Source organism: Hoplias malabaricus, chromosome 1 (genome assembly GCF_029633855.1).
Source record: "Hoplias malabaricus isolate fHopMal1 chromosome 1, fHopMal1.hap1, whole genome shotgun sequence".
NCBI lineage: Eukaryota > Metazoa > Chordata > Actinopteri > Characiformes > Erythrinidae > Hoplias > Hoplias malabaricus.
In genome coordinates, this window is record NC_089800.1 from 48396913 (window position 1) to 48509632 (window position 112720).

General features: G+C 39.1%; 5 protein-coding genes across 8 annotated transcripts; all 5 read left to right on the forward strand.

Annotated features, from left to right (window-relative positions):
• The first annotated feature begins 7277 nt into the window (after nucleotides 1–7277).
• eif4h (eukaryotic translation initiation factor 4h) lies at nucleotides 7278–20627 on the forward strand. Of its 3 annotated transcripts, XM_066665414.1 has the most exons (8): nucleotides 7278–7496; nucleotides 12300–12487; nucleotides 12666–12730; nucleotides 12828–12918; nucleotides 14770–14841; nucleotides 15286–15423; nucleotides 16463–16578; nucleotides 17743–20625. In XM_066665414.1, exons 1-8 carry the CDS (start codon nucleotides 7432–7434, stop codon nucleotides 17746–17748), a joined length of 741 nt encoding a protein of 246 aa, XP_066521511.1. In that variant the 5' UTR covers nucleotides 7278–7431; the 3' UTR covers nucleotides 17749–20625. The 3 variants fall into 3 exon arrangements, with proteins under 3 accessions (XP_066521511.1, XP_066521519.1, XP_066521501.1); XM_066665422.1 differs by lacking the exon at nucleotides 14770–14841 and having other exon boundaries at nucleotides 17743–20627; XM_066665404.1 differs by lacking the exon at nucleotides 17743–20625 and having other exon boundaries at nucleotides 16463–16602.
• Nucleotides 20628–21292: 665 nt separating this feature from the next.
• rffl (ring finger and FYVE-like domain containing E3 ubiquitin protein ligase) lies at nucleotides 21293–38511 on the forward strand. Of its 2 annotated transcripts, XM_066665435.1 has the most exons (7): nucleotides 21293–21550; nucleotides 27539–27736; nucleotides 28498–28893; nucleotides 31597–31662; nucleotides 35452–35662; nucleotides 35932–35955; nucleotides 36183–38511. In XM_066665435.1, exons 2-7 carry the CDS (start codon nucleotides 27551–27553, stop codon nucleotides 36362–36364), a joined length of 1065 nt encoding a protein of 354 aa, XP_066521532.1. In that variant the 5' UTR covers nucleotides 21293–21550; nucleotides 27539–27550; the 3' UTR covers nucleotides 36365–38511. The 2 variants fall into 2 exon arrangements, with proteins under 2 accessions (XP_066521532.1, XP_066521541.1); XM_066665444.1 differs by lacking the exon at nucleotides 31597–31662.
• Nucleotides 38512–44245: 5734 nt separating this feature from the next.
• Nucleotides 44246–77922, forward strand: tfdp2 (transcription factor Dp-2). The gene is made up of 14 exons (XM_066665455.1): nucleotides 44246–44414; nucleotides 53051–53140; nucleotides 54467–54530; nucleotides 61177–61265; nucleotides 64378–64508; nucleotides 64939–64986; nucleotides 65697–65729; nucleotides 70082–70241; nucleotides 71221–71367; nucleotides 72249–72317; nucleotides 74175–74326; nucleotides 74536–74702; nucleotides 75343–75385; nucleotides 75882–77922. Exons 2-14 carry the CDS (start codon nucleotides 53126–53128, stop codon nucleotides 76015–76017), a joined length of 1254 nt encoding a protein of 417 aa, XP_066521552.1. The 5' UTR covers nucleotides 44246–44414; nucleotides 53051–53125; the 3' UTR covers nucleotides 76018–77922.
• A 1095-nt stretch (nucleotides 77923–79017) lies between these two features.
• On the forward strand, nucleotides 79018–100815 carry atp1b3b (ATPase Na+/K+ transporting subunit beta 3b). Its single transcript, XM_066665469.1, has 7 exons — nucleotides 79018–79382; nucleotides 89740–89868; nucleotides 92930–93028; nucleotides 94796–94983; nucleotides 95113–95163; nucleotides 99486–99572; nucleotides 99806–100815. Exons 1-7 carry the CDS (start codon nucleotides 79277–79279, stop codon nucleotides 99971–99973), a joined length of 828 nt encoding a protein of 275 aa, XP_066521566.1. The 5' UTR covers nucleotides 79018–79276; the 3' UTR covers nucleotides 99974–100815.
• A 124-nt stretch (nucleotides 100816–100939) lies between these two features.
• Nucleotides 100940–109979, forward strand: LOC136710680 (E3 ubiquitin-protein ligase TRIM50-like). Its single transcript, XM_066686428.1, has 8 exons — nucleotides 100940–101024; nucleotides 102212–102314; nucleotides 102936–103392; nucleotides 104217–104312; nucleotides 105438–105668; nucleotides 106571–106593; nucleotides 107850–107980; nucleotides 108388–109979. The coding sequence occupies exons 3-8, from the start codon at nucleotides 102985–102987 to the stop codon at nucleotides 108945–108947; spliced, it is 1449 nt and encodes a 482-aa protein (XP_066542525.1). The 5' UTR covers nucleotides 100940–101024; nucleotides 102212–102314; nucleotides 102936–102984; the 3' UTR covers nucleotides 108948–109979.
• Nucleotides 109980–112720: the final 2741 nt, after the last annotated feature.

Consider the following 112720-nt stretch of genomic DNA (forward strand, 5'->3'; position numbering starts at 1 on the left):
CAAGAGAGAAAATGTCTGAGCTGTTCCAGCCCTCTTTGTACTTCTCTGAACTGGGCTCACCTTTCTTCTCAAAAGAACACATCTGCACTGCTAGTGCCACCTAATGGCAACACATGTCAACAACAACAGCAGCACAGATTCATCATAAAAACAAAATGCATTTAGTATTGTGTATCAGCTCCTGAGACATCATTAAAATGTCATTGTATGATGCTGGAATGTCAACAGATAACACATGTTTTATAATAGAGGGGATTAAATATATGCAAAAAGACTATCACTAACAGGTGAAAAGATGCCCAGGCTCAGGCTGTTTCACACTGTACTGGACTGTGCTGCCCCTCGGCCTCCCTGGAGGGCATCACACCCCGATCACCACTTACTACACACACTATATATATAAGGAAGAGGAAGGAAACTAAATTCAGGAGTTACTGTAGCGGACAACTGGCATTGGCAGTAACAAAACTTGTTTTGTGGGGGGGTGGGGGGCAGATGTCATTTGTTTATAAAAATCCAGGCACAATCTCATCAAATGAAGTGTGCAGCTTTTGTATTATCTTCTTGAAATGTATGTGCTTTGTTGTGGTTTTCTTTTTGAAGTAAGCAGACAGGACACACACTAAAAACATTTCTAAACATTAGTTTATGATGATTATAATAAAGTATAGTATAGATTTTACGAGATGACATGTTGTTTTCTGCATCTCAAAAGCAAAACACAGCGACATTTGTAGATCCCTGAGTTTAATTGCAGCTCTTAAGGCTACGATGGCTGCTCCAGCACACAGGGCCAGGGGGTGGGTAGCATTTGGAGGATTGAACCCATCCACCAAAGTCCCGAATCTTCAGGCAGTTGTCTGCTGACACCAACCAGATCACATCATCCATATCAACACTGGGTGACGACAAAGTGAAAAGGAGACAGCTGTCAAATATGAAGTTAACACAAAGCTCTGAGCTCCAATTACTTTGATGAAGGGAAGTGTTGAAGACTCATTGTAACTTAACCTAATTTTATCCACATGCTCAACTCATTGTCTTCCGCTGTATAATGGTATAATGTATAGGTTTCAATGACAGGGCTATGATGTGATGTGATGTGATGGTCAGGTGTGTTAGACTAGGGAATACAATACACTGAACATTCACTGGATTAGGAACACCTACCTTGTATCTACACTCATTTTCCATTTGATCAACTCCACCCACCACGCAGGAGCAGTTTGTAGCTCTACAGTTACAGACTGTAGTCCACCTGTTTCTCTGCATACTTTCTTATCCCTATTTCACCATTCTCTTCAATGGGAATGAGAATAGCCCACTAACCAAAAATATCCAGTTGACAGTATCCTGTGTCCACTGATGAAGGACTAGAGCACAACCAACACAAACTGTGCAGCGACAGATGTCTGTCTCTGACTTTACTTCTACAAGATGGACCATCGGGGTTAGTGTGCCTAACAGACTGGGCACGGGTTAAAACTCCAGCAGCACTGCTGTGTCTGATCCACTTGTACTGGCACATTAACACATTACAAACACATAAGTGTCACCACAGCGCTGTGCCAAATCATACATGCTCTGTGGTGGTTTGTGGGGGTACTGATCATTGAAGAACAGAGTGAAAGGGGGGAAATGAAAAGATACAGAGCAATAAATGGACTATAATCTGTAATTATAAAACTATAGTGCTCCTGTATCCTCAGTGGAACTCAGTGAGTGCAGAAACAAGGTGGTGGTCTTAATGTTATGGTTGATCTGTGTTTATTGAGTTGGGCCTAGGGCTGGACGATATAGCCAAAATTTATATCACAATATATTTCTTAATTTCGGACGATATGGTATATTTCCGATAATGATACGAACAAAATCCATTAAAAAACTGTCAAAACAAACAAGAAACTTGACATCACCGTCAAACATAAACCACTTGGCTTTGTCAGTATTAATATTTTTAAACTAACTTTATGATGTGAGTGCATTGAACTGACGGCAGTGCTCTGTAACGAAAAAAATGCTGTAAATCATATTATTGTTATTGAAACATTTTATATTGCAATATATATTGATATTGAATTATTGTCCAGCCCTAGTTGGGCCATTACACCTGTGTTTGTAAACAGTGTTCACTTCTTTTCCAGAGATGGATACTGCATTCACTCTTGACAAATGAAAACGACCATCATCCGTTTAACTTCTACGATATCTCCTTTTTCGATGTAACTTCAGTCCCTCCCAGCCAATCACATACAACACTCAAGGTTATTGATGAAAAGAGCTCACTGTTCTTTGGCTCTGTTCTGAAACAATAGCAGAGCTCCCTTTCAAAGACTCCTTTCATTGCTTTGTGCCATTAAAAAGTCCTCTCATCAATCATGGAAATTCAAATGATGTGAAAGCCTCTCAGCGCTGTCCTGTGCCTGCTCCAGCAGAAATCAATCAGATGGCCCCTGTGCATGCTAATGAGCCACCTTGGGCTTCACTCATTCAGCCTGTTCTGGAATCCATTGTCACTGAGGCTGCATGTGCCCAAAGCATGACGTGCCATATTCTCACCTAATAATCACACAGATCTAAGGTTCAACTTTTGGCATATTTTCCAGCAAAATTAAATAAGACAGGGGCAGCAGCTTAGACAGCTTTGAAAACTACTCTTCTAAAATCTGATATCCAATATATAATTACGAATGGAAAAGCGTGGCCCAATAGAATGAATAGAATGGAAAGCTCTAGATTAGTCACACTTAAGACTGAGGGTTGAATTTGAACATTGTTTGTGATTCAGAACTAATTATTAAATATCAAAAAACTGACCTCACTAGTGTTTATGTTACAGAAAACCATCAAACATTACAGCAATGTTCCAATATCTAATGTATATACATCCTAGGAAAGTGGAGACTGGTACTGCAATACCACTATGATAAAGCACCAAGTAAGACATTCATAACCTTTTTATATGATATTTCTGTAGTATAAACTTACCTGAGGTCTGGTGCCACTGCAGTGAACAACATTCTATGTGTTTTTCTAAAATTGAGTATTTTGTGCCAATCTTCACGGAAAAGTATGTGGGAATTTTGAAAATCAGTGGATTTTCCCTTTCAAGCCTATCCTGAATATCCGTCAATTCAAGACGTACTCTGCTTGTGAACTTAAGCAAAATTCATTACTACTTTGCAACAATTATGAATTGGTTAATGTGCCAAAGAACATGACTGATGGTCTGAAACATACTTCCTTCCTCTTGTAGGCAGCTGATTCATGGCTGTGAACTGTTACATGGAAATGTAGCTAGGTAACAGACACCTCTCACAATACTGCACCCACTAACAACAGAGACACCACGCTGTGTGACTCAGATTTCCACACTAACATGACAAAATGCAGTCCATATTTTCCTTCATTATTTGTAATGACTTGTTATCATTGATGGAGATTTGGAATATTAATGCTAACTGCTAACATTATGTATTTGTAATATGTAGATATTCAACCTGATAATTATTACCTGTCATTAGTTCCATCTGTACGTGGTGATTACAATGCCTGGAAATAAATGCCCTGCTAGAGCTAAGTAATCTACTTTCTTTGTGGGTAATGAACAGTAAAATGGCTGCCGTTTTTTTCAGAATAGGAAGGTGGTCAGCAATGCTGCAGTTCTCAGTGCTGTATAAACCTAATGCAGGAGAACAGCCTCCGTTTATTCAGTCTGTTTTTCTGTCTTCACATGAAAACAGTACAATTTCAAAGTAGCAATCTGTAAATCCTATATATCCCATATGAATATATATTGAATCAATTCTATGTTGATTTATTGTATGAAACAGCCATTCTAGTGACACCTACTGGTCTGTTTGTATTAAAGATTTTGTACAAAAATATATTTTAATAAATATGGATGCCCTCACTCTGAGAAGAATAAAGTAAATTCAGGTACAACAACACAATTTGATTCTTAGACGAGTGACACTTTGTAGAATGCAGCGCAGTATAAAATAGTAATAATATATTGCTTCACTGTATACTATTTTTTTTGTCTGCTCCATTAGGTCTAAAGTCTTATACCTACCCATTACAGGCAGCATGAAATAAATACAGCTACAGTGCGGTTTCATGGTCAGAAAGTTTCTAAAATGCTTTAACGAAGAACAGGCTTCAAAGGAGCTATTTATTAATAAGATTCCATCGCCTCCTAGTGGACATTGCATTGTATTCCACTGTGTTATTGTACTGTATGCTTAACAGCCATTAATGCTACAAAATATAAAACTCAGGCAAATGGCAGAGAGGTCAGTTCCCTTAAGTCAGGTGATGCATGCCATCAGGCTTTAAACATGTATCTGACATTCAGTATAAACAGCCGCTCCTCTTATACACTTAATTCTAGCTACAGATGTAAAAATCCCTGAGCACTGGAACTGCTTTCTCTGAAGTGATGGAAGCACAACCAATATAATGTAGCATGAGCTGGGGTGTATTTCTCAGCACTTGACACTTGATATCACTAATGTTTCCATGGCTGAATGCAATTAAGTCCTCAGAGAAATGTTCCTACACCTATTCTAAAGCATTCCCCAACAATTATACCTGCTGAAGAAGAGTGAACAATAACATTTCCTCTATTTATAACACTCTAGTCTTGGACAGGATGGAGTGAGGGCTCAGTAATGATCTGGTTTGTTCTACCACCTGCTGCACAGCCCTGAGGTCAGAGACAGAGGTGCTGCCAGAACAGATGCAGCTGCTCAGGTTGTTCTCAGAGCTGATTTTCAGGAGTGAAAGATTGACATTCCTCTGCCCACTCTGGAAAAGAAGTGATTCCCTGAATATATCCACATATGAGTTTAAACTATCCATGTTCAATGCCAAGCTGGAGGAACTACTGAGCAGTGGACCTTCAATCTCTGGTGTTATGGAACTCTGTGGAATACCCCTGGGATACCCTGGAGTGGTGTTTGTGATCCAGAATTAACTCATCATTCAATGATTGTGGTTGAAAATCTAGTCTAAAGATTTCCCAGAAGGCTACGCAGGTACTGCAGTGAAAGGTGGGCAAACTACATATAAATAACATACATTTCAGAAGAAATACACTGTACAGGGTCTTCCCCTCCTCTGTGAAAGCTGCCCTCTCATCAGCAGTCAGAACAAGGGCTGATGGCAGAAGAGTGAATGGAGTTGGAGCAATGTTTTGCAGCAGTGTGTTGAGAGCAGGGTGAAGAGTGGTAGGCTGAGGACACAGCCCTGCAGGGTTCCAGTCTTCAGAGCCAGTGCAGAAGAAGTGGACTCATCTACTCTGACAGTTTGGGGTCTGCCAGTCAAGTCCAAGTCCAGGATGCAGTTGCCAAGTGTGTTGTTTCAGCAGAGAGCACTTTGGAGATGGTTCTGATTCTCAAACCAGCAATCTTCATGTCTGTCAGGGCAAAATACATTTGCATACTTCTCCAGGGTGGGGGGGGTGTCCATCTCGACTCCAGTCATTAGTGGAGTATTGTCTTTACAGGCAAGGAGCTCCTTCACTTGTATGTTCTCTGACATTATGTTTTACAGAAGCACTGCAGAAACTGCACTATGTAACTTTTGGAGGAGGGTAAGAACATTTTATGTAAGTTGTTATTTTGATTTAGATAACTAAATAAACTGATAAATAAGATTGAGAACATTACCTTGGCAATGGAATGTTACCTGGGCGGCATGGTGGTGCAGCAGGTAGTGCCGAAGTCACACAGCTCCAGGAACCTGGAGGTTGTGGGTTCGAGTCCCGCTCCGGGTGACTGTCTGTGAGGAGTGTGGTGTGTTCTCCCTGTGTCCACGTAGGTTTCCTCCAGGTGCTCCAGTTTCCTCCCACAGTTCAAAAACACATTTTGGTAGGTGGATTGGCGACTCAAAAGTGTCTGTGAGTGTGTGTGACCCTTTGAAGGACAGTTTCCACCTTGTGCACAATGATTCCAGGTAGGCTCCGGACACACCGTGACCCTAAACTGGAAAAGCAGTTACAGATAATGAAATAATTAGTAATGATTACACATTAGTGGATCCAGTAACATAATTTAAGTACATTTTTCTTTTGACAAGGGTTGTTAGCATGTTCATGTGGTGTCCTTAATTTGCTAGAACACCTATCATTTGCTAAATAAGCAGTCAACACCATGGCTGAGCATTTCAGTTTTGAAACTCTTTTGTTTTCAAACTGATGTCAAACGGGAATTCCGACTGTGTGGAGATCTATCATTCACTCATAGATCAGTGATTGAAGGTATAGAGGTGCAGAATTACATTTAAGCCACTTTTAAAACATTGGGGGAATTATTTAGATTTCATGGGAAAAAATTCTTAATATGTGATTTTAAACGGGTTTTTTAGGGGGCTTGCTGATGTGCAGGAAAATAATTAGGAATGGTTTTGGTACATAACACTGCAAACACTACAGCAAATACAGTGAGTGGTGAAGCCTTACTTCAGCACATATTATTATTATTATTATTATTATTATTATTAATTTGATTGTCTAAAAATAATTAGGACACTGAACATATTTTTCTATAGATTTATGTGCTAGACGTTACACTTTGCTAACTGCCGGGGTTATGCCTAAAAAAAACTCATCGGAAGAGATCATTTAGCACCTCGATTAATGGGAAGCTGTGTGTGTGTGTGTGGTTTTTTTTTTTTTTTCGTGCTGTTCGTGGTCAGTTGGTCTGTTTGTGTTGTACAGGCATCGCTGAGACAGCTTAAAGCAGCAGAGAGTTTACAGTGAGGAGAATCACCACTCAATAAAGTTTCTGGGTTTGTCTGACGCTAGGGGACGCTCCTGAGATAGACTGGAAGGGACGGGTTCCTCTGGAGCACATATATACGCAACTGTAATTTTGAACTGGTTTATCGCTTTTAAAACAGAAACATATAGTGGTTGCCTTAACAAAATAACGCATAAAATGTTTTAACACTGTTCTTATATTTCTGGGCAATTTTATTAATTAGATGCTTGTCTTTAAAACTGTGCCTTATTTAAGTTCATGACGTAATTGAGCGAGGACAGCTATACGTAGCCAATTAGATGATAATTCTTCCCACCAATCAGCGCTCAGTAGCAGCAACGCTAGCATACTACGGTTTCGATACTACTTACTATAGAACATTTTAAACATATTAGTTTATTTTTATTAATGTATGTATAGTTAAGCAGCATTTTTATTTCCAGTATGAAATGATATACCTACGTGAATCCCCAAATGCCGTTTATTTTCTTTGTTTTTACTCGTTTAGCTCCATTCACCCGCATTCATTGAGGTCTCTCTCGCGGGCGCCCTCTAGCGCTCCTCTGTCGTATTGCTCTAAACAGGAGAGATAGGAAGTGGCGAAGCTCTCTTTAATACTGAAGGTCCCTCGTTCAGACTCCGCTTTCTGTGAACGGAGAACGCGGCCATGGCGGACTACGATGCTTATGACGACCGGGACCGGGCTTATGGGAGCTTCGGCGGTGGCAGAGGGTAAGAAAAAGCTGCGGGGCGAGCCTCGCACGGCCTGTTATCCGCTGCAGGAGAAAGTGTGTGGTCGAGGCGCGTTGTTTTTGCGCGGAGCGGAGGCCCCGCCGCCGCGAGGCCGCTCTCCAGACGCGCGGCCCGCGAGGATGAATGGACAGAGGGCCGCGGAGCCGCCGTGACGCTGGGGATCCGCGCTGCGTCGGTAAACCGGCACGGACTCCGGGTATCCGACACTTTTATTCCGGATAAGCCAACGAAGGCGGCAGAGTTGTTGGATTTGGGTCCGTTTTTAAAGTGAGCCTGAAATTAGCCAGTAGTTCGACAGATACATAATTTTTCTTTCTACTTTGAAGTGGTGCGCCACCTTAAGTGATTTGGCCAGTGAGGCTGAAATCATATTTCTGGTTGCAGTTTCGTGTTTCACCTTAAATTATTCCCCAGCTAAGCCCTTATCCCAGTGAGGCTGAAACTGGCTGCTCATTCTCCTCCTTGTTTTCAAACATGGTTTTGAAAACGAGGCTGAAACTGGCTCCGTGTTCCCGAGCTCCTGATTCAATTTTGGTTGCGTCCCACTTTAACTGGCACCGCGGTTCTGTTCGGGGGCCCTGGATGTACCTGCTGCAGCCCCTTTTTTAAGGTGGAATTGGGAGCTCGAGCTGCAGCTCCGTGCTGTGCCAGCGGGGCAGTTGGCGCCAGGTGAAAGACGCTGCTCGCATGTGCTGCACGGAGACGCTGTTTTGAGGAAAGCCTGCGCACACACTCTAGTCTCTTAGTGTTTCTCCGTGCAGTAGTGTGTAGCAGTGCGCAGCTGCGTGCGTTTGTGCTGCTGTTGGGCGCTGTTAGCGAGCTGCGTGTGGGCTAATTGTAGCCCGCTAGCTCCGAGTGCTCTTTGGGCCTGGTCCGCATTAAACACGGCCTTCACACTCACACACACCCAGCCGCAGCGCCGAATGCGTTAGCTGTCTATTTACACGATGGGCAAGAATTCAGAAGCTCTTTGTGTAAATGCATTGCTGTAGAAGACAAGGCTTTTCGACACGTGATGGGGCACTGGAGCAGATGTGCAGCCCGAGTCCAGTCCTTCATCAGATTGGAGCGAGTTGAGATACTGCCGTGTGCAAAGGCTTTGGCGCCTCTGCCCAGTTTCAGTGTCTTGTTGATTTTCTTCATGAAAAATATTTTAATTCTCCTCTTTATTAATCACCCACTGCTTAAAAAGCCACACAATCTTTATCACTGTGTACGTAATGCAGGGTTTGGTTCAGTAAAGTGAGCATCATGAAATGCTGTTCATTTGCAGTGCTGCTGGATACCTGTTGTGTGCGCAGGTTCCTTTAAAGGATCACCAGGTAGTGTTTTTACCATTAAAATTACAGCTTCAAAATCATTCAGATGCTCCAATGATGTGTAATGGGGTTAAAAACGAGCTTCTTGTTGCTACTCTGTGCCCAGCATTGCACAAACGCCTCTATGTAACTTCTGGAAGAAGGTAGGAAAACAACCCAACTCAGCACACTGCTGTAAAATCAATAACACCCTGCACGTGTAGTGGCGGGCCAAAGAAGAAATGTACATAATCTTATCTAGTGTTGCTTTAATGACTGCTGAGTTCTCAGACCTGTTGTGTATATTTGCAAAAAAATAAATGCTCCGTCACTTTTACAAGTCTCCCAGTATATTGTAGTGGGTCCAGTCATTTACAGGATCTTCACATTTGTATATCTAGAAGTTTTGTTGAACAAATTGTACAGCAGCACACATCGTGTGAACATTTTGTGATGAATGTCTCTGTAGAAATGCTCCCAAATTATTTGGAATAAAAACTTCTGTGAAATCTTCCATTGAAAGTTAAGCACTTTTTTTCTTTCCCTAAAAAGTTAGTATTTCAGAGATACATGCATTTCTTTGGAAAACAACAAAATGTAAATCTCTTCAGGACACACTTGTGGAACTTAACATATTGTGGGGGGAAAACATTGTGACATCTGACCACTGAACAAAAGCTCTAGCAGTTTGTTTTTGTGCACTTCGTTAATCAGTTTTCAGCTTTAATATTTAGACACTTTAGTCAGGGCATAAACTAACCTCCGTTTAAAATAATAAACAAAGCAGTTCATTTGACAGGTGTCCAAACTTTTGCATGCAACTGTCTGTTCAGTATACACACTAAAGATGGTATTTACCAATTGAAACAGTGCAAAAGGTGTTCTGTGTTTGCCAAATTGCCAAAACAGATTTTGTGTACATCTGCGTAGCTTATGAATCGTGAGAATGTAATTTAATGGTTTGAAATAACAGGCATCCTCTTCTTTTTCTTTTTTTTCTGGCCTGGCTTCTGACTGTTTTCAGCTCTTTCAAAATCATCAGTTTGAATACAAATGACATAAACAGGGGGTGCATGATGATAACAAAATGTATCAATATTATACTGATACCTTTAGAAAGTATTGTAATCAGGCAGGTGTTTAGATTAAACAGATCAAGCAAACAATAGATGCTTTTTTTTTTTATGTTGTATCATTGGCTGAGGGGGTGGAGTTAGGGTGGCTTTATGGTGGGCCAAAACAAACATCCTCTTTGGCCTCCTGACCATGCTTGGACAGTGCTCCCTTTACCAGAAGAGCTGAACATGCTAAAATGTCTGCAGTTTGTTTATTTTACTGCATTTGTACATTTGTTACATTTCTCCATATTTTATATCTTATTCATCTAATGCCAATGTTTTAGAAGCTTTTCTGCATTACTCATATATATATATATATTACACATTACCTAATACCATTGGTTATTATACATAGGATATTTTGTAGCCAAAACACCTCCCCACACCACATTTTCCAGCAATTTCTCCACCTCAGAGCCACTCCCACTCTGCCTAATGACTCATGTAAAGAATGTATGTCATATTATGGGTACATTATCACAATATAAATAATTATTTATTTATTTATTTATTTTATCGTTTTAAAAATGTTGACGATAGGGCACAGCCCTAACATACCCACATCAGCAGTTATGAAATAGCGGTGTCTGTCTTCAGCAAGTATTATGCAGTGAGTGATATAAAATTCCACCAAAAGCAAGTCATGTGTTTTGTGCAGAAGAGACCCCAGGTGTCAGTCTATCTGTTAATGTCAGGTACTTGGATATCCCCGGAGATTCGTTTACTCTGACACCAGTGGAATGTCTCTGGCATGTTGGTCGCAGTGTCTTCAACATTTGCCAACATATCACTGCCTGCACGAGCACAGAGGCAGTCCTCAAATCTGACTGTAGATAACTGAACATGCTCTGCTTCCTTTTTAATATGTGATACAGCACATTCACAAATTTAATTCTGAAATCACTGCATTGTACTATAAAACTGCAGAGATAAATTTGTAGTTTTTGAGTATGTAATTTCTAAGTACAAAGTGATCACTGGTTCTTGTTGCAGGGTGCGTGAAGGAAACCAGAAATGCAGATTTACCTTTGGGTCAAAACCATAAAATGGGGAAAATCTTAAATTAGTGGTAGGTTCTATTTATTGGCTAACAGTGAAAGATTTTTTCCTCATCAAAACAGGTTCACAAAGGTTGTGTGTACACCCTGTTTAAAAATATATATATACAAATGTAAAGTACATAAGATAATAAATTAAATAGCTGATAATTTGTAAGTTGTTTGTTTGCAGAGAGATTTATTCCATCTCAGATAAACACACACATTTCTCCACTTGGTCCAGAACAGTTTAGTCCCGTACATTCACAGTAAAGAAATGCTTGAGTTCAGTCTTTTTTAAAATTCATGTATCCAATCAAAATTGATGTCATTTGCATCAAGTAGACGTCTTGAGCCATAACAAATTCAGACTGCTTCATTCTATGGCTTAAATAATTATTGTAAAAAGGTCATGAAAAAACTGTGTATATACACACACACCTTAACACCACAGAATTTCTCTGAAATGTTGATCAACATGGGCTTTTATAGTTGTTCTTGGGAATTGTGTAACATACACTAATTTGGCAGGTTAAAATGTTTTTTGCCTTATGCATCAGTATTAAATAAACACTCCTTATCTTAAGTTGATGTAATTCTTTATGATATCGACAGTGCTGATACATACTTTGAGGATGAGAATTTTTGTAATATCTGCTGCTATTATTAATTTGTCCACAGGAGGGTGTGTTACACTGCCACAGCATTTGGTCCTGCTTTAAATAACATTGCAAAACAGAGTTTTAGAATGATCAATTTTTGTCTTCAATCTGACGAGAAGGTAATATTTACAGAAACTTAGTTTATTAGGGAAGTTCTCAGCCAAAAAAATGTCTGAATACATAATGCTGTATTAATGATTTATTCAACTCGGCAGTTGTTTAAACATTTGACCATTTCTAGCCATTGTGAGGTTGCTGAATAGTGAGAGGTCGATGGAGGCTACATTTGCAGATGTGTTTTAAATCATGGAAGTATATTGTAAGGCAGTATTTAAAAAATACTTTGTACAAAGATGGTGATTCACAATTATAATCTTTACATTTATCAACTTCTAAATAGAGGAGACCATGCGCTTTCAGGGGAAAAAATCTATTTAAAATTTCCATACAAATGGGAGCCTTGATGTTAATGAAATGAAGTAGTGATAATGAAAATGTAAACCTTTTTTAAAATGAGAATGTTTTTTTTTTTAATGAATTGTGCTATTCAGCTTCAACATTTGACTTCAAATGCACAGCTATAAGTCTGCTGTTTTCAAATGTGAACTGTTGTTAAATGCCTGTAGAACAATGTTGAGAGTCTTCCTTAATGTTTGTCTTTCTTTAGACCCAGAGGTGGAGGTGGCCCAGGTGGACCCCGTAAGCAGAAGGAATTGCCCACAGAGCCCCCCTACACAGCATATGTGGGAAACCTTCCCTTTAACACAGTACAAGGAGACATAGATGCCATTTTCAAAGATCTCAGTGTTAGAAGTGTGCGACTAGTAAGAGACAAAGAGACAGACAAATTCAAAGGTAGAAGTTCACTTTGGTAGAAGTTCAAATTGATTGTTTGAAAAGATTATTATTATTATTTTTGTTTTGTTTTTGGTTTTTTTTTTTTTTTTTTTTTTTTTTTTTTCTTTTTTTCTTTTTTTTGTGTATGAAGGAGTTTCATTTCATGTTTGCTCTCCCCCTCCCACCCCCAATTCAGGTTTTTGCTATGTGGAGTTTGATGACTTGGAATCTCTGAAAGAGGCTTTGACGTATGATGGTGCTGTGAGTAGCCTACATAACTGGTGTCTTTGTAGTTAAATAAAAATACTGCACAGACATATGTGGAGAATGTGTAAAATGATGTATATCTTTTCTACAGCTCCTTGGCGATCGATCATTGAGGGTGGACATTGCAGAGGGCCGAAGGCAAGAGCGAGGTGGAGGGTTTGGCTTCCGAAAAGATGACAGAGGTATACCACCTTAAAACTGGTAGCCTGTGTGGGCATAAATATAAATAAACCAGTTATATTTTTATTAATTCTAGTGCAGGGATTTTCAACCTATGACATGTGAAAGTACCAGGGAAATATAATGCTCCTGTATTAGCACAGATTTAAAGTAGGCACACTGAAGGGGTTGCATGTCCAAAAAAGGTTGAAAACCCCTGCTGTATTGTGCTTGGTATTGATCCATTGGCGGCCTATTCAAATCCAAGTCCTAGTATTAATAACACACACAGATAGTGAGTAAAGGGGCCATTCCTGTCAGAACTAATTAAGTGTACAGTGACAGTAAGTTTTGAAGTTTAGAGACCTGTGTAATTACACTAAGACTTTTATTGCTTTGTAAAAAGAGTCGTGTTGCAGTCATATTTTAGAGGTATTAAGGCCTTTTCACACCACAAGGAAAAAAAGACACGTCAAGGTTTGAAAACAGACATATATTGACGGTGTCCTTCATACTGAGCCAGAAACTGAAGGACTGCGACGCTGTCAGATTTTGAATTAGAACCTGTTCTTTTTTCTGCACTTGGCCGTTAAAAATCAGGCCGACCAATCAGAGTGCCATTGTCTTGGTTACGCACCAAACAGATGAGCAGGATGATGGCAACTTAACAGCTCGGCCTGTTCATAGCAGAACGCAAAGCTTAAAACATTACCAACACACTGAAAACTAAAATGCAGAGGTTAAAGAAAATATAATCCCTTTTAATGAGAGGAGCAACACACAAGAAGTAGAGCCTCAAACTCCTCCAGTGAGCTTCGGAAACACTGCTGAACTCCCCTGGTTGTTCTGGAGAGTGGGGCAGGTTCAGTGTGTGTTCAGCACTGAGACAAAAAAAAAAAAAAAAACGTTCCACTACATTAAAAATTGCATTTGTTTTTTTTTTTTCATTGGTGTGAAAAGGCCTTTATTCTGATGAGTAGTCAAAATGGAGTATTTGGAGAGATCAATCAAAACTTTCATCATATCTTTTTAAAGTCTTTTGTACTAATGTACTTTTTAAAGTCACTAAAATGCAGATACACATTGTCACTGTCTACAGAAAAACATGTATATCCCTGATGGTAATTCTTAATTAAGATAAAGTCCTTTTTAATGTATGTGAATATAAATTGCCATGTGAAGATGTATTCTATGATCATTGATTTATGTTGAAATACAGTTACAGTGCAGAAACAATTGCATCCAAAAAATTAAACTAAACATGGCAATAAAAGGAAGTCTCAAGGCTTTCTTTGAGGTGCAGTATTTATGAAAATAAACAGCTAACATCAGCAAAGATGGTTGCATTCAGGAACCCTGCTGTTTTAATTAAGATAGATAGATAGGCAGGCCAATTTTACTCAGGATTTGTGTTCGTATTTGTAGTCCTTATTTCATACATATTGTCTAGAATAACATCTGTTTTATATAAGGAGATGTTTATTGTATTTTTCTGTACATGTTATTAATGTACATTTCAGAACTGTAACAAGTGACTTGGATTTGAGTAGGTGGCTCTATTCACTTCCTGCTCATTCTTCATTTGCACCTCTTTTCTTGCCTTTAAATGATTTTCTCTTAGCATTAAAATAATAACCACTAAAGCATGAGCTTTCTTGTTCTCTGCTCTTAGTTCCTACTAACAAATACTATTCTTCAATGGCTGCCTTTTCTCTTCAACTTGATTCCACCTTTTATAAGCAGTGCAACTAACCAGGACACAGCAGGAGGTCTGGTCACTTTACCAGAACTAGTGAGTGGGTGGCTTTCTGTTCACCCCCACTCCCTGCTTTAGATTGCAGATTGTTTTAAACATAGCGCCCTGTTCGTTTCAGGCCGCGGTGCCTCGCGGGGGGCCAGAGGAGGGGGACGTGACTCTAGAGAAGACTTCGACCACTCTGGAGGAGGTGCGATGAACGGGATCAAAGTCAGAAAAGCATTTGTGTAAAAATACCAACCCTTGGGTGATCTGTAGGTTTAGGTAGTTTAGCCAGTAGTTATAGAATGCACTCTTGTCGCATATCAAACATAAAATTTAGGGTTACAAGATTTATTTAAACACTATAATTTTCTCTTGTCCATTCAGTAAATTTGTTTAATTTTTCCACCTTCATGACCTTCATTGTCATCAGTCATTTATGTTACAGGAGTTTCACTACTGGTGTGGACATAACTCTCTTAGGAATTGTCTGTAAATACTGATCTAAGATATGTGCCAATCACTGTAAATAAATATGCTGCACTTATCATAGGTCAGTATTTTTTTAACTTGCTGTACTAGTTGTTAATGTTTGTTTGTTGTTGTGTGTGTTTTTTGTTTGTTTTTGTTGTTTTAATTATGAAACACTTAGGCTTTAGAGATGACGACTTCATGGGCGGGAGGAGTCGAGGAGGCAGTCGTCCTGGTGACAGACGGATGGGTAGTGGAATGGGACGCTACAGGGATGGGCCTCCACGCGGCCAGTCGGATTTCAGAGAACCCTCTGATGGTGTCTGAGATTTATTAAATTTCATTAGTGAATTAGGATTAAATTGGACACACACCTCTGATGTGGCTGTAGGTTTCCATTGCAACAAAGCAGGAGTGGGCATGACATGATTTATTGAATACTGACTTTATTCATCATAAAAGTAATAAGTGTGCTTTCAGTTCCCCAGTCAGGAATTAAGCCTAGTCCTGGACCACACAGCATTTTGTAAAAAAATAAAATAAAATAATTAGGCATAATCCCTGTCTGGGAAACCACCCCTATGTTTATAGTACCCTCAATAGGCCATAATATTATATATTTCTTGTTTTTTCAGTCATTGCCAATATTATTATCTCTACTTACCATGTGTGTTTTCTTTGTGGTGACTCTAGTCTGTACACATTGCTCTGCATACTTTATTAGCACCCCCTTTTACCAAGTTCTGTAATGGTCATGCCAACTGGGTAGAAGGTATTATTTGGATGGTGAATTGTTTTCAGCACTACATTGAATCTAATGTCTTGGTGGTTTTAGTGCTGAGCTCATATGAATGGATCAGACAGCACTGTTGCTGTAGTTTTTAAACATCAGTGTCACTTCTAGAAAGAGAAAAGTCTACTGACCAAAAATATGTAGCCAGAGGCATCCTGTAATCACTGATGGACTGGAGGATTTCCACATACATGAGTTACTTTACGAGTGGATCAGGTACCGCAGTGCTGCCGGAGATTTTAAAAACCTGGTACACTCTGTTAAACACACCCACCTGGTGGATATGAAATGAGAGACTAACTAATTTGTTGCTGCAGACTTGCTCGTCCTCCTTTAGTGGTCACTGGATGCTGCCCACTAGACATTGTAGGCTGGATATTTATTTCTTATTCATTCCAGCAGTGACTTGGGCGTGTTTATTAAATTAATATTTTTAGACTAATTGGGTATTCCTTTGTTAGACTTGTTAGAATGTATTGGGATTGGGCATTTAAGGAAACTGGAGTTGACCGATTTTAGACATCACATTCTACACTAACTGTGTTCCTCTTTTTATTTTTCACAGAGGAAAGAGCGCAGAGACCAAGGCTACAGTTGAAGCCTCGCACAGTCTCCGAGCCCCTAAACCAAGTGGCCAATCCAAACTCGGCCATCTTTGGGGGTGCCAAACCCAGGGAGGAGGTAATATCCAAAGAAAAACACTAAGAGACTGCAGCCTCCCTCAGTGCGCTGAGACGGACAGAGGGAGGGAAGGGAAGGGAGGGGAGGGGAAAGGAGTGCGTGGGACTGGGAAGACACACAAAAAAAAAAGCGTGTATCATGCCAATGGGAATAAGACACGACTCTTGTCATCGTTCTTACTAGTTAGAGATGATCGGAGTCCCTCCTTCTTCTGAATCCAATTTGAGTGAATATATTTATTCAAGATGGAATAATTAAAAACACCACCACACTTGCACATACACACGCATACACAAAACGAGCAGCTCGTGAATGCATGTCAAACTGATAAATTGTTTTTACGTCCACCTCTGCTTCCCTGTAAGTAGTGCCTGCTCTGTGCTGTAGTTTTTTTGTCAGGGGAAGGCTCATTCACATTCTTTGTGACACAAAAAGTGTTTGATAGAGCTGCTTTCTTAAATGGACTCCAAAATGTAGTTTTAAACATTTGTTTGTTTGTTTTTTAAAGTGAATATATAATTTCTACTCGAATTATACCCCATTACTGTGCGAGCGAAATAAAGCAGGTTTGGATGTGGATTTAATTTGGAGCAGCCTCTTTGCCTGTTTGCCCACAAGGGGTTAGGTACATATTACTCTGAACTTGTGATTTAAATCCATATTCATTTTTGTAATTGTGACACAGGTTCTAGTGTCAGTGGATTTCTCCCACTGTGTCCTACTCGCCCCATTTTTTTTTTTTTTTTCTCCCCCCCAAAATCCCTGTGAACAAAGCATAGTGCAGTATGAATTCCTGTGTGGTCAGTGCACCAGCCCTAAAACTGTTTTAGGACAAGGTACAAACCTTTTGAATGCACACTGGGTTACACACATGGTGCTGTCCTAGCCCTGACTGTGTGTAAAAGTGAATTGGCGCAGTAAAGAGGTGATAGTTGCAATGTACAGATATCATTCAGATTTGGGGCAGTGTGAATGTAAAAAAAAAAAATTGATTTATAATTAGTAGAAATGACACAGATCACTTCTACTGCAATCTCCTGTTTACTTGGGATTGATTTATATTGTTTGGTCACTTTGTTCATGTGCAGAATAAGTGTTACATTTCAGCCAAACGGGCCCTTATCTAATCATTATGTTCTTGTTTTTGTTTTCCCGTTCTCTAAGAATTGATATAGCCGTGTGGCTGCATTATTCTGGAAGGCTAGACTGGATCTACGGGCTTTGTCCACGAAAAATCTTTCAAAGACATCTCTCTCAAAGACATGTGGGCACAGGGTGAGAGGTGTCAAGCTCTTCCCCTTTGCACACAAACCCAAAACAAGGCCTCATGTGATTGGTTAAAAAGAAGCTGGACGCGGGGTCTGTGGGGGGAAAAGGCGCGGCATAGGCTTATACCTACCCGTGTCTGTCATCTCTGTGAACCTCGCACACCTAACCAAGACTCAATGGACAGTGGCTTCAGTTTATTCTGTTGCCTTGGGGTAAGGATTTGACAATGTGTATTGTTTTTCTCTCCCTTTCCCAAGGCATCTTTATGTTTTGAAATTAAAAATCTAGGCACACAGGGGTAATTGCAAACCTGTTGTGTCTTTTTATATTTTGCTTCCTAAATTGCCTCTCCATTTTTGAAGTAACATTTTTGGGCTTTCAGCATCCACTGTCTTAAACATTAAATGGTTTAATGGCACAAGAATCTGAATGTTTATTTCTGTTGTGTGTATAATTCTGGCATAATTATTTTAATTTTTTGAAAGATTTTTTTTTTTTGAACAAGTCTGTTTTATCCAGCTAAACGATGCTTTCTGCAATAATGCAAGACAGTCAGTTTATTTAGAAGAGTGAGATGAGTGTGCTAGATTTTGAACATGGATATCAGCTACAGTCTCAGTCAGGCAGTTGTCAACTTCCACAGCTTGATAGTGATGTGTTTCATCAAAAAATGTTAACAGTGAATCACTCTAACACGGTCAGTAAAACTGCCTTGGCATAGGAAGCTTATTGAACAAAAATAAGTCACCCGCACATTTTCAATCAAGGTGATACCAGGCACTAGTCTTGTCTGTTAGATCAAGTATAGAATACTCTTTGGATATCCATGTGTTGCAACCATTTTATTTTACATTTTACTGGAGATGAAATGGAAAACGTAGAGCATTTTCTTACTGTACTATAGAATGATTGGCTGTTTTTATTCTTTTGTTTTTCTTTTCATTTTCCTACACTGTTTATGGCAATAAAATATATCATCTTAAAATGTTTCAAATGAATGTGTTCAAATAGACGTGGAGTGAACAGCAAATAGGGGAGCATTGGAATTATAAGGTATTTGTTTATATCATGAAAATTGGCTTAGATGAGGTGGTTTACTATGTGTTTAGAAGCAGTTTGAGATTAAGCTAGCAAAGTGCTCAACCTAAGTACAACCTTCTACAACTCTTTATACTATTGAATTCAATTTGGTGGTTAAACTAGTTTAAAGTGACTAGATTTGTTTTGTTTTGTTTTTCTCCCTCTTGTTTCTGTAGAGAGTTATGGGCCTGCTCAGTACAGCTTAAGGACTGTTTAAAGAAACACTATATGGACATTGTATTGTGACACTTCGTAATCATAAAATTTGATGTTTTGTTCAGTCCTGTTGTTACAGGTGTATAAGGTCAAGCTCATGGCCATGCCTTCTGCCTTTACAAACATTTGTGAAAGTATGGGTTTGTTCTCTCCTAGATGTTCTTTGATTACCTTTGAGTGGTAATATTGAATCATAGTAACTCAACAAAGTGGCAGACCGTGTTTAAATTGCAGAGCTGGGTTACAGAATGCCGTGACGCACAGTGTGAAGAGTCACCAACACTAAGCTGACTGAGTAACTGCAGAGTTCCAAAACTCTTCTGGCATTAACATCAGCAAAGAAACACTGCCCAAAATGTCATGGCCAGGCAGCTTCATGCAACACTTATATCAGCAAGCACAATACCTTGTGTTGGATGGAGTAGTGTAAAGCACACTGCCACTGGACTCTGGAGTGATGGAAAGGGGTCTGTGGAGGGACAAACCACATTTCTCTGACTGGTCTATCAGTCTACAACTTTGAATTTAGTAAAGGCCGGGAAAACATTAGAGAGAGTGCAGTCAGGCAGATAAAGTTTAGTGGTGGAGGGATATTGCCATGGAATGGTTTGCAGTGGCTCTGCTAGGCCACTTAGTTCCAGTGAAAGGAAAAAAATAATGCGTCAGCATAAGACATTTTGGACAATTGCATGCTTCCAGCTTTGTGGTAATAGTTTGGGAAAGACCCTTTTCAGTTCCAGTATGACTGCACCCAGGTGCGCAACGCAATGCATGTAAAGGCATGGCTGTGTGAGTTTGGTCTGGAAGAAATTGACAAGACTCTACTGAGCCTTGACCTCAACGCTATCAAACACCTCTCATCCAACACCAGTGTCACACCTTACAAATGATGATCTGCATGAATAGAAACAAATTCCCACACACAGTCCATGGTCTATGCCACTGGTTTAAATACATGTTAAAGCTTATGGATTTAGAATGGAATGCCATTAAAAACAAAAAGAAAAACTAAATAAAATACTGTAGGTGTAACTGGCAAGTGTTCCCATACTTTTGTCCATATAGTGTATATTTGGTGCCCTCACACCCTGAAGAAACTTCTCAGTCAGATCTAAATTTTTATATGTAATTTTAAATTTTTAATAAATCATTGCTCTTATCCACAGTATCCCCTTTTTCTAGAAAAGTAACATTTTAGATTTCCTTAATTTGGTTGTATGCATGATGGACCATCTTGTTCATACGTGTAAAAAAGAGTTTATTGTATGCTGGGATTGCTCCTTTAAATTGTCATACAGTGTGTCCTGTTGCTCTCTTTGTAAAGCGTGTACATTTGTAGACAACTTGGGTTTAATTTTTTTCTTTTTTTTTTTTTTTCTTTTTTTTTTTCTTTTTTTTATGACACATTTTGCATCAAGACTTGAACGTTCATCTTAAAAAATCAATAAAGAAAAAAAAAGGATGTTTATGAAGTGTAACTGGGTACCTGTCCTACATTGGGACAATGCAGCGTCTACACTGAGAAGCTGGACATGAAAACAAAAACTATGGAAATTAAATTCAAATAAAATCTTTACAAGATTGTGGTGACTCCCAGTCACTTTAGAATGAAAGTTGTTGTCTTCCAGGTGTGCTGTTCAACAGAAGAGACACTGCTCAACATTGTCATATATCTGCCAGGAAACTGATCAGAAGTCTATGAAGTCACAAGGGAGCCAAGAAACACTCATGACAACTAAATTTTGTGTGAGTTAAATTGGAATAGTAAGAATATGTGTTTGGGATCATTTCAGATAAGAAGTTCGGTCTCAAGCAAATGCCCCACTTTACCACAGAGTGTTAGACTTGTTGATTTGGATGTTTTATTCCTGTCATACGGTGGTTTCAGAAGATGCTGAGTACAAAGATATTCATATTTTGAGGTCAAGGGGTCTGGGATTAGGACCCCCTGATTAAATGATAACATGATATATTGCTATAACTAAAGGAAATAAAAAATACATTTCCATTTAACGACTTAAATAAAATTTGAACCATAATTAAATAATAAACTTAAAATTGTAAGTATTCTTGTGGGCGCCAGTGGGCGACATTTTACTACTCTCTTTTCTATCTGTACTACGTGCGCGCTCTTGATTTGTGACGTTTACAAAGGGTTACGCGCACGTACCAACGGCTGGACCGTTGGTCTGCGAAGTGGTGAGACTGGAACGAGAAGTTACATATTATTTACTAACAACAGCTAAAACATTTCTAGTGGTATATCTGGACCTTTTAGCCTTCGCTGCCTCTATACACTGGATTACGAGCTTCTTATTTCTCATTCGTCATAGTTCTGCAAAGTTTTAAACCTGAGTTTGGAACGGCTGTGATAAACTAACTTTGTAACTCGGGTGAATGCGGAGAGGTGAGTGAAGCCACAACGACACAACCACGTCACTTCAATTCACTTAGAAACTGAAGTCACAGGAGATTTTTGCGGGTTATGGCCTTGTTTTCAGCGTGGTTTTTGTTTTTCAGCTCTCTATATCCGTGACAGTGCAGAGTTCCTTTTAGTTAACGAGGCTTACGTTGGCTTTTATTTAAAATTTCTGTTCCACATTAATATACAGCACCATTCCAAAAAGATAGTAGTCAATAAGAAGCCAGCTCGAGGTTCATGTGTAGTTTTAAAAAGAAAGTGATATTCAAACCTAGTTAAAGTAATCCGATTGTCGACGTTAAAGGCTTTTATATTTGCTTCAGTGTCTTAAGGTCACTCTCCAGTGTTAACCAAAGGTTTTCCTTGTTTGAATATCCGTGTATTGTTTTTAAACCCTTGTAGACGCATCACGAGCGATGTTAGCTGTTGGAGCCATGGCTGAACTTTTTTGCTTTGAAATTGCAGGGGTCCAAACGGACAACTTCAGACAGACAGTGTTTCGTATGTCATCAAACTAATGAACCAGTTCCACCAACTTGGAGATGGAGCTTTTGAGCAGCAGATGAGTGTCAGTGGAATAAACAGGAAGAGAGGAGGGATTGTCTTAAATGAAGTCGAAGACTTGGGTTCAAGCCACGTATAAGACATTAGGGGTTGGGTTATTTGTTTGTTTGTTGTTTTTTCTTAGACATAACCGTTAAATATAAAGATTTGTAGGGGTTATTTATTGTCTGGGTGGGCACTTCCACTTCTCATGGCAGTGTTTTACCCTACCGTGCTGCTGATATTCTGGGCACTACTCTGAATATTGTACACTGCAAATACACAGCTGGATATTAGGGTAGTAACTTGCAGTCTAAAAACCTATACACAAAATACATTCTATGTTAAATACTTTTAATGGTGCCTATTATGAATCTACTATTCTGGAGTATTGGGTGTTGGAGAAAGAGTTCTGTTGGGTCAGGTTGACATAAATATTTCCTATTTACCTAACAACTCTTTGTTGTTTAAGAACTGAAATTGGGTACAGTCATTCTTAGGGATGTGTGTTATCCACATTTTTCATACCGTGACAAAATATTAACATGGTATACAGTATTAACATGGAGTTGGGGGGTGCATTGTCAGGCTGCATGAGCCTCAAATCTGTGAGCACGTTGTCAAGTGAAGGGTTTTCAGTGAAGTTCAGTTCAGCACAGCCCAACAGTGCACACTAACACGTGTTGAAGATTAAACGTTTCTGAGAGAGATTTCAGCAACTGGAGTTGGAGGAACTGAAAAGTTAAAAAAATAAGCAAAATAAGACAAGCTTTACACAGTCTACAAGCATAAAAAGACAGTGTTTAAAACAGGCACTTGTGTTTTAGCACACCACAGCAGATAGATTTTCAACAAATTCAAGCTCAAATCACAGATATTTAGAGGATAAAGTCTCATACCTGAGAGAACAAAGTAGAGTGAAGGGGCTTCTGCTTATTTTGTCTGCTTACAGCTTCTTTCCTTTCTCATTTGACAAAAATTCAGTGTTAAACTCACTGGGCTCCCAGGCTTGTGTTGTTGTTGTTGTTTGTTTGTTTGTTTGTTTGTTTTTTCACCACGCCCAATTTCAGATTGTGACATCACCGTTCACTGGGCTCCAACAGATCTCCCTCCCTGTGGCTCTCTTAAATGCACATGAATGCACTCTCTGGCCATGCACCTTACTTAGTCAGTTAAGTAACTTGTTTTTAGATTCCGTCCACATTTTTAATGCAGCAGTATATCGTACTACAGTTATACCACCAAGCCCTAATCATTCTCTAACGCGTTATAAGACAAAACTGCTAAACTACATTGTGACAACAAGTAGAACCTATACAGTAAATACAAGGTGTCTGCTACAGATTATGAGTAGGGCACACAACTCAGGAATGGTACTTGTAAACATAATCATTATCAGAAATGAAAATGATTTAAGAAACATCAAAATATTGTACTTTGGTTTAGTGATTTCTAAGTGCATTCTTACTTGTGATAATTATATTTGTCAGATATGCTAGAGGGCACTAACTTGTGTGATTGTGAAACATGGGTTGGTCATGATAGCATGTAATTATATAGCTACAGTATAGTTAGTACATTCAGTATATTTACCTTAAGGTTAATCCCAAAGCATATGTCGGTATTTCATTTGAAGCATTAAAATGATTAAGTTTGTACATTTTATAAAAGCTATAGTCTGTTGAGATTTGGGATAAACAACGTATTTAAATTTGTGGTATATTTGTCTGTACAACTGTAAATTATTTGTGGATTTTTTCAATCTAATAGTGGTATGTTGCTCTGTGAGTTTTGCCAAAACAGTGCCATTGTTAGTTTGGGCCTCTGCTTTTGGACTGTACAGAAACATGGACAATGGTGTATAATTTGGAAAGTCTGCACTGTGAGGGTGCCTTTGTTGCCCTGTTGAATTTTGTACATCCTGCTGCATTTGTGGCTGCTGACTAATGTGGGTGAGAGAAACAATCTGTGGAAATCATCAAACCTATTTTCTAGAATTAGCTTGTTTGTTTGTTTGCTGTTATTTCATTAGCTTTGGCCATTTGTAGCAAAGGGCATGGAAGTGGACAACAAGATAAAGGGTTTTTAAAGAGCATTGTAGAGTAATCCCTGTTTGATAGGTTGGTCTTTATTAGATGATTGCTATTCCATATCAATTCTGCACATAATGTACATAATGAATAAGCCTGCAAATAATATGCATACCATTTAAACAGTTTAGAACCAGTGCTTAGAGTCTTTAATTTTTATTTATGAATTAGAGTGTAGCCATTTGCTTTCTAATTTACAAGCTAGTAAAATAACTCAGCTTTGTCTGTACTCGGGTATAACACTTGTGGCAATCTGTACACAGCTAATACAGATGTGTGTTTTTTTTTTATTGAATTATTAATATTATTTTTATCTAGTAAACTTCAGTTAAGCTGTTTGTGATGCCAAAGTACAATAGCAGTAAGGCCAGATTGACAAGGGCGTGTTAAATATTGCTGTTTGGATTTGACTGTATTCAGCCAGAAGAGCATTAGTGAAGTGTGGTATTAGTGCTGTGTGATTAGTTCTGGATCACAAATGCTACTCCAACATATCACATCAAGTTAGATGGTGCTTCTTTACTCTAGAGAACACAGTTCTACCACTTCCCAGCCCAATGCTGGAGAGACTTGCTACCTTTTAACCAATGCAGCGTGAACATGGTGACCATAGGCTTGTGTGGATATTTCACACCATTCAAGCTGTCTTTGTGGTGCACCTTTTTAAGCAGTTGAATTCACTAATTAGAAATAGTAGCCACATTCATTTGGACATAGTATGCTTTTAGAATGAATAATTCAAAGATGTTAGAGCAGGACATTGAGAAAATTCCGTGGCAACCTTACAGAATAATCTTTGGTATAACTTTGTCTATACATTTGTCACTTTTGTTTCGTTCTTGGTAAGCTCTCGCCCAGTTCCAGGTGAATGTGTCTCTGTCTCCATGGAAGCAGCTGGTTGTCTTTGTAACTGACTACCATTGCAGGCTATTTATAGAGCACCATGGAGGGACAGGCTCACCCTGCTCATACTTTGCTTCCTTGTTATTTGACACCTTAGTTTGTTCTTGCATTGTCTTTTGTGGTTTGGCTCAACACGTGATCTGTGACCAATCTGCAGACACATGGGCTTCCCACTGAAGATTTCACAAATAAAATGTCTCATGTCACATTGATCTCCTTGCTGTTTATGAACATGTGAAATCTGTTTACGTGGTCCACTTTTTAACATTTTACATTTGCTTTATTATAATTATTCACATAATTTTTGACATGTATTTCTGAGCACTTTTGAAGTGTTTTTAATTGTTATTTATTTATATTTTTTAACTAGTTGAGGCATTGTTTACTGGCCTAGTTTACTGAGTTTCATACATAGAATTTATTTTATGCTGTTATATTCAGCAAACTATTTAAACATAATTAAAAATTAAAATCTGTAAATACTGTTTTTTAGTAAGTAAAAAAAAAAAAAAAATTTTACATATTAAATTAACAAAACACCATCATAATAGCAGTTAGTTTTTCTAACAGGCTCTGCTTTTTAATTAAACAAAATAGAAACCATTATGATTATGCCAAATGAAAAATTGCTACACATCTCATTTATGAAGTCTTCATATAGCTGCTTGATGTGCTAAAGCAGTGATTCTCAATTTTGGACCTGTGTGGGTTGGTTAAAGGGTTTTCAGCGCTGTGAGCCTGACGGTGCACACTGACACACAGTAATAAAACCTGTTTCTGCAAGAGCTAATATCAGCGACTGCTGCTGGAAGAACAGAAACGTTTGAAAATTAGCAAAATAAAACTGTTTAGAAGCATAGTTGGCAGTCACACAGATGTTTTTCCAGCGAACTGAGTCTCAAAACACACGTTTAGAAGATAAAGTCAGTCAGTATAAAGTCAAGTGATGTGTCTGAGTATTTTGTCTGTTTTCATCCTCTTTCCTCTCTTCTTTAACTTAAACTCAGCGTTTGATAATTTACTATTTTTTTATTGAAACAATATTTTCAAAAAAAAAAAAAAACAGATTTGAATAACAGACACAGTCTTCAGATGCTACTATTACTTTCAGATGTTTTTAAATTTTGCATGCCGTGTTGCAGACAAAGATGTACTCAGCCAATAGGAGAGTAGCCAGTTTGTGTTTTGTAGGATCTTTCAACGTGGATGGAAGGCCAGTGTTGTCAGTTTCAGCCCACCCTCACATTATGTGGGGAGTCCTCCCACTTTTACATACGAACAAAAAGCATGACAAGGGTTCAGAAAAACAGTGTAAAAACACCATTCTGTATGAAAGCAGATTGACAGAGCAACATAAGATTATAGTAAGGGTACAGGCTTTAAGAGTGATTTTTTTAAAATATATTTTCTGATTCAACATATCATTGTTGCAATAATATATATAATTCTTGTTGCCCTGATTATGCTAACAGCGATTCCATTTATTTTGAGCTCATCTATGTGAGAATATAGCTTTTGATAACATTTTTATACAAGTTACATTTCACTGTGGGTTTAGGATGTAGGAATTGATAGGAATTTTTTTTTTTTTTTTTCCAAAGTGACATGTCATCCCAGTCGGAGCAGTGTTGCATGGCTCCTGTATCTCAGCCTGCACACAGTCTCTGAATTAATGATGGGAGTCCTACTTCAGCTGCCATGCACCAAGTAACACACTGGTCTGCAGATAGCTTAAAGGCTTTCTGACATGGTGTTACTGATAAGTAGAGGACAGTCTAATTTCTAAAACTGCTAGTTCCCACCTGGGTTTCTCCAGCTCAGTTGGTGAATTATGATGCATGGAATTATAGCTGTGGAAAATTTTGAATTCGGTTTCTCTAATGAGGAATTTGATGCACTAATAAAGACAATAAAGATCTTAAAGACCTTACACCAGAATATGTAGTGCAAAAACATATTGCACATAATTCAGTCTTTCATGGCCTTCTTTTGGGGCATGGCTGATGTCCAGTAAAGAAACATACCCAGAGGGTGAAAAACTGTCCCAAGTTGGCATGGACAAGAAAAATCAACTCTGTTAGGGAGACTGGCTTGTTTGTTGTTGTTTTGGGTGGTTTTGTTTTGCTTACTTCATGGCTTATATTTTGTATGTGCTTTAAAATTCCCATGTTAATTTCATGTAAATAATAGAATGAGTGGCTCGGTGGCCTTGTTGCTTGTAGTTAATGGAAAAACATATTGATCACTATAACAGCAAACTGACCCTTATGTGACTACATTTTTTATGACATCTGTTTGAAATGTTGGTTGCAGGAGGATAGATTGATTTAGCTTAGTGTTGATTCAGTTTTTCAAAATTGTAAACAGTGGTGTATGTTCTGTTTTGTTGTCTTCATTCTTTGTGGATTTTTATGTTTCTTTTCTTTTTTTTTCCCAGTAAGTGTAGAGTATGTGGGCCAGTTGTTGTAACTGGTTCTGCCTGGACTCGTCCACCGTGGAGGAAAGCAGTACAATTAGGACTAACTCACGCCAACAAGCGTACACCAACTCTGGCTACAGTAGCTACCCCTCTACCCCACCTCCAGACCACACCTGCAATGCCTGTGGAGGACGCTTTGACACCGTGGCCAGAAAGGTAATGGACCTCTGCTTCCTCTTTCAGACGGTTAAAAATCTTGCTCTTTAATAGATCCTTCTGCTATATGTCAGTATTGATACCGTGATATAGTTATTTAAATATCGCTATATGATATTACCAGTATAGAGCCAATAATTTCTGTAATAATTGTAATGAACTCATGCATTGACACTGACATATTTTGTTTTAATCTTTAGTGTTTTTCTGTGCTTTACACATTACTGAAAATGATGAAATCAATGAAATTTTCAGTTAAAATAATAACCAATTGTATGTTTTGTGTTTTTGTTGTTAAGAAAATATTAGTTTTGTTAAATGTCATTATTAGAGTACATAATAGATTCTCCAGGAATTTCACACACCTATGTGTAATCCTATTCCTGATTCACTGTGATATTTCTCAATGAGTTAAGCTGTGAACTCTTAAATCTGCTGAGAGAACAAATGGGCTTTTCTTGTTACATCTGTACACAGAACTGTATCATTTGAAACAGAATTTGTTTGTTTAATTTGCATACTAGTACCATTCTAGTTAGTAAACTCTTATTTTTATTGTATTTATGATTAGTTAAATGATTTGTAGCATAATAGTTTGTTAAAAGCATTTACTAAATTAATATCACAAGTTTTTTGGCTTGAATTTTAGATCAGTCTAAAATTGAGATTTCTATAGAATTTTTGATGTTGTGTAGTACTTAATATAGGTAGCTTACAAGGCTCGACTCTATTGACTTGGTTTACTCTTTTGCATGCCACAGCACATATGTGTGGACTGCAAGAAGAGCTTTTGTGGCCACTGCTCTGCTCAGTCAGCTCCCCATCCTCGTCTGTGCCACACCTGCCATCGTTTCCATGGCACTATGTTTGAACGAGCAGAGCTAATGAAGCTAAAAGTGAAGGACTTGCGGGACTACCTACACTTGCACGAAGTTCCTACACAAATGTGCAGAGAGAAAGAGGAACTTGTTGACCTGGTCCTTGGCCAACATACACCTACCTCTGACACCTCCACACCAACTGAAACACATGACCAGACACACTCAACTGTGCAGGAAGCCCCCTCTATACCAACACCAGCTACAGTGCTGCACAACACAGGGACCAGCATTACAATGGAAGTGGGTTCACATACTGAGACAGCAGAGGACGAAGAGGTAGGATAAAAGAGAGAAAATGTATTTCCTCAATTTTGACAATGTTTAAAATGCACCCTTCTTGTTACCTTTGCACTAGGAGTACGAAAATGTATTGTGCTTAATAATGGTTGACTATGTTTATTTACAAAGAAAGCAGAATTCTTGTGTTATTTGATATTATGCAGAGCAGTGCATGCAACACTGAATTTAAATCAATGTAATTTTTTTTTTTTTTTTTTTAAATGTGTTCTTTTTGTCTGTTTTCAAAACACTGACTGGTGGCTAGGATTGGGTATTGTTCGCATTGAACCGATGCCTGTACCAGTACCAGGAATTCGACACCAGTACCCAGTAATGTTTTCTTTTATGCTCTCTGTAATAACAAATGTCATTTCAGTTGTAAGCTGTGATGACTTAATGAGACTTAGGCCTACTCTAAGACATGAAACAAAAGTCCCAGCTCAAAGTTAACAGTTGTTTGTGTAAAGTTTTATTTTCACAAAGAAAAAAAAAGTTTGAGTAAAGAAAATTCCTCTATATAATAGAGGAATATGCATTTTGAAGAACACTGGATTTCTTTGAGATACTTAGCTGATGATGGAGAAGCTGGAAATTCCTCACATAAATTTATATAAAGGGACTTGGCTTTCAGGCTGTCATTCAGTACACTCATCAGGTTTAGGTGTATATATACACTGCTCAAAAAAATAAACAGAACACTTAAAAAACACAATGTAACTCCAAGTCAGTCACACTTCTGTGAAATCAACCTGTCCAGTTAGGAAGCAACACTGTGTTGAACCACTGAATCAATTTCACTGAATCAATTTCACCTGCTGCTGTGAAAATGGAACAGACAACAGAAATTAGAGGCAATTAGCAAGACAACCCCTATGAAGTAGTGGTTCTGCAGGTGGTGACCACAGACTGGCTGATGTTTTGGTCACTTTGCATTTTGTCAGTGCTCTCACCCCTAGAGGAAGCATGAGGCAGTGTTAACAACCCACAGAAGTTGCTCAGGTAGTGCAGCTCATCCAGGACGGCACATCAATACGAGCTGTGGCAAAAAGGTTTGCTGTGTCTGTCAGCACAGCGTCCAGAGCATGGAGGAGATACCAGGAGACAGGTCAGTACACCAGGAGACATGGAGGGGGCCATAGGAGGGCAACAACCCAGCAGCAGGAACGCTACCATACAGCCCAACACTGTGAGGGGGATTGGCATTTCCCAGAGAACACCAAGATTGGCAGATTCACCATTGGTACCCTGTGCTCTCCATGGATAAGAGCAGGTTCACACTGAGCACATGTGACAGACGTGACAGAGTCTGGAGACGCCGTGGAGAATGCTCTGCTGCCTGCAACATCCTTCAGCACGCCCGGTTTGGCAGTGGGTCAGTACTGGCGTGGGGAGGCATTTCTTTGTAGGACCGTACAGCCCTCCATGTGCTAGCCTGAGGTATCCTGACTGCCATTAGGTACCGGGATGAGACCCTCAAACCCATTGTGAGACCATATGCTAGTGCACTGGGCCCTAGATTCCTTCTGATAAATGACAATGCTAGGCCTCGTGGCTGAAGTGTGTCAGCAGTTCCTACATGATGAAGGCATTGATGTTATGGATTGGCCTGCCCCTTCCCCAGAACTGAATCCAATCGAGCACATCTGGGACATCATGTCTTGTTCCATCCACCAACGCCACGTTGCACCACAGATTGTGCAGGAGTTGACTGATGCTTTAATCCAGGTCTGGGAGGAGATCCCTCAAAATGTGTTAATCATGGTCTTAAAAATCAGAATGATGTAGGGGCCACTGAGAACATTCTGAACTAATTCCCATATAGTTAGTAATGCAGGGCATCTGGGCCCTTTAAAGCCCCTGGGGACCTAAATCTGGGTTTTCTTTGCAATTAAGTTAATCTGGCTCCTAATGAACCCCAGTGTACATGTCCTAATTAATTTTATTAGGTATCTTCTTAAAGTCTAATAAATGTCACCAGGATTGCACAATGCAGAATTGCAGTCGTAAAATGGGTAAAGCTTCTGTAACCTTTACCCTGACCAATCACAAGGCTAAGATGGCGCCATCCTAACTTCATCTCAGCAACTTTGCACTTGAGCCCAGTCATACGGATCATTACGCTGTATAAACCCAGCACTCCTTTTGAGCCTGAGACTTAGTTAAAAAAGCACTCTTTCCAAGTTTTCCTTAAAACACATTCAATGGGAATAGGTGACATTGCCAGAAATGACGCAGTACAGCGCCACCTGGTGTATAATACATCGCTATGGTACTGTACTGAATGTTTCGTGTTGTTTTAATTCATATTTTTGTTTCATTTGAAGCACTATTTGCAAAGTATCCAAGCTACTTAGTAACTTTATGAACTCTACACTATGGCATTAGGACTATTGTAATATCCTCCAATTTTGTTTTACAAAACATAACGTGGAAGTTAAACTGCGCATGACTATTGCGAAGAACACTGTTTGAAAAAGTAATCACACCTCAAACTACTCAATTTGCTGTTGCCCTGAGTTTGTGTTACTCTAGAACAGATTTGATGTGAATCTGTGCTCAGTAGTATAGACACAATTTGTTAGGGACCTTTAAAAGTACACACTGTGGTATCCAAACTTATATATATATAAAATATAGTTATACATGGAGGCGTGTTAGGTATGGCTGTGTGGCTAACTCTGTGTGACTTTTGACCTTTAGAGCCCATCAGTGGCAGAGGAACCAGTTCAGGTGGACACAGAGCTTCAGGGGGATCAGGAGTCCCAGGTAGCCTTACTGTAGTCTTAAGCCAGTGTTCAGTCTCCCATTTGCTGAAGAAGAGGACAAAGGCATTATTTGAAATCCAAATCTGTATTTTGTAAAATAGTTCTTTATCCATAACTTAAAAATACATTTTGGAACAAAATTTACATCGAGAACTTTGTTCAGATCTTGAGATGTCCTCCACTTCAGTTCCTAGCCAGCCCTTGTGATACATGCTTTTTAAAATAAGTTGTTTTGTGCTGTCTAAAGTTTCCTTCAGCCAGTCTTCTGTCCTAATCTCAAATCTGCTCTTAAAAATGTCACCTGGTTTGGAATTTTGCTTTGTCTCAAATATCCACACTATATTTAACAGAGCTAATAGGGTCTGATACACAGGGTTCCTTCACTTGCTTCCTATTAATAACAACTGCTGTATGAACTAATAAGAAAACAATGTCTTTGATGCAAAGCAATAAATAACACGTCCTTGTGGTGTAATTCCTAACAATGAATATGAAATGACACTTTTCCGTTGCATGGTGCTTACTCACATCAGTTATGGCTCTACATGCTTTTCAGTGACTGGTAACTTTTCCTCTAGCACAATTCGTTCATTCATTCATTGTCCGGAATTGCTTATCGGGTTCAGGGTAGTGGTGAGTCGTGGCCTACACAGAATAATAGGAACACACTCTGAATGGGGTGCCAGTCCTTCATAGGGTGACACACATTCACTCACACCTAGGGATACCTTTGAGCTGCCAGTCCACCTACCAATGTGTGTTTTAGGATGTGGGAGGAAACCAGAGCACCCAGAGGAAACTCATGAGGACACACCAAACCCCTCACAGTCATCCTGGAGCTGTGTGAAATCACACTAATTGTTGTACCACCGAGCCGCCCTAGTAGAGTTCAGTCCTGATAAACATAGACAGTAACATCACAAATCACCATCTCTAACAGGGACTGCAGGCTTTGAAAACCACAACAACAGTTTTGTGTGTGTTTTCTATTATTTATTTATTTATTTTTGATTTTGTGACTGAACATGACTCAATTCAGACAAATCGGCAGTTTTTTTTTTAGTTTTTTTTTATTATTTTGTAGTACGTCTTGGAGTTTTTCATCTGCCACCAATACAAGAACTATTTGAACCTTTTATAAAACTTGGTAAGTTTGGCTGGAGCTCTGCATTTCGTTGTGACTGACAAGTCTCTGGCCAGTTTGCATTCTGCAGGGTTTCCATGTTTTGTCTCTACTGCACTCGTTTGGAAGTCGAGTAGATACCATGCAGTGGAAAAGCGTCATATGTGTATGTGAGTTAGTTAGTTCCATAAGGTACTTGGCATCTAAAAATCTGTGATTGAATTGAATTATTCTATAGTCTATCTGAAGTTATAATAAGAGGCCTTATTATAAGAGGTCATCAGATGATCATTCGCTCTGTTTTCTAATTTCCATCATTTTTAGAAGAAACATTTTAAGTGAACATTATGATAACTATAATGGTCTGGTCATGATTGGTTTTTTTTTTTTTTTTTTTTTTTTTTTTTTTTTACACGCTTCAAGAAATTAACAAATAGTTGAATTATTAAATTGTTTGGGGGTTCTCTCACCTTTTTGTGTGTATATGAGGAGGGAGGATTTCTTTTTTAACTTTTGTCAATTTGAATGCTTCAAATGCTAAGCACTTAACTTTTGCCAACTCCAATTTGCATGTGATCTTACTGATTGTGTTAGGCTGTGGTTCCTGTGGCCTTTAGGGGAAATTTCCACTTTGTTTCACAGACTCTTTTATACAGGAATCTATGTTCATGTGTCTCTTTTAATTTCTTTATTTTTGAGGTTACATAATCAGGAGTATAAAGAGAGACACATTTTCTATGCTTGAAAAACCTGACCATGATATTGAGTGATGTAAGTTATTGATATATCTGAATTTATGTCATTTTGACATTTCTATTGGCCTGGGAAATGATCTGAACTTTTAAATGTTGCTCTCCAGAGCACTTAATCATATTGTCTACCCTCTGAATTCCTTGTAAAGTAGCTTACTGGAAACCCTGCTTCCAAACAACTGGCTTGACTGACTGCCTGTTATGATAAAACTAAACAAATTTCACCAAATAACTAACTCATGAGTGCAGACCCATAGATCTAATCAACTATACACACTCTTAATGTACACACATGTATACCAGTTGCAGTCATTGAAGTGCCTTTATCGTTTGTTTAAAAATGTTGACAGTGAATTTTGTAGGTCACATGCTATTGAACATAATGTGCTTTATCATGTAACCAATCATGGGACCAAGTGTTGTATGCCAGGCAGCACAAGGCCTTACATTACATCATGTAACACAAGGAAGAACTTTCTCCTTCCCTTTTGTTCTATTTCTACTTTACAGAAGCCTCTCTTACGTAAGTTAATAAAAACAAACATATATTTTAGTGAAATAATATGTGCCAACCTAAAAGTGCATGGGTTTACATATATATTTTCACAGTTTTGCCCTTGTTTCATAACTGTTCAGCCTACATCCTTTTATTTAAGTGACTGGGAGAGAAACATCCTTCTCCCTAATAACTACATTTATGGCAAATCGTGAATTTGTTGATCTATACAACCTGTGTGCAACCCGTTAAATATGAAACTTGAGGTTTATAACTTCAGATGGCTTTATGGTCTACTTTTAAAATGTACAAATTTCTGAGATTTTAATTTATAAAATTTACACAATGTCATAAAAACTTTAGTGTTTGTTTTAGTGTCTAATGTGGCCAAACAGGAGCTTTATTGCTAAAGCTAAGTGGGACACACTGACATTGTAATAGAGAGACTTATCATCACTCCTGGGCACTCATGATGAACTGAGCTGTGGCTCATTCTGAAAGCAGCCATTCTGAACAGGGCTGTTTATGTTGGGATTCCTATATTATTTTGGACAAAGCATGTCACAGATGTTTCAATCAGACCTCAGGGAAATTTGTAAACGTGGGAAAATGTATAGTTTGTGCCCTTTTAAATCTATTTGTTAGTGTCAGCAAAGTAATGGAAATTTAAAGATGTCCATGACAGCGCTAGTCTGGGACAATGATTTGTTGGAACAGGCTTGAAATTAGATGAAGGATCCACTGCAATAAATAAAATGAATAAATATACATAATACATTTTGGAAAATAATACAAATTGATAAAATAAGCCACTGAGACACCAGTTCCATATCATATTCCATTTAATATCAGGCAGATTTATAACTTCTCTTCAACTGGTCTGCTCATGGTGGTTGCCAAAAATTAGCTGAAATATCATCACTGTCCAAAATTGCAAATGTACGGGAGAAGGGAAAAACCTTCAATTCAATTCAATGGAAGTCAAAAAATATTTTATTCTCATTAAGTTTGGAGCGTTTGTATTGAGTCATTCATCATGACGTTTCACCACAGTGTGAAAGGCAGCTGCTGTGTGATGTAATAAACTAAAAATCAACAAAAATGTAGATACATGATTTTAATAGGATAGTGACAATATATTTGTTGATGTGCAATGCAAACGAGAGAGCATGAGGGTTTGTAGCACTTTGCATACTGTGTTGTGGTTTCACTATGAGTTAAAGGAAGACTCTGTGTCTTGTAAGCTAGATTGTGGTGACAATAAAATCATCCCAAAATGAAAGTATACCATTAGGCTTTTCTTCAACTCGCTCATGTTCATGCAGGTTGACAGAGGCACGAATCTTGCTTTTAAAAATGCACTTTGAAACCAAGAAAGAGCTTGATTACATATGTACCCATACTCCACTTTCTTTTCAGTCATCAGATTCTGAAGAGGCCTTGCCCACTGGCCGACGGGCATCTCTGTCAGACTTGGGATCGGTGGAGGACATTGAGACTCTTAGTGTGCGACAACTAAAGGAAATCCTAGCAAGGAACTTTGTCAACTACAAAGGCTGCTGTGAAAAATGGGAGTTGATGGAGCGGGTTACACGCCTCTATCACGACCAGAAGGATCTGCAAAACCTAGGTGAGGCATGCATACGATGTGTAATTTTCTATATATATAAACCCTCAATTGGCCCTTGCCACTGTCAGTCAGATCCTTATGCTTTGTCCTGTTTCGAACACAAACTAGATTAGCATATGCACAAATCAGAGTTGATCATGTCACCCGTCAGTGGTTTTAAACTTCTGGCAGATTGTTTTGTCAAGATACAAATTATTATCTTTTTAATAAAGGTGTTCTTAGTTTGCTTGCTGTTGCTCATTCCCACAATGATTTTAACTCTTTTGCAGTTGCTAATACCAATGATGGAACAGGTAAGTCTAGGTTTACATTATATTTATTTCAATCTTGTTTTGGTTTTAATTGATTCTGTGAAGTTTAAAAAAGCAGGTGAATGTAGCATGAAAACTCTTACTGGTATAGTTGTCTCCCTCCTGTATGGGTGGAGAATCAAAAAGCTGTTGAGAAAGTCCATTTATTCACTCTGTTGTATACCATGTTGTGCATGTCAACCTTTTCTGTTTTCTTCTGTGACATTTAGATGTAAAAACTGGACCTAACGGAGAAGAAAATTTGTGTAAGATCTGTATGGACTCCCCAATAGACTGTGTACTGTTGGAATGTGGCCATATGGTCACTTGCACAAAGTGCGGCAAGCGCATGAACGAATGCCCCATCTGCAGACAGTACGTGGTTCGGGCTGTGCACGTTTTCCGATCCTGAACCAGCACTTGTTGAGATGGGAGCAGGAATTGTGATCATCGTGTTTTTTGTTTTCTCTTAGCATATTAATGCCTTTACCACTTTTGGCTCCCATAAATCGCCATCGTGATCCAAAAGTGATACAGTTCCCAGCGTATGTTTAGCTGAAGTGTGACTAATGAAAACTGGACACCCTAGCAATAAGAAATCATTCTCATGTTTCTGTTTTGTTTTTGTTTATTTTTTGAGGGGTTCGTTAATTAATTTTTATAGTATGCAGAATGATATGAGCTGCTTGATATGCTTTGGGATGTAATTTAAATTGTGAAAGTGTCTATGGAAGAAACACATTTGCTAACAACTCCAATTTCCAGACTCCAAAGTCTTCTGCGTAATTGTTGCACTTGTTGAGTTAAATGCAAAGGCACAAAACATGGGTTTGTGTGGGTGTTTTTCATTGTTGCTGCTCTAAGCTACTGAAAGTTTTGATGATGTAGTTTAAACTCATCCTCACAAGACTATTACTGGTTCAAATTTTGTTTTTGGGAAGCTACAAATTGTATGTATCTTTCCCCTTATGCATTTTTGAGTGGTCAAGATAAAGAACAAAACTGGATGCAAATTCAACTGAGCTCCTCAAGTCTGGAGGCTCTTACTTCATGTAAGAGTGTAGTTGATTACTGATTTTTAAAACTACACTGAAATAAAGGGAATTTGAGTGACGTTTTGGCAAGGATTTTCTTTGTGATCTTCTGTATCATCCTTCAAAGCAATACTGAAAATTATTTTTTACCTCTACCAAAAGGAGTGGGTTTTTCTGAAGTGTTTCAATGAAATGGTTTCTCTTTGAAATGCTGGAATATTTAACTAATAGAAGCGTTTGTGGAGTGTCTAGAACAAAACTCATTCTTTTACATTTTAAAGCATGAGCTTACTCATCTTTCTTATAGTGCGTATGTGTGGTTTCAGATTTAAAACAACAACAAACATGATGCCTTAAAATGTCCTGAGACAACATCGCTCAGTATGGGTTTGTGTTCAGCACTTTGGGTACTCCAGAATCTACATCAATTTCACATTTAAATACTTAAAATACATTTCCATACTCAAATCGCCCAGGTGAAGTCAGAGATCCTGCAAGTGCATTTTGTTTTATAGCCTCTTATCTCTGCAGCATCTTCTGAGGAAGTAGGTGTGAGATATTAGCACTGTGTTCTATCATGAAGGGAAAGTTCAGATAAGTGTAACAAAACAAGATTTAAAAGCTTTTTAAGTTGCCGCAAGGTCCATGCAATGGCTAAATGATTGCTATTAATTCTCAGTGCCTCAGAGATTTCCTAGATTAGGGTACAGAAATGAGCAAAGTCCTCAGCTACTAGTGCTGAAACACTGGAGCGGAAAGCATTGTGCAAGAAACTTGTCTTTACTTGTTGCTCAAAGAGAGCTGAGAAAATGCGGAATGTTTCTGGGCTAACACAATGGTTGAGTTAATTACAGAATCTGATCACCTACCTTTATCCACTATTGTGTAATAGACTTTCTAGGTATTAATAAGTGCTCAGACCCTTTTTGAGGTATCCAATTAATACCCATTAAACCAAGACAGATGTCCTGTTGTTTAAAAATAGAGATGTGACTAGTTTGTTATGTATGTGCTATTAATTGGGGGGGAACTTTTTTTTTTTCTTTTTTTTTATTCTTAACTTCTGTTGTGAAACTATTAATTCTTCTGCTAACCCTTACTCAGGTTGAGCAAGGCAGCTCTAAACTCTAAAGTGATTGCCTTGGGACTTTACTCCCAATAGAAAGTACTTCTCCCACCTTTGTTGCGATGGAGAAACTAGAGTAGGAACTTGCACTGTTCTCATCATTAGCAATTAAAGACAAACTCTATTTTAATGCCTTCATTTTCTGTAATTGTGACATATTAATAGGATGAATAAGAATCATCTTATTCATTGGAAATCATTAAGATTAAAGTAATTTTGCCTCGAATGATGTGAGGTTTTATTTTGTAATGTTAATATCAAGTAAGTGTTTACCTTTTTTTCTCTTAGCTTTTTCTGGTGCATCACTGGTTAATTCTGAGAACATAATTTTACTTTTCAAAACCTTCATTACCAAATGGAGACGACCTGTGTGTTCATAATTGGGAAATGTTATATTAAAATATTTTGAATTTTTATTTTAATTATTATTGTGTTGTTGGCTTGTTTTTCTGCATTTGCAAGAAGTTGTGATGATATGTCGAAGTAGAACCAGTTCGACTGGTAAGATGAGCACATACAGTGTCTAAGACAAGATCATAGTGGACAAATGTATCAGATGGTCATTATATTTAGCTGAGAGGTAAATAGCAGACAAGAGAGCTGGGTGGAGCACTTTTAATTATAATTTTTTTTAATCAGGCTACAGGTTACTGTTAACATGTTTTCTAAATGCAGTGACTCATCGTCCAGAAGTACAACATTATACATTTAACCCAGATTAACTATATGACATGAGGATCAGCTCCATTTATATTAGAGGTGCACTGTAGTTCAGCTGTTGCTCTGTTTACTTGTTGGCTCCCTTTCACTCTATTCTTTAAGTGTCAGGACCACCACAGAGGAAGATTTAGGTGGTGGATCTTTCACAGCTCTGCTGTGACGTGGTGGTGATAAAGCTAGTGCGTGTTGAACTGCTAAGAGTGGATCAGACACAGCGGTGCTGCTGGAGCTTTTAAATGTCACTTCTGAACTGTGAATTGTCCACCAAGCAGAAGCATCCAACAAACAGCGTCTAGTGGGTGGCACCCTGTGTCCGCTAAAGAGGGACTGCAGCACAACCAACACAAACTCTGCAGCTAATGTGTCTGACTTTACATCTACAGCATGGACCGACCAAGTGGGTATGTCTGATAGAGTAGACACTGAGGTTACTAAATAATAATAATAATAAAAAGCAGCCGTGTCTAATCCAGTTGTCCTAATGTTTCACATATGCTCTTTTGTGGCATGAAATAAACTCCAGTCCGTAATTATATAACTACCTACGGCGGTTATATGGTTAGTGGAGATGAAACAATACATCTTAAGAGGAGAAACTGTAATGTTACTTTAATGTTATGGCTGATTCGTGTATTTATTTTAGATCGATAGCTGTTGAAATGTTCGCATCACTTTCTTGAAAATAAGAGCACAATGTCACGTTGATTCTGTTTAATGGGTTACAAAAGTGTGCAAAGTTCTTATATATATTAAAATGTTTGAACAGTAAGCTGAAACTAAGCAGTGAATTCATGCGACGTACTGCAAATATTTTCCTTGATAACAGTGGCACCTGGTGGACGAAATGAGAATTATTTCCCTGGTGATTAAACAGACTCAAAAATCATGTCTAGATCGTTTTTATTTAGTTTTTTGGGGTGTGTTTTCTACTGTATATTTGAGATTTAAATACAGATGCACAAATTCTTCTCAAAAATCACAGTTACTGTTAGTTATTAGGGAAAACCAGGATATCAGTCTAACATCAATAATGTACCCTGAGTTACCTTGATAAAAGAGCGGACATTCAATGGTAAGCACAGTGACTAATGAAACATATCCTTTATTGTCTGAAACCGCTTATTCATTTAAGGGTCGCACTGGGCGCAAGGCAGGGACACACCCTGGAGGGGGCGCCAGTCCCTTACAAGGTGAAACACACACCTACAGACACTTTTGGGTCACCAATCCACCTACCAGTGTGTGTTTTTGGACCGTGGGAGGAAACCAGAGCACCCGGAGGTAACCCACACAGGGAGAACACACCAAACTCCTCACAGACAGTCACCTGGAGGAAACCCACGCAGACTCAGGGAGAAAACACCACACTTCTCACCGACAGTCACCTGAAGCAAACCCTACGCAGACACAGGGAGATCACACCAAACTCCTCACCAACAGTCACCCGGAGGAAACCCACTCAGACACAGGGAGAACACTCCACACTCCTCACAGACAGTCACCCGGAGGAAACCCACACAGACACAGGGAGAACACACCACACTCGTCACAGACAGTCACCCAGAGGAAACCCACGCAGACACAGGGAGAACACACCACACTCCTCACCAACAGTCACCCGGAGGAAACCCACGCAGACACAGGGAGAATAGACCACACACCTCACAGACAGTCACCCGGAGGAAACCCACGCAGACACAGGGAGAACACACCACACTCCTCACCAACAGTCACCCGGAGGAAACCCACACAGACACAGGGAGAATAGACCACACTCCTCACAGTCACCCGGAGGAAACCCACACAGACACAGGGAGAATAGACCACACTCCTCACAGTCACCCGGAAGAAACCCATGCAGACACAGGGAGAACACACCACACTTCTCACCGACAGTCACCTGGAGCAAACCCACGCAGACACTGGGAGAACACACCACACTCCTCCCAGACAGTCACCCGGAGCGGGACTTGAACCCGCAACCTCCAAGATTCCTGGAGCTGTGTGACTGTGCCACATGCCACCCACACTTGGCACATGAATCCTGAGTTTAGAGCAGTAATAGAACAATATCCTCATCTTGGTTCATGCCTTTCAACGTTTGGAGTTCTATCTGTTGTCTAAATACCTCCAGATGCCTTTTCTCTGCCATGAGCAGAGACAGAGAAAGCCTTGCATACAGAACTGAGATCCTGATTTTTTTTTACCCATTTACAGGCACTGGGACCTCATAAACACATTAGACCAGTTTAGAGAATGCAAACATACCGTGTGTCATTATAAAGGATGTTCCCATTGTGTGTAACATGCAGCATAAAATATCCACAATGAAGGTGAAGGAGCTTACTAATATCATAAAGGACATTATAAAGCACCACTCAAATAGAACAGGCTGCAGAGCCATAGTGACTACTTTAAACTTCTTTCAGTGCCATTATTTCATTATATGCAAATGGTGAATTCATGGAGATGCAATCAGTTGTCCACAGACCACAACATGCTTTCAAGGAGAAGCAAGCAATCATTCCAAAAAGCAGAATAAAACCACAAAAAACAATGATTATGAAAAGAATAAGCAACAAGCTCATACAAAACAATTCTGCAAAAAAAATAACTCGGATAAAACAGATCTCTTTTAGGAACAATGTACCATGGTCAGAGAAACCAAAACAGAGCTCTGTGTCAATAATTCAACCATGTATTCATTTTAGATCGATAGCTTTTATTGAAATGTTCACATCATTTTCTTGAAAAAGTCCACGTTGATTCTGTTTAATGGGTTACAAAAGTGTGCAAAGTTCTTAGAGCTCAGTGTAAATAATTCAACTTGTCATGTTAAACAAAATGTTTGCATTTTTTGATTCCAAGTGAACAATACTCATAATTTCTCATAATGTCATAAAGTATGGTGGGAGTATCATGTTTAATGAATAATGAATTTAAGCCCATCTACATTTCAACAAGACAACAAATTCATAGTGCCAAAATAGTACTAATTCTAAAAAAAGGGGGGAATAGGTTTGCATGGCCTCTCTAATCATCCATCCATCCATCCATTATCTGTAACCGCTTATCCAATTTAGGGTCGCGGGGGGTCCAGAGCCTACCTGGAATTATTGGGCACAAGGCAGAAGTACATCCCAGAGGGGGCGCCAGTCCTTCACAGGGCAACGCACACTCTCACTCACACCTATTTACACTTTGAGTCACCAATCCACCTACCAACATGTGATTTTGGACCATGGGAGGAACTGGAGCACCCGGAGGAAACCCACGCAGACACAGGGAGAACACACCAACTCCTCACAGACAGGCACCCGGAGGAAACCCACGCGGGCACAGGGAGAACACATCACACTCCTCACAGACAGTAACCCGGAGGAAACCCACACAGACACAGGGAGAACACACCACACTCCTCACAGACAGTCACCCGGAGGAAACCCACGCGGGCACAGGGAGAACACATCACACTCCTCACAGACAGTCACCCGGAGCAGGACTCAAACCCACAACCTCCAGGTCCCTGGAGCTGCATGACTGCGACACTACCTGCTGCGCCACTGTGCTGCCATGGAGAATTTAGAAAATGTGAATTCAACAGTGGGACCCCCTTAAACTTGAGGAAAATTAAGAAAGACCCTTTGCAACAAAGAATTGTCTACAAAACCAGTGATAGCCATTAACAAATTTTTAACAAATTCCTGTTATTATTATATTTTCTTTCATTGTCTGTAACGACTTGTCCAGTGTAGGGATATTATTTTGTGATGTTGAAATATTTTTTCATATATAAACATTATATATGAATGTTTATGCTTATGGCTGTTTTTTCATTTAAATGAACAACTCAAAATAAAAAACGTGTGTTAACTGTAGTTATATTAACTATTCTAACAAACGATGAAAACTGTCTGAATGCTTGTCTATGCTCATTGTTATATTCATTAATTTGTTCATTCATTCATTGTCTGTAACCGCAGTTCAGGGTCACGGTGGGTCCAGAGCCTACCCAGAATCACGTATAAAATCAACACAATATTAAATGTACAATTACTATAGAATATGGTACAATTATGTTATCTAACTTAAGGTTATTAAGGTACATTATTTAGCACTGTAGTCAATTTTTTTGTTTGTTTGTTTTAATGATAACTGTGTGAAAAAAAAAAGCAGTTTGTCTGTATAATAACACACATCTCAAGAGCAGGTGTGTCTTAAGATCCCTGTGGTTTCATTCTCAAAGCTTACTGCCGTGCCAGTTTGCACCCACATTTATTTTGAGAAAAGCAATGTTTTACCCAATATTAGAAGAGTTTAGGGATGTTAAATGTTTTGCTCAATGTTCTAAATAAAGTATTTGTTTTTAAAGAGAAGAGATATGTTTGTCTAATATTTTTTGTTAGTTTCCAAAGTGTATGAATCTTTTGAATATGAACATACAGACTTAAATCCAAATGCTGTATAACAAAATGTACCAACTAATGCATAATAAATATCATTTAAAATGGAATTTAAATATTTTATATATCATATAGGATCAGTACCTTATTTGTATGAAAATCACTCCCAACAACTTATAATATATATATATATATATATATATATATATATTATTTATTCAGCTTTTGGTAATAATATAATTGAAAATCCATTTGAATGATGTTAGTAGTGACCATGTTGGTTTTTCTCGTGTAATAAAATTACTACACATGAAATTATATGAACATTTATTAAATTGCCCTACCACGGTGATTTGCCATATGGGACATCAAAATGATAGGGCAAACCCAGTTACAAATCAGATAAAACCCAGATGTGTCCTTTCACTCAAATTATTAGGATGTATTTATTCAGTCAATGTTCCATTCTTGTAATCTGTTTATGCGACCTTATGGGTTTAAATGGAAATAAACTCTTTTATGAACCTCTATAAATAAGCATTTATTCCCTGCCTCTCCTCATAACCCCCCACTGTTCACCTGCAGCTCAAAAATCGGCCCGTTTAAGACTTAAGTCTTAAGAAAACTGCGGATTCAAACCAGAAATGCCATGGCATTTTACTTTTTCTAGCATGAAAAACACACCACATGGACTTGTGGCTAGAGGGGTCATATTTTCATATGAAGTTACCTTCTAAATTATGCTATTTCTTTTTTTATTAAATTCAGACGTGAGTTTGCTACATTTTTACCTTACCTTAATTTAAAGGTATTTAAGTTGAGTATTTTATTTATTTATTTGATTTACTATATTTATTCGCTGTGTCGCACGCGACGCTTTTGTACTGTCAGATGGCTTGCCCGGGGAATAGCCAATCGGCTGCAAGCTGATGTGAAACGTCATGAGTGGGCTCGGCCAATCAAAACGCAGAACGGTGTGCCACCGCCAAGCTTGTGTGTGGAGTTGGGCTCTGAGGAAGTGGAGCGGAGGGTAGAGAGATAGAGAGAGAGAGAGAGAGAGAGAGAGAGAGAGAGAGTGTTTGCGGTTGGTGCTACATAAAGTTGACTTTTTGTGGTTCTGCACTTCATTCTCGGATATTTCAGGAGGGGGACACAGCTTCGCCCCCAGGCAGAGCACAGGTGAGTATTTTTGTGGATGTGAATATTTATAAGCTGAATATGAACCTGAAGTTTATCTTCTTGTCCGAATTTTTAATTCCACCTTAAATGATGCAGTAGTTATGTGCTGCTGAATTTAAGGTGGAACAGAAAACTCGAAATAAGAAGCTGGCCAATAATAAGAAACCAATTTCGGCTTCATCTGCACCTGAAAACACACGACGAGCTGTGTGTAATAAGGATATTTGTCACTTGTGATGTTGTTTACGGTATGAAATATTGCTAAAATTTAACAAACGCGAAAGCAGAAGAAAGAAGAAGCTGTCAGAGTGGTTAAGTAAGTTAGTACAGAGGGTTTGGAAGGGAATGTAGCTCGGTTAGCTAAGCAACCCGTTTCTAAATCATTTAGATACATCAGTCTTCATTATCTTCACAGCCACATAAACAGTGTGTTTGGAGATAATGTACATGTACAGCCGCGGTCACCGAACCGTGTGTTTGAGGTGTTTCACCCGTTGCGTGTGTGTTGCACTGTTCCCCGGTGTGTGTGCTGTGTTTTTATGGCTTGAGTATAAAGAAAGAGAGAGATGACTGAGCCGGGCGTTGCGCTCTTTCTCTCTGTCAGTTTGCAGTTTGCACATTTCCGCTCGTTTCGAGGACCCTGTGGACATGGCTTGGCCTGTTGCTGACTTCATTAAAACCCAGTTTGCAGCTCTGTCCTGCTTTTACACTTTCTGAAGCTGAGGGACATCTGCTGAATATCCATGAAGTTTGCTTTGTTGCTACGTGTAGACCAATAATAACAATACTAAAACAAACCATACACTCCCTTGCCCCCCAAAAATAGCACGATATTTTCCATTTTATCAGTTCCATTGACCATGTAAGTGCACTTTTGTTTTTCTGTATTTACAGACTGTTGTCCATCTGTTGCTTTGCATACCCCATTTCTTCAGTAGTCAGGACCCCAACAGCGCCACCACGATGCCAGTATTAGAGTCATTTCTAGTAACGCGGTGACATTGAAATGGTGTTGTGTCTGTGTGTATGGCATTTGCATGAGTGGATCAGACACTGCAGTGCTGATGGAGTGTTTAAAACACAGTACCCACTCACCTCCATTAGACACAAGCTTTTTGGGCCACCTTCTAGACGCAATGTCAGAGACTGTAGCTCATCTGTTGCTGTGCATTTTGTGTTAGTCCCTGGATGCTGTTGGCTGGAGGACACCAGCGGTAAGAATTTTAAAAACCCAAAGTTCTGTGTTGGATGTATACTTATTTTCACTGGGAAAATCAACAAATAAAGTAGCTTGACCAGGGATGCATATACCTTTGCATTGTGCTCTGTAGTCATTGTCTACAATTCTCATAAAGCCTTTATTATTATGTAACATTATCATAGTTGGTTTTCATACCGATGTTGTTTCTTCTCTAAGGACAGTTTTACCACAGCTAAACATGTATCTTGGTAGATGGCTCATAAGTTCTTTTTACCCCATTTAACACGTGTGTCAGTGGTCTGTTTATCATTAAGCAAACATACAGGGTGGAAACTAATCATTACAGGTTCCATGTCCATTCCTACTGCTAGAGCTAGAGCCAAAAAAGCCTGCTTTCAAACAGAACCCAATCTTGATTATGTTTGTTTATGGAGCAGTCCATTAAACTTTTGTAGAAGCAGAGTCAGTATTAGACATTGTATTATGAACCCTGTGTATTAATGAGGTTTGATTCTAAATAGGTTTCAACAGTAGGGCTCATATAACTATGGAAGACTTTATGTTTTGTTCTGGATTGTATTTGAGAGAGTATTTGCTGTATTAGTGATGACCGATTGAGTAATATAACTTGCAGCAAGCTTAATGTACTGAATGTGGAGTGCAGGCTGTCAGATTTAAAGCAGACATCTGTTGGTCCTATGCAAACAGCCAACAGCCTGTACATTTAATCCCTTGTGAGAAGGGGAGGGGAAACAAGCCCCCCACCAGGAGCTCGTAGAGTGACAGGTGTCTTCCCCCTCCCTGGTACTTAGCACCTCGGAACATGACCACGTTCTGTGCACAGAGAGAAATGGCGGAAGAGGGGCAGATTTCAACCATTTGTAGTCTTTGCTAAAAACATCCATGTGCTTGCAAATTAATACTTGCTTTGTCTGTGTTTTAGACATGATTAAAGCACAGCATGCTACAGAACATACCATTCACACCTGAAAATCCATGCAGTACATACGTAGGAACAAGCTGCAAAATACATTTTTTTGAGGTTGTGACAATTTACTTATATACAGCACATCCAGCAGCAGGCTATGGTACACAGTCAGTTTTACACAAATGCAGCCTGTCTAGTGTTAATGGATTAAAAAAAAAGATTGCAAAATGGTTGCTTAAAAATGAATCATGTCTGTTGTTGGTGAAACCCCCCCAAATTGTTTTTATTCCTACAGCTCAAATATTGCCTCATTGTGACTTGCTTGTCCTGTGAGAATGAAGTAAATCAAGCACAGATTGGACGCAGTTTGTTTTTGTGTGAGTGACAGTGGGCCAGAGCGAGGCCATGCATCCATTTTGGCGCCATTTCCCAGCTGTCTTTCTCAGTGCTGCATACTCCAGTGTCACTGTAACATGTCCCATGGGAAGTGCAGACACTGCAGACGCTGGGATGTTTTGTGTGAGCTTGTGCTTATGAACCAGTGCTAGAGAGAAAGAACATAATCTGGATTCAGATTGCAGCATTACACGTGTTCGACCAAGAAGTAGCTCTGGCACACTGAGACGTCATTTATTCAAATGTTAATGAGTGAGAAATGTGTACTATCTTTACAATATCACCAGACTTATTCAAAGAAACTCGAACTGACCTCTGAATGTTGTAAAATAAAGTCATAGTTGCACAATGTTTTTATAAGGCTCTTGGGATATTCTTTTTGGCACATGACTATAAAGATTTTGTGCGCTGTGTGTCAGCTTTCTCAATAATCCTGGATGATGCTGTGATAATATTAGGTGGGGATGTTTGCAAAATATTGTGTAATGACCCTGCTAACTCAGGTCTTGCTTTATTCTTCCTAATTTGACCCATTCTTGCAGCATATTGCAGCAACATTCAATGTAACTTTGTTAAAGACTGCACTCAGTGTTTACAAGTACTAATCTAGAATATTAAGTGAATTGATAAACAAACTACTTCTGTTTTCACAATTTTAAAATGCCATCTGCCCTTTACGTTGTGTGAATACTACATAGTGAATGAAACAATATCTGAAATCAATTCTTGTTTACATAATGTGTAAATAAGTTAAGAACACTTTTGTCCTTCTGTACCAGAAACATGAGGTATTATTATAGCAAAAATATGAAATCTATCCTCCACAGATGATCCAGCATATGCTAGTTGGGCTTTGTATGGGACTTGACCTAATCCCAGTGTCCTCCCCTTCCATCCCCCTGCCCTCTGTGTGTCCAATGCTAATCAGTCGGCCTGTAGAGGCGAAGGGCTTCCTGGTCACTCACCATGACATATTAATGGCTTATGCAGCCCATAAAGCCTCAAGAGCCCCTTCAGCTGTATTTATGCTGATGCAAATAATATCAGCCACAGATGATGGGGAATGTGTTCAAGGTCTGAAAACATTCCTTGTACTTCCATATCCTAAGTATATTGCTTAGGTACTCTGTATACTTTGCCCTCTATGTTTCTGTCCTATGATAATGCTGGATGACCCCGTTGCCATGGTGACAGACTGAGCTGTGGTAGTGACAGATGGAGGGGGGTCACGGAGTGGAGAGAGTGAAGGTCCATCTCAGACAGAGAATAGTGCACCCCAACATTGCCACCCTCCCAAATAATTCAGTATAACGCACCCCCCCCACCCCACCCCAACGTAGCCTAGCCTTTGACAACTCCCTCTCTAGGCCAGTGGAATATAATGGGCTATAGTTAACCTTTTCTGTACCAGTTTAGCACAACTCCTCTGGTTCTATCGCTCTTTCCCTTCTGAGCGCTTGACCTCACTGGCTTGTTTTGGCTTTAGCACTTCAGCCAAAAGTGAAACTGATCTATTTTTATTGGATTAGGTGTTGACTACATTAGGCTACACTCCTTTCCAGATATATATATATATATATATATATATATATACACACACACACACCCACACCCACACACACGTGTGTAGCCGTGTGTGTGATTAGGATCAGTACTAGGACTTATTTTATCAAAGGGCCCAACCAAAAATTTGGATTGGCACATCCTTTTTGTTAACTGTGTAATCAGTTCCACATAAAAACCATGTTATTCCAATTGATTCTGCCATTTGTTTCTGCCGTAACTCTGCCTAGATCAACAGAGAGCGGCCCCCAGCAGTTTGCTGAGTGGCTTTGGCCAGTGTCTCTCACAGCCCCCCGATAGCATTGTTCTTCACTAGTGCTGCCAGACTCCAGCTCTGACGGAGTCACCTCTTCCAGGTCAGCAGCCTTGAGTGAGTGTGGTAGGCGACACTGGAAAAGGGAATGAGGAATTTGGGAGTAGAGACACTAGTTTGCGTACCGATACCAGAAGGAAAAGTAGGTTTAAAATCTTGTGTGTGTAGGCTGTGCAAAATTCTCCATTCATCACAAGAACGGATGCTACTAAATCATTCATAATTTAACCAAGCCTTTCCCCAGAGACCATAATTAGATGTTTCCCTGTACATATACGAAATGGAGCAAACCAGCTTCACCAGTTAACGTCTCTTTCCCTGTAGTTTACTGAGAATCAGAGTTAAGCAAAACCTGCTTTGTATTGTTGTTGTTGCAGCAAATGTGCAGCACATTCACATTTCCTGTTGGAATGCTTTGAAGAGTTAACATAAGCTGGGTATTGTAAATGATTATCTGAATGACCAGCTACATGTCTAAAGATCACTATCAAAAAATGTTTCATGCAGGCAGTATTATAATTCTCTTCTCTGTCGTGTAGGTAGTTGCCATTCAATACGTAGGCCTACATACCCTTGGGTCACCTTAGTAAAGGGAAGTGCAATGAGTGCTCCTGAGGATATCAGCATGTGCTTTGACACTTCACCATGGTGATGTGCTCTACAGCCTTAAATAAAATATCACTCTATACCCTGTTAACAGTAACATATTTGATTCGTAACTGATCAGTAACATATTTGATTCGTAGCTGTTGCATGAGTTTTGCCATAATTATGCTTTAATTTGTGTTTTTAAATATGCATATTTTAAATTAATAAAGTTACAAATGCCCTGGGAAGGACTGGCGCCCCCTCCAGGGTGTGTTCCTGCCTTGCGCCCAATGATTCTGGGTGGGCTCCGGACCCAACGAACTGGATGAGCGGTTACAGTCAGTGAATGTTACAAATGTAGTTATTATAAAAGTTATCTACGCTGCATAAAAGACATTATCTTCAGCTATGAATTTATGCTGGGTGAATCTTCGGTGTCAAAAGTTTTGTTTATTCGTTATCATCTGTTCGACAATCCATGAAGTGCCTGACACCACTTGTTCCTTTTGTCACACATTAAAGGAGAATATCACGTTTCAAATTTTGAAATGTAAACAGTGTCAGGCGTTGGTGGTTTGATGTGAAATGGATCCTTTTAGAGAAATGCACTTTTAGAATTGATGTCTACCATGAAAATATAGTTTTTGTACATTATACAGCAAACGGAATCTACTCTTGACCTTTTTTGTTACAATGCCTTGCATTTTCCTCACTGCCAGTAATGTGTTTTAAATGTATATTTTGCAGTGACTCAGATTCATGCAGCCATTTCATCTAATAAACTTCCTCTGAAGCTTTTAGAAGCATCAAACTCTCTAGAGTAGAGTGTTTCACATCGAACCACTTTAAATAACTTTGTTTACATCTTAACCCTATGCTTTTCCAATCTGCACCATAAAGGATGCCAAAGCAAGTAAACAGTGGTTGAAAAACTTGTAATGGACTGATTTTTAAAATGAAAACACATCGACATATGCCACTGTATACATGGATATGCTTGTATAATTGAAAAGCTTGTAGGCAATCTCCTTCCATTGTTTAAAAGAATGGATACAGTGTTTCTGATAAACTCATAACGTCAGTGTGACTTTTAAATGGCTAACAGAGGAAAAGATGTCATTAGTGCTTCCTATCAAAATATAGTTTTAGGCCATGCTGCTTAGCACTACACCTGCTGCCACTTCTTAGTCAGCAACAAGTTGTATTTGGTGTCATGTCTTTGATGCTATGCACTTAACCCATTGTGTCCAGTGCTCTATTGTATGTGGGGGGTGGACTCTTTCTTATTCAGGAAAAGACAGAGAGAATGATAAAGAAAAGGAAAGACATTGAGAAAAAGGGAGACCTCCAGCCACTTTGAAGGGTTTCGAGGCTCCTCTGTTCGGCCTCTCCCCTACAGGACAAAAGGCCTTTATGTGTGTCTCAGGCAGGGGGCTGTAAGGATATGGAGGGGGGCTTCTGGGCAGCAGGGCCTTTTCATCTACTCGCTGCATTCTCCCTCTCCCCCTCTGATACGGCCAGGCACACCAGCTGTCGGCTTTATGCCTCTCCCATGCTTCTCACCAAGAGTGGCCACAGAGGCGTACGCTCCCGAATAGTTGGGTAAAATATATGAGACGCAGGAGAGCATCTGATTGGTTAATACAGCCTTCCTGATATGTTCCAGTGACTGATCATTTTCTTTATATTATTAAGACTTTCATTTGGACTTTACCTCTCTTTTAATAAGGAATTTGACCAATCAGGTACAGGACAAACGTATATTCACTTCTGTGAGCCCTCATATTCATGTTATGTTCGACTGAATATAATCAGGTCTTAAGTCTCATTCAAGTCCACTATCCCAGAATGCAAGGGTCATCCAGGCACTTGTCAGAGACAGTACTACTTTTGCTTTCTTTGTCAGTAGTTTCACTTACAACACTGTAGTAAAATTGGCTCAATGTTCAAAGTTTGCTAAACACTTCCTTGTCTGTGACAAAACAGGTGACCAAACATTATGGCTGTTCCTCTGTCAATAAATTTGTAAAAGATCCTTATTAGAAATATCTAACAGTTGGAACATTTTAGGTTAGAACAATGCTGAATTCATCTGGACTAATACTTTGGGGAGAAACGTCGAGAGTCAGATATTATTTATCATTTCTCCTACAATAATTACATTTGTTTATATCACCCTTTTTTGTACTTCATTTGTTAATGTACATGTCTTCAATGGAAGCCGCCTGATTTGTGAACTCCCTGGTAGTTTTATCTTTTATGAAAAGGCTGCGTCTTAGCTGAATGGAGGTGATGATTATTCATCAGACAGTGCTCCTCTGAGGCTTAGGCAGCTGTGCAGCCACACTCACAAACAGACAGCAGGTGCATAAAAGGAGTGCAAACAGAATGACTTAAGTGGAACAAGCCTTTTACAACTTTTGCCTTCTGCAGATGGTGAATTTGCATCATATTTAGGAAATGTGTTTTTCTGGCCGTTAGAGTAGTTTAAGGTTTTAACGGATCTGAAGTCTTCATAACTTGGGTCTGAACTAGATATGTTTGTGTTGTGATATGGTTGTGTCAACTCATCCAGAAGCACAAAGGTTGTTCCACTGGTGCCATGAGATTTAAAAGAGAAATAAAAATACTAACACAAATGAACGTTTGGCAAGTCATTTGAACCTGTCTCATTCAAAATGCTGTTAGGGTAGTTGCTGGTTTTCAAGATCTGGTTCCTGTTGAGTCCAAAAACACACGTTGGTATGTGGATTGGCTACTCAGAAGTTTCCATAGGTGTGAGTGAATGGGTGAATGTGTGTCACCCTGTCAATGACTAGTGCCCCCTCCAGGGTGTGTTCCTGCCTTGCGCCCAATGATTCTGGGTAGGCTCCGGACCCACAGGGACCCTGAACTGGATAAGTAATTACAGACAATGAATGAATTAATGGTTCCTATTGAATGTACTCCTTATTGTTTAACGTCTATTAAACCATCCCACTTTATAGGTTTGCTTCATTGAATGTTTAGCATGTGTGTTTTCTCTCTGACATTCCACAAAGCAGTGTTTCAGTATATAAATGCAGGCACCTAGACTGGTTAACTGACATCTCAAGGCATTCCCCACTCCTTTTAAAAGCTCATTTGATCGACCAGCTTGTCAACATAGCCTATGATGTTGCTCTGCCTTGATAACCTTCAATTACTGGTGTAAATGTGACGTGAGGGGATAGAGCCCAACTATTCCTGTTACAGTACTAAAAGTTTAAAAACACTTTGTAAGGACATGTAATATTTATTCATCTGTGAGAAGTTGCAGTAAAAAGAAATCAAATTTAAGTGGAATCAGAATGTTTCAGCTATAAGATTGTGTGATGATGACGCCTATGGAAATATGAATTTGGTTGCTTTTCTTGATATATTTATGGCAATGTTTTACATACCGTCTACAGATCAGAACAACACTTAATGTTTCAAACCCATTTGTACAAAATTGTGTATGTGTGTGTGTGTGGTTGGATGAGTTGACACACTTATCTTCTGGTTTGTTCTTAATTATATTGTCATTTTCCTGCTTTCTGACCTACAATACTTCAACTACAGTAGGTGTCTAAAATTTTATCCTTTTGTCCTTTTATCCTAACTTGTGTGCCTTTTTGTTTCTACAGAAACAGTTTTGAGAGAGAGCGAGAGAGAGACAGAGAGGTGGTGACTCGTAGAAGAACCACCATCATATCTTCTATATGATGGCCAATGCTGTGAGTATAAACACTTTTTGTGTGTGGTTTGAATTGAACTGAATTCATGGTGGACACTTTGGAGAAAATATCTGATTGTTATTTTTCAAGACTAATAATGATTACCATTTTAATTTGCTTATATTTGCTACTTTAATTAGTTTTTAGGTCAACAATAGCAGCATGTCAGCTTTTTCTGGTGTGAGCAATGGATGTATTGTGCCATCTTGTCAGTTAGTTAATGTCACCTTATATTGTTTTTACAGCACATAGACGCTTTTAATTGGTTTATTAGGTTCACAAACGCCACACGTTTACATTTATCCACTTCTCCGCTCCATAACTATATCCAGTCAGCTTTGTTGATAATGTGGGCTCCTGCAATATGTGCTACAGATTGAGTCCCGTTTCAAAGTCTGTCTCTTAGCCTACATGGTGTATGTTATTACACATAACCTTTTGCCTCTCACCCCCTTTTTTATCATAGTTTAAGACAGGCCTTCCTTTTGTATTCGTTCTTTTGTTTGTGTTCATTTCTTTTGCTTTTACTTTTGCTTCTACCTTCTTAATGTGTGTTCACTGCTGTCACTGCTTCACATTCTTCTACAGCTCTATTTCTTTGTCCTTAGCCATTCTGCATTGTGTCAAATTGATGTAACATTGACCTTCCTGACCTCCTGGCTTAATGAATGGATGTCTCAGTAAATTCTAGTGACATCTGTAGATTTTTTTACTCACTGACCTACTGGAACTAACACTGCTATTGGTTTAGAAGTAGGACTGGGTGACTAGTCATACATTTAAAAAAAAGAAAAAGTGCAGACAGGTGTTTCTGCTGACCTGTGTCATGCACATTGTATATTGCTTTTTTTTTAAGACATGTTAAAGTATGTCAGATAAATGTGTAACTACACCAATTCTAACAAAGTGCGTTTGGCTTTAGCTATTTTTATAGAATCAAATTTAAGCCAAAGAACATCCTTGAATTTCACTGTAGCTTTGCAGTCGTTTCAGAACCATGAAGGAGGTACACGATATTCAGTTAAAACTTTAAATAACCATAGAATACTTTGGTACAAAAACCTTTTAGTTAAAGGTATAGTTTAGTAGAGTTTACAGTATAAAAAACATGCCATATTTATTTGAAGATTTAATTGAATTAATAGTTAGGGCTACCATTTTAATAAAGGCTTGGATTAAATACTCGCATGATTTCAAAGTGCAACTTCAGGAGGAGCTGAAAAAACCTGTGGCTGTGCTTATTTTGACAACCCTCAGATAGCAATAATATTTACCTTGAGATAGTATCTGAGTAAATCACCTTTCCAAAATATTTGCTTTTTTCAGGTTGGTGCTGTATCTCTCTGTGCTGATTTAAAGGCATTTCTGAGTACACAGACTCTACCAAAAGGTAAGAATATTTCCAGTTTGCAGCTTTCATTTTAATTTGTGTGGTGTATTTCCTCTTGTTTTATTGGGGAGTTCTTAAGTTTGTCATGTTTCATGGAAAATGCTGCCATAATTAGGCATCAGACAGTGTCCGGTAAAGTAAGCAGGAAGAGGAGGGCCTTATCTTGAGTACGCACCCACACTGAAATGACTGGACTTTTTGCAATTCAATTATTATCAATTGTAAATGTCTGTGTAGTCAGCAGAAGGTGTGGCAGACACTGAAAGTTGCTTGGGCACTTCTGTTTTAACTGAGGCAATCCAATCTGTCAGGTATATAACCAAAGCATTTGAAACTTTGAAACCCAAACAAAATAATCAAAATGTAGCAGGGACCTTAACCTCAAAATTGCTAAAATATGTGTGTTATGTTCCTAGTGTGTATGTATGTAATCTGTGTGTAAGATGCAAATATAGAGTATTATTTTAAAACTATTCATTTTTATTTTATTATTTACTGTAGTCTTCTTATTGTTTATCTAGTTGCATCATAAAATATTTAGATCCATAAATATTTTGCTATAAAAAATGTTTCTACACAGTGATAGCAGAGATTAATCATCTTTGGGAATCTTAAAAAAAAAAGAGTTTAACAAACCAGAGGACACATTAATATTAGGCTAGTCCTCTGAGTGTTTGTGTAATACATGATAGGCGAGTGTTCGTACTTGTTTACTTGAAAAAATTCCAGATATCTTCTGTTGCATCAAAAAGCCTTCGTTCTTTTATAGTTTTGGTGATTTGATAGGAACAGATGGAAGTGACTGTTTTGTAAAGTCCCATATGTAGAAAAGATTAAGACTGAATCATATAAAGATATGTCTTTGTCTGCTGCATTTTCTGTCATGCATGTTATTCTTTTTGTCTTGATGGATTCTGACAGACTGTTAGCTAATCAAAGAATGAATGATGCCCAGGGTTCAGTTCACGTGCACTGGGGAGGCTTTCTCCTGTTTGCTTTGCTGATAAAATCAAGCTTGAGCTGAACAAGCCCAGGCACTTAACATGGGGGATCTTTTTCTGCAGTGTAAATGATCAGATCATAAGTTACTCTCCTTCTTGAATAATTATTGCTATAGCCAGAGAGGTCACTCTACATTTTTAAGATTACAGAAGAATTTTATGCGATAGATAAGATCTCTGTTAAATTATAGTGTAAAATGGTGTATGTATAATTTTTTATGTCGATATTTAACTGATTAAAAAGTACATTCATTTTAACATCAAATTGTGCTAGGGGTAGTGTAGATGATTTATCCTAGCACTGGCCAAGCAGGTAATAAGTCCACATACCACAGAACAGGTTAGATTATGTCTCAGTCCAACGCAAGTCACTCAACTTCACTCACTCAGATATGAGCCTGTGTTGTGTTTGAAGCTGTGTTAACATGCTCAATAAAGACTAGCCTTTGGCGCTACTGTGCGGTGGAGTAAAAGAACTGTAGCACACCTCAGGTTCAATCTTTACAGATTTTTGACGTTTATATCAAAATCGTGTCAGTGAAACATCAGTGAGACTGACTTAAAGGCATTGTTTGTGACTGTAATTTATAATATTCAAAATATGTTTCTTCACCATTTGATAGCTCTCCAGTCTGCTTGCGTGCTAGAAGCCAGTCTAATGTGTTTACAAAGCTCCAACATTAGTAAATGAGTAAAAAAAACTCTCTCTGCTAATGGCAGAAAAATGGCAAAGAGCCCTCTTGCTCCATATGTGGGGAAATATTGCCTTATTTTTACTGTTTCAGATTATTTAGTTAGGAACCCACTCTGAATTTGTGAGAGTGCTACCTGATTGAAAGTAAACAGACTGAAAGTGATACAAAACTTAACAACTTGAGTTACAAACGAGTATCTGTGAGAATTCAAACAGTGACTAAAAACCTACAGACAATTAGCTACATACAAACAACAGTTGTTTTTCTCCTCAAGCATACCGTTCAACCTTAAGACATGGAACATAAACAAACCAGAGAGAACTGCAGTTCCCCACATGTGTAGACATTCCCTTTAAACCTGTTTCAGCCCACATGCTCACGTAGGGATGGGCAGTATCCACATTTTTCATACCATCAATACAAAGTCAATTGAGTTTGATTGAGTTTAAACACATCCCGACAGTGCACATCGACACACGCTGACGATAAAAACCTGTTTCTGAGAGAACAAACTTCAGCAACGGGTGCTGAAGAAACAGAAAAGTTCAAAACCAAGCGAAATAAGATGATGTACACTGTTTAGCAGCACAGCTGGCGACACTTGTGGTTTAGCACAGCACAGCAGATTTTTCAGCAAACTGAGGCTCAAAACACACACATTTAAAGGATAAAGCCATATACCTGTGAGCACAAAGTCAAGTGATGGATTTTCTGAGTATTTTTTGTTTACAGCTTTCTTCCTCTCTCTTTAAACCCAATGCGGTGTGCTACTGGGCTTGTGCTTTTCTCCACCCATTTTCAGAGCGTGTCATCAGCAGTCATTGAGCTCCCACAGCGCCCCCTCCATGTGGATCTCTTAAATGCACATGAACATTTTAGTTGAACACCACACACTTCCACATTTTTAAATACCGCGGCATACGGTATTATCAGTATACCGCCCAACAATATGCTCACGTTTGATTTTGAGTAGTCTAAGCTAGTGCCAGTTGCTATTGTGACAGCACAGTTTTTTGTTTTTATTTTACATAACTCTGTACTCATTTCATTTATTAAATTGTTAAGAGCGAAGGCCAAATCTCTATTATTAATTTAGCTACATACATGCTTGCTTTGTATGCATAGGTTCACATTTGTAGTATTAATTTCACTATCAGACGTTAGTTAATTCTGCCATGATAGGTTCCAATGGATATGAAATTAGTACAGATGTATTGAGAAAGCCTGTGATTTAGATGGAAAATGTTGGTGTATTAGGTGCTGTTGTAACACATTTGCAACAAATACTCATAATCATGATTGGCAGTTCTAGACTTTTAAAACAGATTTTTGGGTGCAGAATGTTTTTAACATTTATTTGGGTTGGTTCTTATCTCCTGAAATACTGCTTGCTCCTTATGTTGTGTGTTTTGGGGATGTTCTTGGGTTTCGCCCTGAGGTCTGTTGTGCATGTCATAATGCATTTAGTCGTTAGGTTTTCTAGAGTTTTCCCACAGCTCTTGTCAGGCCAGACCAAGCGATTGCCCATCTCACACTTCTTAGCCATGTGTGTTTTTGCATGGCGGACCGAGCAGGCGGGTGTGTTTCCTGTGAAAGGAGGGGTGTGTGTGAGAGGCTGGTGGAGTCTCTCTGTGCTCGCCTGGCAAGGTCTCCCTGGGTTCTCAAGTTTCTTCTGAATGGTAACAAAGGGGGAAAGGGAGAGAACGTGTGTGAGAGAGGACATGCTATAAGCCCCAGCTTAAATACACTGTTAGAACCTTTTGGAGCCGTTTGCTTCACTTTTTCATCTTTGTTTCTTCCTGCATCCTCCTTCCCTGCGTCCTTTGTTGCGGTTAAAGCACTCTAATGGCATTTAAAGATGCTTGTATCATCAGTCAGCATGTGGTGAATGTGGAAGTATAGAAACAGAAGATAACAAATGATTACTCTGAATGTGCATATTTCTTCTGAAAATCTTACATTTTTAATTATGCAAAGTGTGTATTTAATGAGGCACAAGAGCTTTGTTCTTATATAGTCTTTCCTTATTAAGAATGCATACCCCATTAAGAAAGCTCTGTGGTGCTGCTACTCAGAACAATAGACATATTAGCCAGAAACAATAGACATCTATCGCTTACTATAATGGAGATCCACATGCATGAGCTTTTAATAAGTCCTGTCTAGTACTGCCATAAATTACTAATAATATATCAGTTATTATTGATGTATTCATTCATCTTAATGTATAACAAATGTAAAATGGTCCCAGATCAGTTTATATGGTAATCCTGGAAAAAATATAAATTGATCAAAGCTAATTAAAACTTTGGAGACAGATCCAAAGCAGCAAAAATGTTTGGGTACAGGCTTCTTCCGGTATTCCAAGTTATTCACCCCACCTCTACTCTGTAGTTCCTCTATAGCAACAAGTTCAGGGGGAGGGGAGGAGTGGTCTTGTGTGTGTGTGTGTGTGTGTGTGAGAGTATGTGTGGGACTGAGCTTGAAGCTTGAGTGGTGGATTTATGAAAGAGGTGGACAGGGAGAGAAAGCAGGAAAGTATGGAAGTACTGCTCGTTCCTCTTCAAAAACAAGCAGGTAAATAACTTGACCTGACTTTCCAGTCACTGTATTTCTCTTAACACCCACTTGAGGGTCTTTCTTTTGTTCTGCTGTATTCCCTGTATACTGCTGTGGAATTTTAATGTAGTTGCTTGCAGTATACACATGGCTATTTGCATTATTCTTCTCTAAATATTTTTGAATGGTCATTCATTTGAGAGGAGGGAAAATGACAATTTGAAATCTTATCTGGTGAATACAGATATTGAACTTGTATCAGATTATAATTTAGGCTTGGGTTGAGTGGGTGCATGAGCATGCACATGTACACATGCTGGCCTGAAGCTCAGCTGTATTCTAATGAAGCAGTGCTCATTGTTGCTCTATAGAACGAGGCACTAACGCATTCCTCTGCTGAGGCCCATCCTGCTGCAGCCGTGTCTAATACACACAGGCTCAGCCGCCAGTCCAGCAGTGTACAAAACCTCTGAGGGGACAAATTACCTTTTAAAATACTGTTTGTTCAAAAGGGAGTTAATTTTAAACACAGAACTGAGAAATAAAAATTAAGGGATGTTATTTTTAATCTTTATAAGTAAGTATTAGAATGATAATGTAATTTTCTTAGAATGCTCAGCGGGCTCAGTGTAGGAATAAATTTGTAATAGTTACCTGTGAGCTGAAGTTTATTTTCATATAAACGTGTCCATTATGCTCTTATTGCTGTCTGTTCCCAAAAAAGACCATTATTAGAAATATATAAGTGCTTATACTTTGACTCATAAACTGCCTTGAAGTGTATTCGCCTGTTAAACTCATCAGTTGAATGGATACTTCAAAAGCTGTTGCAGGTAAATGTGTATGTGGTGGAGGCTCTTCAAGTGCAGTGACATGGAGGGGTGTCTTTTTAAATGATGAATACCACCGCAAATTGGCTTTGCTGGATGCATTTCATCAGGCCAGCGTAATATACCCTCATCAACTATAACATTTTAAAACCACTTACTGATGTGAATAACATTATCTTGTTATAGTTGCATCTAACAAGAGGTGGGACACATTAGTCAGTAAGTGAATACTTCCTGAAACTGAGTGTGTGGGCATCAGGACTGGACCAAGATAGTGATGTGCTCTGGTGAAGCACATTTCCGTTTCCATGTGCTTACCTGAGTAAGAGATGTACCAGGATGCACTGCAGGAAGAAGGCAAGCCAACAGAGGCAGTGTGACACTCTAGGCAATGTTCTGCTACGAAGGCTTGGTCCTTGAATACATGTGGTTTCTGCTATGACACATACAACCTACCTTAAATTTGTTGCAGACCAAGGACACCCCTTGTATTGGCTTGTGTTTCCTAATGGCAATGGGCTCATTCAGGAGGGTAATGCATTCTGCCACACATCAAATATTATTCAGGAATGGTTTGAGGAACTTTAAGGGTTGAAAATACATAAGATGTTGAATGTTGTCTTGCAGCATTAATCAGTGGGTTTTATAGTTCTTATTGTTCAGATCTGGTCTTTAGTGAGCATGCATCCCTGCAGACTGTAATGTTACATCATACTGACCAAAACCTAGCATTGTCTCCCATCGGATTAGAAGAGGGTTTTAAAACAATAACACTGTAGAGAAGTCAGAGATTTTGGGTTTTGACTGAGTCATATAATGCTTTACGGAATACTAATAATCATTAGAAGCTACTTCTTAAGATGACAGCTTGAGCTTATGAATTTTTATTAAATGTTAGAAAATTAGCATTTTCTTTGTAGGGTATGACCTTTCAGAGTGCGCAGTGTATGGGCATTTTTCATATCTTCATATGCATGCAGTGTAGAGTGTTTGTTGTCTTGAATGTGCATGTTGTAAGGCCCATTTTGTATTGCCATGCTTTCATATGCAATAGATTTGAGGAAATTTGCATTTCCATTCAAACACTGAGACCCCAAGGAAATGAACTCCTTTTGCCCTTTGAGTATGTCACATTGTTGCTGTATGCTTCTTATTGAACCACACTAAGCCTTTTTAACGTTTTTGTGACACAACCTCCCACACAAGATCAGTCCTTATAAAAGATGCCCTTTTTAAAGGTGCCATTTGGTACCATCGTCTAATATACAAAGCTAGTGTCAGTTCATTGTAATAAAGCATTATCTACCAGTGCCTGTTGTCAGAACTGTCTGTCAGCCAACTTCTTTAGTCTAACATCTGTTAAAATTCACTTTCAAAATGCCAGAACTGTGGTGAGAGAATTTAATACAAAAATAGACTACATTTATCATCATTGTTCGTTACTGATCTGTGGCAATTTGTTTTCCTGATCATAGAAATCAGTCTAATTCTTTGGTAATTCTAACTCTTTTTTATTTTTTATTTATTTATTTTTTTTATTTTTTTTTCCCCTCTTCCGCAGGCAACATTTCCCTTGTAACACAATCCAACTACAGTCCTGCCACCAAGATCACTTTAGGAGCAGTCAATTCCAATGTGGGTCCACAAACGGTGAGCTTTCTGTCCTAACAAAGTCTTTTATGCACACACTGGAAAACGGATATTGATGGAACATTGAATGGAGATTCTTGTATCATTTGAAGACAACACTGATCACGACAGGATTTTGTTAGCTGCATTCTGATGTCTGCACATTAGTGTATATGTCCTTGAGTACACCATTTATTATTTATTTGTTATGTCTCATAGATATGGCTGTGAGAATTTCACAGATGCTAGCTTCCTTTTGTTGGCCACAATATGCCGTATAAATCTAGTAGATCCATTAACCACTTAAACGATTTGTAAATTGGCACTGGTAGTCATAGTCTGTTTTCTCACCTCAGATCCCAGGCTGTCGTTCCTGCTTTTTTTCTGGATGACGCTTGGTTCCAAACTCATTGACCCACACATATGCAAAGCATGTAGTTAGTAGATGTGCCCAAAAATGTCATTTGCATCATACCCTTACACAGTAGTTCTCAGTAATCATTAATGGCCCTCCAGCACCTTTGCTCTGGACAGTGTTTTCCTAATCTAACACACTCATGAAGGATATTTGAATTGATGTTGGAGAAGGTAAAACACTTATTGCAGCACTTACAAACTCAGTATAATGTGTGTATATATATATATATATACTGTATTGTATTCTGAGTCTGATTGTTTCCTCTTCATTATTTAGATAAATCCTTATAGAACAACAACAATCCACTGTGTAGTTCTTAGGGCTGGGCAGTAATTTAATATCAATATATATTTTGCAATATAAAATGTTTCAATTACAATTAAAAGATTTTTTTTTAACGCATTTTCAATATCTCAATAAATGTTGTTTACAGCATCTGTCACTGACTGACGGTCCTTACAGGGCACTGCCTTCAGTTTATTCGACTAGATATTAAAGTTAGATTAAAAATGTTAATATTGACAAAGGTTTTTGTTTGAGGGTAATATCATGTTGCTTTCGAGTTTTGGCAGTTTTTCTGTGGCTTTTTAAATATTCATATTGATATCGGAAATAAGCGGCATGGTGGCGCAGCAGGTAGTGTCGCAGTCACACAGCTCCAGGGGCCTGGAGGTTGTGGGTTTGATTCCTGCTCCGGGTGACTGTCTGTGAGGAGTTGGTGTGTTCTCCCCGTGTCCGCGTGGGTTTCCTCCGGGTGCTCCGGTTTCCTCCCACAGTCCAAAAACACACGTTCGTAGGTGGATTGGCGACTCAAAAGTGTCCGTAGGTGTGATGGTGTGAGTGAATGTGTGTGTGTGTGTGTTGCCATGTGAAGGATTGGCGCCCCCTCCAGGGTGTATTCCTGCCTTGCGCCCAATGATTCCAGGTAGGCTCTGGACCCACCGCGACCCTGAACTGGATAAGGGTTACCGATAATGAATGAATGAATTAATGCATATCGGAAATATATCATATTGACGGAAATATATTGTGATATAAATTTTGTCCATATCGTCCAGCTCTGCTAGTTCTGTTTCATTTATAAGCCAGTTGGTAGTGGTTATTAGCCTAATAAATTACCCGTTTTTGTCTTGTGTGTAGCTAACATGCTCAAGAGGGAAAAATATTTGATAGATAGATACTTTATTGATCCCGGAGGGAAATTCAAGGTTAAAAATGGCTAGATTACAATGTTTCTATATTCCAGGTTTTCCAGTGGCTTTTATTTATCATCACTGTCCAATAAGATACATGTAATTTTGGAGCATTTCTATTTGTCCATTCATCGGGACATCTGCTTTGTTCAATTGATGTAGTAAACTAAAACTGGACAAAAACAGAGAGAAATATTTCTTCATCGGACAGAGATATGTTGGATCTCATCAATGCTTCTGATTTTATGATTTAAGACTTAGTCCTCTTTCAAAATCAGTTGTTTGAGGGTACTGCAAAGGGCTTAAAGTTTAGTTCAGCTCAGTTTAAATTCTGTCCCAGTGATTAGTTCTCTCAGGAAGTCCTGCAGCGCACTGTGTAACCAGAAGGTGGCAATGACACATCGATCTGCTGATAGCGTTTCTAACTTGGCCTTATCACTCATGCAGCCTCTGCGTGTGAGAAGTGCTTAGTTCAGTCACTGAATTATGTATGTGTGTATGCACAGTAGCAGGGGGCTTGCTGGGTAGTGGAGAGAAGAAAAGGGAGTGAACAGCAGAGGTCACTGAGGCTCTGCAGGATGAACAGAGTGACAGGGAGCTCTGCTGGATGAAAAGACAGGGAGGAAGTGTCAGGATGGAAATGATATGTGGTGGACAGAGGAGGTCAGGAAGGACATCCAGGACAAGAGGATCACAGGAGGTAGTTGAACATAGGAATGGAGGGGAACGTGGAGGCGGAAAAGGGACCCCTTTGGCTTGGTTAGTGGAGAACAGAATGCTGTGTGTTTGGCACTTCTTTAATGAGCTCATTAGCCAGAAAGTGAGGACACGAGTGACTTCCCACTTGCACCATGTGACATGCAGCAGCCTTTCTGACCCCATAGACCTCTCACATCAGCATACTGTACTGCCTGTAAGTATGAATGAGGCAGGGAGTCAGTGGTAGAGAAGGCCTAGCACATTGTAATCTATAGGAGGGTACAGAAGCAAGGGCAGATGTTGCTTACTGTACATTGTACCTCCTCACAACATTTCAAATTTTTGCCACTAGAATGCAGACTCGCCACTTTGAACAAATCATATTTTGTCTGAATTTCTCGACTGTAACCAGCACTAATGAGATTGTGTGGTGACTGTGTTGGTCCCCACTGCTAAACCTGTCCACTTAGCATCATATATTGTGTTTAATTACCTGATAATCGTATGAAACATGGTCCTTAAAGGCCCATAGGCTTCACTCATTATGTGTTTCCACAAGGTCCATTTATGACATTTGTGTGAATTTACGTATGTTAGTGTCTTTCTACCCCTGGATAGAAGCAGGAGGGAAAAAACAAGCAGTAGTGGGATTAAAGGGATCACTTAGACATTCAACATGAAAATGAGGTTTGTTCTCGTCTCTGGAGGCTAGACCATAACATCATGAGAGGATAGGCCTGACATAGAGTGGAGAAGGAAGGAAAGGGTGTATGCTCTTGTATAAGATAAGACATTTGATTTTTAACTCTTTCCCCCCCTGTAGATTATAAGCACGCCTCAGAGAGTGGCTCACACAGGAAGTATCCTCATCGGTAGCCCCTTCACACCACATGCTACACCTGCTACCATGGTAACACAAGGACGCCCACCAGAAGGGAACGAATGGACCCCGGGGTGAGTGCGCTCTATTCCCCTATGTACCCACTGGTTTGACCAGCTTGTAAAATTCCAGCAGTATGACATGGGACAGAGGTCTAATCCTAATGGAGATGGATGGAGACTGTCATAAGATGAAGGCTCATTGAATCTGACATCCTGGAGATCAATCTCACACTGCTGATGTTGTAACCGATCAAATATTTAGGGGTGGATGATATTACTATGTTACAGACATATTTCAAGACATTGTTTTGAAATATGATATGCTTAAATATATTTGTATTATTAGCACAATGCCTTTTTTATATAATTTGATTAATATATATTTGATATAATTTGTTATAATACAATGTCATGAAATTTAATAGGTTCAGATGCCTTGAATGAAGTGGAATATTATTATTGCATATTTTTAAAATGTATTTCTTCTTCTTGTCCGTTCTAGGAACAAGAAACGTACACATGACTATATAGAAACCTATTACTCTGACAGGTGAGTGGCAGCTGAAGAAGCTGTTGATGAAGGACTGCCTTTCTTCTGTTGGGTCTGGAATTAATTGCACCCTTGAAAACACCCTTGAAAACATGATGCCCATTTTCTTGACTCTGTCAACCACTCCTCCATTAAGCAAAGCAAGTTTTATCCTCATGGCCTCACCGAAGTCACGGAAGGTCTGTGATTTCACAGTCCCAGTTCAGCTACTCAGGAACTGCAGGTTTATTAAACACTGAATAGAAAGTGCTTAATACTGTCAGGGAAGGCCCAAAGTACTGTGCTAAAAGCAGTCCCTCCAATTTTAGTAGCTTTGATTTGAGGAAAATTGTATACTTTATATCATAGCTGTTTTTAGTCACATTACGCAGCAAGAAATCTGACTGCGACAGCCACAGTTCACTACAGAATCGGATCGGTCATTTTTGTGTGAACTTTAGCCACAGACAACAGCAAATCTTGGTAATAACAACAGAGTTGAACCTTGAACAGCATACATGACCTTGGTAGGACATAGTAAATGCTTTTTTTTAATTAATTGATTTATTTTTTAATGTTGCAGTAGATGACTGTTTTTGCTATGAATCCATTCGTTTCCAGAGTTTGCACAGAATCCTTTAGTTCTTAACTGTTTAGTGGCAAATGACATGCATTTGTCAAGTAATGTGACTTTTTTCCTGAACTAATGAACTTTATTAAATGTGTTGCAGGGATGGCCTGTGTTCAAGTGACTCCTCATCAAGGTACATTAACAGTCTATTTGTGTCTCTATATTGATCTGGTGTGTGTCTGTGTGCACAAGAGAGAGTGAGAGAAGACCACATTCTCAAGTGAGAGTGACCATGTGCTAATGAAAAGTGTGTGTGTGTGTGTGTGTCACTTCATTGCCCAGTAGGATTTATGAAGCTCAGATGCTGCACAGGGTTGCTGAGGTACACAGCTGCAGATCCATTTATTTTTTTACTGCTGTGTCTCATAAGTGCAGTCAGTCTTTCTTCCCACACATTCAAACCACACAGCACACCACTCAGTGACTCATTATACCCCAATCAGCCATAAAATTAAAGCCACCTCCTCATTTCTGCATTCACTGTACATTGTATTAGCTTCACTTTGTAGTCCTACAGTTACAGGCTGTACTCCGTCTGTTGCAGTGCATACACTTTAACCCTGTTTTCACTCTGTTCTGCAATGGCCAGGACCTCCTCAAAGCAGATTTTTTATTGTTGTTTTTTGGGTGGTGGGCGATACTAAACACTTCCATGATACTGACATGGTGGTGGTTTGCTAGCACGTTTTGTGCAGGTCTGACTGGATCAGGCACAGTAGTGTTGCTGGGGTTTTTATCCTGACCGGTGTATATCCCATTAAACTTTAGAAGAAACTGGGCTAAAAGCTATACCTATTTACAAATAATAATGCAGGTAGGGGGCCATCCTCAATCTAGGTTTGTTCAGAGAAACCATTTGAGGTTTCTCCTTTATTTAATATTAGGATAGTGTATATATATGGTAACATTTTAAACAATGCTAGAATTCCTGCAGGTTGTCCTCAGTGAATATTTGAATTATTCAGTACATTGTACGTGTGAGCAGAACCTGACCCTGTTTAACCCCCTCACTCTGTCTCTCACTCATATTCACTCTCATTTGTTTTTTTTTCATGCATACACAGTATGTGGTTTTGAGTAGACATACTTGCACACACGGAAGGGAAGTGCTGTATTGCTGAAGTTGCATGTTTCTCTCTCACTCAGTGTCTCACAGTTATCAGATTAATTTCTTTCGTCTACATCTCGTCAATATTGCAGTATTTTGTCATTATAGTAATACATTCTTAAAGGACTCTCATATTAATATTATAATTTTAAATTGAGAGTTCCAGTAAATGCTGATATTACAAAAGAGAGATTAAAAGTGGTATTTTGATACACTTCAACCTGTGTAGTGAAAAAGGGTACTGTTTTTTCTTTTCTAAAGTGTATATAGTCAGTGTGTTTCACTGCAAAATCTGCAGTTAAACATGACCCTTCCAAAAACTGGCACCAGAGTTTGAATATGGTAAGCAAAAAAAAAATGCTGTCAGAGGATACAGAGGAATTTTTTTATTATTATTATTTTCTTAATGTCACCATCCTTTCTTAATGTATCCATATAAATGGCCCACCCTGTACTATGTTTTCTGCACAGAAATAAATCGTATACATGTAGCTTTTTGGAGGACTTCCCAGTTATGCCGTCTTGTGTTATATCCGTCTGACATTTCTTTGAGCTCTACTTTCACAATGGTGTGAATTGTTTATTCCAACCCTAGCCAGTCTGTGGACCCACATACCTTTACTCCTCAACTTTCTCAGTGCCGCTCCAGACAATCTTGTTAGGAGATAACGTGACATGGTACAAAGTGAGTGTGTTCTGTTTCAGGCAGAATCAGTTACAGATCTTTTTAAATGTTTCAGTACTAATTTGTTGATGCATTTCATCTCTTTATACTTGTTCAAGCCCAAATATCCTGATAAATATAATCTACTGTGACAGTCTTTAAGTATGGCACATTTTTGCCACATTGTCCAGCCTTAACACAGGCCACACTTCAAATCAAGTCCCTTCCATTGTCTCCAACTTTTTGCTGCATTATGACAGACTGCTAGATGTTCTCTTGTGAAAGGTCAGATGCCTCTCCTTTCTTTCCTCCTCCTCCCCCTTTCCTGAGACTGCAGTTCTTCACTTCTTAGGAGAGAGAGACTCAATACTGTTGCTACGGAGAAATGTGTGTGCAATCGTACATTCTCTAAAAAAAACACACGCATGCACGTGTGATGTATGCCCACAACTCATCTCTGTCTCTGATCACACTTTAAATGCCCACCCCCCTTACACTACCACATGGTTGCCATTTACTTCTTCTCATTACAGCCAATATTGTGTGCTCGGCGTCTGGAACTAATCAGTGTTGACAATTGGAACCCCAAGCTGCCACTGCAAAACACTATGAAACACCCCCAACCCCCACCCTCCGTTCCTCCATTCAGCACACTGAGAAGCAGTATTATAATTTACTGCTCACTGCAGTGATGCATTTTATTTTTGCACTACTCTTGTATGAGAGCGGGAGAGGCAGGATGAATATGAATGGGTTTGCCTTCTCATGTATTCATATATTACTACTTGGTCAATCAGAGCTAACTATCTTCTTCTCTCAACTCTCTCAAGTACATCCAGCCTCTTTTTGGCCGTTTAATGGATCCACTTTCATTACAGATACACGGTTACTATTAAAATAATAGTTTTGCTGAAGATATTTTGCACAGTGCTGCCCTAATCCAGTGCATAATGTGCAGAATCCAAAGACAGACTTGCATCAAGTGCATGTTGATCATTTTTAGCATCAGGGGGAAACAAAAAGAAAGAAAACCATGTTTATTGATTTCTATTGGGTGTTCTGTTGGTGTTAGTGTCTTAATAGAACATTTACACAGAAGCCTCCACAACTAAACATATTACAATTTTCAGTATTAAATGTGTCCACTTTTAGCCTTAATTGTTATGGGTATTGCTTGATTGTATAACATTTTCAGTAATTTACTATTTAATAAACAGAAATACAGTCATAGATATTGATGCCTGGTCCTCAGGGCAGTGCATTGTTCTGAAGACATCAGAAACATTTCCTATGATCTTTCATTTCTTAGCTTTTAGATAGCGACACCATCTTTTATATCATTCATTCGTTCATTCATTATCTGAAACTGTATTTCCAGTTCAGGGTTGTGGTGGGTTTGGGACTTAAACAGAATTACTGGGCATAAGGCAAGAACAAAATCTGGACATGCCACCAGTTCATCACAGGACATGAAGTATATTAAATTATATAAATATCTCTTGAAAAATTAACTTAATGGCTGTTTTGACTGAAAATGAATTGAATTTCATAGTACACTTTCACTCACTCCACATTTAACAAACACTTAGGTTATTTTCTAATCTTAATATAGCCATTACTGTAGCTAAATTGGGCATTGGGTTAAATATAGGCTTCAAAGAGCATTTCTAGCAAAAATCACCAAAAGCTGCTATAGTTAGAAAATATTTGTACTTGATCTTGTACTATGATCTTCCTCGGGTGTGGAATAAGCCCCCCCCTCCCCCCCCCCACACACACACACACACAGACACTCTTGCGTCCATGTGGTGTTTGTGTATATATAGCCAATAGGGAAGAAATGTTTTATTTTGCTTATTTATTTATTTTTTGCACATGCCAGGCAGGTCCTTCTGAAGTGATTATGTAATCCATGAGTGCCCTTGTGTGAACACAGGCTATTTTCTTTCCTCTCCTCTCAGACCTCACTTTTCCTCCTACTCGTGTTCCCTCTGTGCCATTTGTTGGATTTGCTGCAAGATGTGTTCAGGGAACACAGTCGCCCACAGCACGTGTAGCAGTATGCTGTGGGTCAGCAGCAGTGGAACTGAGCGTAAAAGAGCCTGGAGAAGGGAGGAATGTGTGATAGTGTTTCAATGAAGGCATATATTTATGTGCTTGTATTTGTACAATATTCCAGGTTTGCTTTAGTTTACGAATGTGAGTTGTATAATAATCTGCATTCTTTGAATATTCATGAAGGTAAATATTCTGTGTTTCTAGACACCCAGCAGCCAGCCTGTGAGATGGATTACATGTCAAAATTAAATATTTGTCCAGCAACTTTTATTTATGGCTCAATACACAGAGTGCTTTCCCTCTGGACAGGGCTTTGTTTAATGGTACACTCTCAGAAAAAGGGTAATGTACAGGTACATCATTGTGTAAATGTACCTTTTAAAGGAACAACAATGGTTTTAAAGTCCAGTTGTGTTCCCCAAAGTAAGTGTGTGTGAGCACGGCATACAATTACATGCTGTGTTTTGAGTTGTGCATCCAAATCACTTTTGATCAGTGGTGGTCAATGCCCATTGATGGATGGGATGGAGGTGGGCTGATAAATCATGCAGCAGCAATGACCGATTAATGTAGATGTGCCTACACTGGAAATGTTTTGTAGATCCATAAATTTAACTTAAATATTATATTTCTGCCTGTACTACTACTCCTGTAGTAAAAGGATGAAGAAAGCTGATAAGAATGGGAAGGGCCTCCGACACTTCTCCATGAAGGTGTGTGAGAAGGTGCAGAAGAAAGGCACAACATCCTACAACGAAGTAGCAGACGAGCTTGTAGCAGAGTTTGCCCATGCCAACCTGACACATGCAAATTCAGTGAGTTGAATTGTGAAATTATTTTTCTTGTTTTAATATCAGTTATCTTAAAGAATATGAACAAACACTAAGAAATTGAATTGACTTGAATGTGCACTGCCCACAATTTATGATTCAAATGCACACAGACCTTTTCATTAGTACTTTATTACTCATTACTAACCCCAAGCTATATGTTAACAACTGTAAGTACTGGTCGTGTTTTCAGGATAAAGTGTAATCAGAGCCATGTAGATCACATAGGAGCTCTCCGCCCTTTCTGAACGTAGACCACACTTGGTCATGATCGTACTGTAAACAGCAGCTACACCTGACCTAGTCATTCATGGCTGCTGTCTATGATCATCTACAGCAAATATTCACATTGCATTTTTAGTCATTAGACAAATGTCTTCCTAGTTATTACAAAGTCATTCAGGATGTTGTCTACCTAAAATATTTTAAGTTCTCTCTCTCTCTCTCTCTCTCTCTCAATGTTATAAAAAAAAAAACATACTGCCCAGGGCATAAAAGAAAATCAAAAAGTGTATAGGTAAGGAATACGTCAGAGGTCCATCTTGTAATATGGAACATTCTTAAGTTCCTGCTCAACCCTTACTGCTGCTCTCCAATCAGTTGCACTGCTTTTTCAGTGATTATCTGATTGTGGTCTGGGTGAAAAGTGAAGGCACCTGGTCAGTGTTTAAGGACTGCTTCTCCCTGGAGCGACTGGAGTGTGTAGTAAATACTTTCCATTATTAGTTCTGACAGGACAACTAATGTAGACCAGGCTGGAGTTTTAATCACCTTACCCTTTTCTGGAATGTTAAAAGTATAATTAAAAATGGTTTAGCAGTGAGTGCAGACATTTGGTTAGGCCTGGAATGAGTGGTGGGGGACAGAGAGTATGTAATATAGAGAAGAACTAGGAGATGAAGTCATACATTTGATATGGGTTCATTCTCTTTGTGTGTTTGCATGTCTGTATTTGTACAAGCAGCAGGTGTATGACCAGAAGAACATCCGCAGGCGTGTATATGATGCACTGAATGTGTTGATGGCAATGAACATAATTTCTAAAGAGAAGAAGGAGATTCGCTGGATTGGTCTACCCACAAACTCAGCACAGGAGTTTCGCAACCTGGAGGTGGGTTTAATTGAGCGTTGGCCACATGGATAGACCTGAGCAGATGGAAAAACAAACTTATTTAATGCGCATGTTTGTCTCACTTGTTTACATAGGGAAAGCATAAATGTGCAGTTTATGTGATCCAGTATACATCAGGGCTCCTAATTAGTGTGAAATTTTGGTCAGATTGTGAATAAAGAACTTCCTGTCCAACCTGACCCCAACCACATCAGGTTTTGAGTCTAAATCCACACTGATTCCAACAAAACTTTGGGCAACATATATATGTGTTAGCTTATAATTACTTATAGTTCCAAATAAAACTTGATAGTTAAATGCTGGTAAAATTACACTCTAAAAACTAATATATCCGTCATTAGTTAATGGGTGAATAACATAAATATATTTGGGAATTGATGCCTAAAGCTGACACACTTTTAATTTTTATTTTTTTTTTCCTTTTTCCAAAAAGGTGTATTTTCAAGTAAAGGAGGTTTGCTTGAGCAAGAAAAACTAATATTTATGTTAGTATGGTCTTTCTAAATAAAGAAGATTTACAAATATGACCAGATATGCACTAGTACTGGAGAAATGTCAAGTCTTAGGCAGTTTCTAACTGCAGTATGTGACAGTGGTTTACATTTTTTGTTGTATTTATGAAGTGTTTGTTAGTATGTGAAGGTTGTGAAGGGCTTTTTGACAATATCTCATACATTTTTAAAACGCTTGTAAGAAACACTGACGTCTTACAGTACAAATTTCTAGTATTACTCACTGGCTATCACTCATCCACTTATAATATATTCCATAGTATTATACATGTATGTATTTCAAAAAAGGGCAACTTCAGCATGCATGCCCAGACTCATTTTCCTTCTGTGAACGTGCTTGTGTTTCAGTTGGAGAAACAGAAAAGGTTGGAAAGAATTAGACAGAAAAGAAGCCAGCTGGAAGAGCTTATACTACAGGTTTGTACCAACCTAAGCTTTGCATGTTGATGCCCATGAGCATGTCTCATTAAAGAGAATGTTTGGTTGTGAGCCTTGTGATATGAAATTATTAGAATAATACCACAGCGTGGATTCAAGGTTAAAATACAAAGCAGACCTTAAACAGTGTCCCAACGTGAGGCAGGAAGAGCTGAGTGGAAAAAGCAGAGACACTTAAAGGTCATATAACAGTTCTGCTCAACTGAATTTAATACTACGGAGTGGATTCAAGTATACTGCCGTTAAAATACAAATCAGACCATAAATATTGCCCCAATGCACGGCACGTCTTCAAGCTTCTGAAATTCACCCACGTCACTCCACTGCTGCGCTCCCTTCACTGGCTCCCTGTTGCTGCCCACATCAGGTTTAAACTCTCAACTCTCTAGAGTCAGGCTGCATCTCAAGCCTTTCAAGATTTAAGTAGAGCTCAACTTAACCTGCCATCCCTAAAGACACATGGAGGACTAGCGTTAAGACTCTTCTCTGTCCTGGCACCCAGACGGTGGAACAAACTTTCACTGGCTGTCCAAACAGCGGACTCTCTCTCTTTGTTACCCACTTAAGTGAGCACTAATCTAAGTGCTCACCGTAACAGTTTTTTCACTTATACAGCGCTTAACTCCTTTCTTTTTAGGTTTGAGCACTGACTAGATGCTGTGTATCCCACTTACTACGTTTTGTTCTAGGTATAAGTTCAGAGGAAGTTTGGACTCTAACCTATTTGTACTAGCTAGGATACACATTCTTTGTGAACACTATGCACTTTATGCTCTGGATAATGGCGTCTGCTAAATTGGCATTTATGGCATTTTGACAGGTGCTCTTATGCAGAGCTACTTACAAGGTTACTGGTATTACAGGTAGGCCAATGCAGTGTTAGGAGTCTTGCCCAAGGATTCTTATTGGTGTAGCACAGACTGGTTGACAAGACCTGGAATCGAACCCAGGACTTTCACATGGGAGCCAATGGTGTTACCACTGTACCACACCAACCGCATAAATGTGTTCTTTTGTTAAAAAATAAATAAATAAAATTTGGGTTGGACAAACTTTGCTGAATGTTAACAAAAAGTTTTACTTTTAACCTTCAGTTTGATAAACTAGTGTAGTGCATTACACTTCATCAAACATGGGAATGTAGTGTGTATTTTTAACTGAAAGATACAGTTTCTTGCACATTCAGTTCTGTATTTAATGATAAGAAATTGTCAGATTTGAGATAGCTACTGTAATTGAGCTGCTTGATAAAACAGCATTGTGAACAGAAAATATATTAATGTGTACAGTGGAAAAAAAACATACATACAAACTATGTTCATCTCTCACAATATTTGAACACATTTGTGGGCATATTATGAATATCAGTTTTGTGAATAGCAGCACTCCTGCTTTATGAATTAGAGAAGAAGGCCTTTAATTTAGAGAAGTAATCCTTTACCTCGCGCTCTGAAACTGAACTCCCTTCCAAAGTGTACAAGCCACTACCTCCGAACTCACACGCTGCACGTGCTGGCAAGTAAATCTTTACCGTATGTTGAGCTGGGTACTATATTTACTCGCTCAGAAAGTCACCTAGTCACAAATTTGTAGCCCTTAGCTTGTTCACATAGCACCTTAGCTTCTGTATGTTAATTAAATGGAGGTCATGTCTGAGGGAATAAAGCCCGTGCTTTATCAGTCAGAAAGCTCCTCCTATGCTCCATATTGGGCTACTGTTGTGCCAATTTAGTTCAATCACCTGTAAATAATAGATTCTGCAGGTTGACTGAGTGGGCTGTGGGTTGTAGAAAGATCACTTAATGAGCTAACCCCTGCAATTTTTTCTTTGAGCAGCAGATAGCCTTTAAGAACCTAGTACAGAGAAACCAGGCTGACGAAGCATCATCGAAGTCTCCACCTCCACCTGGATCAGTCATTCAGCTGCCCTTCATCATTCTTAACACAGACGTACGCACAGTCATCGACTGTTCCATCTCCAGTGACAAGTATGATTCTTTCATGACCATTTTAGTATCTTCATTTTTTTATTAATTTTTTTCCTACAGAAAAACAAATAAAACACAAAACATTAAAATATATCAACAAACAGTTCACTAATCAGACATTTCATAAAATGATCACATTATTAATCTACATAATAAATGTCTTTTTTCGTTCTCTAATCTAATGCTTATTAATTTTGTGCTTATTGCAGATGTGAATACCTCTTTAATTTTGACAATATGTTTGAGATCCATGATGACATTGAAATTCTGAAGCGCATGGGCATGTCTCTGGGTTTGGAGAATGGCAAATGCACCCCAGAAAACCTCAATGTTGCCAAGTCTCTTGTGCCCAAATCCCTTGAGAGCTATGTCACTGGTAAGCTGCTCTTTTAAAGTTTAAAACAGCCTGTCCTTTTGTTGGTATTTCACAGTTATACTTATTTTTTTCTGGAATGTCGTGTGATGTGCAGCTATTTGTTTTGTTTGTTGCTGTTGTTGTTCCTCTTGTTATTTATATTTCAACTTCTCTCAACACGTTGACATATTTGTAATCAGTAAAGTCTTTTTGAACATGTAACATTACCAAGAGATGCTTGTGCAGGCTGCATACTATAATACTTTAATAGAGGCTTGATTAACATTATCCAGGATATTTAAAAATGTGATGGAAAAATCATGCGTAACAGTTCATTTAACAATGCACATGAAGTGTTTATATGAAGGTTAAATATCAACTTGTCACCAACACAGTCCGTGGTACTGTTATTTGTATGATACTTTAAGCAGGGGTGTGGCAAATTCAGGTCCATATGTAAAAATACTTCCCAGAACTTCTGAGGCTGGTATGAGGTGAGAATTAGAAAAAGCATCAGTTGGATTTTTACTTTTGCCACCACTAACTTTGAGTGATTTATTTATTAACAAGCTGCCGATATTTCAGTGACAGGAGAATAAGTTTAGCTTGTTTGTTGCAGTCACTTAATATCCTAGTTTATGCATTTGGTTTATTTTCCCAGGAATGGCCAGGAACACCAACAGAACGCCTCTTAGCCATACGAGGTAAAATTTAATTCTTTCTTCATTTTTAGTGACATCTGCCTAACAAGAACAAATATACATGTGATACAATGTGACTGTCTGTGAGGAGTTTGGTGTGTTCTCCCTGTGTCTGCGTGGGTTTCCTACGGGTGCTTCAGTTTCCTCCCACGGTCCAAAAACACACGTTGGTAGGTGGATTGGCGACTCAAAAGTGTCCGTAGGTGTGAGTGTGTGTTGCCCTGTGAAGGACTGGCGCCCCCTCCAGGGTGTATTCCCGCCTTGCGCCCAATGATTCCAGGTAGGCTCTGGACCCACCACGACCCTGAACTGGATAAGGGTTACAGATAAAGAATGAATGAATGAATGCATGAAATACTAGCACTACCTAGAAGCACTGAAACTGTGATGCCAGCTTGTCTAAGATGGCTAGTGAAGGCAGTTTTTAATGTTGTAATTCTTTTGTATGTTTCACGTGCTTGATTGATACTTAGTCAGGTGTGTTTACATTTCTCCACAGCCACAGTAGCACTGCACCTTCACATACTTCAGAATCTCGGGGTCAGACACCTAGTTCTTTTAACGAGGACGATGATGAGGACGACGACGATGAAGATGACGAAGACGATGACGACGACCCCTCTTCCCCGGAATGATCACTTATCCACTTGACTGCCACCATGCTCTTCTCTGGGACTGGGCTTCCAACCCACTTTTTGGCTTTTTGCCAAGTGCACGGGTGGAAAGCTTCACAGGAAATAGGCTTCCACTTGCTCAAAATGCGAATATTATCCCTATCTCTCCCTTCTGTCTTTCTCTTGCTCACTCTTTCGTTTGGATGGTAACTGTATCTAGGAGAACTAGTCAGTTGTGTTCCAATGGTGCTTTTCTTCTCAAACAAGCCAGCAAGCCGCAGGGTCAGGCTGTGGAAGAGGGACAATGAGGATGCTAGCCTAAATTTCACATTGGCAGGCTTAAGAAGTTTTTCATACTGCCTCAAAACTTCTTTTCATTATACAAATATCAATGTATTTATTACTGTCCTATTCTAATATGAAATCATTATCTTTGTATCTTTGTGTTGATGAGCTAAAGCCCAAATGTTTTATTTTTCTTTTGTTTTTCCACCAGCCCCCACATGTTTTGTTAAGAATCCGATGCATTGACCTGTTTCTGTGTTTGTTGACTGGAAAGAATTTGTGTGGCTTTCAGATAAGGAAATATCTTTCATATGAGTTATGTTTTTTCTTAACAGTGTTGTGGTGCATTATCTAGTTTATTATGTTCTTGCCATTTACTGCAATAGAGTGAGTTGGGGAAAAAAAAAAGAAATAACTGATGACCATATTTTTCTGGTTACATGTGATATGAAGAGACGCATGCTGGGCAGTGAAGTGATTTTGTAAAGTGTGGTGTGTAGAGTAGAATCTTCTGCCAATGTCTAATTTTGCTAGAAATCTGTAGTGGATCTGAAAAGCCTATTCCAAGGACACTGCCCTCTGTGACCTCCTCAGGTCAATGTTTTAAACATGGAGTCTTATTTGAAAATCCAGCAGGATAATGACTTACTTGTACTCTGATTGTTCCTACTTTTGTTTTGGAATATACACACACAAAAAACACACACGTGTACGTATAAACCTACAATTTTGGTTAACTGTGTATTTCTAGTAATTATTTAACTGGTTACCAGTGTGTTTCCAGGGGTGCTGATCTTTAAACTTTGATCTCGGGTATTAATTATGAATTGTTCTTATGACAGAACATCCTTATCTTTAAAGCACAAATCCGTTTCTGGGCGTATTGTCTACTCTTGTTGTTTTAATATGGAGTACTGGCTTTAAATGTTTCTTGGTAACGGTTATGCAGAAAAACAGGAATTAAAATCTTAAGTGAACACTGCAAAAACCCTGCAATATACATTATCATGCGTTGTCTACAGGTATTGTGTGTAATATTACCCCATGAATCTGCATTCTATGCATATTGGTGATATTCTTCAACACTTTTTTTTTCAACAAGTTACTTCTGGGCTAGGTCAGTGTCTTTAAAATAATGTGCAGAGCATGAGGTTACCAAAAAAGGATCTGTGACCTCTGATGTAGACTAAAGGGAGGGTACATAGGCACTGATCTTCAAACCAGTCCTCAGGTTTGTCCGGAGAGTCCAGATTTTTTTTCTACAGCATAGTTTGCATAACACGGGCAAAAATGTGCATTGTGTGGGAGGTCCTGAGGACTGGTTTGAGAATTATTACTTTTTGTCCCTGGTCCTAAAGCACCCTGTCTTTTATTTGTGTTTTCTTGCTCAAAAACATGCTTCAGCTCAGAATGGGCTTGTTTATGACTGATTATTTAGTTTGGCTGTGTTGGGAGCTGGAAGAACATAATGTCCATAAAAGGGGCTACAAGACAAGTGTTTGAAACCAGTAAATTGGTGTTCCTATTTTATATTTAAATAGGTTGGCCCTACTATGGGTTTGTTTACAGGAAACCTCAAAGCAGAATGTATCATTGTAATATTTCAAACAGAATCAAGTTTAACTGAGCATGTAAATTGCAACACAAGGAATAAAGAAAGGAAAATTTAAAGTAAGAAAGGTCAAATAATATAAATGTGCCAAGTAATCCATCATCCATCTTCAATTTTTCTTGAGTGGAATTCATGAATGTAATGGGGTGTAGCAGGAAACATTCAGATGCCACATCGATAAAGTGAAATAAGCCATTGTTAATTCTTTTTTCTATCTGTAAGCCAGCCTCAACAATGTGCCTTTCTGTGTCTTTTCTGGTAATAAACAAGAAGGCATAAACTGCACGCAAGGGCCTAAGCCACAGTACTGCTCTGTATGAGGAGGGATCCTCACTAGAGCATTCGTCAATATGGTTTACTCTAGTAAAAAGTTTATTCTTAATATTTAAGAGGCCCTCCATACTGCTGAGCCACTGAAATTGAAATAATAAAATTGAATCTGAAACACTGATGTTAAAAAATACTATACAGCAAAAACCATAAATAGATACTTTGTTGATCCTGAAAGAAATTTAGCAATATACATCATACATTAGGCCTATATCCAAATTACAATGCATTTTTGAACCCCAGGACAGCAGTATCACGACCCAGGGATGGGTAGCAATATGATGCTAACAAGTAAGGGACATACTTCAGGCACAGGGAGTGATTAGGATTCGGCCACAGACTGAAAGATCACGAAATGTATAAATTTGATGTAGGAGTCATACTTTCATGACACTGTGTATAGAGCAGGCCATGATTTTGATGTAGCCCATGTTGGCACTGTGTTAGTCTCACACTGGGGTGCGGAGCGTCTCTGGCGGAGACTAGCTCTGTGTTAATGAGGAACTTTTCAGAATCTGAGCTAGCATATTCGGGCCTTTGCCACAATGCCAATTTAAGAGGTAGAGTAAACACAAAGTCAGTCAGGTTTCACAATGCTGATGGTTTCCAGACTTTCCTTCTGGAAGAATTCATCTCTGGGAATCTTCGCCTCCTGTACACACGCTTTTATGAACCTTATTTGTGGCGTTAATTGGTTTGGGGAGGGTCTGTGAAGGATAGCTGTGAGCTTCGTAAATGAAAGGCCGAAGGCACGAACCAAGTTGTGTGTGCGAGGTTCTCACTGGACGAGGTTTTTATATTCTGATAAAAACTTCATATTATAGCCTTTAACATACGAACCTTAGAGTGGTGTCGCATTGCGCATGCGCACGGTGCGGTTCTGCGCCGGCTCCTGTGTGAGCCACACACACACACACATAGAGCCACTCTCTCACACGCTGCATACTCTTACACATACTCCCACCCCTCGTTTCGGTTCTGGTTCTGAAGCGGCTTCGCTGCTTTCTGTTACCAGAAGCGGGTTTGTTTAGTTTAGGGTTTCAGTGAACCGCCATGGCGAACAAAGAGGAGAAGCCCGAGGGGAAAGAGTCGAGCTGGAAAGATTTAATTTACAATCCGAGAACCGGGGAATTCATCGGGCGCACTGCAAGCAGCTGGGGTAAGAAACCAACGGCTGTGGACTGTGGCTCTTCGGCTTGTCAGAAATATCCTTATTTTACCGACATATCTTCGTCTTTATAAGTTATGTATGCTAAGGTACAACCGCGCACACTTAATGATGAATATTGGGGTGCTTAATGTCTGAGGTATTTTGTTCTGCGTTGGTGGTGAAAAGGGGTTTGGCTCAAAAGAAAAGGACTGAATGAACTGGTCGAAATAACGGTTTTCCATTTTAAAGGCATATTTCTACACAAATTCAGCTTCAGGCTTAATTTGAACACGAAGCTCACCACAATCCGCTTCCTTTTCAGACATAGACCGGCATTTTCACGGTCTTAGCGCTAAAACAACGACATCCTCGAGCGCTGTTGCTTGTAATTCAGATTTCAGCTCTGGAAAGTGGATATAAAAACGTTAGACTTGTCTAGCACTAAAAAAAAGCCTGATAGACATATAATCTATGCTTCTAGAGGAATGCAGACATTCATCGGGAAGCTGGAGCACGCTACAATAATTGATACTCGCCAATTAATTATCTGCCATTTTCCTAAATATAAAAAACCCAGGCAGACATGTTGGAGCCTCCAGGATCAATAAAACCTTAATAAATTAGTAAACCGTTTCCTGTCAGTGCTACACTGAGGGCTCATAACATTGATCTCTTGCGTGATGTGTAAAAGCGACATCTCCATATTTTCAGTCAGTTTTCTTGATGAAGAACTGACTGTTCAGAACTGGTGCTGAGCACTGACTCCTCTGCATGGTGATGCAAGATTTAAGCAGGCCTGCCCCTTGCCGCAGTAGCCTGTCTGTGACTGTGTTCTGTCCAGTGCTCAACAGGGATTTATTTCAGAACTAATCATGGAGCATGGAGTTTAAAATGTTTCAGCACAGAAATGACCATAGTATGATGTTTCAAACTATACTGTGGATCCACACACTCTATAAATGCTTCTGAGTATCTTCATTTATTTTCTTTTTTGTCATCTGTGTGATCTAAAAGCTATACTCACTTGTCCAAAAGAACACTGTGTAGAACTATGGAGGACGGATGGAAAGGATAAGATTTGTTACAAGAGCAGAATGTGTTTTTGGTGCTATATCTGAGCATTTAAAATATCTAAAATCCACATGTCAGAGTGGTATTCCTCTGTTTTTATAAGATTGTTACTTGTTACCTGTACTGTAATCAATGCACTGCACCACACTGTGTTGGTCTCTCTCTCTCTCTCTCTCTCTCTCTCTCTCTCTCACACACACACACACACACGCACACACACACAAAAGGCTTCAGTGTTAATGCATGTCGATGGTTCCCTTCCACACCAAACAACCACATTCACACAAGGCAGGGGGTGGTGGGGGGGAGAGTCTTTCTCTGTATAGTGTTTTATTAATGCTCAATAGTAAGCTGAGCGTATTGCTGTGGAGGCTTCTTAAGACTTCTTAGGAAGAAATTAAAATTTCTTCTCAGCTGAGTGACTTACTGCAGTTTGGTGGCTGTGACGTAGCTGGACTCTGCATGCATATGCCACTGGGCTCTCTCTGCTGCAGTGAGAGGAAAATTCCTCTCTCTCTCTCTCTCTCTCTCTCTCTCTCAGGATGAATTCACATTACAGTAGCAGCTGAGACATCACTAAGATGCCCGCGTGGTGTCCTGGAACTCTGTTGTAAAGTGTGTTTTATGAATTTATGAAGTGTATTAAGTGTTATGATAAGGTGGGTATGGAAAAGGGGGCGCCGGGGAGAGGGCAAGTTTCTTAACTTACCCTCAGTTGCCTGGTTACCAGCTATAAATGAAGTGTCATGTGGCTGGTTACATTTTGCTGTTTCCGCAGAGCGAATTCACAGCTTTTCAGTGCATCCCAGCTCACAAATCCTGAGCTCCGCAGTCCCCCTCCTTGCCGGGATGGGTTTTCCTCAATGCAATGCATGAGTTCTCCGATTCCTCCCCCGTCCCTCTGTTCTTCCACCCTCCCTTGCCTTTCAAGGTCAAATTGATTCTCTCCATGTTGCTGGAGAAGGCAGGCCCTTGATGGAGTGGTAATGCCAGTGAAGGATGACCCGGCTCTTTGCTAATCAGGAACGAGAGAGAATACCAATATACTGTATCGGCTGTGCACATGTAAAGTGTGCTGAGATGGCACTCTTGTGAAGGATAAAGGACATGCCATACGTTTGAATATAAAGTTGTAATGTAATTTTGCTTTCTTCTTTAAGGTACAGATTGGATAGAATGAACAGACAATTCAAGACCAGTATTTTTCTCTTTAAGTCCAGATAACTGTGGTCACCAAATGCCTGATGGCCTCATTTCTGATGCTTGCTCTGCACTGTTCAGCTGCCATCTTCTCTCTGGCTATTTTATTTATTTATCCCTCTCCCACCCCCCTGGCCGAGAAGTACCATCCATCCTAAAATTCTATTTATTCATTTGTTAGTGCCTGGAGTTTAAGAGCTTCTTCCCTAGCAACTAGCTGATTTGATGGTCTCAGTACTTTTTGCCTCAGTGAATAAAGGCAACAATAGCAATTTTAATTTCCAGACAATTTATTATACTAATTGCATCCTAAAAATCCCTTAGAGCTCTTTGGTTTCTGGAGCCTTCCCTGTTGGATTCCTAGCCTTCCACATGATGAAACATAACCCACTGACTGATTATTGTGCTCTGCTACAGTCAGCAGTCATGCCATCACTTAAGATGCATGAAGTCTTTCCTGTGGCAGCTGTATGTGCAGAGAGATGTTAATGTTACAGACGATGCCAGGTTCACTACCAGTACCACCCTTAATTGTAAGTGATCGTTCCTAGAGTCTCTATAGGATTGTTAAGAATAATCTGCCTTTAACAGGCTAATTATCTCCCTAATATACGATCAGTTTTCTGTTCAGATAGGTGTTGTATGATGAGCTCTGTTTGAAGATTATTACCAGTAGTTTGATAATTGTTTTGGAGTGGGTAGTTTACTCGTGGAACAGACTTCCTTGAAAGAATTAGGTATTTGGATGATGTGCTTCTTATGTATTTTAAGGTCTATAGTGATTTCTCTGTGTTCTTAAGACAAAATGAAACATGTTGTTGTTTTCTCTATTGGGACTAATTTGTCCATCTGATTTCTTCTTCATCTTCCTTCATCACTGCTGTGGACATGATGCATGGAGTAACGCACTGCGGCACATTTAACTACGTGCATTATTCTTATTGAATGGGTTGGTGAAACACTCCTCATTTGCATAAAGGTGAGAACTTGCTGTATCCACAATTCCTCAGGCACAACTGTCGCAAGTCTCCACAGAAGTTAAGGAGACTAAAGGTGAAGGTCACTGTAATTTACATTTCAATATTACAATTTAGTTGAGTATACTTTTTAAAGCATTGTTGCTATGTCGGCACCAAAGATGTATGACCACTGTCCACCGCTGAATTGTATGTTATGCCTGGTTGATTGCTGTACTAGATGCTCGTTGGGACTGGCCTTTGTGTGCCCTGCAGGAACTTGACTGACTGATCAAATGACTGTCTGACAGCTAAGATGACATGCGTCAGAGCAGGATGTGTGAAAGACGGCTGTATAACTCGTATTTTTACAATTGCTTCTTCAAATCTGATGTATCTGCTGCAACTGCAGAACAGTTCCCAATGTGGCCAGGCAGTGACAGAGTAATGGACAAACGTACGCATAAGAGAAACTGTCATGTCTGCATAGCTTTCATCCCTGAGACATGCTGTACTCCCCGGAGAGAGGACGAGAGTGATGAGTATTGAAGGAATAAAAGGCTTGGGTTTAAGTTAATGGACAGGTACTGCTTTCTCATACCCATGGCTCTCAGCACTGAGCACTCCTGTGTCCCAGTGGATTTAACCATGTTACAGTGAGCAGTGCACATTTTGTTTTGTTTGTTCCGGTTTAAGTGATTGGTTAATAAGAATGAACTTTGTTTAATTGTAGTTTGAAACAAATTATCAGTTTGGTCAGCATATTGTCATTTTTATTTGTTTGTTTGTTTTTTGTTTTTTTTAAAGGAGGGTTATGAAATAGCAAGTGGAGTTAAGACAGAGTTAATATTTCATGATGAATAGTTTCCGTTCTATGGGGCATTGCACATGCAGTACAGTGTTTTAGCAAATGGTAAGCTGATGGCAAATTTGGTGGTTTGGTTTTTGCAGCACTTCTGTAAGACCACCTTTCCATTTTATTAAATGTTGGGTGGCACGGTGGCGCAGCATGTCACAAAGCTCCAGGGACCTGGAGTTTGTGGGTTTGAGTCCCACTCCGGGTGACTGTCTGTAAGGAGCTTGGTGTGTTCTATCTGTGTCTGCATGGGTTTCCTCCGGGTGCTCCAGTTTCCTCCCATGGTCCATCGATTAGTGACTCAAAAGTGTCTGTAGGTGTGACTGTGTGTCTGTGTGAAGGGCTGTCTCCCCATCCAGGGTGTATTCCTGCCTTGTCCAATGATTCCAGATAGGCTCCGGACACACCACGACCCTGAACTGGATAAGGGGTTACAGACAATAAATGTGTTAAATGTGTCGTGACATTTCTCCAACCCAACAATCACAAGTAACAAGTATTCCACTTCCATGTACCATTATGTGAAAACACTGAGCTAGCTCAGAGACCCTCCCTGATACTGTGATTTTCTCTAGTAATACATCCCGATACTAAGAGAGGAAAGCAGAAAGATTTCTGAAGGTAAGCACCCAAAATATGGAAAAAGTTAGTGTCAATCAGTATAGGAATTCCATTATTTTCATGCTCATGAAAATGTAGATACTTAAACAATTAAACATAGAAATTGGGGCTACATTGCCCTGAATAAGCACTGAAAGAGAAAGGGTTAAAACTGATGTGGAAACTAACCCCTTGTGCAAATTTAATAGTGTTTCAAACAGTCTATATATGTCCACTTTTTTAATTATTGCCAAATAAGTGTGGTCAGCATTTCTATATTATTATGTTGCAGCCTGGGATGCCCGTATTGATTCCAGTGAGAGCTCTGCGTCTGCTGCAACTACAAACTTAAATTCAGAAAAAGATGAGCTTGAATCAAGAGAAGACTGCAGCATATAACGTGTTTAAGAGCACCTTTACATTTTTTGCAGATTTTTTTTTTGTAATGAAAATTGAGTCTTAAATCATCACATGTAAAGAAAAGAACTAGTCCTTTTCTGTACATTTCTCATCACTGTTTTTACTTGTATTTCACATATTATCCCAGTTTTTATTTGGAGCTGAGGTTTGTAAATGATGGCGCTGCTTGCTAGAGAAGTAGTCCACATTGAAATTCATAATGGTTCTGAAAGTAATTTGTGAAGCATGTGTCTCAAAGCTGTTGTAAATGAAGCTTGCCCTGTGGTAATTGCACTCTCCATGTTTGCTTCAATGTGTAAACTGTAGCACTGCAGGCTAGAGTTTTAAGGGTTGTTATGGTACCACAGAGAATCAGTGTATGATCAGACAGATATTCCAACTTTGCATTATTTTTTTCTTTTAGAAAATACCAATTACATTTCTCTTCTGTTTATTACAGCCTTCCTGTTAAATTTGACCCGTTCAGGTTCCTTACAAAAATGACTATCCTGCGATTTGTCTTTTTGAGACTCACCAAAATGTAGGCTGGAATTTGCAATCTCTGGTCTTATATATTATACAAAGGCACCTTCTGTTCCTCTGTGCATGGTTGCTGCTGTCAACACTGCACTTTACCAAATCTGTTTGGTCTCCAAGCATATTTGTAATTTTTATCATGCACAATGGCTTTCAAATGCATAGAAATCACGGCACTGCAGACAGTAAATAAAACAAAACACCTAACTGTTTCTGGCCTTGAACTGAAGTTAGCTGTTTGCTGGTCAGAGTTTTTTTTGTTTGTTTTTTTTTTCCCTCCTCTCTTCCTCTCTCTGTGAGAGACATCATAACAAAATCATTCTAAATATGTATACAGGATTATGTATTTTTTTTTTCCTGAGGCAGCCTGATGCCTTCAAAAATTAGGCTGATTTAAAAACGAAATATTTATGTATTTGCCTAATGATGCCTAAAATTCCTAATGAATTAGGTTTATTTAGTGATGGTGTTAATAGAAATCAAGAATCAAATTGCCTGTTTTGATGTAGTTGGAGCAGGGCTTCTACCTTTGCATTTACACGTCACAGCAGTCTAAAAACGCAGATTCTGTTCAGGTGTTGTTGCCCACATTGAAACATAATTGTGCCAGCAGTACACTTAAAGCGGAGTGAAAGAACTATGTAAAATCAAGCTAACAACAAACATGCATCGTTAGTTAAAGGGAATGTCTATGGTTGTGGGGAAACGCAGTTCTAATCTCTGCATCTTTTAAGGTAGAGTGGTGTGATTTAGAGGAGAGAGATAAATAGGATGGTTTGTGTGGCTGTAAAACATTTCTGTAAGATTTTATTCACTATGAATTAACACAGAAACTCATTTGTAACTCGAGTTGTTTAGTTTTGTAGCACTTCCAGTAATGCAGTTAGCCATCTCACGAGTTTGGAGACATTTCCACCTTAAGTGATCCGAAACAACAAAAATAAGTCAGTATTACACACCTATGGAGCAGGAAGAGAGCAATATCTTCTTTGCGATTCGTGCTTTTCAACGTTTGGAGTTCTTTCATTTGTCTAAAAATACTCCAGCAATGTTTGGCCTAAAAACACAACTTTGAGGAATTTAGAGAAGTACCCGGCCATCTTACAGTTCCTATGATCTTCATGCCTTAAAGCCACACGTTGTCATGGGGCATATATGTATTACTTATAGAAATCTAATAAGTAGCACCCATGGGTACTGCCCTCATTGTGTAAATTGCTTCCTGGCCTGCTTGGGGTACCGCCCACACCCCAATGGCCCCCCGGCCTATTGCTAAGGGCTATTTTTATCACTGTTGGTCTGCCAGTCTGGGCACTAATGGAGGAAGAGTATTTGGCTCTTTGGGGTTCAGTTACGAGAGACAGGACAAACAACAACTCCTTCAGGAGCTAAGAGAAGCATAAGAGCTGTTGGTGAACTAATCTTTTGTATCCTCCCTTGTGCTGCTACACATCTAAATCACGGTGTGAACCCCCCAGTCCTAGAAGGCTACAGCCCTGCAGAGCTCAGTGCTCTACCTCACTTATCTCACCTGATTAAACACATCTAATTAGGAAAGGTTTTATGTGTTGAATCTGGAATTAGCTTCTTTTTTTTAATTTTTATTTATTTATTTATTTATTTTTTGCATAGAGGTGCTCACACAGCCTGGCCATCTTTTATTATAATGGCTATAATATTATATTACTGTAATGGCTAGCTAATGTAAGCAAACTAGTTGGTAATAATAAACCACTGTTGGCAGATTAGCTGCAGAGAGATGCTATGCTTCATGCTAGACTGGCCATTAAACTACAAAGCATTTGTTCATTCATTCATCCATTTAAATGTAGGTTTAATGTACAGCTATTTATTTTTACTGTAGATCTTTATAACAGTGAAGAGACTCTAAAATTCCCTAAGAGTAAACAGAAGGTGATGACATCAAGGCAGAAAGCATAGAAAAAGCATGAGGAAGAAACTTTAAAAAGAGCCAAGACTCAGAAGCTAAACTCATCATCATCTGGCAGCGGTAGTTAGTGAAATCATCAGCTAGGCATGGATAAATTCTGCTTAAGCTGGATTAAAAAAGCTGTTTGGATGAGACAGGAAAAGAGATGTTGTATTAAGTCTGTAGTAATTTAGTAACAAAGTTTTGATTGAATGTTAGTGTAAGAATACAGTAAAAACTAAATGTTTTCTCTGTCTTTAGGTAGTTTTGAAAAGCCAATGTTGAATTTAAAAAATCAATTTAAAATGAAATGCATTGTTTACACAGGCAAGTGTCTCCAACACCTCAGTGCCGTGTGGTTGAGATTTTTTAAAATGTGCACACTCACCAAAATTATTAGAGGACAGCCAACTGGGATGAGACTCATGCAATCTAACTCTAACGATAGCATTCATGACGTACATTTCATTTCTCCTGGGATTAAGAGCAGTTCTTTAAGCCATGTTTGTGCTCACTGCATCAAAATAAACCAAAAGAAAGTTACATCCAGTGCTACTCATGTGGCAACTTGTCAGTCTCCGTATGAAGTAGACCATTTTACTGGCAATTATCACATTTTATTTGTGTCATAACAGCTTTCTAAGGGCATTTTCACACTTGTAGTGAATACTTGAGGCTTCACCCAGGACAGTATCTGGGCTTGTTTGAGGGAGGGGCTCATTATCGCAGGTTTGGTTTTGGGCATCTGAACCTATCTAATGTCACACTTCTGTGTGCAGGTTTGCAAAATGTTAGGTGCCAAGTTCATCCCTTTACTACTTATTAGTCTCCTTTGCACATACCATGAAAATTGAAACACAAAGGGACGTCTTTCAAAATAAAGTAATCTTACAACCTGGCCAAAAGCTCCCACACCTGCAGCTAGATGCTAGACTTTGCTTGAAGTGAATCACATTCACCAGTTTCAGAAGGACCTGAGATGGGTTCTCATGCCTGCTCCTGGGCTCGAAAACAGCTTTCACACTTGACCAAACATACTAAACTCACAGTCAAGCAGTCCTGGGTCTGGAAAAAAAAACACTAGTGTGAAAATAACCTAAAAAGGCTTCTACACAGTAGAAAATTTTCAACCTTATTAATACTAAGTATTAGTGTGTAAAGTAATACTTTGTACATTTTTTTATATATTGTTTTAACTAACTCTAACTTAAATGGCTTTAATCTAACCCTAAAATCAATGTTTATATCCTGATGATTTATTATACCTTACCCTATACATTACCTTCAAACTGGTGGCGTTGTATCTTTTATTAACAATAAAGTGCATAAAATATAGACATTTAAGTGTAGTGGCCCGGTGTCACCTTGCCATTCTGCTCTCCCAGATTACAATAAATGTTGTCAGCTATCAGTTGAATCCAAACATGTTATGGTCAAAATATTGGTCAAATCTAATTGTGAAATGTGGTTAAATCCAATTCTGTCTGTTTATCATCATCATTGGTACAATTACTCTTTCACCGATCTTGCTTTAATAGACCTAACTGCAAAATGCTTAGAGCGTTTGAGGACATAATGGTTTCTTCCTAATGGAAACTACATTAATTTTCTATGGAAACCTCTTGGAGACCAAAAGATTCCTTAACATAATGATCGTTCACTGGTATGTCCAGTCCCTCTGTGATGATGCAGTGATTTGAGACAGATTAAGAAGAGTGTTCTGGCAAGAAGCAGAATACAGCGTGTGAGATATCTCCTCTCTCCAGGCCGTTGGTGTGCCTTCACTAAACTGTCCTCCCCCACACGCTATTTATAGTAACAGCAGTCTACCTCAGATATCAGCAAAGACGAAATGCATCTATAAGTAACCTCAGCCTGCCTCTATCCCTCTCCACCCACTCATCATCTTCGTTTTTTCCTGTACCAGGGATTAGAAACACTGTAGTCACATTTTTGTGTGGAAAGTGTATGTTTTAGGACAAACTGGACATATTAGACCCCCACCCTCTCTTTAGCAGTCCGTTCCAATCAGAAGAACCTAATCAACGAAGATAATTTATTTGTGGGATAAAAAAAAAACACTGAGGATTAAATCACAGGTGAATGCTCCATTTATAGTAACTTCAGCAATAGTGGTCATCTATTACAATGCTGTACATTTCTGGCCTTTGATTCTGATGTCTATTTGGGATGAGTTGACTTTTGGTTGATTATAATAATGGATATATGTACTACAGCTAGGGCTGGGCAATTGAAAACTAATCAAAATCAATACTATATACATAATATTGTGTATATCGATTATTTTAACAGTTTTTTTTTTTTTTTTATTCGGATATGTCCACGAGTTCATTTACTGTCCCTTTAAAACTCTGTAGTCACATGATTCTTATCAAGCTCCCAGCATTAATACTGGAGCATACTGGAGTCGCTGAAAAATGGTGGTCGAACATACAAAACCAAAATAATCGTTCATTAAACATAACCGTGGTAAAATGTACTATTAATCGTGATATTGATTTGCACTCTTATCGCCCAAGACTAACTACCGTATTAAAAGTTCCTAATTTCCATCTATGGGACTCCATCCTGTTAACTTTAACAAGCCTCTTTTAATGGGTTACATTTAAAGAAATGAAACAATGTGCAGAAGATCGGGTCTCTGAGACTCGAGAGACCCGATGAACTGCTGAGCTGGATGGTGCTTCGCATGTTTGAAGTAAAAACACTTGCCCAAACCTAATTTCATTGAGTGCATTTTCATGACTTTTCATCACCATCTAAGCATTAACACACTCTTCTCCCCTCTCTCTCTAGCTCTCATATTCCTCTTCTATGTGGTCTTCTATGGCTTCCTCGCTGGGATGTTCTCTCTCACTATGTGGGTGATGCTGCAGACATTGGATGATTATACTCCCAAGTATAGGGACCGAGTGGCCAACCCAGGTATCATTCTCACAACATCTCTGCAAACTCTGTTAATTGTGCAAACCATGACACTTTTCAGAACAAAACACAGGGATATCATATTAGCAAAGTGAAATTGTGCAGGAGTAATAGTGTGACCTGGATGCTTGCCTGTCCATTAAGCTTTTAGTGTCACTTCACAAATGCGCGTACAAGTCTGCCTTTTTTATTCAATTAAAATATATATATATATATTTATTTTTGCATCGAGTCATTTTGTATTCTCCTCATGTAAAACAAACAACAGTCGGGAGCCATAAAAACTGATACCAGAACATGAGATTATGTATTTACATGACTTTGCATAGCAGAATAACGCTCATTGTGCTGTTTTCTTTCTGTAACCTTTATGGCTCCTTAGTCAGATCACTGTTTAAAAACGAGTGTTCTGATACAGTAGACGTGTGGCAGGGTTCATCTGTATTCATATTAACTGAAGACATTTCCTGGAATTTCATAATACATGCAAATTACAAAAGGTGCAGTTTAGCAGGCAGCTTTGTTCTGTGCTGTTTTACTGACACTTCAGGTCCATTTGGCGAATTGATATGTCACTCAGGTTGTGGCATGCAACATATATTAACATGGAAATGGCACTGTTTTTAGTGAAATTGAACCTAGGATTGTAAGGGCTCTCTCATTCATTTTCTTTGTCATTCACTCATACAGCTGACTCGCCCCTCCATAAGTGTTAAGATTTACTTTCTACTGAATCTTTCTTTTTGCCTTTTCTATCTCTGACTTTTTATTATTATTTTTTATGTTTTTGTTTATCCCCAAGTTTTTTTTATTAATGCTCTCCCATTATTCTCTACACTTTGATAAATGCACATTAGTCATTGCCAATTTTTTTTTTTTTTTTTATCTGATCACATGTAGTTCCACACAGATCATTTTTTTTTCTTTCCTCCCCTTTTTCTTTTAAATGCACTACTGTGAACTAGCATAGACTTACAGGTTTGATTCCTTCTGTGACCGAGCTCGCAACTCGATTTGCTCGTATATCAAATTAAATTTCCCTATTAAAATGAAGGTGATTGGGGAGGTTTTTCTTTTTGTGCTGTACCGCTACACGCGTAATGCCGCAATGCTACAAAAAAAAGCTATACGACAGAGATGTTGGCAAGGCAAGATAAACTGAACGCTCACTGGGCCACCTAGTGTTGGGTGGCATCAGCTCACTCACTTGTAACTCAGACCTCGGCTTGCTTCATAAAGCAAGAAACCAACCCAGCAGCGGGGTCGTATCTTGGAAAATTTGTAAGTTAATTAAAAAAAATTATATTCATTATGCACAGACTGATATATTTCAAGTGTTTATTTCTTTTAATTTGCTGACTTATAACTGACAGCTAGTGAAAACCCCAAATTCAGTATCTCAGAAAATTAGAATATTATTTAAGACCAACACAAAAAAAGATTTTTAGAAATGTTGGCCGACTGAAAAGTATAAACATGAAAAGTATGAGCATGTACAGCACTCAATACTTAGTTGGGGCTCCTTTTGCCTGAATTACTGCAGCAATGCGGCGTGGCATGGAGTTGATCAGTCTGTGGCACTGCTCAGGTGTTATATGAGAGCCCAGGTTGCTCTGATAGTGGCCTTCAGCTCTTCTGCATTGTTGGGTCTGGTGTATTGCATCTTCCTCTTCATAATACACCATAAATTTTCTATGGGGTTAAGGTCAGGTGAGTTCACTGGCCAATTAAGAATAGGGATACCATGGGCCTTAAACCAGGAACTGGTAGTTTTGGCACTGTGTGCAGGTGCCAAGTCCTGTTGGAAAGTGAAATCTGCGTCTCCATGAAGCTGGTAAGCAGCAGGAAGCATGAAGTGCTCTAAAACGTCCTGGTAGACGGCTGTGTTGACTTTGGACGTCAGAAAACACAGTGGACCAACACCAGCAGACGACATGGCACCCCAAACCATCACTGACTTTGGAAACTTTACACTGGACCTCAAGCAACATGGATTCTGTGTCTCTCCTCTCTTCCTCCAGACTTTTGGACCATGATTTCCAAAGGAAATGCAAAATTTACTTTCATCAGAGAACATAACTGTGGACCACTCAGCAGCAGTCCAGTCCTTTTTGGCTTTGGCCCAGATGAGATGCTTCTGATGCTGTCTCTTGTTCAAGAGTGGCTTGATACAAGGAATGCGACGCTGAAACCCATGTCTTGCATGTTTGTGTGGTGGTGGTTCTTGAAGCACTGACTCCAGCTGCAGTCCAGTCTTTGTGTATCTCCCCCATATTTTTGAATGGGTTTTTATTTTTTTATTTTTTTTTTTACAAACACTTTTTTTCTACCACATCTTTTCCTTTTCTTTCGCATCTTTATTAATGTGCTTGGACACAGCTCTGTGAACAGCCAGCCTCTTTAGCAGTGACCTTTTGTGTCTTGCCCTGCTTGTTTAAGTTTTCAACGGTCATCTTTTGGACAGCTGTCAAGTCAGCAGTCATCTGTGATTGTGTAGCCTACAGAACTAGACTGAGAGACCATTTAAAGGCCTTTGCAGGTGTTTTGAGTTAATTAGCTGATTAGTGTGTGGCACCAGGTGTCTTCAAAAGAAGACATTAAAAGAAATAAACACTTGAAATATCAGTCTGTGTGTAATGAATGAGCACAAGTTTAACTTTTTGAATGGAATTACTGAAATAAGTCAACTTTTTCGTGATATTCTAATTTTATGACCAGCATCTGTATTTATTTCTTAAAAATGAAATCTGCTGATGACTACTTTTTACACAAGTATTTTTAATATTTAATAATAACTTGATCAAATGTGATTATTAGCATATTTTTATGTGTATTTACAGCTTCATTGATGTCTTCTGAGTGGGCATGGTTTTAATATATAATTATCATCATCCATATCTAAATGTAAGAACTCTAAATCATAGCAGCAGCATGTAAAATGTGCACAAATGTAATCATTACTGGTGTTCTCACATTATTTAAGCATAAATTAGCAAAACTGCAAAGCATATAGTTGCGAAACTGGAGAACTAAATGAACTTCCTGTTGTTTTTATTGTCAGGTCTGATGATCAGGCCAAGGTTCTTGGACATCATTGTAAATCGCTCTAATCCACAGCAGTACAGCAAGTACATCATGAACTTGGAGAGCTTTCTGCAGCGTAAGTGTTGCCTTCTGTTTTAAAATGTGTTGAAATGCATAATGTCATGGATTGAGGGCGGCGGAACAGGTACTGCTGCTGTCAAACAACTCCAGGGTCCTGGGGTTGTGGGCTCAAACCCTGCCATGAGCACTGTTTGTGAGGAGTTATGGATTCAGACTATAAGAGTTGGTTTAAGGAATGTTTATTTGTGAAAGGCTTGGAAGAAAACCAGTTAAGCACCTTAAAGAAAATAGCCTAATTTTATACGGTTAAAGTTTGAACACTGCTGGTTGAAGGATGTGGGAATACTTCTTAAAACTATTTCCTTCTTTGATTCCTCACTATGTGAATGTAACAAACAAACTACTCATAGGTTCAAATGTACAGAACCATGTTTAAGGAATGGTTTATTCGCCAAAGGTGTGCTTAGACTTTGCATATCATTTTAACAAGTTGTAGTGGCTACTGGAAATCAAGTATAAATGCGCTGGACATTACAAATATGGATTCTTTAGTAATGCTGAACATCTTTCTTCAGTTTTTAAAAATTTGTTGAAATATAATTTACCACATAAGGTAGCTTAATTGTTAGATATGGGATTATGCTGACTAAAATACAGCTCCGGATTTAAATGTGTTGTGATGAAGGTAAACTGGAGAAGAATGGCTACAGTGTCTCTTAAAAGGAGGATAATCACAGGAGAGATTGAAGGGAAGTACACTTTGGAGAGGAAAACCTGCCAGCCCATAAGGAAATAGTTCAAAGTAAATGTTCTGTTCCAAAATGCAGGGAAGGTAAAAGGTTTCAGCTTTGATCATTTGGAGAATCCCAATTGAAATAGGTCTATTATTTTGTTATTGTAAGTATCCACACATCCATAATCCACAGTCTGTAGTCTGTCATGCATGATTTACACCATTCATGAGTTTGAAAGGCTTGGGAAAGTAAGACAAGTACCCTCTGAGGAGTAGGTTAAAAGGTTCTTGTCTTGACATGTCATTTTCTAACAGCATTCCAAAGAGGTTGTTTACAGCACAGAACCAGAGAGATACCTGTGGTGCCAGTTCTATTGTTCAGTGGTCAGAAAATAGCTTTGACAATTAGCAAATTATATGTTACCCACATCGTTATGACCCTGCAATAACAGGTGTCAGAAGCTTCTTTTAGTGATGCAATGGAAATTCTATTTACCTGTTAAAGGGTTATACCTAGGTTATTTAAAATATGTGAATGTTCTTCACACTAACACTTCCCTTTAAAAATGAATAAATAAGAAACACAGAAATACAAAATAAAAATGTTATATATTTGAAGTAAACATCAGTAAAAACAAACCCTGAATGTCAAAAGCCTTTAACTTTACAAGAGAAATACATCGTTATAGTACATAATATAAAAGTACATTTTATTAAAGCTGTGTTTGACCGTTCCTGTTTGATACATCAGTGTCAGATAAGGTTTAAGTAAGGTATAAGGGTTTTATCCCAGGTGTGACTATATAAGATCCTAAACCAAATGTTTATTAATAATATCCTGAAACAAATGTTCTAAATATTATTGCAAGTTTTTAAATGTAAACTTTATAAACTGATTATTTAATGGCAGTGGAAAATGGTGCTCATGTTATATTCAACATTTTAAACTAGATCCATTTAATACATGTTGAAATATATCTTAAGGACAATATAATATTCAGAAGAGCAAATAGCTTCAGTGTGTGGTTTATTATTCACATGCTCATTCCCTGTTAGTCACCATCTTGCTTTCTCTGTTTTCAAATGCAGAGTACAATGACACTGTGCAGGAACAGAATGTGGAGTGCTCACCGGGCGAGTATAACATTCAGGATGATAAAAAGGAGAAAAGTGTATGTATGTTCAAAAGGAGTATGCTGCGGCAGTGTGCTGGTCTGGCTGAAGCAAATTTTGGCTACGCTGATGGACAGCCCTGTGTCTTAATCAAGATGAACCGGGTAAGTTTATTACATTTTACACACTCGTTTTTCTTTTGAAGGCTAACAGGTATATCTGCACCACATAGACTTATGAACAGATGACATTAGAGGGTGTTTTTAAATAGCAAAATGTTCTCTCCTGTGCAGGTTATTGGATTGAAGCCACGAGGAAATCCATACGTCAACTGCACAGCCAAGGTAGTGTTTAACAACTTCCGTTTGTATGTGGGAGTGAAATTTAAAGTCATTTGCAGGGTAAAGTTTTGTTCACCACAGAAAATGTACGAGTGTGCTGTCATCTTTGTTTTGTAAACATGTTTATGTGGTCTCTCTCCACGCTGCCCCTGGTACTGGCAGTTCACTCTGTGGTAAGAATTAAGGCCCAAATGCCCTGTTCTCACCAGGGAACCTTGTTATGATCCTTTACCATAACTCTGCTGCTTCGGTCCAGCTCCTTTCCTGTAGTGCTTGTGTTTGGCTCTTTTAAAACATTATAATGCAAGAAATTAGTACTGTATACCTTCAAACCCCACCCCCCAGCTAGAGGAAGCTTAGGACCAGTGGAGCAGCATGTAAACACTGCCTCTCTTCTTCCTCCAGAGGTCACACAAGAGCAAAAACTTCCACTTTTCCCAGGCTTCTAATAAAATAAAGCTTTGTCCCAAATGGTACACCCTCTGTCTTAAGGACCTCATTTGCAAGTGACCCCAAGAATCATGGGTGCACAGAATGTTCTTATTTTCAAGAATGTTCTCATGTTCAAGGCTGTGCCCACCACGTCCCTCCATGCTCATCAGTGCAGTCTCAGGGGAAGTATTTTACCTAAAATTCCTTATAGCCTGGGATCCATCTTAGTGAATTGTTTACAGCTGGCTGACCAACAGTTGTATATTAAACCCCCCTCTGATTAAACCCCTAAAACCTCATGTCTTGAATATCAAAATCACATTTAGATGTTATTTTCAAGGGAATAATGCCTTAATGTAGCCTCAAATGCCTTAAATGTAGCTTACATATAACTCTATTTTACATCTGTATTCAGTACAAATGGATCTATAAATATGACATTAGTCCTGACTCTTTCTCAACATACCTTTACCATTTGAGACCACTCATTTGCGACTGTATTTGGTACACTGTTTAAACACCCAGCCATGGTTTTGACAGCTTATTTTGTTCATTATACATATTTTAGCTTATAGGAAACACCCCAAGGACAAATTAACAAGGCAAAAAAAAGTTTATTTTTTTACTGGACAGGGTCTTTAAAATAATTTCTATGTACTGTATGTAGTAACCGTAAATGCAGGTTACTGATTAGATGCTGTGTATTGCACTTAACATATTTTGTTCTTTCAAGGTATCGGAACCCGCCCTTCTTCTGGCCAGCGTCAGGGCTCAGAGCGAGTTTGGACGCTAACCTATTTGTATTAGCTAGGATACACATTCTGTCTGAACACCTCTGGATAAGAGTGTCTTCTAAATGCTGTAAATGTAAATCTTCTGAAGGAATTTTTGAAAGGATTTGACATAAGACCATTCCACTAATCAGCAAAAATCCTGCCAACTACATCTACATATTGTAAGAAAAATATATATATATCTATATCTAAAACAACACTGTAAGCTATTAAAGATGACTGAACACATTTTATACTGAATTATTTCGAAATGCTTTCTGTAACTTGTAATTAATCACTAATTTAATTAATCAGTCAGAAACTGAATAAAGGAACTGACATTTGCACAGTCCTATATCATCTAATTGAGCTGCGTCATGCTTTTATAATCATTGTTGAGCTGCAATGGAAAATAGCTAATGTAACGAAAGCCATTACTATAATGCATACCCTGTACAGGTAGTACGTTCTAAACGTTATGACAGAAAAGCTTGGGGATCTGGAGAGCTCTGGACCCTTACATTAGTAGGTTGTTAACAACAGCTAATTTATGATTAAATAAGATGGCAGCACTAATGGTACCATTTGGGACAGGCTTTAACACTGTGGAATTTTAAGCAGTGGGCAATGGGACTCAGTGATGTTTCAGTCCTAATGTATGTGGAAAAAAACGGTTGTCTGTGATTCCTTATATCCAGGTAAAAAAAAGCCCGGTTTAATCCCCTTTGTATTGATTTCTATACCTATCATTTACAGAGGAAAGGATGCTGGAGGTGGAACATTAGAAAACTAATCTAGGGGCAGATAAGCATATTAGGTTTTCAACTGGCTGTCCATGGTGCCAAGTTTTGACTGGGGGAAACCTGTCTAACCACTTTACACCCCTACTAGACAAACCCCTATTCTAATGCTTTTCCTAACATTAAGTACCTTCCCCCTCTTGGCCATTATTTCTTTGTGTGTGATCTTTTTGAAGGTATACAGGAGACAAAGGAAAGTGTATAATTTTCTCTTTAGTAACAGGCTGCTCCCATTTTCACTAGCAACAGTACAAACAAGAAGAAAAAAGACAGTGTTTTGATTCTCACACTAACCGAACATTTTTGCAGGTGGCTGCATTAGTTCTGATGCTTTTATTGCGTCCATTTAAATATATGGCACAATCAAGCTTATATTTACATGAACGGATTGTGTTGCTTGACTTGACTACCAGAATGAATCAGAATCTACAGTAGGCAGTAAACCTCTTCTGCAGTCATGATTCATTCTATCTGCAAAGCTTTCCTCCAAAGTATTGTGATGGAATACATAATAATAATAACAATAATTGAATATTAAAGCTGTCACTGAGGTTATTTAAGGAGTGTAATAACCACTGTCATGACAGTCACATCTGACAGCTTGGTGTGCTAAATACAACATTTTGGACAATAATGGCTTTGGAAAATACTAGAGATGGTTTGATACCACTTCAGTTCCAGTGCTGATACCCTCCTTGTCCAGTACTGATCAGTCATGGGTAAAAATGAATAAGCCTCAAAATGAGCTATTACTTAATTAATTGACGTTATTATGCTCATGATGCTCAAATGTCAAACTCCAGTTACGTCAACATATAATAATTCATATTTATGTACTCATGTTAAAATTAGTATTTGTTAATTTAACCTATACTTACTGTTGTGACATTGCAATCTACTTTATTTTGTGCAATTCCAGGTTAGATGTATTATAGAATCTGACCCAAATTTTCCCTGAATCACGCATTGTCTGTTAATACTGGCCCTGCCCAGGTGGTGGGTATCCGATTTCATATTATGCCTCTTGATGCTAAAGTTTCTGGTCTATGTTTAAAATGCTTCTGTCAGAGAACAGGCACGAGTTTGATGGGATACATTCATCTAAACATAAAGATTGTATATCAAACCAAATCATATGTTTGTCCTTCATTACTGGCAGCCTGTGTAGGTCTATTCGTCTGTGTGAAACTGCCAGGGCAATGTGGACCAGTCAGACAAGAGCCAAAAGTAAACCTTGACACGAGGAGCCATGTACGGTTAAAAGCACATTTCAGCCCTGGACTATTGTGGGTTTTTTTTTTTTTTATTTGGCATATGTAAACAGAATAAATATTGTAGTGTATTTATATCACTTAAAAATGAACAAAAATTGCTGAAGGTTGCCTTTGACTGTTTAACCTTGCTCCAGAACATCAGTATTCCATCTCTGTTCACACTTTATTTAAACTAAAGTCAGAGCATGCAATGCACCGCTTTATCAGATATGACACTTTCACTTTAGCAACTGCTCAAATGCTTTGTACCTACTGTCTGCCTACTACAGGCGCATAAACGTGCTGGAAGAGGTAGACTGTCACTGCTTACTAAAGGTGTGAAGAGCTGCCTGAATTATTGCTTGTGGTGAATATGGACATGGTGTGGACAAAGTGATGGGAACACCAACAGGACAAAAGGTTATGTTAAGTGTAATATAAAATATGAAAAGTAAAGTTGTTTATCCTCAAACATGAGGATATTTTTTTTATACTATGCCTTTTTGAATGCAGAGGAATCCAACTTTAGCCTGTGTTTCAGATTTCTTTAAAAATATTCTAAATAACTACAAGAAAGTCTTCAGGACGTGTATGAAATAATTGTTCTGAAGGCCAAAAGGAATGTAATTTACTATTAACTGTCAACAGCTTGGTGTTTCCAGAAGTTTGGCACATGTTTTCGGATGAATATACATGTAATATCGGGACATGGAGGTTGGGGGGGGGTATTAAAATCTCTCGTGCTGGCTTGTATAAACTAGAGAGGGATATGAGCATATCCCAAAGTCATTGAGATGTTTTGGTGCCATGCTCTGTTAAGCTGGAGGGAAAGTGTGTGCTTGTATGAAAGGGATGATGAGAAATTTCTGGCAGTGGGATTTTCACGTTAATAGTAACATCTTGTACAGAGTGCGTCACTTGGTTGTCATCACCCTGTTCTGGCAGTTAGGTGAGAACTGCCTGTTGCTACAGGCAACAGCACAATTCACATCAAGTCCCTTCCTTTGTAAAGAGGAGCTGTGAATTCACCATCCCGCTTTTTTTTTTTTTTTGGTTCACTGTTTCAGAGAGAAATCCCTCTGCAGATGCAGTATTTCCCCGATGAGGGCCGATTTGACAAGATGTATTTCCCTTACTATGGCAAGAAAGCACATGTGAGTACCAGAGTCAGATGCACTGGAGCTAATGTAATTATCGTCCCTGATACTGACATTATTAAAATCAATAGTAAAAGAATAATAAGAAACAATAAAATGAGAAAATAAATTTCAGTAAAAAAAAACCACTCGGAACAGCACATGTTTATATGAGGAGGACACACTACCAGTCAATATGTTTTGATTTTTAATTGGAGCTGTTTATTTGTTGTTGTTTTTTTCTCTTCCAGCCTAACTATGTCCAGCCTGTGGTGGCAGTGAAGCTGCTTTTGAATGAGCAGGATTATAACACACACCTGACCATCGAATGCAAGGTGGAGGGCTCGGACCTGCGCAATGACGACGAACGCGACAAGTTCCTGGGCCGAGTTACCTTCCGTGTCCATGTGACCAAGTAGCCCTGACCGCTCACAGGAGCTGCACGATGTCCGTTAGTCACATTCAAACCCCGCACCCCTCCTCTCACGCACTCACTCACCTGAGGCACACCCGCACTCCTGCCATGTCCATCTACCTTCAAACACCTTAAGAGAGCTTGACGTTACCGTACTGTACTTTACCCTGGAGGTAGGTTTAGAGTGGGGCAATAGGCTACTTGTGAAGTGGTGTGTGAGGGGGGACACAATTTAGACTTTAATTAAACACCTCTTCCCTTTTACCTACAACCATCTTCACTGGGGAAAAAATAAAATACCAGTAAACGCACATTGGACCTCCTATAAGCCATCTCCGTAAGACACAACAAGAGTGACATCGTGCAGTTATGCAGGGACCTGTAAATAGACGTGTCGGAGCATCGAGTTGGTGTCTATTCCCTCCTATAGTGCTGTGCAGCCTGCTGTGTGTATGTCTGAGAGTGAGAGAAATTGAGCGTGTGTGTGTGCGCGTGTTTGCCATGATGTGAAGTCTCTCTGTACATATTTAATGGATTTAAAGACACTTTTTTCCTGTTATCACTCACTATGTCTGACCGCTGTAAGAAATAAAGGTATTTCATATATATATATGAGAGAGAGATAGATATATATAAATATATAACAAGAACTGTAATTTAAGATTTTTGAGTAATGAACATGTTATTCAGGAGACTGGAGGAAGACAAACACCAAAAATGTTTATCAACCTTGTTTTCAAATCCGTCTGCCATCTGAGGGAAGTGATTTTTTTTAAACCTCTGCAGAAACTGTACTTTGTGCAGATGCCTTAAGATCTGTATGAATAACTTAAAATAAAGGGGATTTTAAACATGTGCATATTGTGATAATTCTCAATGTAATACTATTGCGCTGAAACACGCCACCAGTAGGTGGCACCAGTAAACCTCCGGCCATGTTCTCACCAGTCAGTCACATAATTCAGAAGAAGTGTGAAATGTTGCCCCCTTGAGCGCTTACGCACAGAATGAAAACAACAAACTTCCTTATAATTGGTGTTGTGGAGATATCTTGAGTAAAGTACCAATATAAACCACTTTAACAGCTGTTTTGTTTCTGGAGGCTGCAATAGAAATTAAGTACTTTTTGGTGTCAGTTTGAAAAATGGTTCATTTTACCTTTGGGGATATGAAATTTGTCCAGAAGAATAATCAGATTAATATAGTATTTTATATAAAATGTTATTATTTCTATAGGTTTTAAACCAAAGAGTGCATTTAAAACGCAAAGGTTACATTCAGAATCAGTATAATAAGTAATTAATAAATCTACATCCATATTTCCAGAGGTTTTTGTGTGGGTACAATGCCAAAACGGGTAGAGAAGCGTTTCTAGGTGTAAGTCACAAAATTAACAGACCTGTCAAAAAACTGTCGTCTAACCCTGGAGTTCCTCCCACTGCACTGCTGGTTAAAAAGAAACTTAGCCAAGGCATGCATTAGAGTCACACCTAAGGGGCTAATATAGCTCTGGAAGTGGAAATCTCGTGCATATGGAAGACTACAGGACAATAACTCATCCCAGGACTCTGATCAGCACTAACAGGCTTGGTAGTCCTAGATGGGTCTTAAAGCCCCACTCTGTTGAAAAACAAGGTTTATATTGGTATAATATCCATGTGGTGGTGGTATTAAACTAAAGGATGCAGTCAGTACCATGACAACATTTCTGCTCTAAAACAGCAGTGGTCCTAGTCTCTGTCCCAGACACTGCCCGGAGTCTGATAATGTGAGACCTAACAGTCTCAGGTGAATTCAAACAGCCAGGGATTCTGACCTCATAAACCTTAGGAACCAGTCACGTCAATCTGTGGGGCGAGGGTCTGAGTGTCGCTGCAGGTGAGCAGCAGAGGGAGGTGGGCACTAATGCATAGTACTAGCTCCATGCTCAAATTTATACAAAATTAAGGCAAAGGTGTAGAGTTACATCTAAACCACTTTATGGGATTTTTAGGGAATTATTTCTAAAAATGTCTAGAGGTTTAATCAATTACTGTCAGAGAACAGTAATGTTTTCTGAGAATAAAAAAATAATGCTTTAAATTAGTTGTTGCTTTACATAAAAGCATTCTATCTAATGATGTCCCTTCCCTTTTTCGTCAGTTTACAACAAATAAAAATAATATCCCAGAAAATGAATTAGTGTCTTAAAATATAGGGTACCTTTTCTCATTTTTGTCTAAGACCTCAATTCACATTACAGCAAAGGAGGCAAAAGACCTGAGCAACAAGATTCAAAACACTGGAAAACGTGACCAAGCAAAAAGCAGGTTTACTCCGGCAAAACAACCTCCATCCTACACCAGGTAATGTTTATGTCCACCTTTGGCTTCTTGTGTTTTATCTAAATGTGTTTTATAATCTGCAGCGTTTGTCTGAAGTAACTTTTGGTTCTTAATTTGCTTTCAGCTATTTAATCACACCTTCCTCAGATAACAGCAGCATTAGTGTGTTGAGTTTACAGCTAGTACACTCATGGGACAATCAGGCACTAGAAATGGAAGTGGCCTCACCAAGTGCTAAAGGAGTGCAGCTGATAAAAGCTGAAGGTGACCGATGTTTAATGTAACAGGCTCTGTTCTTTGCAGTGAAATAGGAGAATGAGGTTTGACTGGAGCTTGGTAAGTCTGACCGTGGATCAGAGGAGCACAGTATCCTTTTGTGAGAGCTTTACAGCTGAGGACAAGGTGAGAGCAGCTCTGATTTTTTTTTTCCCCACTGATAACCTAATTTAGCAGAGGGCCTGACTGCTGGAGCCACTTCAGGGAACACAAACAACCAGTGTACAGTGTGACATTTCAGCCTTGGCCATGTTCTTCTCACCATGATGAATTGCTTGGCTTCATTACTATCAGAAGTATGGGTTCAAAAGACATAAGTCCAACTTTTTTTTCATAGATTCACCTCTATTTTTGCTTACATACCAGGAAGCAGAAAATCCAACCCGTGTGGAGACCTCGGCCTGTTTTGGGTTAGATGGACAGACGTGGCAGTCTGGAGTCACTGGAGGAGCAACTGCGCTGCCCCGTGTGTCTGGAGGTTTTCTCAGAACCCCTCATGCTGCAGTGTGGTCACTCCTACTGCCGGGGCTGTGTGCGCTCCATGGACATGGACCCTCTGGGCCAGCTCCAGTGTCCAGTGTGCCGCTGTGCAGTGGACGGGGATAGTCCTCCACCCAACGTGGCTCTGGCACGCATTGTGGATGCCCTGAGGGAGATCAGCGGTCCAGGCCAGGGACCTCCAGAGACCTGCAGCCAGCACCACAATCCTCTGAGCCTGTATTGCGAGGAAGACCAGGCTCTCATCTGTGGACTGTGTGGCAGCATTGGAGGACACCGCTCCCACAAAGTCACCCCCATCAGCAGCGTATACAGCCGCATGAAGGTACAGCACCAGCTGTTGAAAAATTACATCACAGACACCATATATATTTTGTAAATTCATTTACTTTAAGGCGCTTGTATAATACGTGCAGAAAAACTTAAGGTCACCATGCTCAAAGCCAAGGACTGGCTAGAGGTGAGGAAAAATCCCATAGCACTGGGTGCTGAAGAAAGAGTATGAGAGATAAAGCACCATTTAATACCTTTTGGATGAGTTGAAATGGCCTCAGAAACTACCATCTAATAACAGTACCTGCTTTCACTAATCCTCTCTTCTGTGAATGCCATCAGATTCACTCAGTTCTACGATTCGGACTGAAGTCTTCACATGAGAGTGGATGCTGTTTCTGCAGCACGAGGAAAAGCTACCCACTTTTAATTTCAGAAGAAATATTGGATGAACAAGAAGTTATAACTGGATAAGTGCATCATTTTTGGACATATACGTGTCCTATGTTTTCACACAGGGCAGATTTATCGTCATATTTTATGGAGTTTCAAATCCATATGCAGTGATTAACAAGGGTTTTTCATGTTCCTCTGGGTCTATGATCTCAAACGTGGAACAACAGAATATTAAACTGCTCCGTAGAAGGAAGCCAGGGTTTTGTTGCCTTGTCATGAGCACGGCTGTAATTGAATTTTCTGCTATTAAACTCAATTTCCTCTCATTATGTCATTGCACTGCATCCATAAAACATCACTGAATACAATTACAGAATAAGAATGTGATCTTGCTGCAGAGCACAAAAAAATAAAACATAAATAAAAAAAGGGAGTTATAATAAAATGTATTTGAGCATTGTGCTTTTCATCTTTTCACAGGAGGACATTTCTGGTCTGATGACCGAGTTTCAGACTCAGAAGAGGAAGCTAGAAGAGCAGATTTGTAAAATGGCCTACAATAAATCTCGCATCACTGTGAGTTATGTCAGATGCTTCAAAGGCACACCTAGAAATGAAGTGCATTGTTATTGGCAAAGTGTAAATTAATAACCTGGATCTCAATGAAAATATGAGTAATAAATATTCTAAATATTCTAGTTACGTTCATAGAAGTAAACCATATATTGTGTAAATATTTCACCACAGATGGACCAGCACAAGTGCTTTAAAATTTCATGACATTAAATCGTTATGTAAGTGTTGGCTGAAATTTCTAACTGTTTTTAACAAAAAATCTAACAGAAAGATCCTCTGTAACAATTCTTATCAGATCAATGCCACCTCCATGCCAAACAACTTTATCCTCATTTGTTAAATGTTAATTTATTCAGATGTAATTCTAACTGTTACACTTGGTTTGGTTAAAACGTGATTTGTTTTATAAGGGTTTTTGTTTTCATATGAAATCATATACACTTCATTCACCTGTAAATGATAGACTAACGTTCTTCTTACATTTTCATTCATTCATTCATTCATTCATTCAGTGTCTGTGAGCGTTATTCAAGTCCAGTTCAGGGTCGCAGTGGATCCAGAGCCCACCCGGAATCACTGGGTGCAAGGCAGGAACACACCCTGGAGGGGGCGCCCAAACATTCATTCATTCATTCATTCATTCATTCATTATCTGTAAGCGCTTATCCAATTCAGGGTCGCGGTGGGTCCAGAGCCTACCTAGGATCATTGGGCGCAAGTCCTTCAAAGGGCAACACACACACTCACACATTCACTCACACACTAACACCTATGGACACTTTTTTTGAGTCATTAATCCACCTACCAATGTGTGTTTTTGGACCATGGGAGGAACCAACAACCACCAGGTCTCTGGAGCTGTGTAACTGCGACACTAACCTGCTGCACCACCATCTTACATTTTCAATGACTGACATATCGTACAAATCTAAATCATTGGCTCGTCTGTGGTGAAGATAACACTGAGGACTTTTTGGACAATGACAAGATGTTAAAACAATTTCTAAATGTTTATTAGGATTTAATTAGGATACAACAACAATTGCTGATTTTCCATTTAAAACCCCATGTAAAATACTAAATGTGTGCATATGTGTTTGTGTCTGTGATTTTGTGTGCGCGCAGAACGAGTCGGATGTGATGAAGTGGGTGGTACGGAAGGAGTTTGGAGAGCTGCGCCGCTGTGTGGAGCTGGAGGAGGCTCGCTTCATGCAGAAGGTGGAGAGCACTGCCTCCACCCTCATCTCCTCCATCCAGAGCCAGGCTGACCACATGAGCCAATTACTGGCCAAGTTCCAGGAAGCCGAAGGCACACTAGAAGCCCTGAGCAACGAGGGCCATCTGGACTTTATTACTGTGAGTGTGTGTGTGTGTGTGTGTGTGTGTGAGAGAGAGAGAAAGAAAGAGAGAGAGAGAAGTTGTTTGTGGAAGAGAAAACTTTGCCTTTTATGGTGTGGTGAGGCTATGCATTTGTTACGGAGCTGTGTTTATAAAGCACTGCACTGAATCAGGTGGCATTGCCAAGGTAAAATACCACTCTTCCGGCGGAAAGATTATTTATGAATATCTTGGAGAGTTTAAAATGAAAAAACCTGAATATTAAAGAAGCGGTCGTTTCCTCCAGTGATTCTATTTCTTGCCATGAAACTTGTTTTAAACATGGCTAATCCTTGTGGGGACCTGCACTATGGAGCAAAAAGTGGTTCAGAACCTACAAACTATTTGAGGCTTCGTCTCATGTGAGTTACACTTGAGAAACAAAAAAATATATATCACCTGCATAATTGCTTGACCTATTGCCCCTTAACCTTTAAACCCCCTACAGAGAGGATATAATACTAGGGGTAATTCTCCTCTTTAAACAATATTCTAAAATATTTAAATTATATGCTGTAATTAACACACTTTATGAAACAATGATATGAGGATTTGACGTCATTCTGGTACAGCATCTTTACTGATACTAGGTGATTAGTTTTGGATTACTAACACCACTCCTGCTCATTCCTGAAGGACTGAGGTCAATCTTTCCTGAGAATGCGGGAGCATTGCTCCACAGCCCAATGTCAGTGTGCTTTATAAACCACTGGCTGATGCTCAGCATTGACCATGGTGTTCTTATTCCCAAGTGCTGCTCCACTGTGTCCCATTTTGTTCACAAATAATGTGACTTACAAAGATCATATTAGCTTTGTGTGCACAGAATGTCTTTCTCCACATTGGTGAATAATATATATATATATTTTTTTTTTAAACAGAAATATGGATCCATTGCTCCAAGGTAAGGAACACCTAAGCCCTTTGCAGTTGCAGTTTCACATGAAAGAGAGTGGTCTATAATAATTCTATACCAGGAGCTGGCTTAAGTTTCATACCAATAATTAAAGGGCTCATATCTCAGTTATATCTGTATTTGTTGTCTCTTTCCACAGAGGTCCAATAATGATGTTTATGTGACATTACTGTTACCAAAAAGACAGAATCAAAATGCATTAGTATTTTATAAAAACATAACCCAGTCTATTTCAGAATCATTTAGAATGAAATGTTTAGGATTCTTAATTTAAATTAAATGTAGGATATGCACAGATCACCCAGAACAAATCAGCTCCTTTCCTACACTCATTGTCCATTTTATCAACTCCACCCGTTGCTCTGCATACTTTATTAGCCCCCTTTCAAACTGTTCTGTTAAAAATCCACCCACACATCTGTGTCAGAACTGTCATACCAGTGTATGTACCTAAGACCCCCCCAGATGGACTGCACTCTTTAATGGTAGAATTACAATTGACCCGATATTGTCAGTGGATCTGATCAAATGAGTGAGGGCAGAAACAAGGTATAATTTAAATATTTGGGCTGATCAGGGTATATGTATATGCATTAATATGCATATCTCTATACTTAATAGCAGCTCTGTATATGTGCCTCATTTAAAAAGCTGTCTGGGATGAAACATGTGAATGGTCAGGGCTCAACTGTTATAGGCTGAGTGTGTGTGTGAGGGGGGTGGCACTATCTGGTGGCACATCTGAAAACCAATCCTTCATTATTAATTGCTTTGTCACTTATTTTCAGTAATTAGACTGAGTAGTTAAAAGTTTTATACACTAAAGGAAATCTTTTATAAATTGAAAATTAGAAATAAAAAAAGAAAAGAAATAAGGAACAAATTTACTCTTGACTGGGGCCCTTTTAAGACTTGCTTCACTATGCTGATCTGAGAGGTTTGCTGTTACACTTTGAGAAGCTCTTTATTAACTGAATCAGCTGCACCATCTCTCCATGATGATAGCAGTTATAAAAGGACCTTTGAAAGCCTTTAGAACCTTTAACTAATCCACTGACAGTTGTTACCCAAACTTGCCTACATTCACCACTCCAGCTGAATGAAAACTGACAGATTCTGCTCTAATAGTTTCCAAATGTCACAACAGAACACACAGCAGCTGGTTTCACCATCCCTTTGATGGTTAGGGACTGTGTGGTGGGGCTGCTCAGCCTGGGAAGCTAAAGCCTTTTATGATTTTGCAGGTTTAGAGAGAGCCAGCAGAGGGAACAGAGAAAAGAGAGAACATACAGTTCCATCAGCTTTAATCCAGGCTTCAATCACAGTGATATTAAAATGGCTGTGTGGAAGAGACTGCATAGGAGAGTTCTACCAGGTAAAGAGAGTCCGGTCCCAGTTCATTTATTTATTTATTGATTGATTGATTCCAGCTTTTAACTCTCCAACATCTTTCAATCAATGCCATACTCCTTTCCTCCCACACTCACTCACTCCCTTGCTCACACACATTAAGCAAGCTGAATAATCTCCATTAGAGGGTGCTGTTAGCATTAAAAACTTCTGAGTGTATGTACTTGTTATTGTGAAGCTTATATGAGGTAATACTGCAAGAGTATATTTTTGATTGTATTAAATATTATTATTTAGTAAGCAGCCTATTGCTGTTTCTCATTTTTTTAGACATTGGCAAGCATATAGTATTATGACATAAAACAATAATGGGGAAAACTGATAGATGGTAACATGTTTCCGCTTTGTTTGCCCACTGTATCCTTTCCACAGCTCCTGAGTGTCTGAAGTTGGACCCTCTCACAGCTCATCCCATGCTGCAACTCAACAAGGATCTCACGAGTGTAGAGTGTGGAGTCATCGTCAACCGTCTACTCAATAATCCTGAGCGGTTCAGCTACAGCTATTGTGTGCTGGCTAGTCGTGGTTTCTCATCAGGTAAACATTACTGGGAGGTTCACGTGGGAGAAAAGCCAAAGTGGAGAATTGGTTTAATCAAAGGTACCACGTCCCGCAAGAGCAAGCTGCCCAAGAGCCCAGAGGGTGGAGTGTGGTTGATTGGTCTTAAGGAGGGCTGGTTGTATGAGGCATTTGCCAGCCCTCGGGTGACTCTACCTCTTACAGCCCATCCCCAGCGCCTGGGTGTGTTCCTGGACTACGAGAGAGGAGAGGTAACATTTTATAATGCGGACAGTCCAGATGAGTTGGGTTTTATCTATTGCTATCAGGCTGAGCTGCAGGGGAAAGTATACCCACTGTTTGACGTATGCTGGCATGAGCGCAGTGCCAACAAGCTGCCAATCTCCCTGCCCCAGCCATTATCTGAGGGGTGACCTACCTCCAACCATCTTGTAAATTTTCCTGCAAGCTTAAAAACCTTCAGAGCCCAGGTGTTCTATCATTCATTTAATCCTATTAGTCTCATTTGGATCACTGTTTTCTGCCATAAATGGCTTTTGTTATATTTAATTTCCCTGGTTTCTGTTGTGTATTTCTTGATTAATTCTACTTGCACTATGTAGTTTAGTATGTTGTTTTTGTCTTGAAATAGAGGCTCTGCTGTATGCAACTGTATGCACTCTTTCTAAAATGAATACCTTGTCAAATGGTAGGTTCTTGTCAAAGTCATACCCTTTGATCGCACGTGCTTTAGCTTGGCATTAAAAAACATTTGCCAAAATGTAAAAATAAATATGTTAATGTCTTAGATGAGATAGGGAAGACTGAGAGAACACAAATTAGGCTAATCTTTCAGTAAGACTAAGAATGTGATTTATGGCATCAGCTCTGATTTGCACTTCCAACATTTATACATATAATTATCATCAGTTAAAACACAGGTACTTGGTCCTGGTTCTTGCGGGCCGCTGCCCTACACATTTTAGATTCTTCTGCTCCCAACACGCTCCGGTTTCCTCCCACAGTCCAAAAACCCACGTTGATAGGTGGATTGGTGACTCAAAAGTGTCCGTAGGTTTGAGTGTGTGAGTGAATCTGTGTGTGTGTTGCCCTGTGAAGGAGTGGCGCCCCCTCCAGGGTGTATTCGGCTACGGGTACAGATCAGACGAGGTCAAAGACCACGCTCGTTAATTTAGTTAATTCAGCAAAAGAGAAAATGTACCAAAACCCTTGACCCATAGTATTGCAAAGCACTAAACAGCACCCACTTGTGGAGCAGTTTTCTAAACATGAGTGAGTATTTATGTATGAGTATGAGTGAGTGGGTGAGTTATAAGCCAGTTCCATAATGTACTTCCCCTCTAGTAAAAAAGGCATTAACCAGCTACAATCTAAACCAGCATATGTTGTGTTTTGGGATGCTAGCATGCTAACCCGGCATCAGACCAGTATAATCCAGTTTAGACCGGCATACACCAGCTGGGAATTAAAAGTAGTATACTCTGATTTTTCCTCAGTGATATTCTAGCAAAGAACATTAAATAATTGTTGTGATTTTATGATGACATTTTGTCTCCTTACATTGTGTTAAGTGAAATTCATTGTGGATCTTTTGTAGAGCTGGTGAAATCATCATTTGTCAACAAGCCATTTGACTGCCTCAAGCAGATCTTGTTGTTTAATCTGCACTTCAGACAAAAGTCATTTTCTGAATGTATAGAAGGGCAGACAAGAGATGGCTGTTGGTTTGATTCACGACTGCCATTTAGCCATATAGCATGATCACGTGAGTCCAGGAAATGAAAGACAACTGTAGTTCATGGAAATATGTGAAAATGTGAAGACGGTATAATCTAATAAGACAGAAGGTGGATGGGACCACAAGGGGGCAGTGGAGTTATATATGCATCTATGTCATGTAAACCTTGAGAAGCCATTCTGTAGGTTCTTTGGAGAGCAACTGAAAACTGTCCTTTAAAGGCAAGGTAAACAAGTACACATGTTCCCTTGAGATGATTCAGACAGCAACAAGACTCCTGTATTTGATTTGCACTGTTAATTTATAGGTCTCACTCAGCCTTGAGCATTTTGCTCCATTTTCAATTATAGATCTTTCAATGCAAGGGAGGCTGAATTATTAACTGGGAGGCAGTTTATGTGCCTTGGGTTTTTGGTCCCCAGCCAATAAGGAAACTTTTGTTTCACCTTCATTTTATTTATAGCATCAGAAAACACACAGTGGCTGAGTAAAACAAACATCCCTCAGACTGGCGCCTGGCTCAGCAAGAGTGGCCTGTGCAAGAGGTACATCATACCCCCAGCCAGGTTAGTATTGGTCACTGATGATGATGGAGACTTGACCTATGTTCACCTCATAATGTGTTTCACCTGCATATACACTATATATATCCAGTTTGATATACACTGTATTTCAAGGCTGTAGGCAACTGTTCATCCAAAATACTTTGCATTTGCTCTCACTCAGCCACAGGAGCATTAGTGAGATCAGGCACTAACCTAGTGAGGTCAGTATTGATGCTGTCTCAGCTAAAGCGCTTTATAACCCTTTAGCCCACACTGGACATTGGGTATGGTGACCTTATGCTTACAGACTCTGGAACATCACACTATATAGGCAGTGCTTCTCTCTACATCTCTGTAAACAATGGGTGCACCTTAATCTGAATTCATCACAGCACTGGATTACTTTTAGACAAATACTTCTAAGCTCATTTAGCATTCATAACTTGTTTGCTCTGCCCTCTATGTTTTTGTAATGTACCCCTTGCATAATAAAATCATCTAAGACTTATCCTCTCATCTGTTTGCTGCTACGATCACGACTGGAGCCTTCCCATGAGATGACTAAATGAGGCAATAAATAAAAAAACATGAGTCAATGCCCTGAAACATTTAGAGATGTACACACACACGTACACAGAGAGACACAGACACACACAATTACTTCAAAAGGCCGTTTTTCAGCAGCTCTAGGTACATGCGAACCACATAAGGGAATGGAGTTGGATGAAAGGGAATAGCAAATGCAGAGCAACTCAATGAGATTTTCCAAATGAAACCAATCAATATATTAACAGAATGAGTGAGAGCTTCCCCCATCCCTCTAGAGCTTAGACCACCCTACCCCCTCCACTCATCCTCTCTGTGGGAAGGAAAGATCAGTGGCCTCCAACAGGCTGGAGGAGTTGCTATGGTAATACTATGACAACGCCTCATCCCATCGCCTTGCAAATACTATGCGTGCAGAGCGTGTGAGTTTCAAAGCAAAATGACATGGAAACAAACCGTGCATAGTACATTTTTCCTTTTTTATTATTATTTAATTATTTCTTCACACTTTTGGAAAACATTTCTTGCCCTTCTATTGTGTGGGTTATATTTCATGATGAGTGCACCAAGAGCCCAGAAATTACCATCGCCTGAAATGTTCACGACTGGGTTAATATTATGTTGCATGTTTAAAGGATAGACACCAGCTCCTCAAATGTTCCTTGAAATCAAGAGAATTAATAAGCCATTTGCTGCTAACGTTGCTGTGAGGATTTGCTTGCATTCATAAGAGCATAAGACAATTTGTGAGGTCTAATACTGATTCTGGATGATTGTTTCTGTATCAAAAGCATCATGAAAACCTATCCCTAAGGTACTGAATAGAGCTCTATTACTCTTTGTGAACAGGCTGGTGCAGATTCTCCAGATCTTGCCATACTATGGGCAAAGCTATTCTAGAGAATATACAAGGTGTACATGGTTTGTATATATCTGAATGTCTGCATTGGTTCACTTTAAAGTGTTGTTACATTATCCAACTAGAAGAGGATGTCCACATACTTTTGGATATATAATGTTTTGTGACGGTACTAACCCATCTTATTCTTTTCTGAGCACAAAGGCAACATTTACACAGAAATACCATCATAAAATGAAATACAATTCAGTGATTGTTGGCAACTTTTTAAGTGACATGAGCTGTCGGCCTGTTAACAGACGTGTTCTGTGCTGTTATTGTTAGACTGTTTTTGCAAAGAGCTTCCAGTATAGCATGCAGCTTTGATTCAGCACCGCGCTACTGAAGTGAGGAAAGTTGACAGTAAAAAGATGTGGAATACCAAAACTCTGAGTAACTCTGCAAGCCCTGTGGGGCTTCCTTTGAGGACACTGAGTCAGAAACCTGCCCTCATCTGCA

Coding starts and splice junctions, on each gene's coding strand:
- rffl (XM_066665435.1), top strand. CDS start 27,551: ATGTGGGCCAGTTGTTGTAACTGGTTCTGCCTGGACTCGTCCACCGTG. Junction 27,737..28,497: donor TTGACACCGTGGCCAGAAAG/GTAATGGACCTC, acceptor TGCATGCCACAG/CACATATGTGTGGACTGCAA. Junction 31,663..35,451: donor AGGGGGATCAGGAGTCCCAG/GTAGCCTTACTG, acceptor CTTTCTTTTCAG/TCATCAGATTCTGAAGAGGC.
- eif4h (XM_066665404.1), top strand. CDS start 7,432: ATGGCGGACTACGATGCTTATGACGACCGGGACCGGGCTTATGGGAGC. Junction 12,731..12,827: donor CTTTGACGTATGATGGTGCT/GTGAGTAGCCTA, acceptor TCTTTTCTACAG/CTCCTTGGCGATCGATCATT. Junction 15,424..16,462: donor TTTCAGAGAACCCTCTGATG/GTGTCTGAGATT, acceptor TATTTTTCACAG/AGGAAAGAGCGCAGAGACCA.
- atp1b3b (XM_066665469.1), top strand. CDS start 79,277: ATGGCGAACAAAGAGGAGAAGCCCGAGGGGAAAGAGTCGAGCTGGAAA. Junction 93,029..94,795: donor CTTGGAGAGCTTTCTGCAGC/GTAAGTGTTGCC, acceptor TTTCAAATGCAG/AGTACAATGACACTGTGCAG. Junction 94,984..95,112: donor TCTTAATCAAGATGAACCGG/GTAAGTTTATTA, acceptor TCTCCTGTGCAG/GTTATTGGATTGAAGCCACG.
- tfdp2 (XM_066665455.1), top strand. Junction 71,368..72,248: donor AGGAGTTTCGCAACCTGGAG/GTGGGTTTAATT, acceptor CTTGTGTTTCAG/TTGGAGAAACAGAAAAGGTT. Junction 74,327..74,535: donor TGTTCCATCTCCAGTGACAA/GTATGATTCTTT, acceptor TGCTTATTGCAG/ATGTGAATACCTCTTTAATT.
- LOC136710680 (XM_066686428.1), top strand. CDS start 102,985: ATGGACAGACGTGGCAGTCTGGAGTCACTGGAGGAGCAACTGCGCTGC. Junction 105,669..106,570: donor GCCATCTGGACTTTATTACT/GTGAGTGTGTGT, acceptor TTTTTTAAACAG/AAATATGGATCCATTGCTCC. Junction 107,981..108,387: donor GCATAGGAGAGTTCTACCAG/GTAAAGAGAGTC, acceptor TCCTTTCCACAG/CTCCTGAGTGTCTGAAGTTG.